The sequence below is a fragment of the Hemitrygon akajei genome, chromosome 22, assembly GCF_048418815.1.
Source record: "Hemitrygon akajei chromosome 22, sHemAka1.3, whole genome shotgun sequence".
In the NCBI taxonomy this organism is placed as follows: domain Eukaryota; kingdom Metazoa; phylum Chordata; class Chondrichthyes; order Myliobatiformes; family Dasyatidae; genus Hemitrygon; species Hemitrygon akajei.
This window is the reverse complement of record NC_133145.1, coordinates 47,922,996-48,041,502: the sequence shown is the minus strand read 5'-3', so window position 1 is coordinate 48,041,502 and position 118,507 is coordinate 47,922,996. Positions and strand designations below refer to the sequence as shown.

At 40.7% G+C, this 118,507-nt stretch overlaps 1 protein-coding gene across 2 annotated transcripts; it reads left to right on the top strand.

The window, feature by feature from the left end:
- Positions 1–10,270: 10,270 nt before the first annotated feature.
- LOC140714715 (transmembrane channel-like protein 6) lies at positions 10,271–109,116 on the top strand. Of its 2 annotated transcripts, none has more exons than XM_073026213.1 (22): positions 10,271–10,375; positions 34,707–34,798; positions 63,210–63,375; positions 66,764–66,909; positions 68,179–68,283; positions 70,513–70,668; positions 72,028–72,130; positions 74,109–74,199; positions 76,063–76,314; positions 77,873–78,048; positions 83,082–83,226; positions 84,373–84,528; positions 88,658–88,833; positions 90,810–90,894; positions 92,390–92,487; positions 95,166–95,261; positions 97,509–97,584; positions 98,472–98,605; positions 99,669–99,845; positions 103,118–103,196; positions 104,698–104,794; positions 106,874–109,116. In XM_073026213.1, exons 3-21 carry the CDS (start codon positions 63,320–63,322, stop codon positions 104,791–104,793), a joined length of 2,403 nt encoding a protein of 800 aa, XP_072882314.1. In that variant the 5' UTR covers positions 10,271–10,375; positions 34,707–34,798; positions 63,210–63,319; the 3' UTR covers position 104,794; positions 106,874–109,116. The 2 variants fall into 2 exon arrangements, with proteins under 2 accessions (XP_072882314.1, XP_072882313.1); XM_073026212.1 differs by having other exon boundaries at positions 84,370–84,528.
- The last annotated feature ends 9,391 nt before the right edge of the window (positions 109,117–118,507 follow it).

Below are 118,507 nucleotides of genomic sequence, written 5' to 3'. Positions count from 1 at the left end.
AACAGAAGCTCACATTTTGAGAACATTATATAATTTCCAGCACTCAGTGTTAGATTTATTTTTGACTTCAGCAGCTATTAGTGGACCATCCTGTCATATTTCCTACAGCTTATCTCGCTCTGTTTTCCAATTCCATTATCTTGTACATATGCCACTCTTTTTCCCCTGCATCACCACAAGTACTTCCTCAATAAAGAAGATTGTAGGACAGTTTTTATCTGCAGTGTATTTTTATTTCCTGGCCTGCTTAAGGTTCTGCTAGCCAAATGTGGAAAAATAACTGTAATTTTCACTGGAGGGAAAGTGTGTCAGAAAGAAGCAATTAAATGTTACATTTATAGAGCAACCTTAAGGTTAAAAAATTACTAGGAAGACTTTCAGAAAGATATCTCCTGTTGAGAACATGGTGATTAGACGAAAGAACCAGATATTTAGAACAGAAGAGGTTGGTGTTTGAGTTGGCTGCAGCATCGGAAGAGATTGACATTTTTATTCCAAGTCCACAACTTTTCCACATTGGACAGGTTCCTACATAGGTTAGCACTTGAAACAAGGCTTGGGCAAAATACAAAGGTTAATAGTGAACCCAAACAGATTTTTTGAAGTCCCATCAATAAACAGCTTCCCAGATGGCCAGAGTATTGCAGCCAGTTTCTTAAGGCACTTGACTGGCAAGCCAGCATTTAAGTTGTTGGTTTATTTATACTTGCAGAGTGGAACATGTACTGTGCTTTGTGTTAGGGCCTTGGTCCTTCCACTTATCAAAAAATACTGATGTGGTAGAAGGTCACTTAAATAACTGGATCAGGGATTAAAGTCAGTGCAGATAGACTTGCAAAGCAAATTAATATTTTGCACTCTTCAAATTGATTAGTTATGTCTTATGAAGGTGGAAATGATTGAAGTTTGGAGGAGGTCCATACTCCATACTTGAAGTATGGAGAAGAACCATTGAGGACCATGGTTTTGTAAGCTTCTGAAAAGAAGCTCTTTATCAGGGGATTGCTTACTGCCTGGAGAGAAACTGTCTCCCTCCTTTGCTAACTTGAGTAGTGAGTCTGTTATTGTTGAGTAGGGATCTTTCCATAGAAGACCATTATTCTCCTACTTCTTATGGTCCTGTGATTTTCAACCAAGGCCTCACTGTGCTCCAGGTCTCTATGTTTCTCTTCTTTCATCTTTGGCGAATGCCTTTGCTTTGCAAGGTTGTGCACTACACTGTACTCCACTGTGGAATCTCTTAACATACTGGATGCTAGGCACATATCACAGGACAGATGGGCACTGGTATCACAGCTTGAAGAGACCAGTGATGCTCACCACTAATAAGGGTGGTATGGTAGTCTAGTGATTAGTGTAACACTATCATAGTGCCACCGACCTAGGTTCAATTCCACCGTTGTCTGTAAGGAGTTTCTACGTTCTTCCCTTGATGACTTGGGTTTCCTCTGGGTGCCCAGGTTTTCTCCCACATTCCAAAGACCTACAAGCTTCTAGTTGATTGGTCATATGGGTGTAATTGGATGGAGTGGCCTTGATAGGCTGGAAGGATTTTTTACCAGGCTGTATTTCTAAATAAAATTAAAGCAAAAAAATATTCAGGCGCGATGGAAGCGGGAACTATTCTGAGCAGCTACCAAACTGGAAGGTGACACTAGATTGCCAGGATCCATCCCTCAAGACATTAATAGCCACTGAAAATCTCCAGCATCCTGGGCTGCCTCAGAGTGAAGAGGCCACTTCAAAGATTCAAAGAACATTTATTATCAAAGCATGCATGCAGTACACAACCCTGAGATCCATCTTCCCTCAGGCAGGCACAAAACAAAGAAACTCCATGGAGCCCATTAAAAAAATCATCAGCCACCCAATGCACAAAAAGAGAGCAAATCACACAAAAGGCAAAAAAAAAGAGTAAACATCAAACCACAGAGTCTAGTTGGAGTTCAGTCCAGTTTAGCGCTGTGTCATTTATTGACTGCAGGCCACAGAGCCAGTCTGTGTCAACATGACCTGATCAAAATCGCACAAAATAGAAAAAAGGTGTAACCAGAAACATATATAACATGAACTACAGAGTCCTCTAAAAATGAGTCCAATCCACAAATTGCCCAAGACCCAAGACTCCTGCATGTTCCTCTGGCAGCAGCGAGCAAGAGAGAGGGAACAACTGATCAAACCAAGGCGGACGCCGCTGAACACTCGTTCACCTTCTGCTCTCATCCTCATTGAGTTAAACCTTGCTCATGCTGAAAGGAAGCATCTGTGAAAACCCGGCATACAGAAAGTCTTTGCAAATGGGCGCATCTTTCTTTCTCACCCCAATCCTCATCGAGAGGCCTACCATGTCTCATTCAAAGTTTCCTGTCATGGGATGCTCCAGCAGTGTTATCACTAAGACACTTAATAAGTAGTTTGTTACATACTGTAAGTGCTGAAGTATCTGCAAAAATGTCAACAGAATTAAATTCCCAGGAATACAGTCCCATATAGTCAAGTTGTCCAGCCATAACTGATACCAAACTACAGTATCTTCAGGTGTGGTCTCATCAAGGCCTATAAAAACTGCACCAAAACTATCGTCCAAATGGATGCAAATCATCTCCTAATAAATTCATTCCAGAAATGCCTTCTGCGCTTACCCACTGGCCTTCAGCAACACGAATACAAGGTTCCTTTGAATATCAACATCACCTACCCAATCTCTCACCATTTCATAAATACCCATTTTATGTTAAGTGCATGAAAGTGACTAACTTCATTTTTCATGTTGGATTCCGGCTGTCACATTCTCACCATTCACTTAGCTTGTCGATATCGCCCTGAAGTTAATTGACACCCTCTTCCTTTCTCCCAATCTGGCCTGGCTTAGCAACTTGGAAATGCTACAATTGGTTTCTTTAGCCAAATCATTGATGTGGATTGTGATAGGTTGCAGCCAAAGTACCAGTCTGTGCAGTACTCCACTTGTCACAGCTTGTCAACTTGAAAAAGATCAATTTATTCTTTGTTTTCTTTCAATTAACCAATTCTCAATGCGCATCAGTATATAATGCCTCTGGGCTCACATGCTCTTAACTTTGTTGATTAGCTTCCAATACAGAACAGTATCAAATGCCTTCAGAAAACCCAAATGCCCCACATCCACTAGTTTACTCTTACCTATTCTATTAGTTCCACCCCTGAAGAATGCCAACAGGTACATTTAAAGTTATTTCTTGACTGATTGATCAACTTATTTGGAGATACAGTGCAGAATAGGACTGGGCACTCAGCAATCTCGAACAACTCAAATTTAACCCTAACCTAAGGAGAGTCTTCAATGACCAATTACTCTACACAGTACATCTTTGGACTGTGGAAGGAAACTGCTGGACCTGGAGAAAACCCACGCATTCCACAGGGAGGACATGCAGAAACTCCAGTTAGAGATTGCCAGGATTAAACTCTGAACTACAATGCCCTGAGCTGTAATATCATCATGCTAGCTGCAAAACTACTGTGATCTCCTATGGATTTACTTCATAAATCCATGTTAATTTTGCTCAAAATTAATATGCTGCTCAGAATGTTCTAACGTTGCATCCTTGCTTCAGAAAGAAATCGATTTAGAGTCGCTAAAAGACTGTTGATCCTATTTCTGGGCTGACGTTTTGGAATGCCTGCGTATGCTGATTTGAAGATGAACCACTTAATATGAATTTATGAGAAAATACAGCCAGTGATATAATATGCACTTCTGATCTTTTTGTGGAAAATTATTCTGCTGGCTCATCAAAAAAGGTGTGACGCAGCTTGTGTTGTTCTATTTTTTACTGAACATACTCTGGGATTTCCAGATGCCATGTGGTGAGCAATTTTGGTTTCCTATGGTTGTTATTTCCACAAATTTCAGTTTATACAGTTCTCCATTGAAATATTAGTGGCTTGCCACACAAAAAAATAGAGCCTTTATGTCACTGAGATCTCATTGCCCACATTTATATCTATGAGGAGTGATTGATAAGTTTGTGGCCTAAGGTAGAAGGAGTCAATTTTAGAAAACCTAGCACATTTATTTTTCAACATAATCCCCTCCTACATTTACACACTTAGTCCAGCTGTCGTGGAGCATACGGATCTTGGACCTCTAGAAAGCGTGGACCTGCAGCAGGAGTGATTGATAAGTTTGTGGCCCAAGGTAGAACGAGATGAATTATACAGCTCTCATTACATGCACATGCAGTTCAACTCTTTGAGTGATTATGCAGAAAGTTTGAAGTTAATAACTCATCAGGGTGATTGATAAGTTTGTGGCCTGCGGTAGAAGGAGATGAGTTATTAACTTTAAACTTTCTGTATAATCACTCAAAGAGTTGACCTGCATGTGCATGTAACCAGAGCTGTATAACTCACCTCCTTCTACCTTAGGCCATGAACTTATTAATCACCCCTCGTATTTAGCTAAAGAGAGTTGAGCCTTTTAGATGCCTTGAGCCATCTGAATTCATATGTTCCTGATTATGCCTCTTCAATATCAGTATGGATCTCAAAGTGGTTTCCTGGTTATAGCAGGCACTATCGTTGGGGGCAAACGCAGAGTTTATGTTTCAGGCTGATGCTGCCTATCTTGCTGCTTGTTTCTAGTTTTCATTTGGTGCTGTTATTCTACGGGGGGGGGGGGGGGGGGGGGGTGTGTGTGTGTGTGTGTGTGTGTGTGTGTGTGTGTGTGTGTGTGTGTGTGTGTGTGTGTGTGTGTGTGTGTGTGTGTGTGTGTGTGTGTGTGTGTGTGTGTGTGTGTGTGTGTGTGTGTGTGTACACACACTTATATATGGCCTACATACCTTACATTATAATTGACCGAGGTTCGATTCCTGCTGTTGTCAGTAAGGAGTTTGTACATTCTCCCCCATGCGTTTCGACTGAGTGCTCCGTTTTCCTCCCACATTTCAAAGGTGTATAGTCAGAGTTAGTGAGCTGTGGGCCTGCTACGTTGGTGCCGGAGACATGGTGACACTTGTGGGCAAATCACAAACAATGGTGTAAATGACATTTCACTGTATGTTTTGATGTACACGTGACAAATAAAGCTAATCTTTAATCGTTCTTTATATTGTTCTTCTAATCAGGCGTATTCTGACTGACCCACAATCTTGTATGTATTCAACCCATATCCCCGGGAACTCTTGACATAATCCATATACACCATCCATCATACACACCTGCTAAGCAGGGCTCTGTGTACTTTACGTGTTTGCTGACCCTGACTTACCCATGTAATATTCCTTTCCGTGAGTTCATAACAGCACCTACAGTACCTTGCTAAGTGCATAAATCCCTAGGACAGAACCCTCATTGTTTGGGCTTACCAGGAGTACCACTGGAAAGCACACTCCCTCTTTGCCAAGCACCTGAGTCTCTCTTCTGTTTGTCCTCATTGTTTTACCTCCCAGTAAGATAGTGTTGTTCCTCAAGCTTTAGTACCCTGCTAATATCATCACCCATTACACACAGCCAGATCGTTGTATTTCAAGTATAAAAGATTGTGCACATGCCAATACTTGCTGGCAGACATTGGAGTCATTTACTTCACTCAGGAAGCATATTCATCAAATGTTAAGAGAGGAACTTCCATTTATAGAGCACTCATCATGATCTTCAAATATCCCAGAGGGATTCTAAGGCAATCGTATGTATTTTTAAAGTAAAATCACTATTGTAGTATACAACAGCCCATTAGCACACAGAAATATTTCACAATCCACTGACACAAGTAATCAGATAGTCTTCTTCTATTGTTATTGATTGAAAGATGCATGCTGGACCAGACACTAGGACCAGTCAAGATGGTGCCAAGATGCAGTCTCCATCAATACTGTTGCTCAGACTTAGCTGGTTTCTTTAGTTTGTAGGGATGGTGTTGGTGACCGTGAGGGGAGCTAGGGGTCAGCTAGGGTTTAGGGACAGTGATATGGGGGAGTCTTGAAGTCCAGCGATGTGGATGGTTGATGAAGAACATCCAGAATCCAGGCCTCTGTTCTGGACTCTGCATTTGAAGGCCGGCAAGGTTGACAGGTGACAAAGGACATCATAGATGTTGGTCAGTCGTTCCCACAATCGGATGTCTGTGTGTGCTGAAGATATGAGGAGGAATGCGCCAGAATAAAAAGATGGGGGGAGGGGAAGGAGGCTAGCTAGAAGGTGATAGGTAAAGCCAGGTGGGTGGGAAAAGTAAAGGACTGGAGAGGAAGGAATCAGATAGGGGAGGAGTGTGGACCACAGGAGAAAGGGAAGGAGGAGAGGATCTGGGGGAAGTGATAGGCGGGTGAAAAGAGGTAAAAGGCCAGAGGGGAAATAGAGGAAGAGGAGAGGGGAAGGGATTTTTTTTTTACCAGAAGGAAAAGTCAATATTCATGCCATCAGGTTAGAGGCTACTGAAATGGAATACAAGTTTTTGCTCCCCCACCCTGAGGGTTACCTCATCTTGGCTCAAGAAGTGGCCATGAACCAGCATGTCAGAACGGAAATGAGAATTCGAATTAAAACGTTTGGCCACCGGGAAGTTCCACTTTTGGCGGATGGAGCAGAGGTGCTCAATGAAATGATCCCCCAGCTTACGATACACAAGATGTTGGAATGTGAGAAACTTCCATTTCTCTCAGGATCTTTGGAAAAGTTGGATTTGAATGCAAAAATGAAAACTTAGGCATGGCCAAGCCAAGGGTCAGTATAAGAAGGAAATAAGAATCTAACTTAAGTTACAGTCAGCTAATTGACACGTCACAAACGAGAAAATCTGCAGATGCTGGAAATCAAAGTAATACATACAAAATGCTGGAGGAGCTCAGCAGGCCAGGCAGCATCTATGGAAAATAGTTAACAGTCAACATTTCACACTGACACCCTTCATCAGGACTATTGTGTGTACTAATCGACTCAAGAGCTTTCTTATACAGGAGAAGCAATTACACTTCTAAAATATTTCACTGGCTTTAATGAATGTTCCGCAAATACGGGGGGGGGGGGGTGCTTGCTGAATTTTATGGAAATGTTTCTGTTTATAAGATACAGTACATGTGGTTAGAATGTTTAAGTCAACAGAACCTTGTGGTCTGATTTGGCCCAGTTTTCGTCAGACTGCAGCTCATTCTAACTTGCATCCACCTCACCTCATGAATTTTCAAGAAAAAAGAATCACCCGGTTCTAAAGCACTCCACAATCTCTTGAAACCAAATGGCAACCATTTGAGTAACAATCAGGTAATTCATTTGTGATGTTGCCTCAGGTAGTGGTCAGGATAATTCCTTTGGGTTTTCTTCAGAGCAGCAGCAAAATGACATTTCAAGAGAACCTCTTAGTTAAATATCTTTCAAAGACTCTAACAATGAAAGTGCAGTACTCCCCTCAATGCACTCTAGAAATTGGGACAAGACTTGATTCTCTAGACCTTTACATGGACAAAGGTTCATTGCCGTTGCCAGAAGAGAAGGAGCAGAGAGTGTCTCCAATATCAGTCTGATGAAGGGTCTCAACCTGAAACATCGACTCTTTGCTCTTTTCCATTGATGCTGCTCGGCCTGCTGAGTTCCTCCAACATTTTGTGTGTGTTGCTTTGGATTGCTAGCACCTGCAGAATTTCTCATGCTTGTGACCTATCAATTCCTGCCCGAGAGGCAAATTGAATCTGCTCTAATTTAAAGTTGGAGCAGGTTCCATGGCACAACAGGTCCACAGCAGTTGCCTTTTCATCGGCTCTTCACTGAACCCTGGAGCACCTGGACAGTAAAGATGAATACATCAGGATATTCTTTGTTGACTACAGCTCAGCATTCAATTCCATCATCCCCTCAAAACTAATCAATAGCTTCAAGAATTTGGCCTCAATAATTCCATGTGCAATTGGATCCCCAGTTTCCTCACTTGCAGGCCTCAGTCAGTCAGTTGAGGCAACAGCATCTCCTCCACAGTCTCCATTAGCACAGATGCATCACAAGGCTGTGTGTTTACCCCCTGCTCTACTCACTTTACACTTATGACTGTGTGGCTAAGCACAGCTCCAGCGCCATATTTGAGTCTGATGACGACACCACTGTTGTTGGGTACATCAAAGGTGCTGATATAGGAGGGAGATTGGAAATCTGGCTGAGTGATGCCAGAACAACAATCTTTCACTCAATATCAGCAAGACCAAGGAGTTGATTATAGGTTTCAGCAGAAGGAAACCCCAGGTCCATGAGCCAGTCCTCATCAGGGGATCAGGGGATCAGGGGATCAGGGGATCAGGGGTGGGGAAGGTCAGCAACTTTAGATTTCTTGGAGTTGTCATTTCACAGGACCTGTCCTGGCCCAGCACACAAGTGCAATTATGAAGATCTGCACTTAGGTGCCTCTTAGGAGCTTGCAAAGATTCAGCATGACCTCCATTACTTTGATCAACTTCTTTAGATGTGTGATGTAGAGTATATTGACCGGTTGCATCACAGCCTGGCACAGAAGCACCAATGCCCTTGAAACGAAACTCCGACAAAAACCCAATCCATCAGAGGTAAAGTCCTCCCCTCCATGAAGTACATCTACGCGGAGCGCTGTGGCAGCTTCTGCCATCAGAGACCCCCACCATTCAGGTCACGCTCTCTTCTCACTGCTGCCATCAGAAAGAATGTACAGGAGCCTCACGACTCACTCCATTAAGCTCAGGAACAGTTATTACCCCTCAACCATCAGGCTCTTGAACCAGTGGGTTCAAGGGATACAAATCACTTGCCCATTACTGCACTGTTCCCACAACCTACGGATTCATTTTCAAGGAATTCTCCATCTCATGTTCTCTGTGTATTGTTTATTTAGAAACATAGAAAACCTACAACACATTACAGGCCCTTCGGCCCACAATGCTGTGCTGAACATGAACTTACTTTAGAGATATCCTAGGATTACCGATAGCCCTCTATTTTTCTGAGCTCCATGTTCCTATCCAGGAGTCTCTTAAAAGACCCTATCGTATTCGACTCTACCACCATCGCCAGCAGCCCATTCCATGCACTCGCCACTCTGTGTAAAAAAACTTACCCCTGACATCTCCTCTGTACCTACTTAAAACTCTGCCCCCTTGTCTTTGCCATTTCAGCCCTAGGAAAAAGCCACTGAATCTCCACACGATCAATGCCTTTCATCATCTTATATACCTCTATCAGGTCACCTCTCATTCTCCATTGCTCCAAGAAAAAAAGGCCAAGTTCACTCAACCTATTCTCATAAGGCATGCTCCCCAATCCAGGCAACACCCTTGTAAATCTCCGCTGCACCCTTTCTATAGTTTCCACATTCTTCCTATATTGAAGTGACCAGAATTGAACACAGTACTCCAAGTGGGGTCAGACCAGGGTCCTATATAGCTGTAACATTACCTCTCAGCTCTTAAACTCAATCCCACGGTTGATGTAGACTGTATGCCTCTTAACCACACAGTCAACCCGCGCAGCAACTTTGAGCGTTCTATGGACTCAGACCCCAAGATCCCTCTGATCCTCCACACTGCCAAGAGTCTTACCACTAATAATATATTCTGCCGTCATATTTGACCTACCAAAATGAACCACTTCACACTTATCTGGGTTGAACTCCATCTGCCACATCTCAGCCCAGTTTTGCATCCTATCAAACGTCCTGCCGGAACCTCTGACAGCCCTCCACACTATCCATAACACCCCCAATTGGTAGTTTTCAATGAGCCCTTCAAACATTCCTCATATATTGACCATTTCATTCTGGAATCATTCACGTAAGCCTCCTCTGGACCCTCTTCACTGTCAGCACATCCTTCCTTAGATATAGGGCCCAAAACTGCTAGTGTTTGTCCAAAATCAGTGTAACCAAAGGCTCAGCATACATTCTCGCCTTTATCTTCTAGTCTTAAAAAAGGTAGGCGATAAAATACATGTAGGTCAACTTTGAAGAAACTCGAGATGCAAATCCTGACGAAGGGTCTCGGCCCGAAACGTCGACAGTGCTTCTCCTTATAGATGCTGCCTGGCCTGCTGTGTCCCACCAGCATTTTGTGTGTTGTTGTTTGAATTTCCAGCATCTGCAGATTTCCTCGTGTTTGCTCTGCAAATACTGATGCAGGGTCGCCGCCTTAAATGTCGACCATCCCTCTGCGTCCACAGATACTGCCCGGTCAACGGAGTTTCCCCCAGTCCAGCGAAACGTTGACTCAAAACGCAGGGACTACATTTCCCAGAGGCCTGTGCGGTCCAGCTGCAGAGCGCCCCCTAGCGGAATGTAGGTGCGGCCAACTCGGAGCGGACACAGTGCAACAAAGTAGCAGCAACAACAATCAACGTTCCAGGGGGAGATACGAAAGATTCCCCAGGTGGAGATCGCTCAACCCAACAGGTAGAAACAACCGACTAAAGTTTCTGTTTGTACTAAAAGAGTTGGTGAGGGGACCTTGTGCGGCTCTTGTCGGGTTAACAACGTGAAAGCAGTCCTTAACCTCGTCTCGAAGGTTTGGCTGGGCTCCACTTAGCTTTTTCGAGGCTTTTTACTACCGGCCTTGCCCCTCATTTGTTCGCGTTTAAGCGGGGCGCAACTACCCAAGGATTCCTCTTTGCTGATTCTTAACAAAATTTCTCTTCGAAACTCAGCCAAGCGGCACACCTGGCAGAACTCCCTGAACTCTCTGCGACCGAACATTGTAATGCTGCCACTTTAAAGTGTGCTTTTTAATTGGGAAATTATATATGAAAAATTGGAAACTTTAAATTTGGACCTTGGCATCAAAATTGAGGAGGACAATGATTAGAAACGATAAACTTTTTAAATTATTACAGAAAATAAAATATATTTAAAATTTATGTCAATTGAGATTGACAGCTGTGTTGGTTTAGCTAAAATCCACAAATAGTTGAAACTATCCATTGAGTGAGATCAGGCCCTCTGCCGATACACAAGCTGGCTTGGTACCCGTGGGGTTCAAACAAGTTAGCAGTGTACTTTGCGGAGCGACTTGACCACAAAGGTAGTTAACGTCCTGCCAGCGACCCGTGGTGTGGGAAGCGATACTTCATATGAGCCAAGTGTCGGTTTTTATCGTCACATCTCTGGCAGATATCTGTGGTATATTTGCTTTCAGCGAGAATATTGTTACCAATCATTTCCCTTCTGTTGTACAAACTCGAGAGATTGTATGCAAAGTTTTGAAAAACAAATAAGCCTTTGGAACAGAAGGTACAGCGTGTCCGTGCGAATATATACGGTAGTATAAACAATGAATGCTGAAGTAAACTGCTCTGAAGTTGAGAGGGAACTAGATAAGCAAAATGCTATTTTCCTGTTCATTATGACCTTTAAACTAATATGCTGTTCCTAGAACTGACTGGTTGTGGTAAACTATGCTATAAAATAATTGCTTTCATGGTTGAAGTAGAATCCGTAATTTTTTCCCCCTCACCCTTCCTTCTTTAATTCCTCACGCTGGCTTCTACTCACTGCCTCTGGTCTTTTTTTCCCTTCCTCCCCTGGTCCGCTCTCCGCTCCAGTCCTTTACCTTTCCCGCCCATCTGGCCTCACCTGTCACCGTCTAGCACGTCGTCCTTCCCTCCCCCCGTCTTTTTTTAAATTCTGGCGTCTTCCCCCTTCCTTTCCAGTCTTGAAGAAGCATCGACTGTTTATTCATTTCCATAGATGCTGCCAGACTTAGATGTCCAGCATCTGCTGAATCTTTTGTGTTATCAGTAATCCTTATTAAGTTTGACTTTTGTTACTTTGCGCTTGGCATGAAAAACGCTTTTGAGTCAATAATTCTGACATTCTTGGATTATGTGGACTGTCTGCAATAGTTCTTAAATCAGTTTAAAGCATGCTACTTTACAAAAAATGGGAATGTAACTTATACTTTCTACTGACTAAACACATTTCTTTATGTGGTGTAATTATTCTTTAGTTTTGTGCCATTATGCATTGACTGAAAGCCCAGAACCACTTGTCACATTTTAATTCACAGGATTATTGTTGCAAAGGGGGCCATTCAACTCAGTGTGTGCGCACCCGTGGCCGTTCGGCCCATTGTGTCTGGACTTCTTCAAAAAGCAAATGAGCTTGTGCTAGGATGAAAATTTGTTAAGGAAGTAATAACAGTGCATTTGGAAAACCGTAATCCAGTGGAACTGAGTCAGCGCAGCTTTGTGAAGGAGAAATTGTATCTGACAAGGTTATTAGTGTTTATATTCTGAGGAAGTATTGGCTAGATGGGAATCAGATGCACTTGCATCAATGAAGGTTAAGTCACAGTGTAACAGCCTGTGGTGATGAGGTCATATGTTGGCATGGAAAGAAGATTGGCTATTGGGGGGGGATAAGGGAATCATTATAAGACTATTTAATGACCAAAGGGTGACTGCAGAGTTAAGTGCTGGGTCCGCAACTCTTCCCAATAACTGTTAATAACTCCAAGGGTGGAAGTGAAAATGCAAGTGCCAAATTTGTAAGCAACTCAGAACAAAACATCAAGGCAAAGGAGGGTACAGCTTGCAAAGATTGATAAATGCATGGACAAAAAAAGTTGGCAAATTGGCGAATAATGTGGGGAAATGTAAATGTGTCCATTTTGGAAGAAAGGACCGAGTAAACTGAATGAAGGAAGTTGGAAGGGGCAGCAGCACAGGGATTTGGAACATTCAGAAAGCAAGAGCACAACAGAGCAGGCAACAGGGAAAGTTAATGGAATTACAGGCACAAAATTCTGGAGCAACTCAGCAAATGAGGCAGCATCTATGGAGAGAGGAATAAACAATGATGGTTCAGGCTGAGACCTGCAATCAGGACTCCCATACATCCTGATGTGTCTTGGCACAAAATATTGACTGCTTATTCCTCTCCGCAGATGCTGCTTGACCTACTGCTGAATTCCTCCAGCATTTTTGTGTTTTTTTTGCTCTGGATTTCCAGCAACTGTAAAATCTCTTTTATTTCGGCTGAAGGAATATTGGCTGTTATTTCACAGCTGTTGTTGGAATGTAAAAATAAGGAAGTCTTACTGCAGTGGTGAGACCACATCAAGGAGTTTGGACAGTTTTGTTGCCCATGGAAAAAGACAGGGAATTTCAATGGAGACAATTAGGGCATCGAGGGGAAAGGTTGAACAGGTTGGGATCCTTTATCTTCGGGGTTGAGATACTGAGAAGTGATTTTCTTTAAATACAAGATTCTTCAAGAGCTGGATGAATAAATGACAAGAGATGGTTCCTTTCAGGAGAGCATCCCACACCAGAGAGTATGGTCATAGAGCGGGGGGGTGGGGGGGGGGGGTGCGGGGAGGCGGGAGATTCAGACCAGGAAGAAGATGGCTTTCTTTTGTGGAGGGTTAAGGGTTGGCTTGAACTTTCTTGTGCATATTTAAGGATGAAGTAGATAGATTTCCAAACAGTAAGGGAACAGTGAGTTTTGAGGAAAAGCATGAAAATGGACTCAGATTAATGGAGCACAGGAACAAGCCTATTGGCCCATAATGTTGTGGCAAAGCAACCCCAATTAAATATTGAACTGTATTAATCCCTTCTGCCCATGCAGTGTCCATAGCTGAAGAATATAAATGTAGAGAGTAAACTTGACTGAAATACTTGGATCATGAGGGGTTCTACAATGAAGGTTTCCTCGTGTGGAAGAACCAGAACAGGGAGTCACTGTACAAAAATAAAGAACTGACCATGTATGACAGATGAGGCATTTTTTTCCCCTTTCAGAGTGGCAAAATTCTCTTCCTCCATGGAATTAAAGTCTGAATATTTTATAACTGAATTAAGGATGGTTGGATCAGCAAAGATCCAATTGATTTATATACTGTGCGTTTTTCAAAAAAAGGTTTTCCCAATGTCACTGTTAATTCTCTTCCCATTGTTTTGTGTATCTGTGGCTTCTAGTTCTTTATTGCTCCATCAGTACTTTCTGCTGTCCATTCTGCCCAAATCCCTCAATGTTTTATATACTTGCATTAGATCTACCCCCAGCTTTCTCTTTTCCAAAGAAAATGGCCTCAGTTTCTTCAATCTATCCTGGTAAGTGTAGTCTGTCATCCCAGGAGCCATTCTCATTAATCCCTCCTGCATAATCTTCAATGCTTCCTATAATGGAAAAAATAAGAAGTGAACCCCATCTTAGATGAGACTAGTGTTCTATAAAGGTTCAGCAGGACTTCCTGCTTTTATATGTCCGATAATAATGCCCAGAGTTATGCCTTACACTTCCTCAACTTTCAAGGAAGCGTGCACTCATAACTGTAGATTCTTCTGTTCATGCACTACTCTTGGAACAATGTCATTTATTTAATATCAGCCCCAGTTCTTACTACCTCACATGCCTCCATGTTAAGCATGGTTTACAATGTGTCTGCCCATTCCACCAGCTTGGTTACATCATTCTATAGTCTCCCATCATCGTAACCATGGTTAATAATACAGTAGAGTGTGGCTAATTGGGCCATTGGATAATCAGGGCAGCCGTTTCTTTGGGACAACTCTTAAAGAATAAAACCTATTCCAGAAAATAGCCGGGATTCCCTCCATTTATTTGGGACACTTGTCACTTAGTTGGGGAAGGAGACTGTTCCCGAACTGTTTCTACCTAGCATCAGTTGTGCACTTGCGTGACTGTTGGCAAGAGATAAGCAGTAAGACGAATCAGAACAGATTTGCTCACTGTGGTTTCAAGCACTGTCTTGGAGATGGCAGAAACGGCTGGGAGTGAAAATGACCATGATTTTACTACTTCAACAAGTTAGCAACTATGAACGATTTAAAGGTATCAACTATCGTCTTGAATGTTGCAATTAAAATGAAGATTTGGAGGATACAATCATAGAAAGCATTATCTGAAGGCAGCCCTTAGCTAAGTACCCGCACTTATGTTGGTAATTTACAGTCAATCAAAGGAACATGGCTGTGTGAACGGCTGAATTCCTCCATCAATATCTATTTAAGCTGATATACAGTAGTAGTATTGGTACTGTTCTAAATTCTTCTATCTTTCACTTAAGTGCATAATTTGTACTCATTTAAACAATGATTTGCCTTTTAACTATTCTTATGAAACTTTGGCTGATTGGGCCAGCTGCTTAATTGGGTCAAAATGTACAGTAACCAGAACCCACTGTACTGCAAAATTTTGTGTCAGTGTAAATATTATGTCTGGTCTCCCCATTATAGGAAGGATGTAGAGTGTATGGAAAGGGTTCTGAAGAGGTTTACCAAAATTCTTCGTGGTTTGGTGGGCATGTGATGCAAAGAGTGGTGTAATGATGTAACATTTGGATTGTTTTCTCTGAAGTGGTGGAGGCCGAGGGGAGAATTGATAGCGGCTTGTAAAATGATGAGAGGCATATATATAGAGCCGGTAACCAGCATCTTTTCCCTAGGGTCAAAATGATTGATTGATTCATTGATTCTATTATGGTTATTATTTTATTATGGATTGATTGAATATGCTCGCAAGAAAATAAATCATGTACCTACTTTGATATGTGACTATATGTCTTTGATAATAAATTTACTTTGAACATGGAGCTCTAACTACCCCACATCACTGTCCCTTAACTGTAACTTGACGCCTAATCCCCACCTCCCTAAAACCATTCCCATGAATGCAAACAACAACTAAATCTGAGCCACAGTCTTAATGGAAACCACAGCTTGGCACCATCTTGACCTCTGCAACGGGGAATTATAACTCTTTGTTTCACAGCAAACCTCCAGGAGAGAGAGGAAGTAAAAGAATCTCACTCTCGTGGCACAATGTAATATACTTGAATTGAATGAAATTAAATTGACTTTATTTCTTACATCCTTCACATACATGAGGAGTAAAAATCTTTACGTTACGTCTCCGTCTAAATGTGCAATCTATAGTAATTTGTAATAAATAGTATGTACAACGGGACTGTCAATATAGCATAGAAATACAACTATATCAGTGTGAATTAACCAGTCTGATGGTCTGGTGGAAGAAGCTGTCCCGGAGCCTGTTGGTCCTGGCTTTTATGCTGTGGTACTGTTTCCTGGATGGTAGCAGCTGGAACAGTTTGTGGTTGGGGTGACTCGGGTCCCCAATGATCCTTTGGGTCCTTTTTATGCGCCTGTCTCTGTAAATAGAAGATAGAACATAGAAATCTACAGCACATTTCAGGCCCTTCAGCCCACAATGTTGTGCTGGCCATGTAACCTACTCTAGAAGCTGTCTAGAATTTCCCTAGTGCATAGCCCTCTATTTTTTTTAAGCTATCTAAGAGGCTCTTAAAAGACCCTATTGTATCCACTTCCACCATCACCACTGGCAGTGCATTCCACGCACCCACCACTCTCTGTGTGGAAAAACTTACTCCTGACATCCCATTGGATGTGCTGGATAGTGGGAAGTTCACATCTACAGATGTGCTGGGCTGTCCACACCACTCTCTGCAGAGTCCTGCGAGTGAGGGAAGTACAGTTCCCTTACCAGGCAGTGATGCAGCCAGTCAGGATGCTCTCAGTTGTGCCCCTGTAGAGAGTCCCTAGAATCTGGGGGCCCATACCAAACTTCTTCAACCATCTGAGGTGACAGAGGTGCTGTTGTGCTTTTTTCACCATACCCAGTATGTATAGACCACGTGAGATTCTTCAACATAAAGATAACAATAAACAATTAACTACAGTTTCAAATGGTATAGTCACCTGCTGAAATTTAACATCAGGAATGTAGTCAGGTAAATTTACAGAATTAAATATTTATAGTGGCAGCACATTCCAACTATCCAAAGCCCTTTGGATATTCAGTGCTGGTAATTTCTTGCAGGGTGACAGTGTCTGGGGGTCGATGTTCTTGTTGCCATTTTTTTTTGTATTGGGGGGCTGGTGGGTTTGCTCTTCCTCTCTGAGCTGACTTCCATGGCTTTCTTTGTTTCGTGGCTATCTGGAGAAGAAGAATCTTGGAGTTGTACATACTTTGATAGTAATTGAACTTTTGGTGTCTGTTCCAAATGCCCTTGTACAAACCCCAGACCCCCAAAATATATAGATGGTCCATGAATATTCAACCAACCAGAAGGTTAAGTTGCAAAACAGCTCTTGAAATTTGCCTTAAGAGGCAGGGATCCACCTTAAAGAATGAGTCACAGCCAGTACAATAAACGGATCTATTATATTCCCCTGTGTAGCTTCAATGAATCGGACAATCCCTCACTCAAATATTGGGTTCACTAGACACAAAGTATCCATTGAATATTAAATTGTGAACAAGTTTTATCTCCTGAAAAACAAACACAAAATGTTAGAGTAACCCAGCAGGTCAGGCAACATCTATGAAGAGAAATGAAGTATGTGGATTAGTGAGTGGCACGGCTCAAAGGGTCGAAAGGGCATATTTCGAGCTGAATCTCAATAAGTAAACAAACCAACAGTCAACATTTCAGGCCAAGACTCTTGGTCAGTTCTGGAAGGAAAGTGGGGAAGAAACCAGAGGTTGGGGCAGAGGGAGGGTGGGAAAGGAGAGCAAGCTGGCAAGTGATAGATGAAGCCAGCTAAGGTGGAAGGTAGGTGGGTGAGGGAAAGGGAGTGAGGTCAGAAGCTGGGAGGTGGTAGGAGGAAGAGTTAAAGGGCTGAAGAAGAAATCTGATAGGAGAAAAGAGTTCCCCGAAGACTGATTCTCATAGGGTTTAATTATAAATATGGTTTAACTAATTTCAAAATCTGGAATGATTCCCGACAACTGGCTAATAGTTGCTCGGTCTAAGTTAACAGATGTGCAATTGCGCATTCTGTCAATATGTTCATAATTATAGTGGCATTATAGAAAAATAAATATACACACTCACGGAAAAGTATGCACTTTATTCAAGGAGAAGCTTCAATTCCGAAATAAGCAACATCAGGATTATTGGTTCTTGAAGTCTGTGCTGCTGGCTCTCTTGACATGTTGTTGGTAAACAGCTTGTGGATTGTAGTAATTCAGGTTATAGAGACAGTAAAAAACAATATTGCTTCTTTTTGGTTTGGCAATATATGACTGCGTTATTTATGTGTTTCATTGTACTCTAGGAATACGCACCATTTATTGTTTTTAAAAATAAATTCTCATTGCAACTATAATCATTAAAGGGATGACAATAACAGGTTCTAAAAAGTTCAAAATAAATTTTAGTTTCGAAGTATGTACTGTATATGCCACCATATATGCTGCCCGTTGTTTGCCATTTGATAAACTATTAAAATGCCTGCTGCAGAAGACTGCCCTCATGAGACAAGTTACTCAGGGTTGTGACAGATTTGTTCTGTCATTCAGTTTCCACTCCTCCGCGGTGGCTTAAATAACACTTAGGTTTGGACAGGCTTTGAATTTGCCTTCTGCTTTGGAGGAAGGAATAATGATAAGAGGAGTAATGCATTTGGGGGGGAAAAAATGACCAAAAGAAATGGTGTCTGTGTGTAGCACCCAGAAGTAAATCATCTTTTTGTATAACCAATAAATTGTATTCACCACTTGTGCTGGCAGCTCATTCCACACTATCACCACCCTCTGAGCGGAGAAGCTGCCCCTCATGTTCCCCTTAAACTTCTCATCTTTCTCCCTTAACCCATGCCCTCTAGTTGTAGTCACACCCAAACTCGGAGGGAAAACACCTGCTGTCCTCGCTGTCCACTACATCCCTAATCTTGCCATCATTGTAAGTTTGTTGATCTGTTATTCACTGACTAAACATTTAGACTGATGCTGTGTCTGCAAGCCAATTTTGAAAATATATTCATTAATACAGATGGTGTGGTCTGACTCTTCTGTCTATGAGTATTTGCAGTGTTTGGATTAATACACATAGTCTGTCATCTAACTGTAAGTAATGATTCCAATGATCCTCTATATCCTTGTATGTAATGACTTGGTAAGCCAAGTTTGAAGGTCACTGTCCTCAACAGCTGGAATTTCCTTGCTATTTTTTTCTGTAAATTGTCATATTTTCCCCACTTTCATTTTATCCAATTTGCTTTCTGTCCAGAAAGTGGATGGTGAGTTTTAATAAAACATTTGCTATTTTTAGCCAATCCTAAGCAACATGCACAAAATGCTAGACTGGGAAGGGCCATGGCCCAAAGTATTGACTGTTTATTAGTCTCCATAGATGCTCCATGACTTGCTGAGTTCCTCCAGCGTTTTGCATGTTTTGCTTTGGATTACAATAAGGCATAAAAGCAGAATTAGGCCGTTAGGCCTATTGATCCTGCTCTGCCATTCCATCATAGCTGATCTATTATCCCTCTCAACCCCATTCTCCTGCTTTCTCCCATAATCTTTGACATCCTTACTAAGCAGGACCTATCAACCTCCATTTTAAATATACCCAATGACTTGGCCTTCTTGGCAATGAATTCCACGCATTCAGCACCCTCTGGTTAAAGGAAGTCCTCCTCTTCTGTGTTCTAAAAGGGCTTCCTTGTATTCTGAGGCTATAACCTCTGGTCCTAGGCTCTCCCACTATAGGAATCATCCTCTCCATGTCCACTCAGTCTAGACCTTTCAATATTCAATAGGCTTCAATAAATCCACCTTATTCTTTACAACTCCAGCGAGTAGAGGCCCAGAACCATCAAATGGTCCTCATGCATAAACCCTTTCATTCCTGAAGCTTCTCGCATCTGCAGAATCTCTTGTGTTTATTATTTTAGACAACTATTCTTTGTTGGTGGGACCATTGGAATTCAAAGTCAAAACAAGGACAGGCCCAATCTGGCCTCTAGCCTCCAATGGACTGTTAGATTTGCAGACATTGGGCCGTGAACTTCTCCAATGGATTCCCAGACGCAGGGCTGCCGCCATTGGTCTCCAGGTTGTGATCTTTGGTATCAACCTTAGGACTCACCGAGAATGACGAATGAGAGCCCCGAACTACAAGCTTCGAACTCCAGTCTTGCCAATTCACATACCTAGGGTGGTCATCGGCCCTTGTACTTCCTGCCCACATGAAATTCTGATCTCGGAGCGGGCTGACCTGGGAGGCCACCAGCCCTCATCCTCGCTGATCTGCCAGCCCAACACCCAACCACAGACGTCCTTCATCACACGTCTACGTCACTGGACTGCAAGCATGGAGCAGAGGCTCCGATCTGACCTCTAATTGCCCCATGTTCCTGTCCTTAAACACAAACCTGACCCCTAACTCTTTTCTCTGTCCCCAAAACCATCCCTACAGAGCAACTGAGTCTAAACCACGACCTCGACAGAAATCGCAGCTCACCACCACCTTGACTGGAAGTGTCCTCAATGCTGAAACCCTCCTGTGATTCCATACGTCTTTTATAAAGTTATCACTCATTTATAAATCCATTTAAAAATCAGATCATGACTTAACTCCAGCTGGTATTTACTAACTCATGCATCTTAGTTTCTGCTGGATTCGCCTTGAACATTTAGCAGTTACTGTATAATATTCAATATTATTGAAATCGCAAGTTATGTTCCCTGTTGAATGAAATCAGAAGTTCAGTTTATGAGAAACTTCATGAGCATTATCAAACAGGAACTGGCATTTAACCCAAGAGGTCTGTGCTTACTGTGGTCCCAATTTAAAATGCAAGTCTGTCTGCACATAGTCTCTATCCTTAAATTCCCTGCCTGTGTATGTGCCTGTGTAAATGTCTCTAAATGTTTCTGTTGTATCTCCCTCCCCGACATGATTGCTGCTCCCTCTGATCATCAGTAGGGAGAGACTTGTTAGTCTGCACAATTCCAAATAATGCTACTCACTGTGATTCTGCATGAATCAACTTGTTTGATTGTGAGTTTAGGAGGTTAGTTATGTAGAAAAGAACATGGACTAATTTGTGTTGGCTAAATTCTAAGGGCTGAATTGTCCTGATTGTCCATTGTTGTAAGGAGCATTGTCTTAATCACTTTAGGTGATGAAATCATAATTTTAAATCATTTTGGGGGGACATACATTGTTGCTTATTCAGCTAATTCATTCTCTGTCTCAGTCAAATGATGCCTGAGTCAACAGTTGTTGACATCAAGAATGCTTCCGCAGAATTAAAACCCTTTTTGCTTTATTTTATCATCAGAAATGTACAGTTCTTCCTCAGATTGGAAGGCTGACTTGTGATCTGTTCCCTGTTCCATGTGATGCTGCTTTTGAGCTAATTTGTTGAGTCCGACTTTTTGTGAACTCACAGGCCATGCTGATCTGGTCTAGGGCTAAATCTTTTTTTTGTGCAGTTCCCCAGAGCTCTTAATTACTCTATTTCAAAAGTGTATCTCCCTTTTAAATACCTCCTTGGCCTCCACAACCCTTTAGAATAGCTAATACTGGAGATTCACCACCCCCTGCCAGAAAAAGATCCCTAGTGTGAAATGACTATCATGCCCATGTTCATTTCAACATTAACCTCATCATGCCTCACATGTTTCAATCGGAACATCCCTCATTCTTCTAAATTCCAAATCCAGACCCACTTTACAGCAGCTTATAGGAGATCAGGCTTCTCTTCCTAAGAATTAGCCTAATGAATTTCTTTTGGACTGCCTCCAATGGCAGCATATTTGAAACTGTGCGACATAGTCCAGATATGGCCCCAGCAACAACTTGAATAATTGCAATAACACTTCACATTTCTATACTCCAGCTCCTTTGCAATTTGTGCCACTAACAAATTTGTCAAAAGCAATTTGCCTTTGACTTGGTTTGATTAGATTAAGCATTTCTGAATGACTGAAGTGTCGTAAGAATGGAAGTGCAATGCCTTCATAAACATTCATGGGCTTTTTTTATGTCGTGCTGCGCAGTTTACATAATGTTAGAGTAAATATTCTTAACTCTGTCAAGATGTGTCAAAGCTCTTGACAGCCAGTGAAGGACTTCCAATAGATAGTTGCTGTTGGAACTTAAGAAGTGTGGCAGCTAATTAAAAAAACAAGCTCCAAGTTCAAATTCAAATTTTTTTGTCATTGAACCATATACATGTATACCACCAAATGAAACATGGTTCCTCCAGACCAAGGTGCGTAACACAGCACATATAACTCACACACAACACAAAGTAATATTACCAGAAATAAATTAACAAATATATTCCAGATGATTGACATTCAGCAAAAGGTACAGTACATTTACGACACGGGGAGCCTAGACAGAGTGGAGTGGATGTTTCTTCTACCTGGGGAGTCTAGGAACGGAGGGCACGGCTTCAGAATAGAGGGACGTCCTTTTAAACCAAAAATAAGGAAAAATTTCTTTAGCCAGGGAGCGATGAATCCATGGAATTCATTGCCACAGACAGTTGTGGAGGCCAAGTCATTGGGTATATTTAAAGCGGGGGTTGATAGTTTCTTAGTTACTAAGGGCCTCATCGGTCAAGGAGAGAAAGCAGGAGAATGGAGTTGAGAGGGATATTGAAAAAAAAATCAGCATTGAATGAATTGCAGAGCAGACTCGATGGGACAAAAAGCCAAATTCTGCTCCTATGTCTTATGGTCTTATAACTATTGCCTAGGAGACTGGTAGCTTTCTACTCTGTTTTTAAATAATGAGTCAGGTGCCTGTTCCACTTGCTGTTGAACTTGGTCGTACACTCCTCATTCATTCCAATTAGCTACAGTTATATTATTGTGAAATCTTCCTGCAGCAGGATAACTATAGGTCAGTTCGCAAGTTCAAAGACAAAATAAATGTATTATCAAAGTACATGTGCTGCATGTTACTGTATACTACCTTGAGCATCATTCTTGCAAGCATTTACAGGAAAATAAAGATACATAACAGAATTTATCAAGACATCAAAGATACCAACATTGTTTAATGTCATTTCCAGGTCACAAGTGTAAAAGAGAACGAAATAATTGTCGCTCAAGATCTGGTGAAGCACAAAAAAATAAGATAAAGAACAGAATAATTTAAAAAAATGTAAAAATAAATATGTAAGATAGTTCATACAGATAGACCTCCTCTCTGTAGGCTGCTTGATCATTGTTGGGGATGAGCCCTACCATTGTCGTGTCATCAGCGAACTTGACAGTGTGATCACTTGGGTGTTTGGCCATCCAGGCATGTGTGAGCAGAGTGTAGGAGCAATGGCCTCAGCGGCCACCTCTGGGGGGAGGGGGGGCATCCGTGTTGAGGGGAGGGAGGGAGTAGCTGTGCATTCTGACTACCTGAGGTCTTGTTGGTTAGGAAGTCCAACGCCAGTTACGCAGTTGTGCATTTAGACGGAGGTGTAGGAGTTTGTTCACCGAGGTCTGAGGGACAATAGTGTTGAATGAGAAAGTGAAATCCAGAAACTGCATTCTGACATTAGTGTCCTTGTTTGCTAAGTGTGTCAGGGTCAGGTCATAGAGTCATTCGCCAGTAAGCATATTGTGGCAGGAATGGAGTTTATGTGCCATTACCAGCCATTCAAAGCACTTGGAAAATAAGGATGAGGTACTTTAAAACCCCGTTAATAATATCATTATACTGGTGTTCCCCGTTTCTCAAATGTTCTCCACTGGTTCTCCATTGCCTGTTATGTCTTGGTCTAGAAAAAAATTAGGGTAGTTAAGAAAGCCTATGGGATGCTAGGCTTCGTTAACAGGAGGATTGAGTTCAAGAGTAGAGAGGTCATGTTGCAAATCTACAAATCTCTGGTGAGACCGCACTTAGAGTATTGTGTTCAATTCTGGTCACCTCATTATAGGAAGGATGTGGAAGCTATGGAGAGGGTGCAGAGGAGATTTACCAGGATGTTGCTTGGATTGGAGAACAAGTCATATGAAGCAAGGTTAGCAGAGCTGGGACTTTACTCTTTGGAGCATAGAAGAATGAGAGGGGACTTGATAGAGGTCTACAAGATTATGAGAGGCATAGATAGGGTGGAAAGTCAGTCCCTGTTTCCCAGGGCACCAATAGCAAACACCAGAGGGCATATGTACAAAATTAAGGGAGGGAAGTTTAGAGGAGACATCAGGGGTAAGTTTTTTTACACAGAGGGTTGTGAGTGCCTGGAATGACTTGCCAGGGATGGTGGTGGAGGCTAAAACATTAGGGGTATTTAAGAGCCTCTTGGACAGGCACATGGATGAAAGAAAAATGGAGGGTTATGGGATAGTGTGGGTTTAGTACTTTTTTAAAGGATTATATGGGTCGGCACAACATGGAGGGCTGAAGGGCCTGTACTGTGCTGTAGTGTTCTATGGTTCGCTTTATGACACCTTGCTGTTATGAAAGACCTACATTAGTTAACTGTTTTCACTAACAGAAGGTGTTTTCACTGTACGGTAAAAGGCAGTGTGTGCGCCGAGCAGCCAAGCTCCTCCCCCAGAACTGCATTCTAGCCGCCATTGAGCCTGTGAGCACTAGTGATCATTAGTGATGAGCTCTAAGGTATCGAAAAAGCCTAAAAGAGCGCGTAAGGGTGTTACACTTAGCGTACAACTAGACATAATAAAGCGTTTGATCGTGGTGAACGAAGTAGGGCTATAGTGAGTTTGGCTGAGGGTTTGTGGAAGTTGACGAAGATGATGTTGAAGAGGTTTTGGCATCCCATGACCAAGAACTGACAGATGAAGAGCTGATAAAGAGGAAAGGATAACAATCGAACCCGAGCGCCGTAGCGAACGGCCGGAAAGTGAGGTCGTCCAGGAACTGAACATGAAGCAAGTGCATGAGATTTTCGCTGCGATTGACAACGCTGCCATGATTGCAGAAAAGTATGACTTTAATTTTGAAAAGGTACGTAGGTTTAGCGCATATTTGCAGGATGGTTTGAGTGCTTACAAAGAATTGTATGATAGGAAAATGCGCAAGGCTAAGCAGTCAAGCATACTGTTGTTTTTCAAGCCTTCCACGTCAGCCACAACAGACGACGAACCTGGACCTTCAACATCGAGGCAGGCAGACATAGAAAAAGGTGACCTGCCTATCCTGATGGAAACAGACGACGATGAGATGACACCCCAGTCTCCTCTACCTCCCACCACCCCAACCTCCGATGACTCAGCCTAACACACCATCATCAGTGTGCCCGCTGTCTTCCCGATTCCAGTAAGTGAAACTACACTGGATGTACATTATTTCTACTTTATATAGGCTGTGTATTTTTATGTGTTACTTGGTAGCTTCATAGCTTAAAGGTTACTGGAAAGAGTGCTTCTGCCGGGAGCGCTTTGCGCTGTGTGTTTCTGCCGCGAGTTGTGGCAGGAGCGCTTGCGTGAGATTTTCGCTGCGGTGGACAGTGCTGCATTAATTGCGGAAAAGTAATCCTACATTATATAGGCTGTGTATTTATCAGATCATTCCTGCTTTTACTATATGTTACTGTTATTTTAGGTTTTATGTGTTATTTGGCATGATTTGGTAGGTTCTTTTTTGGGTCTGAGTACACTCACAAATTTTTCCCATATAAATAAATGGTAATTGCTTCTTCACTTTACGACATTCCGGCTTACGAACCATTTCATAGGAACGCTGTACCTTCGAACAGCGGGGGGAAACCTGTATACACTTTGAACCTAGTCATTTAATTTTACACAACCTCCCGCAATCTGCATTGGAGAAGAATAAACTATACACGTTAAGAGTCTTGATTCTGCTTGCTCACAAAATGATAACTGTTAACTGGCTTAAATCTCACCCACCCACTTTGGAACAATGGTTACAGAGACTGAAAGAGGTGAACTGTGTGGAAAATATCACTGCAAGTTTAAAACTGAAAATGGACTCTTACTTGGAGAGATGGAACGCTGTTATAGTGTACCTGGCACAGTGAAAGGCCTATACAGGGGCCTTGTAAAATGTAGGACTTGAGTTGATTTACTGAGGACTGTGATTTTATTTAAAATAGCTGTAAATCTACAACGAGGGGTGATGTAAGGTAAGTAGATCATGTGTGTGTTTGTGTTTGTATGTAGTTGTACGTACATGCTCTTTGTGTTTTCTTTCCCTTGCTCCTACTCTCTTCTACCCCGGTATTGTTAATATAGATATTTACCATTCGGACTGATAGCCAATGCTTGTTTGCAGATAGGTGTTTGTTCAATGAACCTCAAAAAAAGAAAAAGCAAACTGTGGCAAATAAATAACACTGAGAATATGAGTTGTAGGACCCTTGAAAGTGAGTCTGTAGGTTGTACAATCAGTTCAAAGCTGAGGTGAGTGAAGTTCTCCATGCTGATTCAACAGCGTGATGGTTGTAGGGTAATAGCTGTTCCTGAACCTGGTGGTGTAGGACCTAAGGCTCCAGTACCTCCTGCCTGATGGTAGTAGTGAGAACAGAGCATGGGCTGGATGGTGGTGGACCTTGCTAATGGACGCTGCTTTCTTGTGGCAGTGATCCACGTAAATGTGCTCTATAGTGGGGAGGGCTTTGCCTGTAGGTTTTACTTATTAAGGTGGTTTACTTGAGACTGTGTCCTTCTTTAAACACGTCCTCAATGCAAGAGGATCTGCTGAGAATGTGAAACTCTTGCATATCCGTGGTGCTTGATTTGTACCAGCTCCATTGAAAACATCAGTGCACTGTTCAGGATTAAAGCAACCAGCCGATATAAAAGAGAACCATTCAGCACTGGTAGGGAGCCGACCTTTGTAGATTTCAAGGCATTTGTGATGTTGAACTTTGAAATCTCAGAATGAAATTAATTCCAACATTCAGAAGGTCAAGCAGCAGCTGTGGAAAGAGAAATGATCGGTATTTTGAGCCTGCAACCCTTCATTAAAAATCAATAAAATAGCTTTATACTGTCATAAGCATCCGCCTGGGTGCCGTTATATATTCTTGAACTAAAAGCAGGAGCTCCGATCATGCTACCCGGTGAATTTGGATACATCAATTTTATGCGATGGTACAGTGACCCAGGTTCAATTCCCACCACCGCCTGTAAGGAGTTTGTGACAGCATGGGTTTCCTCAGGGTGCTCTGGTTTTCTCCCAAAGACATACTGGTTGGAAGGTTAATTGGTCAGTGTAAATTGTCCTGTGAGTAGGCTAGGATTGAATCTGGGGATTGCTGGGCTGCATGGCTTGAAGGGTGGGAAGGGCCTTTTCTGCATTGTATCTCAATAAATAATATTACTATTGCATGTAACCAAAGTTCCAGTAATGACCACTATTGTTGTTGTCGTCGTTCCTTTTTGCGCCATTTCCATACCATTTGACAGTATTTTACGAGGCCGAGTTGCTAGCTCAACACTCAACCCAGCGCGGATGAAAAGCGTGCAGGGATCCAGTCGGATTTGAACTTGGGACCATTTACCTCAAAGTCCAGTGCTGATGCCTCTCCATTACTGGCCGGCTGATGACTGCAAATGCAAGTGGGACGATTGTCCTCAGATGGCATTCATCCCATTGAATCTACCTTTTCCACTGAGGTGATTTCAGTTCAGTAAGGCACAAGGACAATCACTACAATACGTTGATCTTTATCTCAAAGCTCATTGTTTCCCCCGTGGTTGGCTATATGCCTGTCGCTCTGGAATTAGGGATAAAATAATTTACATACTTTTCCACCATATTCAAAAGAAAGAAATATAATTTATTCACTGTGCATGAGGTACACACCTACTTAGAAAACTATGCCAAATGTACGTTTTGTATATTATCTGTGTGTTTGTTCTCAAATATAGCTTTAAACTGCAAAAGTTCATTTCAACCCTCTATTCATGGAGTAGATGTGCATTCAATTTCCATTTCAATTTACAAGTGATGTTTTAAAACTTGATTGCATAGATAGAATTGCCAGCATAATAACCAATCAATGCCGGTTATAGCGACAAGTATTAAATAAAAATGTCTTATTTCACCCAATATTTTCCGTTGCAGTTTTGTTTGTTCATGATTTCTGAATGCTTTATTTCAAATTCTTCTAAATTCTACTTAAATACATTAAAAAGAGCATTACTTATCCATATTTATTTAATCCTATTGTCAATTTTCTTTATGTGGATAAAGCACTTATAATGAAATGGTGGTAAGTGAGTACAAGAGTTCGCTGGCCTCTGGGGTCACTGTAGGGTTGGAGGAGCAATACTTCATATTCCGTCTGGATATCCTCAAATCTGATGGCACGAACATCAATTTCTTCAACTTCTGGGAATATGTTTCCCCTCCCCCTTCCCTCCCCTTCATTTTCCCACTCTGGCCTCTTATCTCTTCTCCTCACCTGCCCATCTTCTGTCCCAGTGCCCCTTCTCCTTCCCTTTCTCCCACGATCCTCCATCCTGGCCTATCAGATTCCTTCTTCTCCAGCCCTTTGCCTTTTCTACTCATCACCTCCCAGCTTTACTTCATTCCCTCTCGCCCACCCACCTGGCTTCACCTATCACCTTCTACCTTGCCCTCCTTTCCCTCCCCTCCTTATTCTGGCATCTGCCCCCTTCCTTTCCAGTCCTGAAGAAGGGTCTCTGTCCAAATCATTGACTGTTTATTCATTTCCATAGATGCTGCCGGACCTGCTGAGTTCCTCCAGCATTTTGTGTGTGTGTGTTGCTTTTGTAATGAAATGGATCAATTGGTAGACTTTTTAATGGAACTTCTGTTTGAACTGAAAATCAAATCCGTTATTAATATTAGGTTAAAAATAATTTGCATATAATAGTATTGTACGCATAGAACCTTCTGTCTGCAGAACGTGGAGAATTCTGTTACTAATGTTTATATAGTGTCTAATAATTGGTGAAAATAATTCACCAAATTATTACAACAGCATCTAAATAACATCAAGTCATTATAAAAGAAGTTTTCAATAATTTTTCAAGCTATAGAGAGTGAACATCAGAAAATCTACAGATGCTGGAAATCCAAAGCAACACACACACAAAATGCTGGAGGAACTCAGCGGGTCAGGTAACATCTATGGAAATGAATAAACTGTCTATGTTTTGGGCGAGACCCTTCCTCAGGACTGGAAAGAAAGGGGGAAGACGTCAGGATAAAAAGGTGGGGGGAGGGGAAGTGGGATAGCTAGAAGGTGACAGGTGGATAGGAAGGGCGAAGGGCTGGAAAGGAAGAAATCTGATAGGAGAGGAGAGTGGGCCACAGGAGAAAGGGAAGGAAGAGGGGACCAAGAGGAGCTGACAGGCAGGTGAGAAGAGGTGAGAGGCCAGAGTGGGGAAGAGACGAAGAGGAGAGTTGGGGGGGGGAAGGGTAATTTTTTCTTTACCGATAAGAGAAATCGATATTCATGCCATCAGGTTGGAGGCTACCCAGATGGAATATATTGCTCCTCTACCCTGAGGGTAGCCATGGACCAACTTGTCAGAATGGGAGTGGGAACCGGGATGAAAACGTTTGGCCAGTGGGAAGTTCCGCATTTGGCGCACGGAGCAGAGGTGCTTGACAAAGTGGTCCCCCAATTTACGACGGGTCTCATCAATGTAGAGGAGGCCACATCAGGAGCACCGGACACAATAGACAACCCCTTGCAGATTTGCAGGTGAAGCGTTGCCTCACCTGGAAGGACTTTGGTGCCCTGAATGGAGGTGAGGGAGGAGGTGAAAGGGCAGGTGTAGCACTTCGGCCACTTGCAGGGGTAAGTGCCTGGAGGGAGATTAGTGGGGAAGGATGAATGAACAAGGGAATTATGGAGGGAGTGATCCCTGTGGAAAGTGGAGTAAGGGGATGGAGTTAAAGGATATGTTTATTGGTCGGATCCCTCTGGAAATGGCAGACGTTGTGCAGAAAGTGTTTACAACCTATCCTCGTTATATGCGGGAAATACGTTCCTTGCAGATGACGCATAAAGTGAATAATTATTTAAATGGAGAAAATAGGGATGCGCTCCAGTGAGCTTCCTAAATATATTTTATCTGTAATTTATTCACATTTTCATGCCAACACGACACAAAAGCAGTACAAGGCAACATTTGTATTATATTTCATCAATTTAAGGTAATATTCAATGTAATAAATCATAGAAAGTTAACATACTAGGGTGTACAGTACTCACCAACAGTGGCAGGTGCATTTACTCTGGGAGATGAGTGGTTGTTGTGGTGTCGGGATCACATCAAGCACATCAAGGGGTGAAGGAAGACTCACAGAATGGCAGCAGGAGATGACGCCAGTTTGAAGAATGTGCTGAGGGTTGTTTGCTTGGCAGCATTTTGTTTTTCAGCATAAATTTGCTTGTAGGGAAGAAGGGTTGACGGCAGGGAACAACTGAAATGCTGACTCCGTTCTAAACTTGGGTCCACGTCCATCGCCGTTTGTGCCAAGTGTTCCGACTTCCACCATTCCCTCACCGTTGGTAACCTCCCGGGATTTTCAAAATCGTCTGTTGCTTGCAGCATCTGAGAGATAGTTCGCCGTAAAAAAAATACGCCTTGAATGTGGATCACACCTTGGTCGAGTGGTTGAATCAGCGATGTTGTGTTAGGCGGCAGGAAACACACTGTTATGTTGGGATGAATGCTGTCCAAATGTTTAGGATGGGCTGGTGCATTGTCAAGCAACAAAAGAACTTTAAAGGCAAGATCCTGTTCCCGGCAGTAGCGTCCCAGAGCTGTGTTACCTTCAGCTGATGCCGCGCTGTTTATAATTTCCAACTTTTTTTCAAGTGTTAAAGCGGTTCTCTGCCACTCGGCTAATGGCCCAGGACATGACATCGGACGCTTAGGAGGCATAGTTAAATATTTCAAGCACAAAGTCACTGCACCGCAGGTAAAACCAACAAAAGTTTAAGAGCGCGATGCCTTGTCAAAACCAGTGTGAGACTGGCAGGAGTGAGACTGTGAGGCGTGCGCACGTGACTTGTATTGGCGGGAAAGCAGGGCTCCTCGCATAAATGTGAGTTTTGGACGCATATAAGGGGACGTTGGTAGAAATAGGTTCCTCCCATAACTGAATCCGCATAGACTGAAGACGCATATAACGTGGATAAGGTGTATTTTGATTAGTCAAAATGTAATATTATGCTTTCATTAGATGCTGTTGATCTGCCACTTAACCCACTGAGCTATTCCATCCGATAGTTTTATATTAAGACAATAGATTTTACTACTTTAAAATATTTCAATTATATTCACAGGATCCTGATAACTACCAATATTGTGAATGGATTTTTACAGTTGTACCAAAAGTACAACTTAATCGTTATGCAATAGGGTAAAGGCTTAGAAGTGCAAAACAATGTTCTTTTTAAATTGTTGTTTATAATTTTGTTCAATTACTAAAATCTTCAGATCGTTTATGTGTTTGTTGGGGGACCACATCGATAAGGTTATTTATAAATTTCTGAGAATATTCATGGTTGGTTGCATTGAATTGGATCACTGACAAACCTACTTGAGTTAAAATCTGTTGGAGCTTGTTTCAAATGACTTTTCTGACTGCATATTTGGTTGCTTTTTGTTCAACTACCAGTTTTTTTCCTGTGCAATTGTATTTGCATAATTTTAATTTTGTAACTATAATGTGCAAAATGAGGATCTCTATTGGCCAACATTTCCATTCATTGGCACGGTTTCACTTCAGTTTGACGTCATTAGATGCAGGTGGAAAGTATTGTATTAGTCTGCCTGAGTTGCATTGCAGTCTAGTCAAGGAATGTAGAGCAAATGAACGTGTCCTAACCTTAGCTGGAAAATATTGCCAATACAAGAGAGCAGTTAAATTTTATTAACACTTAAAGTTTTAAGAAAGCTGATTTCCTGGAATTTTTGTGAGCTCTGATCACAATTTTACACATGGGGTAAAGGGCGTGGGCTTGAAAAGATTCCATGTAGATACACATGCTACAGTTTCTGGATCTATTAAAATTACATGAAATCTATCTTAAATAATTCATTAATGAGGATAATTTTCCAGCAAAACTCATTATTGGTCATTGCAAAAAAATGCTAGAAAATAGTAATAAATCCTTCAAAGGCTACTCTATCATGAATTGGTTAACAAAGATAAGGACTCTACACTTGAAGTTCAACAAATGCTTTTATCTGTAAAGTTGTTTCGTACAAAAAAGATCACATGGGCTTTGCACATGTAGTGGTGATGAAGCTTTCCAAGAACTTTGTTAACTTTTCATCCCAAGAAATAGGTTTAATTTTTGCAGGATGCTTTGCTCCCCATATATAATGTTCAGGATGTGGTCTGTCACCCATGAACTTGCTGCCTTAATGAAGGTCAGTGTTTATGATTACCAAAAGTATCCTCTTCACCAGAGATACAGATTTTTTTTCCCTCATGTCTTTTTTGTTTGATTTCCGCACTTTGCTGGGCGTGGATGCTGTTAATTAAAGTACCATTTCCTTCAGAGTTGAGAATATTTTGCCCTTGTCACGTACCTTCATGATACAAAGGGATGGCTTTCAGCCTGGCGGTAGAAGCCCTGAATTTCGGCCAGAAGGCTGTCAAGCACATAATTTAGGCTGAAGCTTCAATGCTGTGCAGTAACACTGATTAATCTGGCAATCAGTTCAGAAATCTTGATAGTTCTGCACCTGGCTAACTTATTAGAGTGGCAGGGTACCAGTTAGCACAGTCGCTTCACAGTGCCAGTGATCACCGATTGGAATTCGACTTCTGCCACCGTCTGTAAAAAGTTCCTATGGTCTCCTGGTGATCCCAAAGGTTTCCTCCAGGTGTTCGGGCTTTATTCCACATTCCAAATATGTATAGTTAGGGTTAGTAAGTTGTTAACTTGCTGTGTTGGCACTGGAACCACGGCGATACTGATGGGCTGACCCCAGTGAATCCTCGCTGACTTAATTTAACACAAACAGCACACTTCACTGCACGTTTTGATGTACGTGTGACAAGTCAACCTAATCTTTACTTTTTTCATTGTATAAATCAGTGTCAGCTGGGGATGCATGCAGAGTGCGGGAGGGTAATGCAGCCAGGGCTGGGTCTGTACCACGTGTTGCCAAATCCATTGTTGTGGTGTGGAACGCGAGCAGGCATGCACTAGCGTGGGGATCTGAGGTGTTCGATTATTTCTCGTACACTTTAAACTCTCATTTATTGTGCAGCTGGATAATGTATGTTTATGGAAAAGAAATTAAAGTTTTTAGTATTGTTATGGGGAGCTCCATTGAATCTGCTGGTTTGACACCAGCAAAGTCCGGGGAGCTCTAGATTATGGGAATATTGTTGCATCTGAAAGTATTGCATGCATCCTCACCAACATCCAGGAGCTGACGAGAGCAAAAGAGGTTTAACTGGTTGATCATCACAACTACTTTGAAATTTTACACAGTTTTAGCAGCCCCACCCCAGAAATAATTAATTGGTTCCAGAGAATCATAAGCAGTTTAGCCTGAAGCCACAGCAGGCTTGCTTTGTTTACAGCCTTGATCTACATGTTAAATGCGGACTTGCCTGCTAACATTTCAGGTAATATCTGTGCCAAAGTGGGATATTTAGCAGAATACAGAAGGAAACTGCAATTTTGACTACTGTGTTCCGAAAGCATCCATACAGTACAGGTTTGCAATTTCTGCACTGTATTGCTGTGGATCCAAAACCGGAAGCAATGCTTTGACGAGGTTCCAACATTAAACTATAATGTTTAATAATATAAACTAAGATATAGGAGCAGAATTAGGCCATTTGGACCATTTGAGTCTGCTCCACCATTTCATCATGGCTGATCCATTTATCCTCTTGGCCCCAATCTGCTTTCTCCCTGTATCCATTCATGCTCGGACCAATCAAGAATCTATCAAAGTCTTCCTTTGATATTCATAAAGACTTGGCCTCCACAGCCACCTGTGGCAAATAATTCCACTGATTCACCACTCTACGCCTAAAGAAGTTCCTCCTCCTCTCCATTCTGAAAGGAAGCCCCTCTACTGTGTCCCCTAATTTTAGACTCTCCCACATCCACTCCACCGAGGCCTTTCACCATTCGGTAGATACCGTTAATTAGAAATCCCACAGAGGCTCACAGGAAACAGCTCTCACTGATGCCACTGTAGGGTTGAAGGGATTCATGAGGCAAAAGTGCAAAGTTGAGGTGTGTTTCTCTCCGCCTAACTAGTGTTACAGCTAACTTAAGGGTACAGGCTACCACTGTAGTACAGCATTTCACATAATGGAATTTTGCCCTTGTGGAATTCACAAATCACTACAAAGGGGGGGAGGGGAGGGGGAAGGGGAGGAGGGAGGGGGTAAAGGGAGAGGGAGGGGAAGGGGGCAAGGGGGTGGGAGAGGGAAGGGGGAAGGGAGATGGAAGGGGAGGGAGAGTGAAGGGGGCAAGGGGGAGGGAGAGTGAAGGGGCAAGGGGGAGGGAGAGGGAAGGGGGCAAGGGGGGAGGGAGAGAGAATTTGTCCACAGCATTTCATAAGTGCACTTTATTAGTGGTCTTGCTGAGATGGTGCCTTTCCCTTTGGTTTAGGTTGTAATCTTCTGCGCGATCTCATCTGATCTGGGATGCGGCATAAATCAGAGTCACCACTCCCTTCAGATGTGGTTAATCCTCACCTGCCTCTGACTCTTGGGTGTCAAGCCATGGGCACCTATCGACTTTTGCTTGAATAGCTTTACGTTTCACACCAGCAGTCTTTTTGGATTAATCTACCTTTGGTTCTCATTTCTGTGAGCTGGCTTTGAGGAAACAAAATATAAGTAATCTTGTAATCGTGGAAGTGACACCACCATTTGTTAACTGATTACTCAAAGGTTTTTATAAGTCACGGTCATCTATTACTTTAGAGAAGACTGTGAGGCTGGCATGTTGTAACAATATTGTGTAATAATAGATCTGTTCAGACATGAGTAACTGGCTTTTGGTTTTTTTTCCCTTAGCAGTAAGACTACCTTCACTTTTGAAAAGTGCGCCTGTGGATGAAAATTATGCTGCAAGTTCACAGAAGAATTATTCAAGTACTGTGAAGTTTGTAAGTATTTTTGACTTTGTCATTCTTGTACTTCGGTAGTTTGTTTTAAAAAGTTAGACAAACATTTTGGTAACAAGAATGTTGAGTAGAAATGTGAAGGTGAATAGAACTTTTAGAAGGCTTTTTATTCATGAAGATTATCTTTATGCCAGAAGCTCATCTATTCTAAGGCTCGAAAATATCACTTTGGAAATAAATACAGGATCGCTGAAACCAGAATCACTCAATATTGTTATGTTTTTATTAGTTTTGGCTGATCTGAAATGTGGTATTCCCCAGGTGTGCTGGGGGGGAGGTAATAATTTATTCAGCACAAGGAAAATTAAGATAATAAATTTCATTCCTCATCCCAGCTGATGGTTAACAGGAATGAATGTTTCTGCTCTCTTATCTGTGGTTTGGTCTGACACGAAGGGGTAAACTGATTTTATCAATAATGATCTCTTTTAGCAGGAATTTCATCTTAGTGTAACCTATGGTTCAAAGATCAAAGTAAATTTATCATCAAAGTACATATATGTCGCATGTACAACTCTAAGATTTGTTTTCTTGTGGGCATTCACAGTAAGTATAGGCAACACAATAGAATCAATGAAAGACCACTCTCGACAGGACAAACATCAATGTGCAAAAAAGAACAAACTAAAAATAAAAAACAAAATAATATATAAGAAAATGAGCTGTAAAGTCCTTGAAAATGAGTCTGTAGGTTGTGGGAACAGTTCATGGTGGGGTGAGTAAAGTTATCCCCTCTGGTTAAAGAGCCTGATAGTTGGGGGGTAATAATTGTTCCTGAATCTGGTGGCGGGGGTCCTGAGGCTCCCGTACCTTCTTGCTGATGGCAGCAGCGAGAACAAATTATGACCTGAAGGGTGGGGGGTCCGTGTTGATAGATGCTGCTTTTCTGCAGCAGCGCTCTGTATAGATGCACTCAGAGGTGGGGAGGGCTTTACCTGTGATAGAGTGGGCTTTATTCCACTACTTTTTGAAGGCTTTTCCATTTCTGTGGCATCAGGGTTTCCATACCAGGCGTGTGGCCTATAACATTTTCCTTTGCCTTCATTAAAGGCTTCCCCAATGAGAGACCATGCCAATTCCAAATTCCTGCTCCATTTACTTACTTTCTAATGTAACCGCCTCATCTTTAGAAAGCCCTAAAGATTGCCATTGGTTATTCTAATCACTGTTAATTCCTTTTTTGTAAAAAAAAAGTATGTTCTGGTATGCTTGATTGGTTCTGAAATCTGATACTTAATTCACTTCATGCAAATGTTAAAACATTTCCCACATCCATTTTATACCTCTTCCTCCTGCCAAGCTGCCTGCATAACAAGTTTCTTAACTCATGCATTTCAGCGTATGGAGTACATTCCCATGAACTACTCCTTTGCAACTGATGCCTTGTGCTGGGACTTCCTCAAATTATTTTCTCATGACATGGGTGGAGGCCGTGTGATTGTGTTTGCAAGTTGACGCCAAGTCAGCATCAGCTCACCGAGCATCCCTATCAGCCCCCTTCCCCCACTGATTTCCCTGCGATTTCTTCTTCCTCATGACTATACCATTGGCTTTTCCGTCATCCCGACCTTCACCAATGCCAAGGACAACTTACAGTAGTCAGTTAGTCTGTCAGTACTTCTAGGGGATGTGGGAGGTAACTCACATTAGCGGAAGCCCACGTGGTCATGTGGAGAATGTTAAAGTTCCATACAAATCACAGGAGTCCGAAACGAGTGTCGATACTAATTGTATCATTTTGCGGCTCTTTAATTAGAAATTAATTTTCTTATTTATGATTAGCTATTTACTGAACAAAAGCAAAAGGCAGGAAAATAGATTGAGTGGGAAAATAAATCATCCCTGATTGAATGGTTGTGCAGAATCCTGCTGCTATGTTTTATGGTCAAAACAATATTAGATTGGTGTAATTTATAATGTTGGCGTAATTTTTTGGCAGATCTTAATTTCAGTATTAGTAACACTATTAATTATAGGAATTTCATCTTGTCCAGATAATGGGGATTTAATCTCACTTGAGAAGCAAGTTCTTAATTTTCCATGTTCAAAAAGCCCTATCCAAAGCTGATGGTTTAAAAAAGAAATTAGAATAAATATTACTAGAAAGTAGAAAATCATTTAATTCAAAAAATCTACGAAACTGAAACCAAATTTTTAAAGTATGTTTAACAATAGGGTTGAGAGCTTGTCTACTACCTATTCTGGAGAGCGAAAACAGAAGAGGAGCTCCTAATAAAGAAGCTAACGAAAACCCCATTACTAAATTTTCCTCCAACTGTAACCATGAAGGGCGATCTTGGTCATCTATATCATAAGTCCAAAAAGTAATATAACAAATATTAGTTGCCCAATAATAAAATCTAAAGTTTGGTAAGGCCAGTCCTCCATCTTCTTTCGGTTTTTGCAATAAAAGTTTATTCACTCTAGAGCTTTTGTTATTCCAAACATAAGACAAAATCAGAGAATCTATTTTATCAAAAAATGTTTTTGGAACAAAAGAGGGAACTGCTTGAAACATATATATAAATAAATTTCGGTAGTATAACCATTTTTATAGCATTTATTCAACCTATCAATGACATCGACATAGGTGACCATTTAGAAAGCGCCTGTTGAGTATATTCAACTAAAGGGGAGAAATTATACCTATGTAGGTCTTAAAATTTTTAGTGATTTTGATACCAAGGTAAGTGAAATGGCTTTTGGCAATGTTAAAAGGTATTTGATCATAATAAGCAGAATAATTATTAATAGGAAATAATTCACTTTTATGTAAATTAAGTTTATATCCAGAAAAACTACCAAATTCCATAAATATAGATAACATAAAAGGAATAGATTTCCTAGGATTTGAAATGTAAACTAATAAATCATCCGCGTATAACGAAACCTTATGTAATTTATCCCCTCTCTTAATACCCTGCACAGAATTAGAATCCCTAAGAGCAATAGCAAGTGGTTCTAAAGCCAAATTAAATAATAAAGGACTAAGAGGACAGCCCTGTTGGGTACTTCTATATAATCTAAAATAAGGAGACTTTTGATTATTAGTTATAACCGCAGCTACCGGGGCATGATAAATCCATTTAATCCAGGAAATAAATCCTGGACCAAAATTAAACCTCTTCAAAACCTGAAATAGATAAGGCCACTCCACCCTATCAAAGGCTTTCTCTGCATCCAAAGATACATACATTCAGATTCTTTGCCTGAGGGGGAATAAATGATATTTAACAATCTTTAAATATTAAAATGTGAGTACCTATTTTTTATAAATCCTGTTTGATCATTTGAGATAACAATAGGCAAGGTATCCTCAAGACTATTTGCTAGAATCTTAGGATTTTAAAATCTACATTCAATAAAGAAATAGGTCTATAGGATACACATTCCAGTGGGTCCTTTCCTTTTTTTGGAATCTTTTTTAGATTTTTTTTAGATTTGTTTTTACAGGACTGTTTAATGTCCTTTTCACAGTTAATGGATAAATGTGATATCTCTAATACACATTTTTTCAGATATTTACAGGTTAGGAATTTTTTACGTGATTTTTTTACCGAATTACCCCTTGGCCTGCTCTTTAAATTTGGCTTATGCTATTTTTCAGCTTAAACCTTTCCAAAAATGATTAATAGCTATCATTTATAAACAGTTAATGAATGCTCGCATGTCGCCTAATGATAGGGTTCAACGCATCTGGGAAGTAGAACTTCAACACTCACTTTCAGACAATCAATGGAGTAAAATTTATTATCTAGTCAATAATACATCTATCTGCGCATGCCATATCTTAATTCAGTTCAAGATAGTACATAGGGCTTATATGTCCAAAGATAAATTGGCGCATATTTTTCCTAATATAAGCCCTATTTGTGACAGATGTAACGCAGAAGTGGCTACTCTAACTCATATGTTTTGGTCATGTGTAAGCTTAAACAATTTTTGGAGAGATGTGTTTGGAATATTATCTAAAGTTATAGATGTGAATGTTCAACCTAATTCACTTACAGCAATTTTTGGGATTATTCCAGAGGAAGCAAGCAAAGTGTATGCTTCTGCTCAACGTATGATAGCCTTTTCAACTTTACTGGCTAGGAGAGCTATTTTGCTACACTGGAAAGAATCTAACCCACCTACTGTTTTTTATTGGCTCTCCTCCATTGTGTCCTGTCTAAGCTTGGAGAAAATTAGAAGCCAGACATTTGATACATCCTTTAATTTTGAACAAGTCTGGCGACCCTTTATTCAATATTTTTCACATGATTTAATTTATTTTTTATTTATTTATTTTTCTTTACTCTTTTTCGGAAAATCCTTATCCGTGAAGGTTCGGAGATGACTGGAAGGATTTTTTTTTCCTCTCTCTCTTTTTTGAATTTTATCCTCAATTGGACTGCCCAATCTTTCTTTTTCTTTCTTTTTTCTTTCTCTTTTCTTTCGTCTTAGTTAGTTAGTGGGTTTTTTTCCTTTATCAAATAAAATTTCCAATTTTTTTTATGATTGCTATGAGGAGTCGTAGTTTTTTTTGACCATTGTATATATAACAGCGTAATATTTTACCTATCTGATTTCGACTATATATTTTCTGGTTTTTTTATTGCTGTTTATATGTCTTTTATATCATCAGTTTGCTAAACTCCTCCTCTGATTTGTATATTCTTCATTTGAAAATCAATAAAAAGATTGAAAAATGAAATGAGAAGCAAGTTCTGGAGTTTGAATTTGTTTGCCTGCTGTGCAGTTTGAGTTGAAGCATGCTTCATGGATCGTTGGTCTCTTAACTTGATGTCCCAGAGTTCCTTACACCAACTTGTTATTCCTCTGTATTAGTGAAGAGAGAAATGTGATTGTGCTTGCAAGTTGAATGTGGAATTGAATATTTACAGAGTCATTCTTGAAATGTGAATTACAGTAATCATAACAAAAACTCTGATCACTTGTTTGCTGTTTTGGAAATTAGAAGTGTTCCTGAGGCACAATGTTGAGAGATTGTTGAAGATGTATTCTGTTGGCTCTGCTTCCCCACCACTCTGCTTAGAACACTGCGGCTCAGAAACAGGCCCTTCAGTCCATCTGGTCCTTTCTGAACTATTACTCTGCCTCGGCCCAATGAACTTCACCTGGACTATAGCCCTATATACCCCTCCCATCTACGTACCTATCCAAATTTCTCTTTAGTGTTGAAATTGAACCTTCATCCGCCACTTGTACTGACAGCCTGTTCCACACTCTCACCAGTCTCTGAGCGAAGAAGTTGCCCCTCATCTTACCCCTAAACAATTCACCTTTCACCCTAAACCCATGACCTCTAGTTGTCGTCTCAGGAAACCTCAGTGGGGGGAAAATTCGTATCAATCATCAGTTAATATTGTGTTCATATTTTTTAAATAGTCAAAGAAAATTTATTATCAAATAACATACATGTCACCATATACTACTTTGAATTTTTTCTTTGCAGGCACTTAGAGGAAAAATAAAGAAATACAAGGGATTCTGGTTAATTGGGACAGATTGGAACTTGTACGTTTTGGCCCAATTAAGCAGCTGTCCCAATTAACTGTAGTTTCATGAAAATATTCTAAAATGGGTAACAACTTATGTACTTAAGATGAAATTAGAACACAATTAAAACGACTACAGTACTATAAAAGTGTGCATTAGTTCCTAATAGTTATCAACAGAGGAATCCATCAGTGTACACTGGCACATTCTTTTGATTAACTGTAAATGAACAAAATCAGCACAGACCTCAGTGAAGATAATTGACTACTTTCGTACAATGCAACCATCATTCAGATCTTCATTTTCATTGTATAATTTAACATTATTGTCAACACCTTCAAATTGTTTGTAATTCCAAGCTTGAATTAGTGGTCGTTCTCACTCCCAGCTGTCTCTGGCATCTCCAGGCCTGAATGCCTGAAACTGCAGGAAGCTAAAAGAGTTCTGAATTGCCTTACTGCTTGTTTCTTGCCAACTATCAGTGACAAAAGTCACTGCTTTTTGAACACGAGCACAGACAACTGACTTTACTTAAAAACTGTTCGCTATAAGTCTAACGGCCACACAAGTGCACGTGCCTGAGGCTATTTAGAAACTGTTTGCAGCAGTCTCCCATCCCAGTTAAGTGGCATAGTGTCCCAAATAAACAAAGGGAACTCTGTCTATTTTCTTAATTAGTTTTTGTTCTTAAAGTGTTGTCCCAATTAAGCAGCTGCTCCAATTAACCGTTGGCCCAGTTAACCAAAGTCCACCGTACAACAGAATTTGAAAAAAAAATGTAAAAAAAAAGATTGATATGCAAAAATGAGCGTTATTATATAGTTGGTGTTTCAATTTTGTAGATCCTCAAGATTGTTATTGTTGTACGTTAAGACCTGCCTTCACTTAAAAATGGCCTTTATGTATTAAATGATGCAGAACAGAGTACAGAGAAGAATTACAAGGATCTTGCCAGATCTGGAGGACCTCAGTTATAAAGAAAGATTGAATAGGTTAGGACTTTATTCCCTGGAACGTAGGAGATTTGATAGAGTATACAAAATTATGAGGGGTATAAATAGGGTAAATTCAAGCAGCCTTTTTCTACTGAGGGTGGGCAGGACTATTACCAGAGGTCATGGGTTGAGGGTGAAAGGTGAAAATTTTAAGGGGAACATGAGGGGAAACTTCTTCACTCTGAGGGTTGTGAGAGTGGTGAATGAGCTGCCAGCAGAAGTGGTGCATGCAAGCTTGATTTCAATACTTAAGAGAAATTTGGATGGGTACATTGGTGGTAGGGGTATGGAGGGTTTTGGTCCCAATGCAGATCAATGGGAGTAAGCAGTTTAAATGGTTTGGTATGGACTAGATGGGCTGAAGGGCCTGTTTCTTTGCTGCATCTTTTTTTATAAGTCCATGACTAACAAAATATTTCTTGCTCCAAAAGATTCACCGTACTTAGTTTTGTTTTCTGTTTTCTTGTGTTTTGTCTCAAGATGATTGTCAGGCAATAACATAAATCATGCTCTTCTCATTACATGAAGTTATTGAACACTCGACTGTAATGACAATGTCCCTTTAAGACAAGCTTGAATTTGCCCAAGCCGGAAACTTGATGCCTTGCTAAAATCAGCAAGACCTCTAAGTAGGAAACAATATTTTCTGAGCTTTCTACTGAGTGTATTTTCCAGCATTGGCTCAGTTCATGAAGAGGAATCCAAGCACTTTGAAGCATTTTTAATTTCACAAGACTTTTTCCAGTAAGAGCTGACACCCCACTAAGTGTACAACCAACAGATGGTATGGATACAGTTTCTTCTTTCATTTATCAGATATGGTTTTTAACTCAGAAGAAAGAGGAAGATGATAATATCTTTGGTAAAGCTCATTTGTTTCCACCTGTGAGATTCTGATCCATTGTTGATCCACCTATAATCTGTCCTTTATAAACAAAGCTCGTGCAAGGTTTAGGATCACCTACTCACCGAGAGTTACTGGAAGGTTCTGACACAAGCTTTCCTCCTTATGCAAGTGTTGCAATTCCACAAATTTGCAAGTTATGTGAGAGGCATCTGTTATTATTACCACTGGCCCTCTTTGAACATTCTTAGACATTGAAATTACCACTGACAAGTCATCTGCTGCGGAGAGCTGCCTGCTCAGGTTGGGCTGCATCATGCATTTCCTTTCGATTCATAACAGCTTGTTTATACGTCACTCCGCTTTCAGAGCCATTTGCAAGTTCATGTTTGCTTTGAATATTTTTGCAAATATATTAATTACTGCTTTTTTAAAAACTCACTTTATAGTTTGTAGTTACTTATGTAGTGATACAGTGCAGAGTGAGCCTGTACAGCTCTTTGAGCCCTACCGCCCCAGCGATCCCCAACAAAGCCAATTAACCCCTTACCTAATCACCGGACAATTTACAATGACCAATCAACCGCCCCAGTACGTCTTTGGGCTCTGGGAGGAAGCCGAAGGACTGGAAGGAAACCCACGCATTTCATAAGGAAGATTTCAGATAGGACCGCATATTACCCGTAAGATTTTAAGAAATTGTACTTAAGTTGCCAATGGGGAAAAAAATAGTCTTAATATCAGATAATTTGAAGTGGTTGTTGCTCAGAAGATATAATACTGGTGTTGCTGCAGCACACGTCAATATTCACATCCTGAGCATAAAGGATGTCAGCCTGAAACGTCAACTGTTTATTTTAACCATAGATGTTACCTGACCTGCTGAGTTCCTCTGGCATTTTGTGTGTGGTGCATCTGCAGAATCTTTTGTATTTATATTCACATCCTGATTTGTCTTAAAAATTAATAATTTTGTAGCTATTGCAAACTTAAAGAGCATAAACCTTTAAATAATAGGCTATTAATTAAGCCCTCTGGTTTAATTAATTGGTACGTTATTCTTAAATCATTAGCTATTCAACAATTAGATTATTTTTATTGAGACCTCCCTGAATCTGTCATTGTTTTTTAACTTAGTAAACCAAGTTCATAATACTTTTTTTTTAAAAATGCAAAAGAAAACTTCTAAAGTGGGTATTCTACCAAGGCATCCACTTGTAGATGGTTTACTAATCATGGTAAAATGGTTTACATTTTGCAGCATTTTTATGTGACGATGGAAACGAAACGGTGCTAGAGTGGCATTTTTTTTAATGTTGTATTGAATTCTTTCAGATTCTGCTGCTTGTACATGTGCCATTGCTTCAAAAGATGTTTTGGGTCACCTCATCAGAATCTGGAATGTGTTGTAAGGCATTATGCTTCCTTATCCTGATTAATATAAGTTTTATTTTATTTAACAGTACAACAGGGAGTAGGCTCTTTTGGCCCTCCCGGTCACACCACCCCAGCAGCCCCCAACAAATCCGATTTACCCTAACTTAATCATACTGTGTATAGTCTGATGTTGCAGTGTTTGCTGGGCCTTGCAGACATTTCTTCGCCGGTCAAGGTGACATCCTCACTGCGCAGTTGTTGGTGATTCTCTCTGGGAGTGCTCGTGTTTGTATTGGCCCCGTTTGCTTGTCTCAATCCTGATTGGCTACCCTTTCAGTTGACCTTTGAATACTTGGCTCCCGTATCTTTGGCTCTTAGGGCTACAATGTTTCAATGTGTGTGCTTGTGTGTATTGCTTTGGTCATCACACTATAGAAAGGATGTGGCGAAGCTAGAAATAGTAGACAAGAGATTCAACAGGAAGTTACCTGGAACAATCAGATAGACTGTGGTTATTCCTAGAGGAGCGCAGGAGGCTGAATCGTGACCATATAAAATTATGAGGGATAAAGATAGGGTTAGTCAAGGCTACTTGCAACGGTAGGGGTGTGTAAAAGAGAAACAATTTTTTTTACTGAGAGGTTGATGGGTAAATTTGAACAAGCCATCCGAGGAGATGGTAGAGGTGGGTACAGTTATAGCATTTAGACTGCTCCAGAAATAGCACAGATGTCGAGGGAGCCGGCCCAAATGCATCTCGGTCACCGTGAATTTGTCAGGCCAAAGGGCTTGTTTTTCAATCCGTATGACTCCATAACTCGAAGTAAATCCTGCTTTCTGAGTAAACCAACTGGGCGATTGCATTATATAGACTATGCCTCTCTGCCCCACGGCCAACTCTTTGGCTGCTGTGGTATGGTCAGTAACTTTTCTGATAAATATAGGCAAGCGATGAATTTTTAAAACCATTATTATATTCTGTGTTAAGGATTTAGGTCTGGGTGTGGTCGTTGCCTGGGTCAGCTCAGTGAGCTACTTTGGCATTAGCATGTGACATTGAAATTAATATGTTTAGCTATTGAATGAATCAAATAACTACCAGTTCCCAATTCATCAAGTTTTAATACAATCTAAAGTCGTGGACCAACTTGTTGTCCAAACATTTGAATGTGATTCAAACATTTACTCAATATTAGATAGGTACTTTATTGATGCCAAAGGAAATTACAGTGTCACAGTAATTAACAAATGCACAAATATTCAAATATGCAAATATTAGAAGAGAAATAAGAAAGAATAAAAAGTAAATTACCTCAATCACTCTGACAGGAGAGGATCACCACTTCCCTGGCTATAGGTTGACTCATTGTAGAGCCTAATGGCCGAGGGTATGAATGACCTCATATAGCACTCTATTAGCAAAAGTGCTCCTCTGTTCAGCCAAGGTTGCAGGCACAGCGTGAGAAACATTGTCCAGAATCGCTAGGATTTTCTGAAAAGTCCTTTGTTCCGCCTCAGCCTCCAGTGTGTCCAGTTTGACTCCTATAACAGGGCCACCCGTGTTGAAGTCATTACCCCAGCACACCACGCCGCCCAGCAATCCCCCGATTTAACCCTAGCCTAATCATGGGACAATTTACAGTGACCTAATTACCGTCTTTAGACTGTGGGAGAAAACCAAAGCACCCAGAGGAAGCCCACGCGGTCACAGGGAGAACGTACAAACTCCTTACAGGCAGCGGCGGGATAATGAGTTGTGCAGTACAACTGAACTCCACGTATAAACATTTATCTAATGTTTATTTTTGACTGTATGTATGTGCCTATGTGTAAACACTTTCCTCATCTAAGATTGACAGAAGATTGTACTGGTGACAACAGACTGGTAGACCACGTGAAAGAGAGGCCTACATGCTTCAAAGGACCTCAGTCTCCTCAGGAAGTAGGGGCGACTCTGCCCCTTTTTGTACCTCTGTGTTGGTCCTCCACTCAAGTCTGTCACCCCCAGGTACTTGTAGGTCCTCACCACATCCACGACCTCACCATCAATAGTAACAGGGAGCAGTGCAGGCTCAGTCTTCCTAAAGTCCATCACCATCTCCTTTGTCTTACTGATGTTGAGTTGCAGATGATTCAGCTTGCACCATTTGACAAAGTCCTCCCTGTATTCATCCTCCTGTCAGCCCTTCCTACACCCAACTATTGCTGAGTCATCAGAGAATTTCTGTAAATGACATGACTCAGTGTTGTATCTAAAGTCTGAGGTGTACAGGGTAAACAGGAAGGGAGCCAATACAGTCCTCCATAGGGCCCCAGGGCTGCTTCTAGCCATGTCTGACTATTAGTGGATAAAATCCAAGCCATCTTGCAATTTGAATAGTGAGCCATAATTGAGCTTGGGCAAAATGATGTATTTTTGGAAAACACCATTAATGAACACTTAATTGTTAATTACAATTTTAGACCGCATCAGTTATTGCCACATTGAGTGAGGTTAATTTAAAGCCAATCTCAATTAAACAAGTCCCATTGCCAAGCCAATCTCTGAGTGTATTTGGCAGTGTTTGCACAATTAGAAGTGTGCCTGAGTTAATCTTCCTAGGGACAATGGGATTAGTTTCTTGAGTGCTGAGTTTATGTTGCACTGTTGTTCTTCCCTAATTATCAGTATTGTGTTTCCTGTTTTTGATTTCTCACATTCACTTGGACATTTATGTCCTCTGCCATATTTAGTACTTTATTTATTGAGATGCGGCGCAGAAAAGGCCGCATCTCAAGCGACGCCATCCAGCTTTCCACCAATTTAACCCTAGCCTAATCATGGGACAATTTACAGTGATCAGTTATCCTACCAACTGGTACGTCTTTGGAACGTGGGAGGAAAGCAGAGCACCCAGAGGAAGCCTACGCGGTCACAGGGAGAACATACAAACCCCTTACGGGCAGCAGCGCAATAAGGAGTTGGGCATTTATCTAATGTTTATCCATTTATCTAATGTTATACACTCAATAGGCGTGTAAACACTTTCCTCATCCAAGGTAAAAGCTTTACACCAAATAGCGATGCACATTTCCATATCTATCATAACTTTCATATATAATAACTTTTGAGGTATTGTAGCCTATTTATCTGAAGGTTTAAATTTATATAATTTCCAGCCATTTCCCTGCACTTGATTCAGTTCCAAACTTGCTTTGTGGGAGTAGCATTTACATGATTGAGGTTCAGTCGTTCAAATTAATATTAGAGTTTGTCTGCAGTACGCAACATGAATTCCTTAGTCTTCACAGATATCCACAGAACAGGGGGAAAAAAACAGAGTGAATAGTGGAACGGTATCCTACCTCTGCCTGTAAGGAATTTGTACGTTCTCCCCGAGACCGCCCGGTTTCATCTGGGTGCTCTGGTTTCCTCCCATTGTCCAAAGATGTACCAGTTGGTAGGTTAATTGGTCTTGTAAATTGTCCTGTGGGTTAATTCCTGGGGAATGCTGGGTAGTTTGGTTTGAAGGGCTGGAAGGGCCTACTCCACACTGTTTCTCAATAAATTAAAAATAAATAAATAATGTTAGAGGCCCCCCCCCCCCCCAGAGCACCCCTCCCCCACTCCCTTCCCATATTTGCACCAGCAAAACCACCATCTCCCACAACCTACCGTGCAAGCTATAGCAAGCCCCCGGAGACCATGATCTAGCGATAATCGAGAGAGAGAGCACGCAGAGGCCTTCTTTCAACAGCTGCTTCTTCTGCCTGCTTGCTGTCTCGATGACTTGATCTCCCTCAACACTTCAGTCGATGACGCCCTCAGGACTGCACCCCGAAGGCACCACATCAGATATAGTTTCAGGTCTTGAGACATTTCTCCCATGAAGGTTGTTGGTACCCTTTATGCTATTTTCAGAATGGTAGTGGTCCATTCAGCTGTTGACTCTTGGTATTCATGCTCCATCTTGTATCTCTTTCCATCCCTCTTCAGCTAACCTAATTATAAAAACCTTCGGCTCCTTTCTCTTCAGAGCTTATTTAACTTCCCCCTGCTCACAGTGGTGGTCTATCGCAGCTGTTCATTTATGATGTGAATTCCTCATTCTAACTACTCCGGTAAGGGTGCTTCGTCTGAATTCTGCACTGCATTGTTAGTCTGTAAGCTGCACATTTGGCCTGAACTTCCTCATCATAACCAAATGCCTGCTCTCTGCCTGGTGTGGAAAGATTGACCTGATGCAAGAGATTCTGCAGAGGCTGGAATTTTTGAGCAATGCTCACAGAATACTGGAGGAGCTCAGCAGGTCAGGCAGCATCCATGGAGGGGAAAGTTGAGCTTGATTGACACGTGCAGTAAAAATAAATTCAAAGAAAGGCAAGAGTTGGAATGGGGGATCTAGTTAGTGTCGTTTTGGGAAATGAAATGCGGACGTCCCACCTCTCCCGGAAGTCTCCCGCAAATTGATAGCGGCTCCCTGACGCCTGCAAATTATATACAATGTCCTGGAAATCGATTTTTTTGTTTTAGATTTTTTTTTCCGGAAGAGCGAGAGCAACAGGGAGCATCGTGATTGGTCTCTTTTCGTGCTAAGTAAACCTATCACAGTCGACCTCTCTCTTCCTTTCATTGTCCATCAGTTCAGTTTAGTGTCCTGCAGCCCTATGGCAGAGTGTTCCATAAAAAGAAAATATAAAACGTACTTCACCCCAGACTACACTAAAGTGTACCCCTGCCTAATAGGGGTCAAAATAATGACAGTGTTGCTCGCTGCACTGTTGCAACAGTGACTTTTCTATTGCCCGTGGTGGGTTAAATGACTGTAAAAGACATGTTGAGGTGAGTTTAACAGGTGTCATTTGTTCATTAGCATAGCTAACGTTATTTAAACTAGCCAGCTAGCTGCTAAGGAGCTACTCTATTGATGCCCTACGTGATGAGGCCAAACTCCCTGTAGACTTGCTTAAAGTTGTAATAGTATAAAAAAAGACTCCATTAAAATATAAGTACATATTTTAATGTCACATTTTCTGCATGTACCCAACTTGGTTTACAGATTAGACAAAATCACTAATCAAAGTATTACATACACCCCTGGAGGTCGACCGGTGGGGGTGGGATATGGGGTTGCGGGGGGTGGGGGTGCTCCCTCCCTGAAATGAGTTTTTGCAGGGTGGGATGTCTGGAAATGTAACAGCCAATTTGTCTGTTCATCTACATATAAATAAAACTATATAACGTGGAGGAGATGGGCATGAATTTAGTATGTCACATGGTTAGAGTGTTTGCTATTCTGAGGCTGGCATGAAAACTGAGTTTTGTTGCTTAGAATGAATTTAACGAAGGTGGCAAAGTATTGGTGATGGCAGAATGGACAGCAGTAGCTGCCGAATACTATTCACAGAACAATTTGTGGCACATTTGTAGGCTTCAGTTATTTTGTCAAAGATTTTTTTGTATTTTGTGCCCTGATTTGCATTGTATATCTCGCTTAATGTTCACTGGTGTCATTTGTTGTATTCCTTTGTGACAGGGAAGGAGGCCTCTTGGCCCATGCAAAATGAATTTAATCAAGGACTTCAATTGTACTCTCGTAGAATATGTGACAAGTGTTAAAGCACACACAGAACTGACAGTTGTGCTTTCTTCTTTAAAGGCAATTAGAAATAGCTTTTTTTTTGCAGTGCTCATTTCTTGCCTCACGTTAGTAAAACTTCAGGCAACACTATAGCTATTTACAGTGGAGACTAGTAACAACAGGATACGGCTGAGGTTAGGGTTGGCCAGACTGGTTGGCGAGTTCCTGGACATAACGACATCCGTGATCTCTGTAAATGCTATTGTAATTATCTGAGGGAAAGAAAAGGTTGTGCTCTTTTGTTTTCTGCTTGCGATTTTGTGCCAACATTTTTTGTATCCTAGTAACTGCACTTTGTTGTTTACCTGTACTGCATTTTCAGTAGCTTTTACACTTATTATTGGTTTACCTTATTCTAGCTCAATGCACTGTGTAATAATTTGGTCTGTATAAATAGTATGCACGACAAGCTTTTTCTGTAGCAAGGCACATCTGACAATAATCCATAACCAATAGGAGAGCTAAGAGCAGGTGAACAAGTGAAATTCTGGGAGGGGCAGTAACTCCCTGAAATTCTAATGATTGGTAGAATTTTGACATAATATCTCCGGACAACAGATTTTTTTTGTAAGTGTTGCTTTTTTTTGTTTATGATAAACTGCTTGAAGCTGAACACAAATATAATTTCACACTACTTGTATCACGAAGGAATTCGGAGAAACTAACTTTTATTGAATATAATGCGTTTAATTGCAGAATGGTGCTGATATTTTGCAGTAGTTTAACTAAGCTGAACTCTTTTGTTGATGACTTTTGTTTGTACTCAGCGTCCAAAGCTTTTCACTTAAGAGTCCAACAATAATCAGCCAGCCCTTATGGATTTCAGATGCCCTGATACTGTTTCTCCATGACTGCGATGTCCTGGTGAAGCCTTTCACGTTGCTTGTCACTGACAGCACGAAGATTTGCAGAGGAGTCCAAATGGGAATGCAGAAAGTTAATCGTTAGTGACATGTTGCACTTGATGGTTTTGTGTGTTTGAAGCACGTTGTCAACCAGCTGCACGTAGTTTGGCGCTCTGTAGGTAACAAGAAAATTTTCAGCAACATCCTTAAATGCCTTGCCTGCGATTTTCCTCCGGTCCCACTGGAAGTTCTTTGAATTGCCTGTCATTGATGACCTGTTTGATTTGGGGATCAGCAAAGAAGCCTCCTATTATCTTGGCCTCAGTTATTCTGACTTGAATTACAAATGGAAATAACAAATATAGCCTACTCAAAATCAGCAGCCCAAAATCTACAAGACTCACCCAAAAGTATTCAGGAAGCAAAATGGTTGTCCAGTATAATAATCAACTCTTGCTGTTAGAATTTGTACATTATCCTAATATGTTATAGACACTTACTCCTAGGAAATCACTAACTACATTTTCCATAGTTCCTTATCATACAGAGACCATTCAGTCCACTGACTTCATGCTAGCTCACCAAGCAAAATTTCCCCGTAAACTATTCACTGCATACTCTCAGTAATACCACTTGCCGTCTATCCACTTGATGCACAATCAGTGACTGAGCGTGCAAACCCTTGGGACGTAGGAAACCCTAAGTCGTCACAGGAAGAGCGTGCAAACTCCAGCACCAGGGGTCAGGTTTGCTCGAGCTCCACTGGCAGTACCCACTGCGACTTTATGTTTTGAGTTGGCCAAAGAATTCTGGTACAGGAGCTGCAGACTCAGCCACGTATTTGCAGACACGAGGAAATCCGCAGATGCTGGAGGTTCAAGCACGAAGGGTCTCGGCCCGAAACGTCGACAGTGCTTCTTCCTATAGATGCTGCCTGGCCTGCTGTGTACCGCCAGCATTTTGTGTGTGTTGCACATATTTGCAGGCGGGGGATGAGCACTTTTGGATGCTGTGCACTTCTGTTCTGTGTTCCCATTCTAGAGACTTATAGGCAGAATCCTATCTTTACTACACAAGGAAGGGTCAAGCACCGCGTTCATTTATCTTATCATTCATCTTCTTGCTCCGGTCTTTGTAAAGTTGATAACCTCTGAGCTTGGGGCCTCAAACTGATTTAACTGGCACCTGGGCTTCACAGAGCAAGTAAATGTGGGAAGTTACAAACACGCCACAGGCCATCATAAACCTAGCTTGGTTTTCACAGCTAAACTTCTCCTGAGACCCTGTTAATACAATTCTAGGGCCTGGATTCAACAAAAATTAATTTTTCTTAGAATTTGACCATAAACCACAATGATGTCACGGCCAAGAAAGCTCCCCGGTGCTTCTGCCTCTTCACGTGGCTGAAGAAATTTGTCAAGTCCCTATCAACCCTTACTGATTGCACTAATGCACCATTCTATCTGGATGCATAGTGGCTCGGTACGGCCACTACCCCGCACATGACAGTAAGAAACTGCATAGTGTTGGAGGTACAGCTCAGCACATCACAGGAACCAGCTTAACCTTCATGGACTCTGTCAATATTTCTCGCTGCATCAGTAAAGCGCCAAGTCTTTACACTTTACTCTGCAACGTTATTGTTTGACTTCATTCTAACTCAATTCACTGTGTAAAGATTTGCCCCGTCTGAACAGTATATAAGGCAAGATTTTCATTGTATCTCGGTAATGTGACGATAGTAAACCAAATCAATAAGGATTATTTGACCATAAGATGTAAGAGCAAAATTAGGCCATTTGTCCCATTGAGTCTGCCATTTCAACATGGCTGATCCAATTCTCCCTTCAGTGCCAATCTCCTGCCTTCTCCCCATATCCCTTCATGCCCTAACCAATCAGGAATTTATCAACCACTGCCTTAAAAATAAATAAAAACTTTGACTACACAGCTGCCTGTGGCAAAGAACTCCACAGAGTCACATCTACCTGGCTAAAGAAATTCCTCCTATTCTCCATTCTAAAAGGACGCCCCTCTGCTCTGAGGCTGTGTCCTCTGGTCTTAGATCCTTCCACTGTAGGAAACATCCTCTCCACATCCACTCTGTCAAAGCCGTTCACCATTTGATAGGATTCAATGAGGTCACCCCTCATTCTTCCGAAATCTAGTGAGTCCAGGCCCAGTCTTCATATGACAAGCTATTCAATCCTTGAATCATTTTTGTGAACCTCATTTGAACCGTCTCTAGTTTCAGCACATCCTCTCTAAGAGGCCCAAAACTGCTCACAATACTCCAAGTGAGGCCTCTCCAGTGCTTTAAGAAGCCTCAGCATTACATCCTTGCTTTTATATTCTAGTCCTCTTGAAATGAATGCTAACATCGCATTTGCCTTCCTCACCACAGACTCAACCTGTTAATTAACAAAGTCCCTTTGCACCTCTGTTTTTTGTATTTTCTCCATTTAGAAAATAGTTAACTCTTTCATTTCTTCTACCAAAGTGCATGACCATATACTTCACAACACTGTATTCCATTTGCCACTTTCTTGCCCACTCTCCTAATCTGTTTAAGTCCTTCTGTAGCCTCTCTACTTCCTCAAAACTACCTGCTCCTCCACCTACCTTCATATCATCTGCAATCTTTGCAGCAAAACCATCAATTCCATCATCCAAATCATTGACGTAAGAAGAATCAGTCCCAACACAGACCCCTGTGGAACATCACTAGTCACTGGCAGCCTAGCAGAAAAGGCTCCCTTTATTCCCACTCTTTGCCTCCTGCAAACAGCCACTGTTTTATCCATGCTAGAATCTTTCCTGTAATACCATGGGCTCATAGCTTGTTAAGCAACCTCGTGTGGCAGCTTGTCAAAGGCCTTCTGAAAATCCAAGCACATGACATCAGTTAATTCTCCTTTGACTATCCTGCTTGTTATTTCTTCAAAGAATTCCAGCAGATTTGTCAGGCAAGATTTTCCCTTGAGAAAACCATGCTGGCTATGGCCCCCTTTATCATGTACTTCCAAATACACTGAAACTTCATCCTTAATAATCTCCTGCCTCTGTAATTCCCTTTACTCCACTATAATACTGATATATGTGACTCTAGCTTCCCCTTCTCAAACTTCAGAGTGAATTTGATCATATTATGATCACTTTCCCCTAAGGGTTCTTTTAACTTCAGCTCTCTAATCAATTCCACTCCATTCCACAACACCCAATCCAAAATAACTGATCCTCTAATGGGCTGAACCATGAGCTGCTCTAAAAAGCCACCTTGTAGGCACTTTAGAAACTCCCCCTCCTGGAATCCAGCACCAACCTGATTTTCCCAATCTCCCTGCATATTGAAGTCCCCCATGACTATTGTAACATTGTCCTTTTGCCGTGCATTTTCTATCTCCTGTTGTAACTTATAGAACACATCCTTACTACTGTTTGGGGGTGTGTATACAACTCCCATTAGAGTATTTTTACCCTTGCAGTTCTTTAGCTCGATACACAATGATTCAACATCTTCTGACCCTATGTCACCCCTTTCTAAAGATTTGATTTCATTTTTTACCAACAGAGCAATGCCGCCCTCTCTGCCTTCCTGCCCGTCCTTTCAATACAATGTGTATCCTTGGACATTAAGCTCCCAGCTATAATCTTCTTTCAGGCATGATTCAGTGATGCCGACAACATCACACCTGCTAATCTGCAACTGTATGCCTTATTCCGTATAGTGCGTACATTCTGATACGGCACCTTCAGTCCTGTGTTCACCCTTTTCGATTCTGTCTGCCTTTTACGTTGCAACTCATCCTGTTGACTGTAACTTTGCCCTATCAACTGCCTCTCCTCACTACACATTGCCTCTGTTTGCAAACGAGCTGTTTCATCTTCAGCACTATTATCCGCTTTCCTACGATATTTCTTGCATTGAAGTATAGGCAGCTCAGGACACTTTTCACACCAGCTCAACCTTTTGATTCCTTACTTTGTCTGAGATCTTACCAACATCTGCCTCCACAACCTCTCCACTCACTGTTCTGGCACTCTTGTTCCCATCCCCCTGAAACGCCAGTTTAAACCCCACTGAGCAGCATTATTGGAGCCTCCCTGCCCTCTATTGTGGACCTGTACTCTTCCAGGTTGAAGAAGAGGGCGGGGAACATCATAAAGGACTCCTCCCATCCTGCGCACGGACTGTTTGATCTGCTTCCGTCTGGTAGGCGCTTCAGATCCCTCCAGACTAAGACTAATAGGCATTGGAGAAGTTTTTTCCCTACTGCGGTCACTTTGCTGAACAGTTAACTGTCGGCTAACTATTACTTGGATTGCACTACCTGTATGTATAATCTATATTTTCATTTATATTTATCATTATTATTGTTATGAGCAGAGAGACAACATCTGCCGGAAGTAAATTCCTTGTATGTGCATAGGTACTTGGCAATTAAAGTCTGATTCTGATTCTGATTCTGATTAACAAATCTTCCTGCTGGGATATTTGTCTCTCTTCCAGTTCCCACCTTCCCTGGAAGGGAGCCCACTGATACAAAAATCTTATGCTCTCCCTCCTACACCAACTCCTTAGCTACGTATTAAAAACTATATAATCTTCCTAGTTCTGGCCTTACTAGCACGTGGCATGATAAGCAGTCCTGAGATCACAACCCTGGAGGTCCTGCCTTTTAACTTAGCACCTAACTCCCTGAACTCCCCATACAGAACCTTGTCACTTGTCCTGCGCACTTCATTGGTACCTACCTCTGGCTGTTCACCCTCCCACATAAGAATGCTGAGGACTCAGTCTGTGACATCACAGACCCTGGCACCCAGGATCTGACATACTATCTGGGAATCTTGTTCTTGCCCACGGAACCTCCTGTCCATTCCCCCTAACTAACAAATCCCCCATTACCACAGAGTGCCTCTTCTTCCCCCTTCCCTTCTGAGTCACAGAGGCAGAGTCAGTGCCAGAAACCCAAGCACTGTGACTTTCCTCTGTTAGGTCACCCCCCCAACAGTATCCAAAGTGATATACCTTTGTTGAGGAAAATGGCCATAGGGGTACTCTGCACTAGCTCCTTAACCCCTTTTCCCTCCTGACTGTCACCCAGTTTCCTGTGTCCTACACCTTGGGTATAACTATCTCTGTGTATGTCTTATTATCAGCCCCTCAGCCTTCCAAATGATCCAGAATTCATCCAGTTCGAGCTCCATCTCTTTAACGCTGGAGGTCTCCCTGCCTACTCCTGCAAGAGGAACCTGTCACTATCCTGCCTGTCATCCTTACTGTCCTTGCTGAGCAGATATAAAGAAGAGAATTTTTTTTTTAAACTTGAGGTTTTCTTTCCTTCACTTTCTCTGACTGAAGCCTCTCTTCGTGGAAGCCCCAAAGAGCTAAAGACTCAAAATCACCTCTCTGACTCTGACCATTCAGACAACAGCTGCTGCACTTGCCCCTGTCTTCCTTTAATTTGCTCTTGCTAATCAACCCCAAACGCCGACTGCGTTTGTCAAAAGGGTCAAAGCTCATTTTCGCCTTAGCGACCCGCTGCTGCTTTTTGTACTCGGTTAGTGGACGTGGTTGAAGTCCCCTTGGTATCAGTAACTTCTGTTACTGGCTTCCCACTGTATAAATACCTGTTGTATTCTGCATTCTATATCTTATCTTTGTCAAATCCAATCCCTTTTCATTCAATAGCTGTTAGGTTTGAAACACCTCAAGCCCCACTACACCAGTCCTTCTCACGCCCCACTCATTTCTTTTAGGGAGAATCCTAGGCCTCTGGATAACTGTGTTTAGTTTGGATGTTAGGGAAGAATGGATTTACATTGGAGGCAACGCAGAGAAGGTTTAAGCAGGTTTCGGTTTTTGCTCATCTCGCCGTCAAATAATGAGGGTTGATCTCTGAAATACGTCAGATTCTGAAGGGTTTAACAGGATGGATACTGAGTGCATTTTCCCCCTCGTGAGGTGACCTACAACCTAGGGTGTCGCCCATTTTATGTGCAGGTCAGCAGTTTCTTCTCTTAGGGTGTTGTGTATCTTAACAATTCTCTACCCCATAGGGCAGTGGAGCTATAGAATAGACTCCAGACTGCGGGGATCTTTGATGATAGACGTTGCTTTCTTGAAGCAGTGTCTTCTGTAGATATTGCTGATGATGGGGGTGGGGGGAATGTGCCAGTGATGCATTCGGCTGTCCACTACTCTCTGTAGCTTTCTTGCATTCCTGTGCATTAAAATTGCTGTACCAGACCATGATGCAGCCAGCAACAGCACCCCTGCAGTAGTTACTTATGTTGAGCCTTCCTAACATTCATCTTTCTCATTCTCCTTTGAACTGAACACTCTCCACCACCTTCTCCCCCCAGCAATTAATACCAATTCACTCTATTCCAATCCAGTTTAACGGCTCCCCTTGAGTTTTCCTGACTTAGCCGTCACTATTGGAGTGAAAATCAAAAAGCTGCAAGATGTTGGAAATCTGAAGTAAAAGCAGAAAATGCTTCAAAGGGTGTTTGGAATGTTAACCATTTTTTCTTTCGAAAAAAGACCGACTGCTGAGTTTCTCCATCGTTTTGTGCTTTTATTCCACCATCAGAGTCCTGGCTACTTCTGTCTTTTTCTTCCTCCTGCTTCTTGTCACTCCTTTCGATCGGCTCTCTGCAGCATTACAGTGAGTGGATCTGTACTGGTGGCCTCTCGGGCGACAGCTGGTGATGTTGTGAAAAGGGAGGGGAGGGATGAAAGGAAGGTTGCTGCTGGGAGGAATGGTTTAAACAACGAAGTTGTTCCAGCTCAGATTCCAAGTTTCTGGGATAATCCCTGCAGTGAGGAAAAGGTTCTTGTTTGGAAGTGCAATGATAGGTCATAAATTTTACTGTGGGGGGTTAATGTGGAAGAAGAGTGATCGTTGTGTCGTCACTGGCAGAATCACATATTTCTCGGAGTTTAATTCATTTGACCTTTTAATCTGCATGATGTACATAATTGTAAACAGAACTTTTGAACTTTTATGCATAAGGAGTCAACATCTAACGAGTACTGGGGTTGCTGGAAAATTTACACTGAATGTGGGCAGCAGACGCCGTTGAAGGATGCACTAAAACACACTATCACACGGAATGTTTTTAGCTTGTAATTGTACATATTGTAAAAATCCTACATTTGTATACGTTGGTAAAGTGTGGATACATCGTTGGTAAAGTGTGGATATTTTGTGAAAACTGTTGAGGCACAAATCCTTTCAATAAAACCAAGGGTGGGTTAATTATCTTTTACTCTGCATGAGATCCATTACTGTTCAGTATGTCAGTTTAATTTATGCTTTCTTGCTTTTGCTACCCCAACCATGATCAAAGTATTTTGACTATTTGCCCTACTGACGGATCTCACGACCTTTTGTTTCTTTATCAGATAGTCCCAGAAGCACCAAGGGAAGCAAGCCCAGCCTATCCAATCTATTCTAATATCAGAAGTCCTCCAATACGGACAATATCCCAGTCCATCTCGTCAGCACTCTCCCCAGTGTAACCACATACTTCAAGTGTGGCTTTACTTAAAAGATTCATATCTTCACAACACAAGTTTTTAATTAAAAAATTGTTTTTCATGATTTTTATTAACAACTTGGATGTGGGACTAGAAGGGTGGGTTGGCAAGTTTGCAGACGACACAAAGGTTGGTGGTGTTGTAGATAGTGTGGAGGATTGTTGAAGATTGCAGAGAGGCATTGATAGGATGCAGAAGTGGGCTGAGAAGTGGCAGATGGAGTTCAACCCAGAGAAGTGTGAGGTGGTACACTTTGGAAGGACAAACTCCAAGGCAGAGTACAAAGTAAATGGCAGGATACTTGGTAGTGTGGAGGAGCAGTGGGATCTGGGGGTACATGTCCATAGATCCCTGAAAGTTGCCTCACAGGTAGATAGGGTAGTTAAGAAAGCTTATTGGGTGGTAGCTTTCATAAGTCGAGGGATAGAGTTTAAGAGTTGCAATATAATGATGCAGCTCTATAAAACTCTGGTTAGGCCACACTTGGAGTACTGTGTCCAGTTCTGGTCGCCTCACTATAGGAAGGATGTGGAAGCATTGGAAAGGGTACAGAGGAAATTTACCAGGATGCTGCCTGGTTTAGAGAGTATGGATTATGGTCAGAGATAAAGGGAGCTAGGGCTTTACTCTTTGGAGAGAAGGAGGATGAGAGGAGACATGATAGAGGTGTGCAAGATATTAAGAGAAATAGATAGAATGGACCAGCGCCTCTTCCCCAGGGCACCACTGCTCAGTACAAGAGGACATGGCTTTAAGGTAAAGGGAGGGAAGTTCAAGGGGGATATTAGAGGAAGGTTTTTCTGTCAGAGAGTGGTTGGTGCATGGAATGCACTGCCTGAGTCAGTGGTGGAGGCAGATACACTAGTGAAGTTTAAGAGACTACTAGGCAGGTATATGAAGGAATTTAAGGTGGGGGGTTATATAGGAGGCAGGGTTTGAGGGTCGGCACAACATAGTGGACCGAAGGGCCTGTATTGTGCTGTACTATTCTATGTTCTATGTAAGTTTTTAACTATTATTATCTCACCTGACCTATGAATGTTAGTAAGCTGTATGTTTCAGTACTGCCTAACAACCTGTGATGCGACTTTTAGAGAACTGGGTGCAAGAGACCCCTCTGCCTCTCTGTTCATTTACTGTCCATCTTGATTTCTCAGTATGCATCACTTCAGCTTGTTGGGATTAAATTCTATCTGCCAATAAATTGCCCAACTTTCCATCTGATCTATATCCTTGCTGTCATCTTAGACAATCTTACTCACTATCCACAACACTATCAATTTTCATATCAGCTGCAAACTTATTAATCACAGGCATTTTTAAAGCATATAATCTGCATAAATATAATGTATATGCATTAATCACCAATCCCTGAGGTTCCAATATGGAAAGCATCCTTTCACCGCTACCCATGGCCTTGGATCTAATGTGCTTCATCTTCTGGACCAGCTACTATGTGGGACCTTGTCTGATATCTCACTAAAGCCAAATAGGCAGCCTCAACCACCTGTCCTCATCAGTCTTCTTTGTTACCTCTTACCTGAGGTGGCACGGTAGTGTGGTGGTTAGCACAACGCTTTACCGTACAGAAGATTGTACAGTACAGTATGCTTTACAGTAAGGAGTTTCTTCGTTCACCCCCGTGAGTTTTCACCAGGTGCTCCGTTTTCCTCCTACAGTGAAGACATACCGGTTAGTAGGTTAATTGATTGTTGTAATATTGTCCTGTCACTAGGCTAGGATTAAACCAGGGATTCCTGGAAGGTGCAGCTTGAACGCTGGAAAAGCCAATTCCACGCTGTTTCTCAATCAATAAATATATAATCAGATTAGTGAGTAGAATTTTCTCTGTACTAATAATCATCCCTGATTGACTCCTGTCTTTCCAAATATATATAAATCTTATCCTTTGGGCTTTTCCCACCAGTGATGGAAGGCCAGTACAGTAATGGAGAAAACCTTTCAGACTCATGACAATAATTTTAGTTTCCATTGGATCCCTTTTCCCATCAGCGACAACCCCTGTTGTATTACGTTCAGAGGCAACTCAATGCATAAAAGCATGTTGAATGGTCAAGAGGTTTAGTTGTTCTTCAGACCAAACATAAGAAAGGGGAAGATATGTGATCTATATGACTTTGACTGTGGAATAACTGTTGGTACCTGACGAAGTATCTCAGAAACTGCTGACCACCTGGGATTTTCATGCACAACTTCTCTAGAGTTTACAGAAATCGGTGTGAAAAGTTTTTAGAAAAAACATCCAGGAGCAATAGTTCTATGGTTGAAAACGCCTTGAGATCAGAGGAGAATAGCTAGACAGATTCAAGTTGACAGGAAGGCGACTGTAACTCGAATAACCACACGTTACATCAGTGATGTGCAGAAGAGCATCTCTGAATGCACAACACATTGAACCTTAAAGTAGATGGGCTACAGCAGCAGAAGACTAGGAACATCTACTCAGTGGCCACTTTATTAGGTACAGGTGGACGTTAAATCTTTAAAAGCTCAATTTGCAATAATACCTACAGGATACGAGGAGCTTCAAACAAGGGAGCGTAAGCTAACAGCATGGCTCACAAACGTGTGCTCACAGCACATGTTGATGTCATTACATTCCATACACATTACTTGATTAATTATCATTCATAAATTCACCACAGCTTCCTGGTAAGAAATTATACTCAATCGTGATTTTTATCCCTTCAAAGATCAGCTTTGATGATCTTTGAAAGGACAAAAGCTATGACTGAATATCTAATGTTTCCCTTCATTTGTTTATTCCAATAAACTGAATCAGAGAAGCAATTAGATAATCACAGACTTCACCCGGCTTCTGTTTATCAGAGGAGTTGACATTCCAAACTATCACTTGGCTGCAGGGGAGTTGATAATTATTTGGAATTAAATTGAATACAAAATAAGAAGGGACAAAGATATCTTGACTTAAAGTCCAAACCATTTCAGATAAAAGATGATTTGTTGAACTGAACATATTTGTAAAACAGTACCACAGCAGATCAACAGAAAGTTGCACAGTTACTTCCTGCAGCTGATAACTCCTAATGACTGTGACTCCACACTTCAGCAGCTGATTCTCTGGGTTTGGCAAGAATGTTTTAAAAATTGATTTACACTAACATTTTCTGACATATTTATTGATTATCAATCAACTACCAGAGCATCACAGTTCCAATAATCAGCAGTAATATTAAAGTGAAGCTTAAAAATAAGTAATACTGTATATGAGGGCAGACGCCCATCTTGCGAATTCTTGTTGCACTTTGATCAGATGTATATCCTGTACACAATATTCCAAATATGATTTCATAAGGTCATTGATAGAGTCATAACCCAGAGAGTATTCAGCCTGACTCGTTCATGCAAACCAAGATATCCATCTATAATAATCCTTTATTCCTGCATTTGGTCAACAAATAGTTGTCGGTCCATGACTTTAGTTCCAATTAAATCTGGATGAATAGGAAACAAAGTGTTGACACATTCACTCAATAGCTTTGATGTATTTCACCAGCTCTGGATTAATTTCAACATGATCTATTAATGCAAAAGCAATTCAGTCAGCCAACCCAAGCAACATCCACTTCTAGACCTAAAACCTTACGGTCAAACTGTAGTTTCCTTGTAAGGAATAGGGCAAGGGCGTTGGAAGTGCATCAGTTGCTTGGTATATGTTTATTAGAGAAGTTAATGAGAATAGCAGGGTAGCCACAGAGTTGGAGGTGGACCAGAAAGCAACATGATTCATGTTTAACAGCCTATTGTGTAACAGCCAGGACAGTTTACTTGAAACAGTCTTTATTTAGAGTCAGTCATGTCATATGGAAAAGAGGTCCTTCAGCCTGATTTATCAAGATGCCTATCTATGCTAATCTCCCTTTTTTCTTCCCTATTTAAGTTATCTGTCTAAATATGTTTTAAAAGTTCTTTCACTACCTCTTTCACCTCCTCTGTGTGGTAAAAACTTGCCTCTCAAATCTCCTTTAAATGTTTCCCCCTAAACTCTAGCTTTAGAGTCCCCTCCTTTCGAAAAAGCCTGTGATTACCACATCTATCTTGTAAACTTCTGTAAGGTCACCCCCTTGACCTTCTAGTGAGAATGAACCCAGTCAATCCAATCTCTCCAAATTGAATCCATCCCATCCCTCCTTTCCAGAAAACAGCCCGAGTTCCTCCAGCATTTTATTTGTGTGTCAAGACTTCCAGCATAAGACAGGAGCAGGTTTAGGCCATTTGGTCCTGCGTTTACTCTCCCTCTCATGCCGTTTGTTTTTCTGGAAAATCTCTTGTTTACCAATTTTCCTTCTTTTTACATGGTGCTCCTATACAATAACTTTTTGTGATTACTGGTCCCCCCCGAGCACCAACATCCTTAAATCTCTCACAGTTTTAAAATGGACTTTACCTTTCTTTCTTTTGCTCGCATAGTGGATGACCTCATATTTTTCCATATCACATTCCATCTGTGTGTCTTTCACTTGACCAGTCTGCACCCTCCAATGTACAGTATCTCTTTATCCTCGCAAATCATTTGGCTACCTTGCTTGATATCGTAGGCAATCTTGGTTATATCATACTTGATTCTTTCACCCAAGTTATTGGCATTGATTTTGAATGGATGGGAGTCTTGCTGAACTCCATTAGTCACAGTGTCCTCATCCAAAAATAGCCCATCTGTTCCTGCTTTGTCTCAAGTTCTTCTTCTATTAGCTAGGCCAATGCTGGCCGAAAATTCATGTTTTCCATGCTTAATTACTTGCATGCAATCATGATAAATGGTGGCTTAATTTACACCTTAACAAGTTTTATCACTTGCCAGTTTTGACAGAGCGAGATTCAGTCCATAGTTTACACTTTTTATGCCAGTATAATGCTGCCTAGAAATTAGAACAGAGCAGCTGTTAGGCATTCATAAAGATGTCGCTTATCTCCTGGCATAATTTTACAAAATTCTTCACGTTACTTCTCATCCACGTTTGTTCTACACCCTTAATTTTATGCCTTGCAAGTGTTTCTTGCACTTCCACTTGCAAAATCTGACACTTTAATTCTTTTCTAATCTTTTAGTCTGGAATTTCTGTTTGTCGGAACAATGCAGGAATAAATTGTGCACGTGACTGAGGATTGTTACCTCTTTGCTAAGACTAAGTCTGATAATTAATTTTGTCTTATGAAATCATGGTTGAAAGTTATGCTTTTGTTATGTTTGTACTGACCAAAATAAAATTTCTTTCATTCATAATGACTGGAGCAGCCAATAGCTGAGAAAATGATTTAAGTTGATGTGTAATTGGTATTTCTTTTCTCAATGGGGTATGCTTCTTCTGGTATTTTTTTCACATTAAAGGCACATGGATGTGTTTTTGAACATTTGTGCGCTGTATGATATTTTTTCATCCATTACACAGGGAAGTATTGAATTTGAAGCACTGTAAAGTATTAAAGTGTACTTTTAGAAACAGAATCATTTTTATTGCTGACATACATCATGAAATTTCTTGTTTTGTGGCAGTAGTACAGTACAATACTTTAAGAAAAACACTCAGTTACAATAGGGGAATACAGTGAACATTTTAAATTTAATTTTTTTAATTTTAAAAATTAATATTTATACATTAAAATGTTAATTCTTTTAGTTCCAATTGATGTCGAACAAAGGTATGGAGTGATTTTTGGTGCTTGAAGCAGACTGAGCAACTATTGGCATTAGTCAAAGCTACGAACCTGAAGAGATCACCTCAGTGCCATGGCTTACGACGTGAGGTTTGACATAGAAAGTCTTGATGGTATTCCAGAGCTCAAGTGAGTAATTTGTTCTTATGATGAATCGCTTCCTGCCTTTGGCCCTTTTTTTTATGACTCCTTTCAGGTATTCAATTAACCAGAAGTGAAATAGTAATTCCAAGTCAACGTAGAACCATCACGGTGATACAGTTAAAAGTCCAGAAATCCGTTTGTATAGCTCAATGATCATATGCTCTTCCTGAAAGAACTTCATTTAAAGTCTGGCCTTAAAATGCATTTTGAATACTTGACGTGTGCATAGCATGTTTCAGAATATCAGACCTTTATCCTTCTATCTATACCCATAGAGGCCTTAAGCAAGTTTACCAATAATATTTGAACATCACAGAGATTCCCCCTCCTTATATCCAATCTTTTACAGTGATATTGGTAGCTTCACTGTTTAAGTAATTTACTGATGTCTGACTGACTTCTTAAAAGTGGATGTGTACTATTTATAGAGGCAAGAATCCAGCATGTAATTATTGTCAAGTTAAATGCAGTTTTTGCCTACTACCTCAGATACAGGCAGTGGGTGAAAGGGGAGACTCCATGATCCAAGGATCTTACGTAATCCTGAAAGAGATAACATATTTTGGGGATAGATTGCTGGTGGCCTTCCAAGGAACCTTGTATTTTACTTTTAAAAAGTTCTGTAAAAGAAATCCAACTGTTTAACAACTCCAGCTAACTGATTGGATGACCATTTCATAAAATGTTTTCCATCTGTATTAATTTACAGTGACTGACACTTATTTCTGCTTTATTCAGTGATAACCTCCAAAAATGTTTGTCTGGTAGATTAGCCCATTCTGGGAATGCCTGGTTTAGTTGATAATCCATGTTATCAAACCACGCAAACCACTGTGGAATTCCTGAACATAAACTATTTGGCGATAAGCTGCTCTAGCATTCATCCAAATTCCAGAATACATTGCGATCAGCTCTTTTAAACATGAAAAGAAAGAGCAGTACAGCACAGGAACAGGCCCTACGGACTGTGATGTTATACTGAATGAATCGAGTTAAAGATACTGTACCTAATCATTTCTGTCTGCACATGGTCGATATCCCTCTGCATCTTCTGCATGATTATGTGCCTATCAAACACCTCTATTGTATTTGCTCCATCACCACCGGGCAGCATATTCTAGGTACTTGCTACTCTGTGTGTAAATTTTTAAGAAAAAAAAAAATTCTTGCCCCTTTAAACTTCCCCACTCTCACCTCACTCTCTGCACGCCCTCTAGTATGGGACATTTTCACCCTGAGAAAAGGATATTGGATACTTACTCTGTATATGTCTTTCATAATTTTTTTAAGAACTTCTATTATTCTCCCCTCAGCCTTCGCCACTGCAGAGAAAAAAATCCCCAGTTAGTCCAACCTCCTGTTACGGCACCAGGCACCATTCTGGCAGATTTGTCCAAAACCTTCACATCCTCCTAATAATGGGGAGGCCGGAAATGAGTGCAATACTCCGGATTCAAGATTCAGCACTGTTTATTGACATTCTTAAGTACACTAGTGCAAAGGAGAACAAAAGCAAGATGCAGCTTAAAAAGCACACGATAGACGTAGAGATCTATTTATTGGAAATTACAGTGTCACAGTCGCATTGCAAGTGCACAACTATACAAATATTAGAAGATAAGTAAAAAGATATTTAAAAAGGTTACCTTAAAAATGAGATGTACAAAACTTACAAGTTAAAGATTACAACATTTCTAAGTAAATACTGATAAGATGGTAGTGCAAGAATTGTACAGTATTGCACAAGATGTCTACGATAGCAGGATGTGGTAAACAGAGCTAAACAGAGGTTAAGTCATCACTTCTCCGATTATAGGTTGACTCATTATAGAGTCTAATGGCCGAAGGTAAAAATGACCTTATATTAGCGCTCGTTGGACCAGCACAGTTGTCTTAGTCTATTACTGAAAGTGCTCCTCTGTTCAGCCAAGCAAGCAGAGGGGGAGAAACATTGTCCAGAATTGGCAGGATTTTCTGGAAGGTCCTTTGTTCTACCACAGCCTCCAGTGTGTCCTGTTTGACTCCTGTATCAGATCCAGCCTTTCTGATCAGTTTATTGAGCCTGTTGGCATCACCCGTGTTGATGCCACTGCCCCAGCACACCACCGCATACTGGGAACAACAGACTGGTAGAACATGTGAGGGAGAGGCCTGCACATTTCAAAGAACCTCAGTCTCCTCAGGAAGTAGAGGCAACTCTGGCCCTTCTTGTACACAGCCTCTGTGTTGGTGCTCCACTCAAGTGTGTTGTCCAGGTGCACCCCCAGGTATTTGTAGGACCTCGCCAAATCCATTGCCTTACCATCAATAGTAACAGGGTGCAATGCAGATTTAGTCTTCCTAAAGACCATCACCATCTCCTTTGTCGTACTGTTGATCTGCAGATGATTCAGCTTGCACCATTCGACAAAGTCCTCCACCAGGGCCCAGTATTCATCCTCCCGTCCTCCCTTAATACACCCAACTATCAGAGAATTTCTGCAGTTGACATGACTCAGTGATGTATCTAATATCTGAGGTGCACAGGGTAAACAGGAAGGGGGGGGGGCAATACAGTCCCCTGTGGGGCCCCAATGCTACTTTTAGCCATGTCTGATACACAGCTCTGAAGCCACACGAACTGTGGTGTGCCAGTCCTGTAGTCCATTATCCAGGAATCAGTGGAAGTGTCAGCCTGCATTGAACGGAGCTTCTCCCTCAGCATTGAGGACTGTATGGTATTGAAGGCATTTGAGAGAGATCAAAAAACCATAATCCTCACAATGCGGCCCTGCTTATCCAAATGTGAGTAGGCTCTGCTCAACAGGAAGATGACAGCATCGCCAACTCCAATGTGCTCCTGGTAGGCAAACTGCAGGGATCGAGGGCTGATCTGACCAGGGGTTGGAGGTGAGCCAGGACCAGTCTCCCAGTCTCTCCAGGGTCTTAATCTTCATGATATGTGAGGTCAGGGTCACTGAACGGTAGTCATTCAAGACGTTTGGTTGGCCCTTCTTGGGTTCACAATAAAAAAAACAATGTAAATATAAAAGCAATCCAATAAAACACAATGTACAAATAACTGTTATAAACAAGGACCAATTTATACATAAGTATACATAAAATTACACTAGTGATGTGTATGTAGGGGTGGTAGGATGGGTTAATGAGTGGAGATGTTGATCAGCCTGATAGCTTGGGGGAAGTAACCGGTTTCGAGTCGAAAGGTCCTGGTATACAGATGCGTAGCCTCTTCCCTGATGTGAAAGGGACAAACAGTCCACAAGCAGGGTGGGTGGCCCATCCAGAGTTTTATAAAGATGCAAAATTTTCCTGATAGCTGAGATAAGACTTGATTTTTTTGAGTTTGACTAGTGTGATGTTTTTATTCCAGTGACTGTGGTCCTGCTTCTCCTGATTCTTGCTTCTCTGAGAATGTCATGGATAACTCCTTCACTCATCTAATCCCTGTGCAAAGTCATCAGGAATATGAGCCGTCAGCAGTGATTGAGTTGGAGGAAATGTCCGATGTGGGGAAAGGTAATGCACACTTCAATATTAATAAATGAATAATTTCCTGTTTTTATATTCACAAGCTGAACACTTGCCACTGAAGACCGTCACATTTAAGGGAAACAGCTGACTTCTTTAAATGCAAGAGAGTTTGTTTTCTTTAATTGGAAAGCACACACTAGAGGGGTGGCTTTTAAGGAGGGTCATTGTGAAAGAGTTGGAGAGCAGACAGGTTTTGTGAAAGGAAGTAGAGTTGCACAAGCTAGAAACATGTCCTTCGGCCCAACTAGTCTATGTCAACAAAGATGCCTATCCAAGCTAGTCCCTGTTGCCCGCATTTGGTCCATAACCTTCTAAATCTTCCTTATTCATGTACCAATCCAACAGACTTTTCAAAGTTGTTACTGTGCCTGCCTCTTCTGTCAACATTCCACATACATACAGCCCTCTGTGTCAAAAACAAATGCTACCCTTCAAGTTCCTACTAAATCTTTCCCCTTTCATATTAAATCTGTGCCTTCTAACTTTTGATTCCCCAACCCTGGGAAAAATACTGAGTTCATTCACCCTGTCTATGTCCCTGATAATTTTCTATCCTCTAGTATATCGTGTCTCATTCTCCTATACCCCAGGGAGTAAAGTCTGAGCCTGCCAAAGCTCTTTCTGTAGCTTGATCCTTCAATCTTAGTGACATGCCTGTAAATCCTTTCAAGCACTCGATTTCCAGTTCTAAAACATCTTTCGTAAAGTAGGGTGATGAAATCCGAACGCAATCATCCAAGTATGGCCTCACCAAGGTCTTGTACAAATTCACTATTACCTCCCAACTTCTGAACTCAATGCCCATCTTAAAGAAGAGCTCGGGAGCATGGGGGCATGAACAGCTGGAGTCCTGGCCAGCAAAGGGGCCGTAAAGGAAGGGGAGGGTAAACATGAGTCCCGAACCTGAGAAGCAGCCCTTGAGTATGTGGTGTTGCTGGAGGTGTTTACAGGGAGAGGGAGAAAAACAAAGATAGGAAGGCATTTAAACATAAGGGTAAACAGTTCACACTTGGGCCATCAGGGATTGAGAATTTGTTTGAAAAAGGACGGGAAGCAATGGGAAAAACACCTGAAGCTGATGAGGGCATGTATGTGGCTTTCAATTGTATGTGAGATAAATCCGGTGAAAATAGTTCATGCTGCAAAGGCAACTTAATTTAAAAGAAACAATACAAAGTCAGAAGTTCCAAAATGAAAGAATTTTCTCTAGTGTGCTGGCTTCTGCAATTAATTTTATGCTCTGATTTTATTCAGAAAATTCAGGGTTTTGCAGATCACTCCCTGAAGAATGGCTCGATGTTGACTTTTGTGATTCAGCTACCATGAAAGTCCTCTCCTCCATGCCCAGCAGAACCATAGGTGAATATTAGCATTCTGATTTTGTTAGCCTACCTGAAGGAGCGGTAAGTTGTTTTGATTTGATGCACGTGTACAGGCATGTGGAGGAACAATCTACTGGAGGAACTCAGTGGGTCAAGCAGCATCTGTGGAAGGAAAGGAATTGGAGATATTTCGAGTCAAAGCCCTGTGCCGATCGATCTCCAGACATTGCAAATTCCTACCCACTCACCACCCTCTCCACACACGTGCGCGTGCAACCCATTGAGTTCTTGCTTCAAATTCTGTCATCTGCAGTCACTTCTGTGTCCAGATCCGTGTGGAGACTGCTTTCAAGAGATATTATGAATAATATGAATTGAATATTTACATTAGAAATGATGAAATTAGCTTATTCAATAATTGGACATTTTAAAGATGAGGATGATTCTTCCTTGTGGAGAATATTTGCTTATTAAATCAACAATGGCCTGAATGAAACTTGCCTCTACTCTGTGATACTCTGTGATATTCTGTGATCATCAGGTCACAGGTGAGTCCATCCCTGGGTCCCATGCCTGTGCTTTGCCGGAAGACCTGGAAACCAGGTGCAAGTACTTCTGGAATCACCGCCAAGCCCAGGGTGAAAGCTACATCAGTCTGAGCTGAGGGGCTGGGTGTATCCAACCTAGCAGCTTTACATCAGTCTTAGCTGGTATTAGTAGTGTAACTCCGTTCACTTCAATGGATCTGTGACCTTAATTGAAAAATTAAATGGTACTTTTAATCTATCTTGACTTTATTTTTAATTTCAAAGTAAAATAGTTTTTTGAAGTATTTTAATGAAATCTATTTGAACGGCTTTTATAAAGTTTCTGACTCTTGGAAACTTTATAAAAACCAGGTTAGAGTCCAGGATCTAATCTTGTGCCATTGCCTTTGACCGCCTCTACTCTGTGGGAAGGCTGCAGCAGCCAAGACTCTGGTGAAGTCAATCCACTCATCTGCGAAATATGAACGAGTGGCCAGCGTGGGCAATGAGCCGGATTGACTTTAACCTTCTCATTCCCATTTTCCACAATGTGCGATTGTAACATTGACCTGTCTCTGATGTTTTCTCGCTGTTCTATCTGGCTATGGTTTTACTCTACACTTATGGCGATGCTTCCAAGTGCTGAGGTCAAGAATGGTTGTTTCAAAGATTTCATTCCTGCTGCTAATTAAAGATGATCAAAAGCAAATTTGGTTTGTTAGTGTTTCTCTGTTTATTTCTTAACATAAAAAATCCTGTTCCGGAAATTCAGTATTTCATAAACAAGAGGTCTTTTTATTCTTGTACAGCAGTTTTAACCCTTGTTACATTAAAAGGTTTGCATTCAGCTACAAAAGAATCGATAAGGTTCTGCTCATTAACCCAATTGAGTTCTCTCCTATTTCAGAATCAGGTTTAGTATCACTGGCATATGTTGTGAAATTTGTTTAACTTTGCGGCAGGAATACATAATAATAGAGAAAAATTTTGAATTACTGTATGAATATATATACTAAATAAGTAGTGCAAGATAAAATAGAAATTAAAAAATAGTGAGATAGTGTTCATGGGTTCAATGTCCATTCAGAAATCGATGGCAGAGGGAAAGAAGCTGTTCCTGAGTTGTTGGCTGTGTGCCTTCAGGTTTCTGTACTTCCTTCCTGATCGTAGCGATGAGAGGAGGGTGTATCCTGGGTGATGGGGTCCTTAATGATGGGCACCGCCTTTTTGAGACACCGCTTCTTGAAGATGTCTGGATACTATGAAGGCTAATGCCCATGATGAAGCTGACTTGTTTTACAACTCTCTGCAGCTTTCTTCAATCCTGTGCCACCCCCCGTACCAGATGGTGATGCAGCCAGTTAGAAGTCTCTCCACAGTACATCTGTAGAAATCTCCTCAATCATCTCATGACATATAGCCACTGTCTTGCCTTCTTTATAGCTGCATTGATTTGTTGGGTCTGGGTTAGGTCCTCTGAGAAATTGACACTCAGGAGTTTGAAATCGCTCACTCTTACCCTTTCATGAGTAACCAATTCATTGTACTGAAAAGGAATTTCATATAGGGTAAAGATAAATCCACTTCACTCCACAGTTCATCTTCAACTGAAAATCGGTATCAGAAGTTTGTGGCTAGGCTCCTGTAAATGCTCTTTCCACAGGATTTATGTTCTTACCTTTGAAAGTCCTTGAGATCACCAGGACAATAAAAGCGATTGAATTTTATATCACATACAGGTCGGTCGAGGGGTGCAATTATCTCCGAATATTATAATCGTACATTGAAATTACGGCGAAAAAGAAATCGGCCCTCAATAAAAGACATGCCTCGATCAATGAGACCAAGTATAAGGGATACAGTTGCTGTAGATGGAAATTATGAAGAAGAACAGGGTAAGTTTTAATGCAAGATTAAAATTTTGATGATAAAATAGACTAAAATTTTTCCTTAGCAAAGCAGTTATTTTAATATTTCAAGTATGTCGTTTGAAGAATCTGTTTGTAACTTGGAGAACTTTTGTCATTGAGTTGCCCTGCAATATGGTGGGATGGCACACTTGGGAGAGTGATACAAAAATTTTTAATGCACAAGGTCAGTTGTAGGCAATTAGACTGAATTCAGGGCAGACTGTGCTGTGCTTTATCACTTTCTATGAAACTTCCTTCATAAAGTGGCTCAGCTGATAACCGGATTGAAAGATTAAAGACTGCAGCTTTATTTATCACAAGTACATTGAAGCATAGACTGAAATGCTTTGATTTGTTGTCAACGACCAATGCACCTCAAGATATGCTGGGAGCAGCCCACAAGTATCACCATGCTTCCAGGACCATTGTAGCATGCCCACAACTTTCCAACCTTCTGTGTATTTGGAATACGGGAAGAAACCGGAGCACTCAGAGAAAACCCACATGGTCATGGGGAGAGCTTACAAACTCCGTACAGACAGCATTAGGAATTGTGCCATGATCGTGCAGATGACACTATAGAGCATTACACTAACTGCTATGTTGCTGTGCTGCCTAATTTAAAAAAGAAGAGCCCAAAATCTGGTCATAGTATTGTGTTTGAATCTAAGAATCTATCCTGTCCACGGCAAACAAAATCCGACTGTAGCACTGAGAGAAGAATATGTATAACTCCCAAGGAAGAAAGGGAATGTGACAGGACAAAATGCCCTGCTCTGTTATTGTAGCCAAATACATGGCACCATTGACCCAAGGTATGTAATTTGCCTGCCCTTCAGTCATAACCAGTATAAAAGGTACCTAATAAAGGAACTAAGGGTGATGGAAAAAGGAAGGCAATGGAATTGGAAGAAATCATTGTACTGAGAGTATCTGATTTGCCCTTTACTGCACAAATCATTTCAGCGTATATATAAAAAAAAGGAAGCAATTACTAATTTTCTAGCCAGACATTTCTGGGTGTTCAGTAATTCTGAAACAAAGTTTTAAAAAAAGTGATTTTGTAGTTTGAATAAAATATTGCATGGGTTCTATCTGATGTTTAAATATATATATATACAGCCTAGCAGCCAATCCAGTCATCAAAAATGTGGAGGGGAGGGGACTTCAATCAGGGTCACTGCCTGAGGTTAAAAGGCTGGAGCGGGTCATGGCAGTGTAATAGAGTTTTGACCAGCGGCCAGCCGATGTTTGAAATTAATATATTGCACTGGTTGCCTGCTGTTTGTTTTTTTTTGCAAAGAATTGACTAATAAGCTATTTTTATTTGATTTCTATACTCAGAGAAGAAAAAGCTCTTAAATGAATTGCGGCAGATGCCAGCGAACGATCGTGCCAAGATGCTGAAGAGCATGCCTCTGAATCTGTCAATGAAACGGGAGCTTAGGTCAGCACTGCGCATGAACAAAGTGATACGCTGTCACGTACCGCAATATCTATCCAAGTCCCTAATCTGTCTGTTTAGTACTGTTACTGTCAATAGGAGTTGCTATGATAAACTTTGCTATCTGTTTGTTTAAATCCATTCAAAGCATGTGGCTTGGGCGGTTTGTCCCCCAGTTGTGACTGTACCCAGAAAAACTATTTTATTTAAGAATTATCAAACATTGCTTTTTAATATTTGTTTTAAAAATAGTTTTGTATTATATTGAGTGACAGAAAGAGATAGATAGAACTACAAAGTAGTGATAAGCTTATCATGCAGATGTCCCAGTTCTGTTTCTAAGTTCAGCTACCATCTTTAGTGTGTTTCCCCTTTGTACTGGCAATTACCCTTGAGGAAATTCTCGGCACAGCTTAGTCAGCATGGGTTTACATCAGCAACTCTTTCAATCTCTTAGCCATTCTACTGCCTGAGCATGTCTGAAGCGATAAATTGTTTTGCAATCTGTTTATACGACCAATAAAATGATCACTGATACTTTCTGATTCAGAACTGGCAGCGTTATTGAGGATTTCAGCCACCAAACTGATGACATTTGCACATGCTTTTAAGAAGTGATTGTTAATGCTTTGAATTGTTAATGAGAAAACCTTCCTTTATGCATTCCCCACAAGAAACTTTGCTGGCATTTTGTTTCAATGCAAGCCCAGTCAGCTGAGAGGGTTCGGTCTGAAAGGTGGTCAGACATTTCAGTTGAGACTATTATGTCACCAATAGACATTCTTTCATTGCTCACAGTTATTACAAGCAGGGTCACTGTAGACAAGCACCATGCACAAAATGCTGGTGGAACGCAGCAGGCCAGGCAGCATCTATGTCGACAGTGCTTCTCCTTATAGATGCTGCCTGGCCTGCTGCGTTCCACCAGCATTTTGTGTGTGTTGCTTGAATTTCCAGCATCTGCAGATTTCCTCGTGTTTGCATCATAGACATATTATTTTGAGGTGTAGATGCAAGGAACTTGGGAATTTCTAGCCACGAAGGGATCCTACCGCTAAACGTATCTTTACCTCCCCCACCTGGCTTTCCGAAGGGATCACTTTATCTTCCTTCCGGCACCTGTCCCTACAAGCAGCCTAAGTTCTACATCTGCCCATACGCCTCCTCCCTCATCTCCCAAACAATCCTTCCAGCTGAGGCAACACTTCACCTACGAATCTGCTGGGGTCGTCTATTGTACCAGGCGCTCCTGAAGCGGCCTCCTCTTCATTGATGAGACCCATTGTAAATTGGGGGACCGCTCTGTCGAGCACCTCCAGTCCATCCGCCACAAGTGGAACCTCCTGGTGGCTAAACACTTTAATTCCCATTCAGACGTGTCAGTCCATGGCTTCCTCTTGTGCCAAGGTGAGGCCACCCTCAGGGTGGAGGAGCAACACCTTATATTCCATCTGGATAGCCTGATGGCATGAATATTGATTTCTCCTTCTGATAATGTTTTTCCCTCCCTCTCCCCTCTTCTTCTATTCGCCACTCGGCCTTTTCCCTCTTCTTACCTGCCTATCACTTCCTCCTGAGACCCTTCCATCTTGTCCGTTCTTCTCTCCTATCAGATTCCTTCTTCTCCAGCCCTTTCCCACCCACCTGACTTCACCTCTCACTTTCTAGTTTATCCTCCATCCCCTCCCCCCCCCCCCACCTTTTTATTCTGGCATCTTCTCCCTTCCTTTTCAGTCCTGAAGAAGGGTCCCGGCCCGAAACGTCGACTGTTTTTCCCCCTGCCTGACCTGCTGAGCTCCTCCGGCATTCTGTGTGTGTTACTTTGGATTTCCAGCACCTTCAGACCTCCTTGTGTTTTTAATACATGTTTGGGGAAGTTAGGATTGCTGAGATTAGTAACACATTATAGAACATTATAGCATTATATTACAGCTGAAGGTGACTGCGTATTTGCAAAGTAACATCTTATGTGTTCCGTTAGACGTTTGGCGCCACAGAGGGACATCAGTGACAGTCCTCTTGAAAAGAATGGCCTCTCCTGTTGGAGCCGTATGAAATACAGTCTGATCATTGTAAGTGGTTTAAATTTCTTTTATTTTGAAATCGTCATATTGTTTTTTTGATGTTTATCATTTTCTATTATGTTGAACAATGTCCAAAGCGACTATTATATGCTGGAGTTGAAAAATATTGAAATTATTGTGAAGTACAACATAACTCAGTTCTGTTATTAGGTTCTGAGAGCCACCACCCATTTATCCTTTCAATACTAGAATGTACTCTTCAATAAAGTTTTCAGGCTATTCAACAGTGATTTGCATGGTTATAGCACTTCCTGTTAAGAAATGTTTAAGACACTTAAATATTGGTAGTGTTTTTATGGCATCCATGATTGTTTTTTTTTCAAAATCTCATTGTCCAAAAATGTAAGAAAATTATTTTGCTCTAACGAGTAATTTCTGCCAACCGGCCTAAAAATTTGGCTGTCTCAAAATAGGCATCTGCACATGTAGACCATGAGATACTCGTGCTGCGATTTACATTACTGTTAATAAAAACACAAATTGCTTGAATTAGCAGGTCAGGAAGCATCTGTGGGAGAGAAAAATAGTTGGTTATTTTGGGTTGATTAATCTTTTGGAAAATTTAGAATTCAAATGCAGTTTTAATTGCACGGAAAAGTGACGGGAGGGGCAAACAATATGGTGGAAGAATAAAAAGGGATTGAAGGGCCCCTTATCTAAGAAAGGATGTGCTGACATTGGAGAGAGTTCAAAGAAGGTTCACAAAAATGATTCCAGGATTGAAAGGCTTGTCATACGAAGAGCGTTTGATAGCTCTGGGCCTCTACTCACTGGAATTCAGAAGAATGAAGAGTAAGCTCGTTGAAACCTATCGAATGTTGAAAGGTCTCAGTAGAACGGATGTGGAGATGATGTCTGCTATGGTGGAAGAGTCTAAGCCAGAGGACACGGCATCATTATAGAGGGATGTCCTTTTAGAATGGGGATAAAGACGAATTTCTTTAGCCAGAGTGTTATGAATCTCTGGAATTCATTGTGGAGGTCAAGTCATTGGGTACATTTAACACAGAGGTTGATAGATTCTTGATTAGTCAGGGCATGAAGGGATACAGGGAGAAGCCAGGAAATTGGGACTGCAGATTGAGGGAAAATGGATCAGCCATGATGAAATGGCAGAGCAGACTCATGGGCCAAATAACCTATTTCAGCTCCTATATCTTATACTCTTATGAATGATGCAAATGGTGCCTGTGAAGGTTTGTTAATTGCTGCTGAAATGTCTAGGGGGAATCTAACTCGGTGATGATGAATGAAAACAGGAGAGAGGAAAACGATGCTGGGACTGAGCGATACAGCATACCGCAGAATGGTATCTTAATTGAAATGGAGTCCAATGCATCACTGGCATAGAAAGCATCAGAACATTCACCACAGTTTGAACTAGTGGTAACTATTCTTTGCTTGAAAAGCTGATGCACTTTGATCCATTTACCAACCGACATATTTCTCAATTAGACCCTCTGCGTCTAAAGTATTGTAGACAGTGAATCTCAAGATAGCATGTGGTGATATGTATGTAATTTGATAATAAATTTACTTTGAACGCTGAATAACATTGACTGTAAAGAAGGGAGCAATCCCCTTCTGTCCCCTTCAGCACGAAGTAGTGGATGTCAACCCGATCTATAATTTTCACGGTCAATTTTTAAACTTAGAATTGCACCTGAATTTCACACTGGAAGGAACCACGGGTATGCTTATTTTAATGATGTAAATGAAATACGTGACATTGTTGCTTATAGTTAATGGTGTTAATTTTCCAATAAATTAAGTAGCTTTTGTTATAATTTGATTGTTATTGTCCTCTGACAGACTTGTGTGTTGTTGTTCTTGTGTTTGTTTTGTGATTAGGCTATCAGGCGGTGTTGGTATGGGTTTCTCTCCTTCCTACACTCCTTGCAGTTGTGGCAGATTGCCCAGAAGCAAATTAGCGGTCGCTTTGGCATGGGCGTGCTGTCCTACTTCATCTTCCTCAAGATGCTGCTGATGTTCAACGCTTTGCTCCTTGTCCTGAACCTTTGCTTTATTGTCATTCCTCAAGCCACTAACCCTCCTGAAACAACAAAGGGAAACTTTGACGGATTGGAGCTCCTATATGGCACTGTAAGTGAAACCAAACCTGGTTTATCTTAGAAAGCATTCTCTTGGCAATAATGTTTATTGCAACACAAGCAAAGCACTGGAGGAACTCAGCAGGTCTGGCAACATCTCTGGAAATTAATAAACAGTGCTACGTTTCAGAGTGGCGATGCATCTCAGCTCGAAACGTTGTTTGTTTATTCATTTCCATGGATGCTGCCTGATCTGCTGAGTTCCTCCAGCATTTTGTGTGTGTTGCTCTGGATTTCCAGCATCTACAGACTTTCTCATGTTAATAATATTTGGTTTTTTTATATATTGTTGCAACATTTGTTGAGTATGATTCCCAACTATTATATTAAAAATTAGCTATAGCAAGCAAGGCAACCTTATTTTTAAAGATGCTGATTTCTGATATTCTAACGTGAACTATAATATTGATCTGGACTATTTATTTAGCATTTGCATTTAGCTTAATCAACTGGTATGATACTTGGTGGCTGGATGCCAGTGCAATGCTGGGCATTGTGTTTCATGTTTTGGTCTGCACCATTGCGGAATGGGTTATCTAAAAATAAACCAATGTTTTGGTTAACTAGACAAAAATCTTATTTGAATAAGACCTCTAGAAAGTCAAATCCAGATCAACAACAGCTGGAGTCCAGGATTAATGCCGGTAACATCCATTACAAAGATTGTTACAGCTGGTTAACTGATAGATCACTGAGTAGAGGCAGGCTTGGGTTGGCATGCACCTCCTCAAGTAGAATGCTTGTTGCCAACTAATTTTGCTGCAAGTATGAGGTGGACAGTCATCAAAGCCATGGAAGATGAACTGGTTAGAGAGTTCCTGAGGTACGCATTGTTGAATTAAATGGAGCAACAATGAATTCTTCAGTGCAAAGTTTGAAGTTACTGTGTATGGATCTCCAGCTTTAGAAATTATCAACAAAGTTTTAAAGATTTCTTCATATGGGATTTCTTCATGATGTCTGTGCACTGGCCAACAAAGAGAAAAACTCCTGTGGCTTTAAAAAAAGGAAGATGAAGTTGGTCTACCTTGTATGGCGAATGGGACAAAAAAGGAAGCCAATTCTGTGTTTCTCCCCTGTGTGCTTGTATCTGAATAAATCGTCTTGTCAAGGAAGACATTTGGTTCTGGTTAATGAAAGAAAATGTGTATAAAAATTTAAAGCCCAAAAACTGAAGATGCTAGAAACTTGAAATAAAGACAAAAGTTCCTGAAACAGTCAACAGGTCAGGCAGCATCCCAGAAAAAGAGTTAACATTTCAAGGACAGTAAAATCTTTGTAAATAAGTAGAAAATATTTTTAAATATATTGATTAGCAAGTCTTCGTATATGAATTGCTTCTGCATACCCATTAATGAAGGTGTATAATTACTGAGTGTAATTTATCTAATTAATGGAGCAGCTAAAGATGGCAATTTGAATATCAACACTTTAAAACACCGTAAATATAAGTGGAAGGTTTTATTTTTGCAAGCTGAATTAATGGTGAACTAAAATAATGGAAGTATGTTCAAATTGTGATTTTAATTAATGTTTCTTTTCACGTATAGGGTTATTTCACAGACACAATTCTGTTTCAAGGTTATTATACTAACAACACTTGGAACATCTTCAGCAGTTCTGGATACAATGATAGCTCTATTAACGTGCCATATAACATGCCAATTGCATACCTCTACACTGTTGGAACTTCCTTTTTCATCACCTGCATCATCCTGGTTCATTGGTAAGACTCCTTTCTTTATATATATGTTAATGGTGAAACTCTATGCATTTCATTAAAAGTAATAGATTTCTAATTTTGCATATTTCTTCAAGGAAGAGCACTTTAACATTCCTTTGGTATTTACATCTATTTATGTGAATGGAATTTTGTGTTTGGATTGGGGTAAATCTTTAGAAATCTGAACCAGAAACAGAAAGGAGCAGATTCGTTGGGCCGAGTGCCCTCATCCTTCTCCTATGTCTTATGGTCCAAGCAGTCAGCAGCCTGCCAATATCTACAGAAAAAGCATCCAAGTGTCTATTTCAGCTCAATAATTCTTTAATTGAAATGATTGTTGAAGAATTCAATTGTAAACAAGGATAACACAGTAATAATAGTTTAGAGAGTAAATTAATCAGCTATGATCAAAGCAGACTCAGTGGATAAATGGCTTAATTCTCAAGGTCTAAGTTAAAGTACTTCCGATAGGGATAATGCAATGCAAATTTTCTTGAAGGAGACCACCTTTAAAATGTTTCCAAATATACGTCTCTGCATTTGGGGTGATATATCCAGCTGGAATGATCCACAACCACGTTAGTTGCTTGAGTCCAGGGTGTGCAACTTGCAAAATGGGGCGGGGGGGGGGGGGAAGAGTATAGAATAGAATAAAGGCAGTAGAGAGGACCATAGTTCAGAACCTGAATCAGTAGAATCAAGATGAAGAAATTTATCTCTAGGCTCTCAAATAGTGGTGTTAATGTAGAACATAGTGTAAATGTGCATTTAACAAGGACAATGTGCTAATAATAGGGATATGTTAATCTATATATGGGCTGTTCAAGCCAGAAAGGCAACAGTGGATAGATTCATGGGGTATATACAAGAATGCTTTATGGATCAGTGCATTGAAAACCAAAGTGGAAACAAGCATTTTTGCATAGTGTTGTTTGCAAAATATCAGATTGTTAAGAGGTCTTTTCGGCAAGAGTAATGATAATTTGATGAGATGTAATAGAAGAATTGAAAGTGACTTATTTCAAGCCGAAACCACATTCTTAAATTTAAGCAAACAACAAAGTTAAGAAATGTGACTTGGTTATCATAGACTGGAAAATATGAAAATGTTTGACAGTAAACAAGCAATGGTCATGCTTTGAGGAAAATACATTGTTTGCAATAAGTATCTTTATCTCTTTAAGGCACAAAATCCAGCAGGAAAAGGAGTTGAACTGTGGCATTCAAAAGATATTAAACCTAGTATAACCCAAAGGAAAAGCCTTATTGTGTTTCAAAATTGAGCAACAAACTTCAAAAAACAGACATTAATTAGAAAAGGGAAAGCTGAATACAGGAGTAGACTGGTGGGGAAAACCAAAAGCAGATTGTAAGAGGCTTTGTATGAAACCTCGGTTTCCTTGAGCTGCACAAGCCTAGGGAATACACACTCCAGTCCCGCCAAATCCGTGAGATTGGGACAGCCCTCCCACCCCAAACCCAGGTTTGTGTGGATGCTGCGTAATTTGCTACCCTGTTACAACTCAGTTCCAAGAAATGACAGACAGCACATTGTACGTGATTAAAGGAATTATATTTATGAACCTTAACTAAAGGACTGGCAAAAAAAAAGATAAAAAACAAAAAGGGCCCATTAAAATTAAACAGCCAATGTGCACCAGTTGGAGCTCAATTCTTCCAAAAGCCGTATTCTCTGATCCTCAGTAGACCTTGGCACCTTGCTCCATCAAATCACGGTCCCCTTCGGATTGAATCCTACGACTGGGTCTCTCCAGCATCTTCTCTCTTCACCTCCGCCGAACAAACATCCCAACTCACACCAGGGTCAGGCACACAAAGGAAAAAACCCGCTCCCCTGATTGGATGGCTCACATTGCAAAGCACCCCTTATCACTAACCATACCCCAAACATAGCTTCTGCAGAAAGCCCAATACATTAGCAGTGAAACGTTTACCAGAGCCATGTAGATGTAGATTGTAGATTACCACGTAGTTGTAGATTACCATGTAGATTGACACTATTTAATGTTGTATTTGTTGTATGAAGAGAGATTAAGAAGACCCGGCCCATGGTCTTTTGATTTTAGAAGAATGTGAGGTGAATTATGATGTAAAATTTCATACAGGGTAGATATGGAAATGTTTATGTCTAGAACCAGGTAAGACGGTCTCAATATAAGGGGATTGGAATTCAGGACAGAGGCGAGAAAGTTTCTTCATCTAGGGAATAGTGTAGAAAAAGTTTGGGCTCTATGAGATAGGCTGTGGAGAGTCTGTTGCTGGTAATATTGAAAACACATCTTTTATTATGAAAGGAATCAAATGCAGTGAAATCCAATTAATTGGGCAATGAGTTAATCGTGGCAGCCGCTTATTTGGGACAACTCTTAAAGAACAAAAAGTAATTGAGAAAATCACCAGGGTTCCCTTGTTTATTTTTAACACTACGCCACTTAATTGGAACAGGAGACTGTTTCCCGAACAGTTTCTAACTAGCATCAGTCGTGTACATTTGCATTGCCATTAGAAACTGCAACAGGCTTGGAGCAAACAGTTTTTAAATAGCATCAGTTGCGTGTGTTTGTGTTCAAAAATCAGCAATTTTTGTCACTGATAGTTGGCAAGAGATAAGCAGTAAGACTATTGAGAACTGTTTTGCTCACTGTGGTTTCAAGCATTCATTCTTGGAGATACCAGAAATGGCCAGGAGTGAAAATGAGATGATTTCACTATTTTAATTTTTGCACTGAGGCAAAAATTTGAGTGACAGAGCAGATATGAATGGGTATATATTCAACTCCTATTTCTTTTTCATTATCCTTGCCCATCCCCAACACTTTCTGGTGCTTTTAAAATTGCCAAGGGTGTTTTTTACACTGTTTTATTTAGTTACGTAGAGGTGCAACAATCAGTGGTGTGAAAACCCCCATCAGGAATATTATAGACAGATCTTTAGAGCAAGATATGTGTTGTGTCAGTTCTGCAATTGCAGCCACATTGTTTAACCCAACATATCATCCAGAATACAAACTTCTTGACAAGTCACACTTTTTTAAAGGTACCTATTTAGCTTTTAAAGTTGCTCTCTAAGGCTGTAATGGCTGAGCTGGGAGAGAATGTGCATAATACTGTTGTCCAGATGCTTCCAGGTGCTCAGCTTTATGGGAGGTTGGCAAAGTCACTGTTGAAATTAAATCACATGAAATCTCAGCTACAGTTTGCCAGAAGGCATATGGGAAACTCTGAAGTCATCTGGAAGAAGTTTCTATGGTCAAATGAAACCAAAATTGAGCTTTTTGGCCATCAGACTAAACGCTATGTTTGGCGCACATCATCAAAAATACACCATCCCTACCGTGAAGCATGGTGGTGGTTGCATCACGCTGTGGGGATGCTTCACTGCAGCAGGCCCTGGAAGGCTTGTGAAGGTAGAGGGTAAGATGAATGCAGCAAAACACAGGGAAATCCTGGAGGAAAACCTGATGCTGTCGCAAGAGAACTGTGACTTGGGAGAAGATTTGTTTTCCAGCAAGACAATGACCTCAAACATAAAGCCAAACCTACACAGGAATGGTTTAAAAACAACAAAGTTAATGTTCTGAAGTGGCCAAGTCAGGGTCCAGTCCTCAATCCAATTGAGAATTTGTGGCTGGACTTGAAAAGGGCTGTTCACTCATGATCCCCATGCAATCTGACAGACCTTGAGCAGTTTTGTAAAGAAGAATGAGCAGTGTCCAGATGTGCAAAGCTGATGGAGATCTATCCACACGGACTCAAGGCTGTAATTGCTGCCAAAGATGCATCTACTAAATACTGACCTGAAGGGGGTGAATACTTGTGCAATCAATTATTTTGTGTTCATATTTGTAATTAATTTAGATCACTTTGTAGAGATCTGTTTTCACTTTGACACGAAAGAGTCTTTTTTCTGTTGATCAGTGTCAAAAAAGCTATACTAAGTCCACTGTGATTCAATGGCTGACCACTTTACCGGCACAGTAACTCCCATCAGCGTCTTTTTACCCTGACAGTTTCTTAAGTCTGCATCTTCTGATCCTATGTCACCTCTTTCTAAGGATTTGATTTATATTTTTAACAACAGAGCCACCCCACTCCCTCTGCCTACCAGCCTTTCCTTTCTATATAATGTGTAGAATCAGTGATGCCCACAAAGTCACACCTGCCGACTCCAAACTGTGCTACAAGACCCTTTACCTTACTCTGTGTACTGAGTGTATTCAAAATATCACCTTCAGTCCTGTATTTATGCTTTGCCACTACAAAACATTAAACTAATTGTAAGCAAAAGCACAGAGCCTGGAATAAGCAAACACGAGGAAATCTGCAGATGCTGGAAATTCAAGCAACCTGGCCTGCTGCATTTTGTATGTGAGCCCTGAATAATGTATCTTGGAGTAGTTTTTAGTTTAAGCGAGGCATGCTCATATCACGTGGTAACATCATGATGTGTTCAGTTCATTTATTTTTTACATATAACCCATAGTGAATTATTTAAATGAACAAGAATGCTTAGTCAAACAATATGTGAACAATATTACTCAAATACTACTGAAATATTAAATACACAACAGTAATCATCACCTTTTTTTGATTTTCTCTCCATGTTACACTTCAACTCATCCCACTGACTGCAATTTTGCCCTATCATCTGCCTGTCCATTCTCACAGTCTCACTACACATTGCACCTACTTGTATACCAACTGCCCCATCCTCAGTCCAATCCCCTGCCAAATCAGTTTAAGCCCTCCCCAACAGCTCCAGCAAACCTGCCCACAAGGATACTGGCCCCCTTGGGCTCAGGTGTAATCCATCCTTTTTGTACAGAGAACCCAGTGATCCAGAAATCTGATTATCCTTCTAACATACAGACATATGCCATGGTATATTCTTTAGATAGATCAAGTTAGTGTCATTCAGCAAGAACAAAATGAAGCCTATTTTATTTAAAGAACTGTACAGAAATGGGTTTATAGCTTGGGGCAGCTTTAGATCATTTTTGAATTTAACCTTTTAGCTTGTCCAAAGCATTTGGAGAGAGCTATCGAGTCGGCAGTGGCTACCATGATCTGGCAGTGAAAGTGTTTTGCTTTTGGGATTTTAAAGTAACTCAGAAACAGTCTGTTGAGTTAAATTATGAGGACATCACTACCCAACTAAAGGTGAGTACCCTTGCTTCATGTTAAATACTATAATATATGTTTTTACTACATGATTTGCATTTGGGTACTCGTGGCTTAAAATGTCAGAATCATGTCCATGTTTGATTTGTCCTGATAGTTAAATATATATGATTCTTCACTGGAAATTCTAGTGTACCTGGCACCTTGTGAAGCACGTCAGGGCTTCAGTGCAGAAGAGATTAGGCAAAGATTAACAATGAGTTACAAAAGTTTGTGATGCACTTTTATGGAAATTCATTAGTGATACAACCAACTCTGGAAGAATTTTTAGTCATTTCCACTCCTGATCAAGTAGGAACGCAGACTTGGATGCAGCATAGCCAGTGATCTTGTTGAAAGGCGGGAGGTATTCCTGGGTTATATGTATTTCATTTCTTGTATGAGAACGTGAGATGAAAAGTCCCCAAAAGTAAATCCATAGGTTGTGGAAACAGTTCAGTGATGGGGCAAGTGAAGTTGAGTGAAGTTATCCCCTCTGGTTCAAGAGCCAATGGTTGAGGGGTCCATGACTACATTTGAAATCCACCTTCAGTTTCAGTAAATCTTCATTCACTTCTTTAAATTTTAATGAGCAAAGCAGTTTGAAATTCATTGCCTTGGTATTCACTCAAAATACAATGAATGTAATTTTATATTGTTAAACTCTAAGAATGATTAATTTCAGTAAATCTATAATCTATTGAAAATAATGCCACACACTTCCCTCTAATCCAGTTGTCACATTACTGCTTTCCCACATATTGTCTTGTTTGGTTTTGACGTGGCAAAGTAACAACATTACATTATTATATCACAGTTTTGTGTTCAGAACTGTGTGAATGTTTTGGTATAAGCCAGCAGTTAACAGAAAAATGTTTAAATCTGGTCTTAATTGAGATGTCAGGGTGAGGACAGAAAGCTCTCTCACCAGGTAGAAATTTATATCAGAATTAGATAGAACTTGACATGCTAAGGCTAATCTCAGACTTTAAAAACCTTGAACATTTAAAAAAAGCCAGGAACATGCAGTCCAGTAAGAAATTCAGAACAATGTATCAGTACAATCATTTGTTAAAATGGAAAACTGCATTGGTCTTGATTTAGTGCAAATGTCTAAAATGTTGCTTTTCTTCGTTTCTCCAGCAGGAATTTCTTACCGAGCCTAATTGCCAGACAGAGCACTTAAGTGTTTATCAGTGGTTTGCTAATCTGTCTGTTCACTTTCTGGGCTGGCTGCTGTCCTTGGGGAGTGCCGCTGGTTGTGCCATTGGTGTCTTTTTTTTCTCTGAGAAAGTGCTAAAGGTGAGACTCCATCTCATGATGAGCTTTCAATTCGAAGCTCGTTACTAGTAAATACTTCACGACAATCACTAGACATCAAATAGGGGAAATCTAATTTCTCCACCTAATGGAAAAAATGTTCCGGTGGTTTCTACAGCTGTGTTATTAGACAATTAAACTTTGTGGAAGTCATGCCAATATTCTCGAGTGCTTGATCGCGAATGCTAAGTACATTAGTGGAAAGTTTAAAATAAAAAATAAATATCAACTTACATTTATGCACCAATTTTAATGTAGCAAAAAATATTCAAGACTTGTCAACTGGAACTGACATAGAGCCATATACTGTATAGTATTAGGGCAGAAGTCATGAAACTTCCCCAAAGAGGCCAGCTTTGAGTTACATTTCAAAGGGAAAAATGAAGTATGGAGGTAGAGGTGGCATTGTAAACCTCTCTGTTTTGACTAAGTTGTTTAGAATTCCACCTCTACCTCTACCAATGAGCTGCCAATGCAGGAGCATATGAAAATGGACATTCAGGAAGCTAGAATTGGAGGACTGCATGAATCTCTAAGACATGGGACTGGAGGAAGACACAGAAATCAGGAGCTGCTGATGGACAGCAAGGATAGTTTATTTTTGTAAAGGGTCAGCTCTAAAATTGACATGCGCAGAGATCAGTTCTCACTATGATATGAAAGAAAAGGGAAATGGAGAGGGCATAGAGGCATTTGTGTACATTTAATCTATCTGCTTAGCCAATGGGAAATGAGTGATTTGTTCTAAGTGCTGGCTGAAAACCTTTTTCTCCTTTATAGTGAACAAAGCATGCATATCTATAGGAAGACATTCATCAAATGAAATCGTTAAATTATCTTGCATGGCTAATCTTGCTAAAATACAAATTTGCCTGACACTTAAGTGCTCAGCAAAACTAACTCCAATGTGTCTTTCCCTTTAAAATGCTCCTGAAAACCTGCTCATTTGAAGAATGCTGTAAGAATTGATGCATAAACCTAGGCACGACCTACAAATGGCTAATTTTAATATTGAAGCCTATCTGTAGGCCTCCTTTAGTCCCGATAGACCATAGATTTGTGCCTTGGAAAGTTTCCAGGGTGATGCACCATCAATAACTCACTCTGAGACGTAAGAAGCGAGATATCGGCTTTTATTGACTGGAAGAATGAACAACACTACATCCTGGAGAATGAGGCCGGGCTCAGGCCTCAATCGCCTTTATACAGGGGTCTGTGGGAGGAGCCACAGGAGCAGTCAGCAGGGGTCTGTGGGAGGAGCCACAGGAGCAGTCCAGACAGGTAAATGTAGTTCACCACACAGGGCGCAAGCCTGGGCAAGGTTTTTTTTAATGAAAGACCAGTAGTTGCCCAAGCTGCAAGTCTCCCCTCTCCACGCCACCGATGTTGTCCAAGGGAAGCCTGTATATTACATGAAGAACAGAGGCCATCACTGCCAAGTAAATTCTACTCTTGTCGGCCTTCACCAGGACTCATTTTAAACAGTGACCTGAAATTAGAATACTGGCATTATTTCCCTCTTGCTCAGAGAGTGATGACATTCCTCCTTCATGATTAATCCATGTGGACACCTAGTTTCGAGCCTGAATACTCATTGCAATGATATTCGATATGACATATTCGATGTGAACTCTCAAAAACCTGCTGCAGTCAATCCCGGGTGAACAGCAAGAGTTCCAGTGTTTAATGTCTATGTTTTGCCAGTCAAGCATACTACTAATCCATAATTCCCTAGCATTATATTTTAATGACAGATCATAAAGTTACAGCTTAAGTTTTATTGCAAGATTCTTGCAGGTGATTTAGTGGATTACACAATGAATTACATTATTGTGACATGGAAAAGAAATCAGGAATGTATCATAGAGCACCAGATTCTGGTTAAATAATTTTCCAAATCTTCCAGTCTATCATGTTATACTTGTTACGTTATTATTCACGTGACATTTCTTCGTCAAATTGGCAAGGGCCTTATTTTGATTAATGATTGGTACTGATTAGTTTTTGTCCATCCTGTAGTTTCAGGCCTTTAACCTGGAAGTGAATTTTAGCTGACACTGAGTAGTAAGTGGAACTTAGAACCTACTTCTTGTGCGAAGTTTCAAAATATTATGAGGGGTATTGACAGGGTAGGTACCAAGAGATTCATTCCCATTGCTGTGAAGTCCAGGATGAGAAGGCATGGGCTCAGGATAAACCATTTATGAGTGTTGTTAATTTTTGGGCTTCTCAATCCGAGATCTTTAATCACTGAAGATATTAAAGGTTGAAATCCATAATTCTTTCAGCATCAAAAGTGAGGATTAAGTGCAGAGGTGAAAGTAAACTGGTTTGGGTTGGCATGGTGAGGGTATAAAATGGCCAATGTTCATAGTTCAAAATCAATATATTGTCTACTGTAGGTGTATATATGTCACCATATGTAACCCTACGATTCGTTTCTCATGGGCATTCACAGGAAATACAAAGAAACACAATAGCATCAATGAAAAAACACAACATGAAGAAAAGAAAAACAAGGATAGATAAATAAATAATAATAATGATGATAATGATAAATATTGAGAACGTGAGATGAAGAGTCCCCAAAAGTAAATCCATAGGTTGTGGAAACAGTTCAGTGATGGGGCAAGTGAAGTTGAGTGAAGTTATCCCCTCTGGTTCAAGAGCCCAATGGTTGAGGGGTAATAACTGTTCCTGAACCTGGCGGTGTGGGGCCTGAGGCTCCTGTACATTCTTCCTGATGGGAGCATGAAAAGAGCGTGGCCTGGGTGATGGGGCCCTTGATGATGGTTGCTGCAACAGCACTCCACGTGGATGTCTTCAGTGATGGAAAAAGTTTTACCCGTGATGGACTGTGCTAGATCCACTACTACTTGTAGGTTTTTCCATTCAAGGGCATTGGTGTTTTCATACCCTGCCGTGATACAACCACTCAATATACTCCCCACCACACACCTATAGAAGCTGTCAAAGTGTTAGATGACATGCTGATTGTATCTGGGCGAAATAGGCGTTGTTAGTGATACAACCAACTCTGGAAGAATTTTTAGTCATTTCCACTCCTGATCAAGTAGGAACGCAGACTTGGATGCAGCATAGCCAGTGATCTTGTTGAAAGGCGGGAGGTATTCCTGGGTTATATGTATTTCATTTCTTGTATTTCTAATGTGATATACAGGCAGCCCCTGCATATTACAATTTGGATAACAGAAATTCATTCTGAACCAGTTCACAAATCACTACCAAAAAAATAGCACACAGTAAAAAATGCTCTCTTGTGAAATTTATGTGTAAAAGTACAACTTTTTAAAATCACATTTCTTGCTGCATGCTCAAAATAAATGTAAATTTTTGATCAAAGTACGCATGTGTCACCGTACCCTACCTTCAAATTTATTTTCTTGTGGGCATTCACAGTAAGTACAAAGAAACAGAACAGAATCAATGAAAAATGACACGCAAGACAGACAGACAACATGCAAGAGACAACAAGGTGTGCGTGTACGAAAGGGAAGAAACAAAGTAATAGTAATAAATATATAAGTAATAAATATTGAGCAAATGAGTTGTAGGTTGTAATAACAGTTCAGTGTTGAGTGATGTTATCCTCTCAGGTTCAGTGCTTCTTGTACGTGTGCTTAATGGTGGGGAGGGCTTTACCCGTGGTGGACTGGGCCGTACATTGTAGGCTTTTCTGTTCAAGGGCATTAGTGTTTCTATAGCAGGCCATGATGCACTCAATAGGTATGCTCTCCACTGTGCACCTTTAGAATTTTGTGGAAGTTTTAGATGACGTGCTGTATCTTCACAAACTTCTAAGAAAGTAGAGACACTTGCAGACGAATGGGCTTCATGTTATGTGCTGTGGAAAGTTTCAATATGGGCCATTTAGTAGCATTGGAACCTCTAACCTCCCCATAAAGCAGTAATTTGTGAAAGCAAAATTACAATATATAAGATTTGGTAAAGTAATTGAATTTTCTGAGTTTCAGAGCAGCAGAATCCATTTTTAAGAAAGAAGCAGGTTACATATTGTTTTATGTTGTACATGAACTCTTTTGGATCTTGATTATTTCTGAACTGAAAAAAACTCACTTTTTTTTAAAAGGATTATTCAGAAAATATCAAACAGGGAATATCTGAAAACAAAGCAGAAAGAGGCTTGCTAGTAATCCCTATCCTTGTGTCGGCAATCAATTTTGTGATGCCATATATTTACAACTTAATTGGATTATTGGAAAAATATGACTTCCCTCAGCAGCGTATCTATGTTTCTATCACCAGGTAAGAGTATTTTGTGCATTTCTAAATTGAATACAAGGGACAGTCTGCTTCACCAAAAATTACTTTCATTCATTTATGTTGTGCTTTGTTTTGGCCCAGTATACGAGTTATTTTTTTCCTGGTCCTTTTAAAGGGCTCAGGAATACTCTGGTAATAATGTAAAAAGAAACTTACTCAGTGAATCTTTGGAATTTTCCACCCAAAAAGGCAGTGAAAATTCAGTTATAGAAAATATTTACAACAGTGATTGCTACACATTTCTGACTCAAAGGAATCAAGAAATATATGAGATGCAAGATCAATAATTATCTTATCAAATTGCAGAGCAGCCATGATAGGCCAAATGGTCTTTGCTTTTTACGTTGATACTTGTTTTCTGTAGAAGATCGTGGGTTTTATGCAATATGCTTAAGACTGGGAATCCACCAGCTGAAGATTTGGGTGTCCAAAACTATCATAGTCCAATGCACAAGACTAGAAAGCTTTAGATATTGTTTCACCTTTGGTAGAGTAGGTATTTGAACTGATGTGTAATGAAGAGATTTGTAGCCACATCAAATTACAAGACGCCACCCTAGATAATTTGCACAAAATATCCACCATTAAAAAGTAAATGGTGGATTAACATTTAACATGGACCAAATTGCTTTTGAAATATTTTCTTTACAGTATTTCTTTTTATTAATTCATACTCCCAAAATATCAGTGCTTCTCCAATTTAAAACTTTAATTTAATTTTGATTTGTTCACAAATAAATACCTGAATGGCATTAACATACAAATCTCTTTAAGCAAAGCTATTTTACAAAATATCATTTTCCACAACTTGTGTTATCTTCAATGGGATCCCATCACCAGGCATGTCTTGCCCTCCACATTTTTGCCACAGAACTTGCTTTCTCTGCTTGTCATTCCCTATCGATTTACCATGCTGTGCTATCCCTGCCCCTACATTCTTCTTCGCCATCATTCCCGGCAGTCCTCGTAGCTGAGGCACTCCATCACCTGTAAATCCATTGCACCTGATGCGGCCATTTCTGTAACAGTCCTGACCCAGAACGAGGGAACTGCTTCAATGAGTACCTCTGCTCTCTCTGCTGTAGCAACTAGGATATCCAGGCGGCCAGCCATTTTAATTCACTTACCATTAATGCACTGACATGTCTGTCCAGGGTCACCTCTACTGCTGAGTATTTCTGCTTGGTAGTATTCCACCTCATAGCATGTATATCAATTTCTCAGATTTATGGTAACCACTCACCTCTGTACATCCCTGCAACTCCCATCACCCCATCTCTTTTTAAATCCCCCTTAATAGCCACATACTTACCCTTAATCAGATAAAAGTTTAAATCCCACTCTAGAGGCTCGTGTGCGTAATGTTGGTCAATGTTTCTGTGAGAGTTGTTAACCTGCTGGGGGTATTGTCCTGAGATAATAAACTTGGTTTTGCCCTACCTCTTAAAAATGTCGAACACACTATTTCCCAATGGGCAAGAGAGATCCTCTGGTGTCCAAGCCCAACGTTTGTCCATCAACCAACTCCATTAAACATTATTCAGCCCCATATTCTGTGTCTAATTTTGGCATGTGGAATTTAGCTGCTCCATTGTTCTGTGGTAGATCAAAGAGTTCTCAACTGTCAACTGAGATCGAGCTAAGCATTTATTTTACAAATATTTCATCTGTTTTTTAAGTATTTAAATAATAGACGTAAACTGTACCAATCCATAAAGCTGCAACTACACACACCAACAGCATAAAGAGGCAGAGTACTTTGCTGTTCAAAGGGGACCCAGAAAGGAGTTCCTTATCAGCAAGTTTACAGAATTACCTGAAGGGTTTTGTTAAAGTAGCAAAATCAACCGTTAGTGCTAATCCCATCTATATGGCTTTGACTGCAAACAAAAGAAGCCTACATTTTACAAAGTGGGCTGGTTCTCTCCTCTCTGATATGTCATTTTGTTTTAATACAGAAATCTGGTGTTAAAGATGTCCATTGTAGGATCGCTTTGCTTTCATTGGATAAAAGGGAATACCACAACAATAACAGAAATATCAGTAAGTTTAAATACAAAACACTAAAATATAAGTTCTTACACCATCTATTCCAGAAACTTAAAGTATTTTGATTACCTTTCCATTATTATTTTGATAACTTTCTCTGTAACTCTGACACTGTAATCTGCATTCTGATATTTAAATTTTGCACTATCTTGATGTATGTGTGCATGGAATATTCTGTCTGGATGGCATGCATACAAAGCCTTACACTGTACAGATAAATCAATTATCAATTATTATTTCCATTCAAATGCACAAGATATTAGTACAGTAAATAGTTACAATTTCTGCCCTGGACCTCACTTTGATTTTTCAAAGCATGACAACTTACTGACTTATAATTTCATTGAAATATGGTTGGATTTTAAGTGCACACTCTGGCCACTTTATTAGGTACACCTGTTCACCTGCTCATTAATGCAACTATCTAATTAGCCAAACATTTGGCAGTAACTCAATGTATAAAAACATGCAGACATGGTCGAGAGATTCAGTTGTTCAGATTAAACTTCAGAATAGGGAATTAATCATCACCCTATGTCGGTCTGCTTACAATATTGCTGTTAAATTTTAGTTTGCATTTCTCTCCCAATTCCAGTCCATGCCTTTTAAGTAACATTGTGATCCAGAGCGGGAGTGGTGTTATCGATGTGATATTTTAGTCACAATTTTTTAGGTGAATATGATCATGTGAGGATCCAGAGATGAAGATCAGGGAAGTGAAAATGGCTTGGCGAATTAGTTACTGTCACTGACGGGCAAAGCACAGAGACAATCAAAGTTTTCCCAGTAGAGATAAGAATCCCTTTTGGTTGCACGTACTTTGGTTTCAGGGCAGTCTGTTTGCTGCACTTCATAGCTTTTATGTTGCTGGTGCCACCTGCGGATGTGCAGTACTCACGTATACCCTGTTTGAATGCCCTGCTACCACCCCTGTCCTAACTCCCCAACTCACAGACACACTCTCGTCCTGCACTGGTCACTTCTCATCCTCTATTGCTGTTGTCTCACATGTTTATGCCACTGCTTGCTTTATTAGAATAATGCCAGTCACATTATACTGTCTCACATAAACATGCACTTTATGTCAGGCTGGTAACCTTCAACCCATGTCACTCAGGAACTTGTTCTAATATTAATACAAATTAATATCACAGTTACAAAACTGTGTGTGCTCATTCATAACTGTATGTGCTGTGTGTGACTATATGTATTATGTTTTGCACCTTGGTCGCTGAGGAACAATGTTTCATTTAGCTGTATACATATGTGTGGTTGAACGACAATAAATTTGAACTTGAAAGTTGTGTTTGGCTGACCAGATGGACAATTCGCTTCCATTCTTAAGATCTTTTGTGCAACAGCAGCATAGTTGCCCTTGGGATAATTGACAAATATTCTGTCTCACAATTTTATTCATGAATATAATGAAACTTGTTCGGTAAATGTCATGCTAAACACTTAACCATCTTATTTTTGTATTTTGCTCTAGTGTTGGGAAACGTTTGTAGGACAAGAACTGTATCGCTTGGTTGTGGTTGACTTTATATTTATTATCCTGGAAACAACGTTTGGAGAATTCGTCTGGAGGTGTGTTTTATGAGAGGACTTTCTCCCTACTGTCTTCTGATATTTATTTAATGTCCTTGAGACCACACAAGCTTTAAACTATTTGTGACACCAATGACGTACTTTGCGTTGAGACTAATAAGAATATAGTATTTTTTTAATCTTTGAAATGTACTTTACCTTTGGCAGTGTCACCTAATAATATGAAACCCTGATGGAGCTTCAATTGGTATTATAAATGTAGGTTCCTTTCATATGTACAGTAATTGTCTCAGCTTTGGATGATAATGTACCTACTTCCCTCACTCAATTAACATAAGTCATTCCTGACAAAGTGAATGTTGGAAGATGACGAAAGACATCTGCAAGAAACTTGACACGTTCCAGACAAAATGTCTACGACGTATCAGGAAGATCTTCTGGCCTGAGAAAATCAGAAACCAAGATTTGCTTACATCTTGCAATATGGAATCAATCTCAGTTTGTGTGAGAAGAAGACGATGGAGATGGCTGGGCCATGTAATGAGAATGCCAAATGATCAACTAGCAAAAGTAGCACTAAGGTGGGCCCCACAGGGAAAGCGAAGTAGGGGAAGGCCCAAAATGACGTAGCGAAAACTGAAAGAAGTAGGCATGAACTGGGTAACGGCAAGCAGCAGAGGAAAAGACCAGCAGAAATGGAAGATACTTGCGGAGGCCCCATGAGCCACCTAGGCACTAAGGGTCCAGACGACAACGACATTCCTGACACATGTTGCTCCCAGTTTAACCAGGCATTAAAAATTCTTTAGGTGAATTTAAAAAATGTTTGAGTGCTTTCTTTCCTCCTTTCGTTATAATTATTTTCCTGCCATCATCCAGCTGCATCTAAGAAAGTGAAGCACTGAGTCCGATACTCATGAGCTGCAAGGACCTGTGTGAAAGTAGATGAAGTCTTGATCTCTGTGTCTACCCCGTCATGGTGTGATGGATGCAACACAGACACAATGCAGGAGGAACTCGGCCAGGCCTGCTGAGCTCCTCCAGCATTTTGTGTGCGTTGCTTGGATTTCCAGCATCTGCAGATTTTCTCTTGTTTGTGACGATGAGATGGATATTCACCTTCCAGGACCCAAGTGACACATTGCTAAACTCAGCTTTCTATTACAGCATCGTGACCTTTCCAAACGGTCAGTGTCTTTGGTGATAAAGTTAAACTTTTTATGAACATTTTTTTGCTTTGCTTTTTGTTGTAAACATGAGCTAGACTCCAGTTCTTAATGTAGATTGCAGGCAGCAATTGGTTTAAAGTTGGACGCACAGCTTTTTAAACAGTATTACAGAATACAAGCTGCCTGCCCACAGCAGGTGGTTGCTTGCTAAGAGATCGGCTTTGAAAGTGAAGTGAACAAGCAAATTCTTATCTGCATTAGTCAACTGTAAGACATTGGGGTTATGTCACTTAGTACGTTGGGATGTTCGTGCACTCAGAGAGCCATCCCCTCATGGCAATATTTGTGGATTTCTCTTGTCACCAGAAGCTTTTAAGACCATCTATGTGAGTTACTTTGTCCCAGTAATAGTATCTGGAAAACATCATATGCAGATAATGTCATCTAGTAGAAAATGGTACGAATATCAGAATGACTGGGGGGGGAGGGGGGATTGTTAGGAATGACAAGGCAAACAACAGAAAGTGAGCGATAGATATCTAAATTTAAAAGTCTGTCATTAAAAATAAAATAGCTATGTTTAAACTACTTTGTTATCCATCTCCTCCTCGGTGGTGGCGGTAGTGGGGACGGAAGGCCCACCCCTCAAGCGTTAGGTACCGGCAGCTAAATCTCCACAGAGGCTAGTCAGGGAAGTAAGCTATTCCTTGAAGAGTAGGTGAAAAGAGTATATCCTCCCTGTAGTGAGGGTTACCAGTATGTGTCTACATTGGATAGGTCATGAAATCTTTTCTTCAGTTTATGGATTTGCGGACAGGGAGCCCAATACTATCATGGTGGCCCTTGCACCTTATTTGTCTATTGGCATTGCAATTTCTCAATAACCGCAACACTATATTCTACATCATATTTTTGTTGTCCCTTTGTGCTACCCCAATGATCTGCCTAGATGGCATGCGAGTAAAGCACTTCATTTATCTCGGTATATGTAACAATGATAAACCGATTACCCCTTGTGAGAACCGATTATCATTTGGAGTAAGGATGCAGGTTTGAACCATTCTAACCTTCTGGTTAGAACCTGCGTCCTAGCCCCTTAGGAAAAGATGCACAGGACCTTGCTCTTTCAGATCATTGTATAAATCTCATTCCCTTCACTTAACAGTGCTTCAAACTACTTAAAGCAATTGATTTGTTGAAGAACAGCCATTAAGCTTCAAGAGTGCACATCCAGCAACATTTGCTGGAATACTGTGCAAACTTTAATACCGTTGGCTGCTGGCCATGTTTTTATTTACATGTTATTATGTTTCAAGAATACGATTTATACTGATGCCAATACATTGGATACTGAGCAGATCCAGACTATCTTTTTCTTTGGAGGAGTTAGTAACTTAATAAAAGTTTTCCCAGCACTCCTGAAGTCGCTGACATGCAGTTGTTGGCCGTTCTGCTTTCATTGTGAGTGCAGAAGGCAAAATGGCTCAGAAAATTTAGTAAGTAATCTATGATATAATTTTAATTGATTCTCTCTCATTCTCTCTCCAGGTTAGTCTGCATTAAACTGCTGAAACGGAAAAGAAAACCCGAGTTTGACATTGCCAGGAATGTGTTGGATTTAATCTATGGGCAGACACTCACATGGTAATGACAATGTTTGATTACGTTGCACTGACACTGGAATGCTGACCGCACAATCTGCTGGTAAACGTTAATTATTGTGGGATTTGGCCAGTGAATGAATGGATAACGTGGCCAGCTGGTGTGGTAGTGCATCACACACATGAGGTTTTCAGTCATTCCATGCTGAGTTAATTGTTTGCAAATGTGCTGAAGTGGGAGTTGCTAAGCTGCTGGCTGAAGATAATATATACTGACACTAGGGTTTGTGTGAACCTGAAATGCGGTCAGCTTTGAGGAAGACACTCATAACTTGCTCATAACTAAATAACTTGCTGTTGCTTACTGACAAAACTCACTGTGAAAATTTCCTGGGTTTTGGTCAATATTCCTTTGCAAGAATCAAGGGCGGTACGGCAGCATAATGATTAGCACAACATTTTACACAAAGTTGGCCCGGGTTCAATTCCTGCTGCTGCTTGTAAGGAGTTTGTATGTTCTCCTCCTGATGCATCCACAAAGATGTGTGCTTAGCCCACTTCTCCATTCTCTCCACACCTATGACTGTGTGGCTAGGCATTGCTCAAACAGCATCTATAAATTTGCTGATGATACAACCATTGTTGGCAGAATTTCAGACAGTGACGAAAGGGCGTACAGGAGCGAGATACACCAGTCAGTTGAGTGGTGTCACAGCAACAACCTTGCACTCAGTGTCAGTAAGACCAAAGAATTGATTGTGGACTTCAGGCAGGGTAGGACAAGGGAACACAAACCAGTCCTCATAGAGGGATCAGAAGTGGAGAGAGTGAGCAATTCCAAGTTCCTGCATGTCAATATCTCTGAGGACCTAACCTGGACACAACATACTGATGCAGCTATAAAGAAGACAAGACAACAGCTATATTCCGTTCGGAGTTTAAGATTTGGTTTGTCACCTAAAACACTCAAAAGCTTCTACAATTCTAGCATTCTGACTGGCTGCATCACTGTCTGGTAGAGAGGGGGAGGTGTGGCACTACTGCATAAGATTGAAATACGTTGCAGAAACTTGTAAAATTGGTCAGCTCCATCATGGGTACTAACCTCCATAGTATCCAAGACATCTTCAAGGAGTGGTGCCTTAGGAAGGTGGCGTCCATCATTAAGGATCCCCACCACTCAGAACATGCCCTCTTCATACTGTTACTGTCAGGAAGGAGGTAGAGAAGCCTGAAGGCACACACTCAGCGATTCAGGAACAGCTCTTCCCCTCAGACATCCGATTTCAAAATGGACATTGAACCCATGAACACTACCTCATTACTTTTTTATTTCTGTTATCTTGCACTAATTATTTTAACAACTACTTAATAGACGTGTATGTACTTAATGCAATTCAATTTTTTCCTCTATATTTATTTATCATGTTTTTCATTGTACTGCTGCCATAAATATAACAAGTTTCACAACATATGCCAGTGATACTAAATCTGATTCTGAGTCCTCCAATTTTCTCCTGCGGGTCAAAGACGTACTGGTTGGAAGGTTAATTGGTCATTGTAAATTGTCCCAAGATTAGGCTAGGGTTAAATCAGCGGGTATCCATGGCAACGTGGCTTGAAGGTTCAGAAGGGCCTATTCCATGCTGCATCTCAACAAATAAATTTTTAAAAATTAGAATAGATGAAAATAGAATTAAAATAGGGAAGCCCCGGTAGCGTAGCAGTCAGCCCGATGCTGTTTCAGCTCAGGACTTGCAGAGTTCAGAGTTCAATTCTGGCACCATCTGTAAGTATGGAGTTTGTACGTTCTTTCTGTGACCACATAGGTTTCCTCCAGGTGCTCCGGTTTCCTCCCACAGTTCGTACTGGTTAATAGGTTAATTGGTAAATTGTCCTGTGATTAGGTGAGGGTTGCTGGGTGATACTAGCTTATTAGGCCAGAAGGGCCAGTTTTTCACTGTATGTCTACATAAATAAAATGAACAAATAAAAATTATTTCATTTGTGGGTGCATATGCGCTTATTGACTTGACGTATTTCCCACATTAAGATGTTGACTGCATTTTACAAAGCATGGCAAGGACCGTAAAGCTCTTTGAGATGTTTTAGAAGACATCCTGAGGTCATAAAACTTGCTATAAACTACAAGTCTTTGTTTATGAAGAGTATTGAAGGGAGGCCAGTTTGTTGCGTGTTTCGGGACACTGCTGTAGTGGTGTAAGTGCCAGAATGGAAGTTGACAGAATTACGATTGTTTGCCTTTTAATTTCATGTTTTATTTTTACAGGGTGAGTCTGTTGTTTGCACCATTGATGCCTGCGATTCAAATAATCAAATTTGTTATTGTTTTCTACATTAAAAAGGTAATTTTCATTTAAAATTTGTGAAAATTGAATTATGTCCAACAATTGGCTTTATTGCCCAGTTTAAGGAAGGTCTCAGCCCAAAATGATGACTGTTTATTCATTTCCGTAGACACTGCCTGACCTGCTGAGTTCCTGCTGAGCATTTCGCGCGTGTTGTGTTGGACTTCAAGCATCTGTGGACTTCTGTATTTAAAATGACTGTTGTTTGTTACGTTGAAGAGTTGCTATTGTCTCGTTTGGCTGCACTCACACCTTTGAGTCAGGAAGTTTCCACATTGTGACCACAAACATTTAAGCAATACTGAGCAAGGACTGTGCTGTCAGAAGGGCCATCCTTTGACTTAGATATCAAATGAGACCCAGTTATTCTCTCCCAGCTGGATACAAATGATAAACATGAGTAATTCTGGAGATGCTGGGCATCCAAAACAACACACACAAAATGCTGGAGGAGCTCAGCAGGTCAGGCAGCATCTATAGAAACAAATAAACAGTCAACGTTTTGGGCCGAGGCCCTTCTTCAGGAAGGTCACCTGAGGCATATTTCACAGTAGGAGAAAGAAATACAATAGAATTGATGAAAAACTACACACAAAGATGGAGATGGGCTGATGGAAGCGAGCTGATAATTATTTGATGAGTTAGAGAATGAAAGCTTACAGTAAGTATGTGGGTCTGGTAAAGATGAGGTTAGAATTAGATCAGCATCAGAGAGATATGTACGTAAATATATATATATTTTTTACCTTGTCAGCAGTTGTATACACGTCAGTGAGATTCCAGGAATCAAAGTTTGCCCAAATGTTTAGTCACGTCACCAAACTGTAAATGGACTTTCAGGATACGTTGTATTTGAGTTAATAAAATTATTTGATCTGTTTCAGCTTAGTTTGATGATGAACTGTCAGCCTCCATGCAAACTCTGGCGTGCATCTCATATGATGACTATCTTTATCAGTCTTCTGTGTTTCCCTTCCTTCCTCGGAGCCACCCTTGCTCACCTCTATTCTGTGTGGCGGTAAGTAAAGAATTAATTTTTCTTTTAAAGCATTAAACCTAAGAAGGTAATGATTCAAGAAACAGAAGCAGAGAGGACACACATTTGGCGCTCCATAATCTCCTTGGTAACCCCAAGAACAGAGCATTTGAGCCAGCACTACAATTTTCCCCAACAATTCTTAGGTTTTCCTGCTTCTAAGCTGTCAGTATCTTATAAATTTTAGATAATATAGATTCACCATCAAAGGTCCATTCCTCTTTGAATGTAAATACGTGGAGAATGGAGAACTCTGAGTTTGCTAATAATGTGCAGTTCCAAAGAATGCAGAAGTTGTGGTCTGTAGTCTCTCAAAATATTTAGACTCATTGTGCTCAGCTTGTTTTAATTTCTTTACTCACATTAATTCTTGGTTAATTATTAGTGGAAAGTCAATATTGTTCCAGCCCTTTGTCCGCTGTGATCACGTACCAAACTTTTAGATAATGCACTCTTGGTGCTAGTCCATTTTATATGCATTTTCTGACATGTCAGAATCAGGTTTAATATCACCGGCATATGTCGAGAAATTTGTTGTCTTTGCAACAGCAATACAATGCAATATATGACAATGTAAAAAGAAATTGTGAATTACAGTAAGTATATAAATATTAAATTGTTAAATTAAATAAGTAGTGCAAAAATAGAAATTAAAAAGTTCATGGGTTCAATGTCCATTTAGAAATCAGATGACAGAGGGGAAGAAGCTGTTCCTGAATTGCTGAATGTGTGTGTCTTCGCGTTTCTGTACCTTCTTGTCGATGGTAGCAATGAGAACAAGGCATGACCTGAGTGAAGGGGATCCCTTGTGACAGTCACAGGCAGCCTTTAGTTTGGACACGATTTATTTATTACACTTATTTATTGATTGATGTATCAGTCGTAAAAATGACAACTTACAGAACATGAGTTATGCTTCTGTGTGATAAGCAGGTGAAATAAGGGCAAGCTGCACCATTAACTGCTACCTTCATGTACTTCCCTGAAAGTTCCCTAGAACTTGAGTACTCCCTGAACTAAGTTTGCCTGTTTTTTTTTTAATTAGTGTAAAGCCATCACAAATATGTGGACCATTCCGGACGCTAAGTAACATGTATGATTCTGCAAAGATTTGGATGAATCAACTGCAGAGTAAAGATTCTAAATTTATCTGGTTTCCACTGATTCACAAATACGTGGTGGAAAACCCTTTCTTCTTCCTTTTTGCATCAGGCATCATCCTGTAAGTTTACATTTCTATTAAGTTCACAGTTATAAAATGTATATGCTACTAATGTTAATAAAATTGTCTCCAAAAATATCAATTAGTTATTTGAAATGTTATCAGTGTTAATTAGCAAACTGAACATAGTTATATAAAGGTTCAAAAATGTATGTCATTTTGTTGATTTTAATAGAGTACTGAATACTTTTTTGTATTGATAATGGTTTATTATTGTCACATGTATCAAGATATAGTGAAAGGATTGTCTTGCATTCTGTTCGAACAGGTCAAATCATTACACAGTGCTTTGAGGTAGAATAAGATAAAACTAAAAGCCGTTCAGAATAAAGTGTAAAAACTACAGAAAATGTGCAATGCGGGTAAAAGATAAAGTGCAAGATCATAATGAGGTATGTTGTAAGGTCAAGAGGACACATTGTGCAAGAGGTCCATTCAAGAGTCTGATAACAGTTGAATAGAAGCTGTCCTTAGATATTCTGGTACGTGCCCCCAGGCTTTTCTATCACCTACCTGATGGGAGAAGGGAAAAGAGAAAATGTCTTGAGTGGGCAGGATCTTTGACCATGCTGGCTGTTTTACTGAGGCAGCGATAAGAGTAGGCAGTCCATAGCAGGGAGGTTGGTTTTGCATAATTTCTAGTCAGTGTGGAGGATTAGAGGGATCTTGGGGTCCGAGTCCATAGGACACTCAAAGCTGCTGCGCAGGTTAACTCTGTGGTTAAGAAGGCGTACGGTGTATTGGCCTTCATCAATCGTGGGACTGAGTTTAGGAGTCAAGAGGTAATGTTGCAGCTATATAGGAACCTGGTCAGACCCCACTTGGAGTACTGTGCTCAGTTCTGGTCACCTCACTACAGGAAGGATGTGGAAACCATAGAAAGGGTGCAGAAGAGATTTAGAAGGATGTTGCCTGGATTGGACAGCATGCCTTATGAGAATAGGTTGAGTGAACTTGGCCTTTTTTTCTTGGAGCAACAGAGGATGAGAGGTGACCTGATAGAGGTGTATAAGATGATGAGAGGCATTGATCATGTGGATAGTCAAAAGCTTTTTTCCAGGGCTGAAATGACCAGCACAAGAGGACACAGTTTTAAGGTGCTTGGAAGTAGTTACAGAGGAGATGTCAGGGGTAAGTTTGTCACACAGAGAGCGGTGAGTGTGTGGAATGGGCAGCCAGCAATGGTGGTGGAGGCAGATACGATAGGGTCTTTTAAGAGACTCCTGGACAGGTACATGAGGCTCAGAAAAATAGAGGGCTATGGGTAACCCTAGGTCATTTCTAAGGTTAGGACATGTTCGGCACAGCTTTGTGGGCCAAAGGGCCTTTATTGTGCTGTAGGCTTTCTATGTTTCTATGTAATGTCTAAAATTTGAAATCAGTTTAAGGTGCCTAGTAAATAGCAGAGGGCCAGAGGTATGTATTCTGAGATGAAGATGGCATCGCCCAGGTTAACGAGGGCTGAGAGTTGGATTACCTGCTTCAGGTCACTTTTCATCATAGAATTTGAATAAGTCTTAATGAAAAACAGTACGTCATTTTTGCAGGTCTTTGCATTGGTGTTTCTGCATCAGAAGAGTGGCCACTTCCTTGCAGCATCAAATGCAGCAACGGTTTGAGTTCTGACACGTATTCATCATTGGTTAGCATGCTGATACCTTCAGTATTTCCACCGTAAGCCACTGACATAGAACAAGGTGTTCCGCAGAGAGAAAAGTGGTGAGCAAAGGTGACTCAGCCAAGAGGGCAATGATAGTGAAAGGAAAGATGGAAATTGTCCAACATACTGCCGAGTGGACATTCCTTAGATGGACATGATTTTCCATGGCTGAGGCTGCTTTATCTCATGTTTGGGCAGAACAATTTTTGACAGGCTCTCCGTAAGTCCCTTGGTAAGGAGTATCTCAGCTCTCGGCATCCTACTTTTAAGAGATGCAAACGCTTAGTTCTTAGGTTTGCATCTCATAGATTTGTAGTTGCCCAAGTTGAAGTATTACAGATGAGGGAGCCATCTAAAACACTGATATTAAGATCTACCAAAGCAGGGTCTGCATGTTGATCTCTGCTGTCTGCCTCCTGTGGAACTGTTGGTGGGCTGAAACTAGCTGCTGTCAATGGCTACTTGGTCTTCATCTGAAGTTCAGTGGAAAGCAGCACGATCCTTGACCTTCTCTTCTTGCAGCGTCCCTTAGGATCCAGGAAAACACATTTCTGCTCTGGTTTCATTGGCTGTGTAGCCAATATCAGAACCACAAATTCTGAACTAATGCTATGATCTACAGACTTGCTTTCAAGGACTCTTTACAACCCGTGTTCAGAGTATTATTTGTATATTTGCGCAGTTTGTTTTCTTTTGCACATTAGAATTTGTCCGCCTTTCTCTGTTTATGTATAGATTTTCGTAAAATTCTATTGTATTTAATTTTTTTCCTGTAACTGCCTGCAAGAAAATGAATCTCAAGGTAGATCTTACATATTTTGATAGTAAATTTTCTTTGAACTTGACCCTTCCACAGATGGGGGAGGAGAGGGAGGAGGGGGAGGAGGTAGCTGACTGGAGGGACAGGAAGTTTGTGAGATGACGTGTTCCTTCCTCCATGTAACAGGGCAAGCCTGAACACAAATCCATCGGCTTAATCATGGTAATTTCCCCTCCGCAGCCCCAGTCATTCCTTGGATTCAGAATGAGGGCCCACAAATACTGAATATATGATCTGTGTCGTTAGTTAGATGGAACAAATATACAATCTTAGTAAAAGCAGGTTTGGATGATACATTGGGCTTATGTTTTCGCAATGCTCCATTGAACTGCAAGGCAATTGAAAACTTCCAATGATTTTAAGTCCAAACTTGTAATACATATTTTTTTCAATTCCAACTCAATGAGTCCTTTCTTGGAAAGCAGACAAGACCGCAAGACACAACTGTTTAGTTTGGTTATTTGAATGTGATATAATTTACCCTTGCAAAGTTTTACTTGACATTAATTAGTGTTGATGGTTAAGATGAATAATTAAAGTTCCTGCATTTAGTTTTATTTTTGTTCAGGCAATAAAAGTTAGTATAGATCAGTGTAGTAAACTGGGCAGAAAGCCAAATATGCACAAAAAATGATTGAAAACGAGACTGTTATTTTAGTCTGTGTCGAGAAAAGGAGAAGGATGTTCAGTCTATTGTGGTGTACTGGTTAGTATTAAGGGCATTTTTTCCATGGTATAACTGAAAATTTGTCTATTGCGTTCAGGATTTAGCAATCTAATTTTTTTTTTCAGCATTGTGATTTATTTCCACTGGCAAGTTCTGGATGGTCAAAAGAAGATAATTAAACTACTAAATGAACAAATTAGAAATGTAAGTATCCAGAGCTTCAATCATTATATGCTTTAATTGATCTATTCATCTTATTAATGGAAATCAGTCACCTTCATTGAAAAGGTTATTTATTTTTGTTATGTGAACGGTAAAGAGAATTGTGCAATCTACGAAAAATGTGGATTGAAGAGCAATATTAAAAATTATCGTCAATATGTTTTGTAGGTCTCATCAAGTTTTTGTTTAAGTCATTAAAATTGAATTGACAGCTTTATTGGGTCATCAGATCTGCTATATTACAAGAGGAAGAAATTTCAAAATGTTCATATTTATGAAACACATTTGTGATGGCTATTGGACATCAGTTATTTCTATGTTTAAAATAATTGCCTTAGGTTACAAAATATATTTAGCATATCATGATTGTTCCAGCTATTTAACAAAGCCATCCAATTTGGAAAAATTCCACTCCTGGAGCTGGTGCCATTGCTCTAACTACATTTTTTTTCTTTCATTTTGAAAATGATAATTAAATCTATTTCCACCACTCTTTCTGGCGGTGCTCATAAGTTCTCCACACCTCTTTTCTGATTGCCGTTCCTTTAAACCGTATGCTCCTAACCCACCCATCTGATAAATGTGAAAACCATGAAATTAATTTGGGAAATTGTCTCAGCTATTAATTGAAGATTTCATTTGGCAGGGTACACATTAAGAGTGGTAGCTCTTACTACAAGTCTAAGTACATCAGCTCAAGTTATAACTTGGTTTGTACACACTCAGTGTCCACATTATTAAGTACAACTGTAAGCCTGCTCGTTAATGCAAATATCTAATCAGTCAATCATGTGGCAGCAACTCTGTGCATTGAAGCATGCAGACGTGTTCAAGAGGTTCAGTTGTTCTTCAGACCCAGCATCAAAATGGGGAAATGTGATCTAAGTGATCTTGACCGTGGAATAATTGCTAGTGCCAAATGGGGCGATTTGAGTATCTCAGAAACTGCTCATACCCTGAGATTATTGCACGCATCAGTCTCTAGAGGTTACAGAGAATGGTGTGGGGGAAAAAAACTAAAAAAAAATCCAGTGAGTGGCAGTTCTGAGGGTGAAAAATGCCTCATTAATGAGAGAGGTCAGACTGTTTCAAGCTGACAGGAAGATAAGAGATACCCAAATAACAACAGTGGTTTGCAAAGAGCTGTTCTGAATGCACAACATCAGAACATGAAGTGAAGTGGCTACAGCAGCAGAAAACCATGAGCATAGACTCATTGGCCACTTGATGAGGTATAGGAGATAACGAATAAAATGGTCGCTCGATTGTTCTACATTGTTAGAAGTTTAATGAACGGCTTGATTCTCTTGAAAGCTGTTAAATGGAGAGTTTCAGCTCAGGTTTTAATCTTTAGCAATGAGATCGCTCCCTGATATTCCATCTATTTTGAGCTGATTTGAACTGATTATAAAATTTCAGTGAATTACTGTGTAAGTTGTAATGTGCCACACTAACACATAATGTTCAAATCTTCTTGGCACAGGAGGGAGATGACAAAAACTTTCTTATCGGTAAACTTAAAGATTTCAACAAAAAGAAATATAAACCTCAGGAAAAAGCAAATGCAAGAGCAAACTGAGGTAACTGGATGTGTTTCCTAAATGTATTTCTCGGTTTTGGATAGTTATACGTTCAGTAGAGAAACAGGGCCTGAGACCCACCATGTCTACACCAACTACCAATACCCACCACCGTTAATCCCATCTACCAGCTGGTCACTAGCCATCTATAGCAACATACACAAAATGCTGGAGGAACTTAGCAGGTCAGGCAGCATCTATGGGAATGAATAAGCAGTCGAGGTTTCAGGCCAAAACCCCTTTTTTAGCCTGGCAATTCAAGTGCATTTCTGGATAGTTCTAAACATTGTGGAGTACCTGCTCCCATCTCCTACTTATGCAGTGTGTTCCAGATTCCTTCTCTGATCGTGCTAAACCTTACTCTTCTAGCTCTGGTCTTCCAGATTTTGACACCTCTGTTACAGGGAAGGGTTTCTTACCACCTACCTTGTCTGTACCCTTTATGAATTTGTATAGGTCAATTAGACCTCGCCTCAGCGTCTTCTACTTCATGAAAACTCGGCCTATCCAGTCTCGCCTCAAGTCAACCAATATGTCCCAGGCAACGTACTGGTGAATTTCCTTGGCATCCTTTCCACTCCAATCACGTCCTTCCTATAATGTAGTTACCAGAACTGCAGTATACTAGCTGTGCCCTAACCCATGTTTTATAAACTTGTGTCATTACCTCCGGCTGTTATATTCTATATCTCAGTATCTCTTACATTCTACACCCTAGTTAATGAAGGCACCTATCCCATGTCTCCTTCACCAGTTTACCCAAATATGCTGCCACCTCCAGAGATCCTGAGATTTGTACACCAAGGTTACTCTGTTCCTCGGCTCTACTATTCATTCTGTATGTCCTACTCCTGTTGGTCCGCCCAGAGTCCATCAGCTTCCACTTATCAAGATTAATTTCTAATTGTCACTGTTCTGCTCATTTTACCAAATGATCAGTCCCTTCTTCTGACTTAAGACTATCCTCCTCTCTATCAATGACACCAACTTTTGTGTCACTGGCCAATTTACTAATCACGCCTCCTACATTCATATTCAGATTGTTATTATATACAACAATCAGTAATCCTGTGGTAAACTACTGGTCAGATTTCCAAGCACAAAAGCAATTCTCTGCCATTACCCTCTGCTCCCTATTACTAAGCCAGTTCTGGACCTAATTTGACAGTTTGCCTCAGATCCCATTGGCACTAACCTTTTGGAGCAGAGATTCCTCGAGTCTGAATATCATTGAGTGGGTATATACCTACCCATCACACACATTACACTGGTCACTATACTCAAAGAAACTGTATTGGTTTTACCGAGCTTTGGGACATGAAGCTGTAAAAATTGTTTCTTTTCATCACTACCACTGTTGGAATAATATAGTACGATGCTAGGTTAGTGGATACATTGTGCATGTGATTGTACTTTGAAAGTACTTTGTGATCAGTCTCACTCCCCAAAACTTATTTCTGTCTAACCTGCATAGATTTTAAAGTAAATATCCAAATTCCCTTTGAAATTTGGGATTTGTCTGCTTCCACCAACCTTCTGCGGGGAACATTGCAGATATATTGCAAGTCTTTACCTGCCTTCCGTACCCAGACCACTCCAACATGGTTTCCTGAGCTCAGGCTATCTTCATCATAAAGTATCAGATCCACTCCTGCACCTCCTACTAGTTTCCCGTCTTGTCTAAGTATCACGTACTCTTCAATATTCAGGTCCCAATCAACATCAATCTACAACTGTCTTTCTATAATGGCTATTAGTTCATATTTGTATTTGTACTAGAAGTTTGCCCATTTATCAAGTGCTGTATGAGCTTATTTAGAGTCTTTAATTTTATTCTTTTATTATTTTTGTAATTCTAGTCTGATCTACTTTTAGTTTTACACCTGCTTTCCCTTCCTGCCACACTACATTTATCATTTCCTATACCAAATCCATACTTCAGTTCACCTGGGCGAGATAGATTTTTCAGCTCACTAATACTTACTGCCTTTTAGATGATTAGCTTCTCAAATAATTGCTTCTTGTTTCTTTCCATTACTTGCCTAAACTGATTTGATTCTTTTTCTCACTCTTTGAAAGGTTTTATCCTCTATAGAACAAGCCATCTATGAGGAAGGCGATGCACAACGTGGGGTTAAGTTTCATCCTATTGTCTGGAGTGCAACTTGGAGAAGCAAATCACACGTGCAACCGTAGACACTGGAATGAAAACTGATGCCAAAAGGGATTCTGGTATCTTAACCAAAATGGTTCTTTACTTTCTCTCTTGGATTTTAAATCCGGATTCCCGAGAGAAAAATTGCGTGTTCTTCTGACACGTTACGTCTCACCATTCAACAAACTTTGATTTTTAAAAGCCATTTACAGTTCCTTTTTAAAAGTAAAGATAATAGAATTCTTCTGAGAAGAACATGATCAGTATTTGATGACGAAGATTCCTTGCTTTGAGAATACATTACAGCTTATTTCTCTAAGCTTTGTACAGGGAGAAATTTCATCCTGATGATTACGAGAAGGGAAGAAGAAATCATCACTGGTTATGTAATTAACACTGACAGTGCAAGTACTCAAAACAGTTACTAACTGATGATGAGTTATTAATCGATGTCTGGAATTGCTCTTTTTGTCTATTTAGTCATCAGCACTTTACATTGCAAAATATGGTTGTCCATTATCCAAAAATGGAACCAAAGCCACAACAACCAATAGCACAAATTCATATCAACCATGTTGTAGTAGGTGTTACTGATGTGTCTATTTCAGTTCATTGGAATTTGGTTGATAAAGATCAGTCTCTCTTACGCTGGTCTAGTATTGTGGTTTCTGAAGTAACTGCTCTTCCTCTGAAGGGGCAGGAGATGGTTGAAGGGGCAAGTGAGTTGGCAGTCTTGTAAGTTGGTAGGTTTCCTCTGCTCTTTACTTAGGGTCTGGCTTAGTCTTGATGACAGCTGAGAATGTGAATCTAAGTAAAGTTCTAAATTAAACAGATTAATTACAATTAGTAGCTGTGCAGTGGCTTTGCACACAAGAAGTCAGGATCCAGAGAGTTTCTCTGCAAGGAAGGGTCTGAAGCATCATCTAATGTTGGTGACAATGGGCAAATATGTGGCACCATGTCCTACATTTATCTAAATGTGACTTTCAGCTACATTCTTTGGCTTGTAAATTCACTTTTCAAACAAAAATGTTGCTTTAAAAAAAAACCTTTTATGTAGCACGATGAATTCATTCAAAATTCAGTTAGTCTATTTCTATTGCACACTTCAAAGTTACCAAGAAAAAGAAGGGCTGCAGTACACCAAGGGACTTTTCACATTCAGTTTACATAATCTGGAGCAAATTGTTCATCTTTTTCCTTTAGAATTCTGAAGTGAAATAGGGACCTCTCTTTGTCAAATAGTGATCCAAAAAGACCCGGAGAGTTGATATGCCATATACCTCCACAGCAGTCTACAAACGTAACTAATTGTCCAAGGCTGATAAGGCTGTGTTTGAAACTTTATCCTTTAAAATGTTCATATTGAAAACTATTGTAACTCATTAGTTTTGCACATTTCAGGATCAAACTAATACTGTAACCCTTCCCCTGTAATTATCTACCAAACCTCAAGTTTAGGTAGACGATTAAAAACTTACTGTTTACTTTCCTTCTAGTGTGGCACGTGGCCAAGTGATTAAGGTGTTGGACTAACGATCTGAAGGTCGTGAGTTCGAGCCCCAGCAAGGGTAGCGTGTTGTGTCCTTGAGCAAGGCACTTAACCACACATTGCTCCAGTCCACCCAGCTGAAAATGGGTACCGGCAAAAATGCTGGGGGTTAAACTCGCGATAGACTGGCGTCTTATCCGGGGGAGAGTCGCTTTACGCCACGGAAACCGGAAATAAGCACCGGTCTGATGAGCCTATATGGCTCAGGAATAGACTTTAACTAACTTTCCTTCTGAGCCGATGAGTGATAACTTTATTTAAATATTCTGAATTGAATTGCCCCTCTTGCAAATACTGCGCCATGGCGCACTTTGAAAGTGGGTTCAATTTTCAGCATGTTCAATTGCTTTGAATACAGTAAATTGCAATTGGTCATGGAATTTGAGTGCATGTACAGACTCTCATTATTTTAAACTCTGGTGACTGGAATTGTGCCTGCACCTAATAGCCAATTGCACCAGATTCTAAGAGTCCTTTTAAATCATCTTAATGCCTAGTTATCTGGGGCTCTGCAGTAATTGTACAGGACAAGTATATTCTGTCGAATGTAACTACATTTTTCTATGTTTATATTTATTTGTAAAAAGGGTAAACAATAAAGTTTTGTCAATGGAACTTTTGTTAGTGAATTTTAATACTAATATTATATGTGCACCCCAATAGCAAATATGGTTCAACACTGACCAAAACAAACATTTTTTGAGTGTCCACCATGTAACACTGTAATCAAACCTCACTATGCATCTCTGAAATGAACTCGGAGATCTACGCCGCGTTATTAAAATGAACTGAACTCTTAAAATGTACTGAAACCTTAATATTGCGGGTTGTCTCCTTTCTGATATTTAACGTGCCATAAATCCAATATTTGCAGGCATATATCTGAGTGGATGTGTATTTGTTTCCTTTTGTGCAGCATTTTGAAGTTTGTGTGCTATGTACCTTCAAATCTTCAGTATGACTTGCGTGTCGACTTCAAATCAGCAGATACGCAAACGAGCCCGTAGAACATTAAACATATGGAACTATACAGTACAGGCCCTTAGCCCACGGTGTTGTGCTGACCTTTTAAACAACTCTGCATCAGTCTCCTCTCCTACGTAGGCTATAAACCTCCATTTTTCATTCGTCCATGTGACCATTTAAGAGTCTCTTAAATGTCCCTAATATGCCAGCCCTAGCAGTGCATCCCAGGCACGTACCAAACTACCTCTGACATCTGCCCCAAAAACTCAACTTAAAAGGATGTCCTCTGCTACTAAATATTGCAACCCTGGAGAAAAGGTGCTGGCTGTCCACTCTATTTGTGCCACTGCTAATTTTACACATCTCTATCAGTTTACCTCTCCTAATCGCTTCAAAGAGAAAAGCCCTAGCTTGCTCAACCTTTCCTCATAAAAGACGCGTTATCTAATCCAGGCAGCATCCGGGTAAGTCCCCCCTGCATCCTCTCCAAAGCTTCCACATCCTTCCTATAATGAGACAAGCAGAACTGAAAATAATATTCTAAGTATGGTCTTACCAAAGTTTTATAGAGTTGCAACATTACCTCACAGCTCTTGAACTCAGTCCCCCAGCTAATGAAGGCAGAATCTTAGCTCCCCTATCGATCTGTGTGAGAGATCTGTGGACTAGGACCCCAAGATCCCTCTGTTCTTCCAAGCTCAAGAATCCTGCCACGAACCAAGGACTCTGCCTTAAAATCCAACCTTCCAAAGTGTATTTCACAATTTTCTACACTGAACTCCATCTGCCACTTCTCAGCTCAGCTCTGCACCCTGTCAATGTCCCGCTGTACCCTCCAACCAACCTTCTCTGCTATCTACAACCATTGTGTCACCTGCAGACTTCCACTTCCTCATTCAAGTCATTTATAAAAACCACAAAGAGCTGGGGTCTGGAAACATATCCCAACTGAACACCACTAGTCACAGATCTCCAGGCAGAAGTCCCATAGTAACTTGAGGAATATTCTGTCCAGCCCCAGGGATTTATCCATCCTAATGTTCTTCAAAAGCTCCAACAGTGCCTCCTTATCAAACCCAACATGCTCCAACACATTAGCCTGTTTTACACTGATCTCATTTTCATCAAGATAAACACTGAAGCAAAGTGTTCAAGGCCTTCTGATAGCCCCTTCTGTCTTTCCTAATTTTCTTTGTAATATCATTCCTGGAAACCTTATAACTCTCAAGAGCCCTGTCCAATTTTTCCTTCCTAAACCATAAGTATACTTCTTCCTCTTGACTAAATGTTCCACCTCTCTCTTCACCCTACCAAGCTTTCATTGCCTCAATGGGACAAACCTATCTGGAATACCATGTAAGTGCTCCCTGAGCAACATCCACCCGTCCACTATGCATTTTCCTGAGAACAGCCGCTCCCAAATCTCATTGTATCTAGCTCTCCGCCAACTCTTTTCTGTCTGCTTCTATCCTTGTCCACGGCTATGCTGAAGGGAATTGTGGTCACTCTCTCTGAAGTACTCACCTACTGAGAGATCTGACACCTGACCAGGTTGATTACCTAGTACTAAATTCAGTATGACCTCTCCTCTGGACAGACTATCCCTACACTGTATCAGGAATCCTTGTTGGACACACCTAATGATTTTTGTCCCATCCAAATTTTTGCTCTGAGGAGATGTCAATCAATAATAAGGAAGTTAAAGTCACGCACGTCAACAAACCTGTTATCAGAATTGGAATCAGGTGCATTATCACCAGCATGTGTTGTGAAGTTTGTTAACTTAGCAGCAGCAGTTCAATGCAATACATGATAATACAGAAGGGAAAAAAAATACTGTAAATCAATTACAGTAAGTATAGTATACATGTAGATTAAATAGATTAAAAATAGTGCAAAACAGAAATAATATAAAAAAAAGTGAGGTAGTGTATAAGGGTTCAATGTCTATTTATGAATCAGATAGCAAAGGGGAAGAAGCTGTTCCTGAATTATTGACTGTGTGTCTTCAGGCTTCTGTACCTTCTTCCTGATGGTAACGATGAGAAGAGGACATGTCCCGGGTGATGGGGGTCCTTAATAATGGACACTGCCTTTCTGAGACACTGTTCCTTGAAGATGACTTAGGAGGCTAAGATGGAGCTGTTTAATTTTACAACTTTCTGTAGCTTCTTTCAGTCCTGTTTCAGTCTTCCAACCCCCCACCACCCCCTACCAGACAGAATGCTCTCCACAGAGCATCTATAGAAGTACTCGAGGGTTTAGGTGACAAACCAGATCTCTTCAAACTCCTAATGAAGTATAGCTGCTGACTTCTTATAATTGCATCAATATGTTGGGACCAGGTTAGATCCTCGAAGATCTTGACACCCAGGAACCTGAAACTGCTCACTCTCCATTTCTGATCCTTCTATGAGGATTGGTATGTGTTCCTTCCTGTCTTACCCTCCTCGAAGTCCACAATCAGCTCTTTCATTTTACTGATGCCACTTGCTGCGACTAACTAACTGGTATATCTTGCTCCTGTATGCCCTCTCATCTCCATCTGAGATTCTACCAGTAATGGTTGTGTCATCAGAAAATTTGAGCTATGCCTAGCCACACAGCCATGGGTATAGAGGGAGGAAAGCGGTGGGCTAAGTAAACACCCCTGAGCTGCGCCAGTGTTGATCATCAGTGAGGAGAGATTATTACCAATCCACACAGATTATGGTCTTCACGTGAGGAAATCGAGGATTGAATTGCAGAGGCCCTGATTTTGGAGCTTATTAATCAGGACTGTGGGAATGATGGTGTTAAACGCTGAGCTATGGTCAACAAACAGCATCCTGACATCGGTGTTTGTATCGTCTAGCTGATCTAAGGCCGTGTGAAGAGCCATTGAGATTGTGTCTGGCATAGACCTATTGCAGTGGGTCCAGGTCCTTGCTGAGGCAGAAGTTGATTCTAGCCATGATCAACCTCGCAAAAGTATTTCATTACCACAGATGTGAGTGCTATTGTACGATAGTCATTAAGGCAGCTCACTTCTTAGGCGCTGGTATAATTGCTGCCTTTTTGAAGCAGGTGGGAACTTCCAATCATAGCAGTGAGGGGTTGAAAATCAGCTGACTGACCTGCTCCTCAGTGTCCCTGTGGCTGTTGAGAATCCACAGAAGGACCAATAGACCCAATAGAGTAATTCCAGTTCTGACTTTCACCCAAAGTGACTCAGTAGACGATCTCTTCATGACATTCTCCTTTTCTGTAGCTGTGATACTATCCCTGATTAGCAATGCCACACCCCCTCCCCTTTACTTTCCCTCCCTATTGCTTTTGAAACATCTGAACCCCAGAGTATCTAGCAGTCAATCCTGCCCTTATGACAGCCAAGTCTCAGTAATGGCTATAACATGGTAATTCTATTTACACATCCATGTAGTAGTCCTAATATTCTTCTATTAAATACTGTATTCTTATCTGTTGATATTCTTATATCAAATTAAGTCTGTTTAAACCCATCCATTGCATATGTTAAAGAAATACACAGAAGTTCATTTGTTTACGGGTACACACAGTGTACCTTCAGCACACAGGATACATCTCATTACAAATGACCATTATCTGAGATGCTGTAAAGAGATTACATTAACATGGGTGCCAATGAAAGTTCATCAACTCAGAATATTAACTCAGTAACTTTTTTTTTCTCTCTGCAACTGTAGAAATGTGATTTAAGCAGCTTTGACCATGGAATGATTGTTGGTGCCAGATGGGGTGGTTTGAGTATCTCAGAAGATGCTGATCTCCTGGAATTTTCACACAGAACTGTCTGTAGAAGTTACAGAGAATGGTGTGAAAACAAAAAACATCCAGGGAGCAGCAGTCCTGTGGGTGAAAATGCCTTGTTAATGAAAGAACACAGAGGAGAATGGCCAGGCTGCTTCGAGCTGACAGGAAAGTGACAGTAACTCAAATAATCATTTGTTACAATGGCGGAGTGCCAAAGAGCATCACTGAATATGCAATACGTTGAACCTTGAAATGGATAGGCCACAGCAGCAGAAGACTATGAATGTACAAGGCGTATCTAATAAGGTGGCCTTCCCTTAGCAGTGTAGAAGATGATAAGAGGCATAGAAAGAGTGGACATATAGAGACTTTTCATACGGTGGAAATGGCTAATACGAGGGGGGCATAATTTTAGTATAAATCTCAAACATGAGAAAATCTGGAGCTTGTTGGAAATCCAAAGCAACACAGACTAAGTGCTGGAGGAACTCAGCAGATCAGGCAGCATCCATGGAAAGGAGCAAACAGTCGATGTTTCGGGCTGAGACCCTTCTTCAGGACTGAAAAAGAAGGAGGGAGATGCCTGAATTAAAAGGTGGGAGGAAGGGGAATGAGGCTAGCTGGAAGATGATAGGTGAAGCCAAGTGGTTGGGAAATTTCAAGGGCCTGTGAAGAAAGAATCTTGTAGGAGAGGAGAATGGAGGGAAGTAATAGGCAGGTAAGAAGAATTAAAAGGAACAAGGAAGAGGCGGGGAATTCTGTTCACTGGAAGGAAAAATCAGTATTTACTGATTAAAATATTTGGCCACTGGGAAGTCCCACTTCTGGCGGTTAGTGTGGAGGTGTTCAACGAAGACATCCCCCAATTTACGTTGGGTCTCGCCAGTGCAAAGGAGGCTGCATCAGGAGGACCAGACACAATAGACAACCCCAGCAGCTTTGCAGATGAAGTGTTGCCTCAGTTGAAAGGACTGTGAATTTATGGGCAGGGTGGAAGTTAGAGGCAAAATTGATTAAATTAACAAGCTCAGCATGGGTGCATGAAGCAGCTCCAATGCAGTTGTCAATGAAGCGGAAGAAGAGTTGGGGTGTATAACTGGCGAAGGTTTCAAACGTCGACTGTGCTACATAGGCAACAAAGAGGCTACCCCTTGGGTTTTAAGATAGTCGGAGGGGCAGAAGGAAAAATTGTTCTGTCAAATGAGGGAGGGCTGTGGTGGAGAGGGGTTGATTGGTTCTTCTGTCAAGAAAGAAATGAGAAAAGTGTAGAGCAGACATCAGAGGCAGGTTTTGTACACAAAGAATGCTGGCAGCAAGGAAGACCCTGCCTTGGGTGGTGGCAGAGGCAGATACATTAGAAACTCTTAGGTAAGCACATGGATAATAAAAAAAAATGGAGGGATATGTGGAGGGAAGGGTGAGATTGATCTTAGAGAAGATTACAAGATCAACACTACCTCATGAGTTGAAGGGACAGTATTGTGCGATAGTGTTCGATGTTCTATGTTTTATGGAGAAGTGATTTTATTAAATGGCAGAAAAACTTCCAGTGATGTTGTATCCAATAACCCAACAATTCTAAAATTCTGTCATGTTAAATAAGGTAAGTTGGTCTAGTCTGGAGAAATCCAATCTATTTTCTGTTGATCATTCTAATTAAAATGACATGCCATGCACATACCTGGATGTACATAAATTAGCATAAATTAAGACAGAAAGCCTGAAAGAAGAAATTGCCAAATAATTAGTTATAAACAGATGGCCTAAAAGCTTCTACTCTAACTTATGATGTCTGCTTCAATTTAAAGTTGGTCCTGATTTTTTTCTTGTTTTCCCATCATTCAATGTAAACAAAACAGTTTTCAAGTAGTTGCCTTCAACAGAATAATACAAGGCCTACAGCTGCCGCTGTAAATCACTGTCTTCACTTGCTCCAGCGCTGCTTAATTATTTTGTAACATTCGGATATGTTGAAGGAAGTTTGGTGTTTTTGGTGATCAAAGATGGGAAAGACAAGTACAGTGTACAATTCCCGTCAGTCCAATGAAAACAAAGCGACTTTCAGATGGTTATTTTGCCAGAATAATGTAATGTCTGCTACCACCACTGTAAATCGTTGTTTTCACTTGCTCCGGTACATAATAGAAGAAACACAAAAAAGCATATAAAAACGCAAAAGGACTCTGAACCAATAGTAATTCAGAGGCATTTGGAGTTTTAATGTACTGCACTTCTTTTGAATTCTTCTTTCAGAAATTATTACCAGTGTTTTCTTTTTGGCCTCGTGTTTATGGTTTTGCTAACCAGGACTTTTAGTCTTAATAATTTGTTCATATGCTTCTCTGAATACCCTTGATCCCTGAATTTCATAGAACCTTATTTATGGACCCCTTCAATAAAATGCACAACCTTTCATTTATCTCCTATGTTGGAATAAACATGTTCCTTCTACAGATATGCTTATGTTCTTAATTATCTTCCTCATTTGGGTTAATCATACTCTTCAATTTGGCGAATAGGATATTTAATATTGAAAAGTGATTCATAAAGTATCTTGTCACAAGAGATTCTGCAGATGCTGGGAACCTTGGAGTATTGTATTCAATTCTGGTCGCCTCATTATAGAAAGGATATGAAAGCTTTAGTGAGGGTGCAGAGAAGATTTCTCAGGATGCTGCCTGGATCAGAGACCCAGTCATATGAGGGAAGGTTGAGCGAGCTAGGGCTTTTCTCTTTGGGAAGGAGGATGAGAGGTGACTTGATAGAGGTTTATGAAATGATGAGGGATAGCACAATGTGGATAGCCTGAGACTTAATGCCAGGGCAAAAATGGCTAAAACAAGGGGGCATAATTTTAAGGTGACTGGAGGAATGCATAGGTGAATGTCAGAAGTAGGTCTTTGACACAGAATGGTAGGTGCATGAAAGAGATGCCAAGGGTGGTAGTAAAAGCAGATATATTAGGGACGTTTAAGAGACCATGATAGACACATGGACAAAAGTAAAATGGAGGGCTATGTGAGAGGGAAAGGTTAGATTGATCTTATAAAACATAGAAACATAGAAAACCTACAGCGCAATACAGGCCCTTCAGCCCACAAAGTTGCGCCGAACATGTCCTTACCTTACTATTCCTTGTGTCTTTCACAGTTCTACCTTGTTCTGGTATAACAGATACTGTAAAGACTGAGCCAAATAACAAGCTTATTGAACTGGTTTATATCTGTCATTCAGTTTTAAAAGAATTTTTAATGCACTGCTGCATAAATTTGCAAATAATGCAGAATTCTAAAATATTATGCAGTACATATTACTTTATAGTATTAGTTCCACAGTAATAGCTTAAAATGATTTATTAAACATATTTTAAAATGGGTACTTTAAAGTGAAAATTTGTCTGTTTTTGGCCTCTCACCTTCTACTGTCTATAAATCTAATTTCATCACAACTCTCTTTGCCCTTCCCTGTGCTCAACTACATAAAATAGCACTTAACTCGATATTGCTTTGAATTCAAAATTCACTTCCATGCTTTCAAATCTGTTTGAGACCTCATTATCTCCAGTCGCCCCTCTCACCCTTCAGTTGACCACGTGCCTCTCCAAACCCAGCCAACCGTAATCTAATATCATAGAATTGTATCATGATATAATGTGGGAAATGGTTATGTGAACTCCAGTGATTCTGCAATCCGAAGTAACACACACAAAATGCTGGAGGAACTCAGCAGGTTAGACAGCATCTATGGAGGTTTTGGGCCAAGACTATTGGTTAAGCTATTGAAATGAGTTTAATGTAGAAACAGCATTACTATGCTGTTGGTAGAGTGTGCCATATTCAAAGCAGTTCAGAATATTTTTCAGAATATGAGGAACAACATCTTATATTCCGTAAAGCCACACTCAGGTTGGAGGAACAACATCTTATATTCCATCTCAGTAGCCTCCAACCTGATGGCATTAACATTGATTTCTCTAACTTCCGTTAATGCCCCCCTCCCCTTCTTACCCCATTCCTTATTTATTTATTTATTTATTTATTATCCCGCCCCTTTTTTTCATTTCTCTCTCTGTCCCTCTCACAATCACTCTTTGCCTGCTCTCCATCTCCCTCTGGTGCTCCCCTCCCCAGGCCTCCCTTCCCATGATCCTTTCGCTTCTCCAGCTGTGTGTCCCTTATACCAATCACCTTTCCAGCTTTTAGCTTCACCCCACCCCCTCCTGTCTTCTCCTATCATTTTGGATATCCCCCTCCCCCTCCCACTTTCATATCTCTTACTATCTTTTCTTTCAGTTAGTCCTGACAAAGGGTCTCGGCCCGAAATATCGACTGTACTTCTTCCTATAGATGCTGCCTGGCCTGCTGCATTCCACCAGCATTTTGTGTATGTTGCTTGAATTTCCGGCATCTGCAGATTTCCTCATGTTTGGGAATATTTTTTATTTGTTTATTGTTTATTTGTTGGGAAGCAGCCTGGCCGAGGGAAGTGCCTTGTATGAAAAGTGCTAGTCTTTGGCTCGAGAGATTCTGGCAGTTTTGGCAGTTGGATAGTGCAATCAAGAATTGATTAGCAGTTGATTGGCAATCAAGATTTGAATAGCTCAGACTCAGCAGAAAACAGCTGATTGGGCAATTGAGGTCAGGTGACCTTGCAGCTCGCAAAGCTCAAGCAAATAAAAAGAGGGAGAGCTCCAGCGGAGCAGCCTGGTTGACGGAAGTGCCTGGTGTGAAAAGTGCTAGTCCTTGGCTTGGGAGTCTTCAGCGAGGAGGCTGGGGGAGGAGACTACGCCAGGCACAATTGGAGAGGGTGAAGACATGACTGTTAAGCTGATTCAGTGTGCTACGTGCATGATGTGGGAGGTCAGGGACACTGATGGTGCCCCCGGCTGCTACAGCTGTGGAAAGTGTGTCCAGATTCAGCTTCTGAAGGAGCATGTTGCAGCACTGACGAAAGAACTGGATGACCTCAGGTTTATCTGCGAAAATGAGAGTTTTCTGGACAGGACCTACAGTGAGGTTGTTACACCAAGGATACCGGAAGAGAGAAAGGGGGAGACGATGAGGAAGGAAAGGATGCTTGAAGTACAGGAGACCCCAGGGGATGTACCTCTCGTAAACAGGTTCACCCTCTTGGAAGCTGTCAGGACAGAAGATACTGCCAGTCTGAGAGGCGGACAGGTCTGTGAGCTGAAAATTGGTGCAGAAGCAGAGCTGAGGAGTCAGACATCAGGAAGAGCTGTAGTAGTAGGGGACTCCATAGTGAGAGGTAC

Coding starts and splice junctions, on each gene's coding strand:
- LOC140714715 (XM_073026212.1), top strand. CDS start 63,320: ATGGCTTACGACGTGAGGTTTGACATAGAAAGTCTTGATGGTATTCCA. Junction 92,488..95,165: donor TTTGGAGAATTCGTCTGGAG/GTGTGTTTTATG, acceptor TTCTCTCTCCAG/GTTAGTCTGCATTAAACTGC. Junction 103,197..104,697: donor TAAATGAACAAATTAGAAAT/GTAAGTATCCAG, acceptor TTCTTGGCACAG/GAGGGAGATGACAAAAACTT.